This window comes from Arachis hypogaea, chromosome 14, assembly GCF_003086295.3.
Source record: "Arachis hypogaea cultivar Tifrunner chromosome 14, arahy.Tifrunner.gnm2.J5K5, whole genome shotgun sequence".
Classification (NCBI taxonomy): domain Eukaryota; kingdom Viridiplantae; phylum Streptophyta; class Magnoliopsida; order Fabales; family Fabaceae; genus Arachis; species Arachis hypogaea.
In genome coordinates this window covers 10,150,219-10,294,397 of record NC_092049.1, presented here as the reverse complement: position 1 = coordinate 10,294,397, position 144,179 = coordinate 10,150,219, and the positions used below count along the sequence as shown (strand labels likewise).

Genomic DNA, 144,179 nt, shown 5'->3' with positions numbered 1-144,179 from the left:
AATATATGTACGTGTATATATATTATGGTAGTTTTTCTTAATATATATACACATACATAAATAAAAAAATATATGAATTATATTTTGTTAAACTCCATGTTACCAATTATTAAAAACATTTAAATCATATATATTAATTATTTTTTGTTATAATTATTTCATTTTATATATATGAGTATTTTTTATTCTACAATCGTGCAATAATTTTTTATTTTTTATATCCATATATATTCCTCAATCCCGACCCCATTCATACGCATATTAACAGTTTTTTTTCTAATAGTGATGTTTTAATTTTTTATTTTTCTTTTTTCCACGTATCTTTCCTTTTGTTAAATAGTGATGTTTTAATATTTCTTTTTTTAAATACATTTTTCTTAATAATTATATTACTAATCTGAAATATAAAATAAGAAAAAAAGGTGATACATATATCCAAGAAAAAAAATAAACTTAAAAATCAGAAAAAAATGTATATTAAAAAATGTAAAAATAATATATTCAAAAAAAATAGTCCTAATGTATAAATTGAGTCAATAATTTAAATTTCTCTAAAACTAATTTAATCAAATACCAATATTAGAAATAAATTACTTACATAATATTTAATCTATTTTAGTACTTAGACACGTATAGATTAGAGTCATTCTCGTAATGACAACCAACTGAAACAACATCGTAAGTTCGAACATTTAGAATTCGTGCAAATTCAGACAATTTCCTTGTTCTTTGAAAACCTTCTGTATCCATGATAAAGTTGAATCGCAATTCCTTTTATGAAAAAATAGTTACGGATGTGGCTTTGATGTGTTGGAGACCAAAATTTGGAAGTCATCATCATTTATATCTGAGTATGACACACATTAAACCCTAAAGGTAAAATAAAATAGTATCTCTGGTTTTAATCTCAATTTAATTCGAAATCTACAGTAATAATGACTTATTTAATTCAGCATTTATGATAATAAATGAGATGACCATTATATAAATCATTTAATGTAAAATAGCTTAATTTGCTATTATAATTAATATATGTATTGCCCATAAATAGATTAGAAAATAATAATTTCGTAACAAAATAATCATTCAATTTGAATTACAATCAATTGATTGATAGAAATTATAATAAATTGTATGATATTTAAGTAATTAACCAAATCAATTAGTTGATATAATTAATTTATTATAATAAATTGAATTTAATGAGTTAAAAGAAATAAATCGAAAAACACCATCAGAAATATGCCACAATAATTTTATCATTAAGTGCAAAAATTTAATTTTTATATAATAGAATAAATATTTACAGATTATTATATTAAACACAGACTAAAAAAAATACACTAAACAAAATAAAAGCATCAATGGTAAAATATAACCTAAATAATTATTTTAATTCAAAAAGAACCTGTGATGAATTATAATAAATCTATATATGAGAAGCAAAAGCAAAATAAATAATTAAAAATAAAGTAAAAAGAGCAATTAAAAAAAATAAAATAAGATAGAAAAGATAATGTGTGGAGTAGATAAAAAATGTATTGCAATAGAAGATTAATATAATTAATTAATACAAAGGATGAAAGAGAAAAATCAAAATACGATTTTATTAAAAAAATTTCAAAAAAATATTTTGAAGAAAAACCTATTAATCAACTTTTATAAAAATATTACAAAAAATTTAAATTATCTTTAAATAAAATAATAATACCCTTAAGAATTATTAATCAAAATAAAAAAAAAAGAATATAAAACAAAATCATATAAAAATATTAGCAAAATTAAGATAAAAAATAAAAATAAAAAATTACAAATAATTAGTTATAATTAATTTGGTTTAATGAGTTAAAAAAATTTAAAATAATTTGATATTTACTCTAATTAAATTAAATATTTGAAGTTATGATTAATGCAATTTAATGAATCAAATAAAATGTTAAATAATAAAATATTTATGCTAATCAAATCAAATTACATAATTGACTAGTTATAATTAATATAATTGAATGAATCAAACATATTAAATTAAAAAATAATTTAGTTAATTTATGTCTTAAGGACACATTTTAAAAATATTTATTTTTCAACAATTTTTATAAAGTATTTTTTATAATATTTTTATCCTATAGTCTAAAGACACAGTTATAATAACCCATTAAAAAGTATTTAATTATTTAATACAAATAATTAGTATAATTGATTTAGTACAATAAATTAAAAAAAATAAATGTGAAAAAAAGAGATAAAGAAAAAGTAAAATTATAAAAATGTGTAGCCATTAAAAAGCAATACAAAAAGTCATTTTTAATTATTTATTTATTAATTATTAATTTATTATAATTAATTTCACAACATTTATTATACGTTATTAATTTTACAAATTAATACAATCAATTAATTGATATCAATTATTGATAATTAATTTTAGTTAATATAACTCATTTTGCTATATTTTTTAAATAAATAATTAAAAATGCACGTCTCAATTTTTTGTTAAAATAGAATAAAATAAGATACATAAATTGAGTAGGTATAAATCTGAAAATTATAAAATTTTTTCAATAACTCAAATAAATTAGTACCATAAAACTAAATTTAATGTCATTTTTAAAAATAATTACTGACCTTTTTATTCTTTTAATTATTAATAATTTAAATAAAGTAATACCCTATAACTTATTTTGTTATCTATTTTAAGTAATTACTAACATTTTATTTTTCTAATTATTTGTTTATCTTATTTATCATTTATGCTTTCAATCAATTATATTAATAAACAAATAAATTAAATTAACTTCGGTTATACTTTGACTATTCAACAATTTAACATAATCTTTTTAAGTTGGGATTAACTACTAACGATAGAAAATAAAAAATTTAGAGTAATTCAATATTATGAACATTAATGATTATTGTGAAATAACCTAAAATCATAATGTAATTTATTTTTAAAGAAATAATTAATCAAGTATTATTGTTAATTATAAAATAACCTAAAATTATAATGCATTTTATTTTTAAAGAAACAATCATCCATTAATATCTATAAATAGAAACTATCGTGCTTTGATTAAAAATATTAGGGATTAATTACTATTCATTGTTAAAAATATATCGATTATATCAAAAAGTAAAAATATAATTTTTCGCATTTACACCATTAGAAGAATTATCATCATGAGTAAAATTTTGTCAAAAAAAAAACATATATATTAAAAAAACATATATATAAAAAATTATTGTTAGAATTTAATAATTTTTCATGTCTTACAATAATTATCTATAAAAAAAACATATATATCCTAAAAAAATTATTAAATAAATTTATTCTTTTTGCCCTATTTTTACATTAAAAAATTTTTTGTTCTGTCTTTTTTAATTGTTATTACGTTATTAGAACTGTTAAATAATATTAAAAAAATTCTTTAAAAATAGAAATAGCGATGGCACCTTAAATAACTAATTTAATAGAATTAAATTTAAACAAATAAGATGATTCAATTAATTATATAAATAATAGCATATTTATAAATATTAATAATAAAAATAATCTCACTAATGTAAATGATCAATACAATAGATATATAAAAAAATAACTAATTATATAATTGTATAATTAATTGATATAATTAATTATAATTAATCAATTCATATAAATTATAATAAATGGTGAGATTTAAATGTCTAATCAAATTAATTAATTAATATAATTAATCGAATTAATTAATTAATATAATTAATTAATTATAATTGATTTACTTTAACCAATTAAATAAAATAAATCAGAAAATACCTCAAGAGCATGCCACATCAGTTCTATTATTAAGTGTAAAAATTCGATTTATATATAATAGAATAGATAGATAGATAGATAGATAGATAGATAGATAGATAGATAGAATAAATAGATAATAAAAATATTTTCTTAAATTAGTATAATTATGTATTATTTATTAAATATTAATTATAATATTGTAATATAATTATAATAAGATATTTTTCTAAAATAAATTTATTCAGAGAAATATAAATTAGTTATTAATAACCGGTGCCATTATCATATAATTATCATATTATATTATTATTATTATTTTTTTTATTATTATTATTAATATAATTAATTGTAATTTAAAAATATTTTCCATTATAATTGATAAATAGTTTAATAATGCATTAAATATTGATTTTATATAACTATAATAAAGATATTTTTCTAAATTAGTATAATTATGCATTATTACTTAAGTGCTAATTATAGTATAATTACAATAAAGATATTTTTATAAAATAAACTTAAAAGAGAAAATAGTGCATTCATTTTGGCGGGAAAATAGATTCATGAGGAATCGACACCTCACTTCTATTAGTTGAGAAAAAACCCAGTTTTAGTATACGAGTAATTGAAATAGTTTATATACAGATAATTTTAAATTATAATTACCCGTGTATTATTATTTTAATTGAAATGATAATATAAGATTTTATATACGGGTTATTATTATTATTAGATAATGAATAAGAATTAGAATTATATCAATATTTTTAAAATTAATATAATTAAAATAACTAAAAATATTTAAAATTAATGTGCCATATTAATATCATAAGATTTGATCATTTTATGATTAGAATTAAATATTCTTATCATGATTACTACGACCGGTGTCATTATCATATCATTATCATATATTATTATTATTATTATTATTATTATTATTATTATTATTATTATTATTATTATTATTAAAAATATTTTTAATTGATAATTAATAAGTAGTTTAATAATGTATTAAATATTGATTTGATATAATTATAATGAAGATATATTCTTAAATTAGTATAATTATATATTATTTATTAAATATTAATTATAATATAATTATAATAAAGATATTTTTTATAAAATAATTTAGAATAGAGAAAAGTGCATTCATTTTGGAGGGAAAACGGAGTCACGAGGGATCGACACGTCATCTTTATTAGCTGGGGAAAAACTCAGTTTTAGTATATCAAGTAGACAAGTAGATATAATTATAAACCAAGTTTTCATCCAAAATATAATTATAAATATTGTTTTCAAAGCAAAATAAACATAATCCAAAACATAATTATAAATATTGTCTCTGAAACAAAATAAACATAATCCAAAATACTCAATTTTCATCTTCATTCTCTTGTAAGTTGGGTTTTTGCAAAAAAAAATTGTAAAAATACCCCTTGCCAAAAAATACTAAGCCCGGCGGGAAAGCCCGTCCCGCCCCGCCAAAATCTGCCAAAGTCTGCGGTTTAAGCAGTGCGGGTTAGGCAGGCTTTTGCTATTTGGCGGTCCCAATTTTTCAGCCAAACCCGCCTTTTTTTACGGGTTACGCGGGCCGACCCGATGGGTTTAGGCCCGTTTTGTAAGATCCCAAGTTTTCGAAAATTAAATAATTAGTTATTTATGAATTATTATATTTGTTGAACTTTGTTTTTAAGAAAATTATTTCTAACAAAAATAATTAAATAAAATTTTATTATTATTAAAATTTAATTTGATTATAACTTATTTTATTAGTTTGAATTATTTATTAAAAATTATTTTAGTAGACAAAATTAAAATTGATTATTATTATTATTATTATTATTTTTACCAAAGATAGGAGACTCGAACCCGCAACCTCTTAATTGAGTATGGGGAGACTATGCCATTTGAGCTATTACTCATTGGCAAAATTTGGAAAGATAGGAGACTCGAACTCGCAACCTCTTAATTGAGTATGGGGAGTCTATGCCATTTGAGCTTATTATTATTATTATTATTATTCGCCGAAACCATTAAGGAAACAAAAAGTAAGAAAAACCTAGGGTAGCTTGTATTAATACATATATGTATATATATGTTAATATCATGACACATGTTTCATTCCTTATTAACTAATGACACCTATAATGCTTTAATCACCACAAAACTTCACTTATCACAATCATCTTTCCTTCTATTCATTATTCACTGAGTGAACTTGGGAGAAAGAAGAAAGAAAGACCGAATGGAAACCATGAGTTTTCGGCTCCAATTTCTTGAGATCCGTAACTCTAATAAAAAATCTAATCCGGTAAAAGTGTTCGTATCCTCCTCTTCTACATGTTGGCGTTACTTTTATCCGGTAGAAGTTGACGGTGACGTAGCTTCTCTTTTCTTTCAGTTCGGCCAACTAGATTTCTAAGAGGCACATATGATTTCTGACGCTTTCCTCTTCAGCAGCTTGATCAGAAAGTTTTTCCGAAACTTTCGTTGATTTTAATTTCATACGGAGGTAGGGGGTATTTTATTAAATTAAGTATTTTAAATTTTGAATGCCTAAGAAGTTTACTGAATTATTGCAAATATATGAATGTTTGATCTGTGATGGTTTTAAAGATGCTTGGCAATGCTGATTTTGGTTTTTAAGATTGATTTTGAGTTAAGACCGTGATTTGTTGAGAAAGAGGAAACCCAAAAGGGTGGCATATCCCGAGTTTTAGGGGAGATACTGCCGAAATTTTGATGAAATTGAGGTTTTGTTTGGAATACTATTTTAAAAGATTTGGTTTTGGGAAAATTAAACTATTTGATATATATTTAGTTAAGAAAAGATTTATTCTATTTTAAAGTTTGATTTTTTAAGAAAAATATAATGTTTTAAACCCAATCTTTTAAAGAGAGATTTTGTTTTAAGTAATGATTTGAGCTCGGTTTATTAAGAAAAGGAATATCTGCCACAGGAGAGCAGAGAACAAGGATTTAAAGAATATATTAACTAAAAGGATCTCTACCACAGGAGAGCAGAGAACAAGGATTAAAGGAATATATTAATTAATGAAGTGTCTGCCACAGGAGAGCAGATGTGACATTGTTTGGGCCTTAGTGCCAAATGTAAAGTGGGGACGCCCACACACTGAGAACTGTTTTTCAGATGTACGCTAATTGATTTGGAAAGTCACACTGTATGCGGCCTGGCCGTACGACTTAAAGTCACACTGTATGCGGCCTGGCCGTACGACTTATAAGCACACTGTATGCATCTAGAAAGCCATACCTGGGACTTGTGCCTGGGTAATGTCGGGAGCGGGTAGGCAACCGACACATGAGCTCATGGCCTGCGTTAGGGATAGACATGCATCATGTTGTTTGCACATTTGCAGTTGATTGCGCTTGCTTGTCTTATTACTTTGTGTTTGTACTGTTTGTCTTGTTGTGACTTGCTTGTATATTGAATTGAATCTCTTGCTTGCACTACTTGTTTGTGAGTGTATTAAAGTAATTACGAGTTGACGTTTGACTGAGGATTAACTATGTGGCTGAGAGACAGAAAATGTGACTAGTTTTATATTTAAGATTTGTTTTGAGTTAAGAGATTTTAAAAGGAGGTAATTAATTGTCTAAAGTAGAACCAAGAGTATTTTCAAAGGGTTTGATAAAAATATATTTTTATTGAGTAAAGTTAATTATTTGCACTTTATTTCATTACTTTTACGGCATTCCCATTCCCTACTGAGAACGTGTGGTTTGTTCTCACCCCAAATCTTCCACCCTTTCAGTGACACAGGTTCGGAGATTCAGTAAGAAGCTGCAGACGATTAGTAGATTTATTTGTGATTCCTGTTGTTTTTATAGAGTTCCCTCGTCCTTGTTGCTTTAGGGTTTTTTATTTTATCCAGAGGGATAGATATTGTATTTGAGTTTTACATTGAATTTAATCGTATAGCATCTATTATTATTAGTAATTATGTGATTATTATTATTTGAAAATCTTTTGTTATGTGATTTTAATTACTAAAATCTTTTTTCTGAAATTTTCTTAAAAACTAAAATGCGATATCGACGTAAAGGCTCAATAGTAAATTTATAATAAAGGAAATCAGGTCCATAACGCCTTACTTTTGGTACGATCATGACGTGCTAAATGTTAGGGTGTTACACGTTTGCCACCCCTATAATGTCACCAGTCTAATGAGGCTCTCCTTTCTACCTTCATCCAGGTGAACCGTCCGGTTTGGATAAAAACCGGCGAATCGGCATAACTCGGCTAGTTCGAAACTTTTTTCTCTTTTATTCACCAAAACGACGTCGTTTTGGTCTTTAAAAAAAAGGAATACTCGAACCCTAATCTCTCTCAACTTCACCTCACCTCACCTCACCGCCGGCAATCTCTTCTGCTTTGTCTTGCCGACACGGTGCGTCTTCGACGATGTCACCTCTGTGGTTCCCCTGCGCCGTCGCGTCTTTGGCTCGCAAGCAACCTACCTCGTCGTTGTCGTCTCGATCCTCTGCGTCCTCTCTCGGACAGGTTGGTGGTCTCCTCAATCCTCAATTTTCTGCATTCTCCATTTTTTATTTTTTTAAAGTTGTCCAAACTTATCAATATTTTATAATATGATTTCACAAGTTATAATATGTGATATTAGCCATTGTTATATATATATGAAAAATGTGGCTCATTTAGTGTTTAACCACTTATTTTCTATTAATATTGTTATAACAAGAAACATGTGACTTTATGAGAATGATATAGCTTGAACTTTGTTTATCTAGGAATTTACTAAGTGGCTAGAGTAGTTTCACGTCACGAACGAACCAACAAATGCTAGCAGTTGGAATGATAAAAAAAGACTAGCCAAATAGATATTCGCCGGATTACTTGCAATTTGGGACTAAATGAGGATCAGTGAAATTTTTACGGGTGAAGACCTATCCATGTGAAATAGACTAGAATAGGGACATAGGTACCCTCTTCAAGGGACCCGTTATATATATATATATATATATATATATATATATATATATATATATATATATATATATATATATATATATTTCTTAATTTTGGTAATCCTAATTCCTGTCTCTAATTTAAACTCTTTTTTTTAGACTCATCCTTAACCTTGATTTTGTATCTACTCTTCCTCTAACTCACTTTCTCTGCCTCTTAAGTTCGTCATTATGTCGTTCAGTTTCGCCCTAAAATATTATATTATGTTATTATGTTGGAAGATGTTTTTATATATTTTTTTAAAATGTTATTTTTTATAATGAATATATTATGAGTTGTGTTGAATTATATTGAATTGATTATTTTATTATTATTATATTATAGTTTTTTTTGTTATTTTTCAAAAATTTTCAAAGAATATTATAAATAATCGTGAGTATCATTCGTTAAGGGGATAATTAAATAGGGGGACTTGCGACGAAGATGGAGAGCGGATAGGGAATATATATATATTTTTTAAACGAGAGCGGAAGGAGTCCGCAATGCCCACACGAGTATCTATTACTATATCTAACTAACAACAAAAATTCAATTTGAGCTGATTTGAGATAGGACACGTGAACTTTATCTGCATTGGGTTTTAAGACAATGAACCTAATTCGGATTTAGGATCCTAACAATAGACCTAGGTTGATCTTAATCGCTTGAGTTAATATTTTGAATCATTACTGTAATAGATACTATACTATTAAATATGATTATATTTAGGATATATAAAAGTTAGGTATACTTACAATAGATTTTAATCATTTTATAATCAAACTAAAAAAATTCTAATTATTTTTTTTAATTTTAAATATTATTTACTATCTTAATAAAAAAGTGAATAATAACAATCACTCACATAATTAAAATAGATCATCCTAATATATACATAACACTACATATATCAAGGATTATTATATGTGATAAATTATTTCTTTATTTTTCTAAAAATAATTTATATGTAAATTAACTAATCTTTATAACATATGATCTATTGCATAATTTTTCTCCTCTTAATATGGATAAATTGATGAATTTAATATACAAAATATAATTTATATTATTTAACATAAGAAATAAGTAACTTAAGCATTATCTAAGACAATAAATATAATAATACGAATACTTATATATTTATTAGTATTAAAAAATATACAAATAATATAAACATAATTTTTTTGGTAGAAAAAAATAATAAAAGTTATTAATTAAGTTAATTACATAAAAAATTATGAATAATTTTTTAAATAATAATAAAAAATAATATCACTATTTTCACATACTACAAAGGTTATAAAAAAAATTAGACAATAAATCAATCCTTAATAAATTATACATTAGCTCTGTTAAAAAAATTAATATTATTATTTGTGTACTAATATATATATATATATATATATATATATATTATTAAGTTATAATTAATTTTTAACTTAATTTTTGGTAATTAAAATTTAAATGATTAAACTTATTAAATGTTAAATATTTTGTAGTTAACTAATTTTGTTTTTGTTATTAAAATTTTAAAAAAGGTGAGTTGTTAATCAATTCTGAATTCAAATTTAAATTTAAATTTATGTAAAAAAATATTTTGAATTTTTTTCACTAATCAGAATTAATTTTAAAATAAAAAATTATTTTGTACATCATATTATAAGATAGTGTAGTCATTCGGTTTGTAAGAAATATTAATCAATCTAATAGCTTTTGTAATGACATAAGTTTATAAGTTTAGAAGCTTGAAAATTATGTCATAAAATATAAAATTTTAACCGGTGGTAACAACGTTGATCATATTATTTGACTTTCTAAATGAATATGATACCAATAAATAAAACTGTCACCGTTAAATTTTAACAAAGGCAAATCTCCATAAGTATTGCTATCATCAATGAGAATTGTTCTACTTTTAAGACAAATACTATTTTCTTTCACTGTATTTTTCAACTCGGTAGGTCGAGAACTAATCGCTCCATTTATTAAGGGTATGCCACTAACCAGTGAGTTGTTACATAGACAAGGCGGGATTCAAAACTCTAATACTTATTTAGGTAGATGAGTGAGATGACCACTCAACCAATCTAAATACAAATACTAATTATTTTTAATATTTTTAACATTAAAAATAATTAAACTTTAATTTTAATTATAACTTTGTAAAATATTTATAGTAATAATTATTATATATATTTTTTGTTTAATCTCTTTTAATAAAAAAATTTATATATTTTTATTAATTATCCCGTACAGTATACGGGGACATACACTAGTTAACTATAGTAATATAATCTGAGAAATTGCTATAATTTTAAAGTAATTTTATTAATCATAATAATATGATATGAGAAATTAATAATTGTTAAATTAATTTTACTAATTATTGTAAAATGTCAGAAAAATTTATTAATTATTTAGAGTATAGTAATATGTTATAAAAAATTAGTATTTTTTAGATTAATTTTATTAAATTAATAGGTGTTACCGTTGATTTGGAAAATATATATATATATATATATATATATATATATATATATATATATATATATATATAAAGTTCTAAGTTCAAATAATAGAATGAACATATATCAAGAATAAAAAAAAGAAAAGAAACCATAAACTCTAAAATCTAGATTTTAAACCCAAATTCTAAACTTTAAAACCTAAATTAATAATTTTTAAAATAATTTAATTAATTATAGTTAAATGATACAAAAAATAATTATGTAAAATTAGTAATTTTTTTAGAGTAACTTTATAGTTTATAATAATATGATTTAGAAAAGAGTAAATTACCAATTATGCCCCCGAATTTGTAAAACGCTGACATAAATACCCCTAGAATTTGATAACGACAATCATACCCTTGAAAAATTTAAAAACGGATCAGATCTGCCCAACTGTGAGGAGAACCCTTCTCCGTTAAACAGAGTTTGTTGATGTGTCAAACGGAAGTCCAACGTGGCATCCGTATTAGACTCTCAATCCCTTCTCTCCCTTATATAGTTGTAGGTGAGAACGTTTTTTCCAAATTGATCAGCAAGCAAAACCCTAATCAGAGCCATGCATGGTGGAAGCAGAGTCATGTCAAATTGTAATCGAAGGACACCGTCCATGGAAAATTGTAGCTCCAAAGGGGTCGAAGAACACGTGAGGAAGCCATATGATGGGACATGCTTCTGCCGTCTTCAGGTGGTGGCTTTGAAGTCGAAGACAAGAAGAAACCCAGGAAGATGGTTTTTCAGGTGTCCTCTGTGGAAGGTATGTATGAATATGCTGCTACATTTGTCCCCTCCCCCCTCGGTTGAGAATTGAGCTTGATGAACTGTATCTGTGTTGGGCAGACGAAGAACACTGGGTGCTGTTATTTTCAGTGGATGGATGAAACTATTGAGAAATCTGCTGGGGTGGAGGAATCCTCTAATAATGGCACAGTAGTATGCAATATATGTGGAGTCTTGAAAGGGAGGTTTACCAGTATTGAGACTGAGATGACACACATAGATGGAGAGATGTTGATAGAGCAGATGAAGAGAGTTGAATTGCTTGTGTGTTTCATTCTGGGTGGACTTGTACTGAGTTTATGTATGAGTTTGATTTGTTTGGTTAGGTAGGAGAAGGGATGAGTGTAGGACAGGGTTTATTAATGAATGTTAATTATTGTTGTTGCTTAGAAGTTATGTTGACATTGATGTTGCTATTTAGTTACTTGTTGAGGAATTGGAAATGTGTCTTGAATTCGATTGCATCAGTAATAGAAGCATGAATTGAGTGAAGTGAATCTAACTAAAATGGTAACTGAGATATCAAAAGTAATTTCATAACATTAAGCATTAGAACTAATTGGTAAAGGCAAAAGAACTAAAAATTGGTAAAGGCACAAGATTAACTAATTGGTCTGCATAACATTAGGCATTAGAACTAATTGTTCCATCCAAAATACTACAAACTGGGTAATCAGTCTTAATACCAGATATCAAAATACTCAAATTGTCCAACAAAAGGCAATAACCAACTATAGTAAATATCAACATACAACCCAAAAACTAGATAAACTACTGCAACTAAATATTAACTTATAACCCAAAAAGATCAACTAATTATGCACCCAAGTTTCCCTCAAGTTGACTGTTTTGGCATGAACCTTGAGAACCTAGAAGTGGTTGCTTTAGATGCACCATTCATGGTTTCATTTGACACAAGTGGAGACCTTGTGGAGTCTGAAACTCCTGAACCAGCAGCAGGTGTTGTAGGAGGTGCAATGGGCCTTATCTGTGGGGCCTAAATGGTGGGTTGGGCCCTGGAGTGGCAGATGGGCCTAGAGCTATGGGCCTCACATTGGGTTGGGCTGTTGGAGCTGGAGATGTGGGCCTCATAATCGGTTGGGCTAAGGGGTGTCTCCTAATAGGCATCTTGACCCTGGATCTTTCCTTACTAGTAGATGCAGCAGCAGCCGCAGCAGCATTGGAGGGAGTTTTAGATCTTGGTGCTCTCCTTGCAGGGTTGGATATAGCAGATCTCCCTCCTTCACCATGACTTGTTGTACCTGATGTGTTGATGTTGGCCTACAACAAATAAAGTCTATTTAGTACATGTGAGTTAAGTGTAAACAACAGTTATTGAGAAATGAGCTACCTCTTCATCAACTTCAGACTGTGGGTGGCCTTGGGTGAGCTCCTCTTCAACTGCATCCATGGTTTTTTCCCAGAACATCTCCTGCTCTGAGTCTGACATGTCTTCTAAGCCCCTGGGTGGCATAATTCCTCCTCTTGTCGGCTGACCTGCTGCAGCAGGAGTCTTCTTATCAGGACATGTCCTCGAATTATGTCCCACCTACGAAGACAACATCATTCCAAGCATTAACACAGTAGAACAGTCAATATCAACAGGCATTGATTAAGTGAGTTTTTATTTACCTTTTTGCAATATTTACAACTTGTCTTTCCATAGCTCCTCTTGATTTTGTACTGGCTCCCACTCTGTCTCTCTGATTCATGTCTTGCTCTCTTCTTTGTAGGTCTTTCTATTGGCCTCTTATAAGGTGGAGGGAGACACGGCAGACCTTCTGCATCAGCCCAATATTCTTGACTAGGGACAGTGTTGATGTGAAATTGGTATGTTCTATTGTATGCTTCCATAGTCAGCCAATGGTGGACATAATCTTCTGGTCGTTGATTTTTTCTTTGAATTGCAGCAACTCCATGACAGCAAGGCAAACCTGTAAGTTGCCACTTTCTACAAGTGCAAGTCCTTTCATGAGTGTTGACCCGAACTGTTCGACCATGCCTTCTAACTTCAAAGACATTATGCTCATCATCTCCCACCCATTGAGCTTCCCATTAGTTTCCTTCCTTCTTTTCCTTCTCCAGTCTGCTCGTCTGGATAGGCGCCAGTTTACCCGTGTAGGCCATGAGTGCATCTTTGTGTGATCATGAGGTAATATCTAATCTCCTCTAACATGGTTATGATGCTCTTGCCTCTTAGCCCCACCATGGTTGCATTAAGAGACTCCGCATTGTTGTTCATTATGTTATCCACTTTGGGCCAAGTGGAGAATCTTGATCTTGACCAAGTTTCTTGCTCATACTTAGACAGATATTCCCAAGCAGAAGTATTAATTCTCTTTATGGCATCCATACCTTCATTAAACTCCTGATCAGTCAGTGCCCTTGCACATTGAAATAGCAACTGTTTCAGTTCTAGGTCTTTCCAACGCTTGTTAAAATTCCTCCACATATGCATAGTACAGAACCTGTGTTTAACCCCTGGCATAACTTCTTGTAGAGCAGGTATTAGCCCCTGTAAATAACTAAGTTAGACATCATATACTATAACATAATTGCACACACAATTTAATTACTAACCTTCTGTTTGTCAGACATGAAGTGCCAATCGAATTGCCTATGATCCCCGATATCATCCAACAAATACTCTAGAAATTCTTTCCAATTGGTCTTTGTTTCTGCATCAACTACTCCATATGCAACTGGGAATAGATGATTGTTGGCGTCCTGAGCAACGGCTGTCAGCAGCTACTCCCCAAAATAACCCTTTAAAAATGCTCCATCAAGGCATAGGAAAGGCCTACATCCTTGCTTGAATCCCCTTTTACATGCTTCTAGACAGATGTATAGACTTCTAAACTTAGGCAGCGCCTCTTGTTGTGGTGTTGTGCTCATACGGCAAGTGGATCCTGGATTGGCCTTACGCAGCTCAGTCAAGTAAGTCCTTAACTTCAAATATTGTTCCTTTTCTGTGCCCTCGATGACATCCTTAGCCTTCTCCATTGCCCTAAACATCATCCTCTTTCCGACACAAATATCAAACTCAACTTTGAACATTTCTCGAGCCTCTCTATGGGACAAGTTAGGACATACCCTAATCTTGCTAATCAACTCCTCGGCCACCCATTTACAAGTGACTGACCTGCTTTTATTACTCCTAGGACATGTATGCTCATCGACCAGTGTTTTGATTTGGTAACTAGGGGGCTGGTTTCTCCTTGCACAGTAAACTTCCCATGGATATGTTTCATTGTAACAGATGACCCTGCACCTATGTGGTTCAACCTTGAGAAAAAATGCCTCTCTGCCCATCTGAATACTATACTTCCTGACTGTATCCTTAAACTGCTGCATCGTGCCAAACTCCATCCCTAACTCCAGTCTAATTTTGCCAAACTTTGTATCAGGATTATACTGAGGGAATACTGGATTTTCATCCTCAGAATCAGAACCTGGTGGGGTGTGTAGCTCTTCAGAGTGATACTGATATTCAGTAGGCTCTTCATCAATGTCATTCGGGTTAGGCACAACCACCCTTGGGGCCTGATTCTCTTCCCTAGGTGGCAGAATCCTCTGGCCGGATGGACGGGGTCTTCGATGAATTCTCCGACCTTGAACCCCACAAGACGCATCCTCATCTAGTTCAACAACATTACGCATTCATAGTTTAAGGTTATTAATTAACGGACAGTTAATGGCAAATACATTTACAAACCCAAAAAAAAAAAACAACATTACTACTAGGATCTACAATTCATATACTAACCAGCATGTCCTTCACTATTGTTTTGTGGTGCAGGTTGATCTCTACCAGATGGTGGGGGCCTCGCATGTTTCTTCCTGCGTTTTCTTCCCCTGCTATTAACTTCTTCAGGATTCGATGGCCTCTCATGGTCTTCAACATGGGTCTGCTGATTGTCTCCTTCATTGGGGGCCTCATTTTCAGTTGTTCCAGCCTGACTTTGATTAGAAAGGTTTTCAGTACCAGCCTCCTCTGGCAATGCTTCATCATACCCCCTTTCTTCAACGTTGGTTCATCCTCTTCTTGTTGTTGCTCCTCGTGCTGTGGGAGATCCTCTTGTTCATTTGCTTCATTAAATAAAGGAGCTCCCTCTACTTCTGTATGTTCAGATCCTTCCTCCTCTTTATTTTGTTGCGGTTCCTGGTCATGATTTTCCTGGTCTTCTAAGCAAGGCATCTCAACATCTTCGTTAGCAAAAACCTCAGCCTCATCAACATACTCTGGATCCATATCAACTGGATGCTCAAAATACAAGTGAACCTTGTTTTCATTTCTCAGTGCAGCATCACACATCTTAACCACATCGGCATCCCTTCTGAGCACCCGTAACCCGTTAGCTAAATCCATCCCTGGCTCCAACCAATAAACTTCATTATACCTAGTATAACCTAAATCTAGAAACAAGCCTTCAACAAGGAATAGATTACAAGTATCAACATGCAACCTCTCGATGATACTCAGTAAACCACCATTATACTTCACCCCACCATCTGCACCCTTCTCTAACCAACCCCGATGGTGATAAACAAATGTGATATGCGTAGCCATCTGACAAAAATCATCAAAAAAGTCATAAACATCTAACACGACACATGAAAACACCATCATCATACCTCCATTGCAAACCCCAAACGACTGATAATAACACCAACGCAAACATAAAATGCTTACCAAAACCTTGGTTGATCGACGGCGACTTCTTCACTCCGTATCAACGCCAAACGTGATACCGCATGTGACGCTGACAAATCCAACAAACGAATACAAAGCGACAATAGACGAACAGAAACAGAGACGACCACCCACAAACTCTTCAGTTTCCCGCGTCCAACATAGTCTTAGTTAACTATGATGTTTCACTTAGGGTTAATTCTGTCATTTCATCTCAATTGGGCAATTAGGGTTTGTTGAATTGGGGATACATGGACAAAACGTGATTGAGAGTCTAATACGGATGCCACGTTGGACTTCCGTTTGACACATCAACAAACTCCGTTTAACGGAGAAGGGTTCTCCTCACAGTTGGGCAGATCTGATTCGTTTTTAAATTTTTCAAGGGTATGATTGTCGTTATCGAATTCTAGGGGTATTTATGTCAGCGTTTTACAAATTCGGGGGCATAATTGGTAATTTACTCTTTAGAAAATTACTTATATTTTTGGTAATTTTATTAATTATAGTAATATAATCTGATAAATTAGTAAATTTTTAAAGTAATTTTATTAATTATAATAATATGATACAAAAAATTAATAACTGCTAAATTAATTTTATTAATTATAGTTGTCATAAACATTAATTAATTATTCAAAAACGCCAAATATAGTTTTAGGTCTTGACGGAATATTTGAAAACGCAGTTGAGAGAAACAGGAGTAGTGTGGTCATGGTGGATCAACAGAATTTGCCAGAAGGAACGGTGCAGAACATCCTAGAACAAGAAACTCTCAAATGGGTCTTCATTAGTGGCAAAGGTGGCATTGGCAAAACCACATGCAGCTCAATACTCTCGATTCTTCTCGCCACTATTCGCGACTCTATTCTCATAATTTTCACCGGCCCAGCTCACAATCTCAGCGAGTAGGAGAGGCGGTGGGGAGGTTTGAGTCGTTGTTGGTGGTGGAGATAATGGAAGAGACAGTGCGACTTGTGACGGCAAAGGAAGGGGAGGAAGAGAACCTGGAGGAGAAGGTTAGCGGCTTTTAACAACTAAGTGAAATGTATTCATTTAAAAATATTAAAAAAAGTTACCCCTCTATTTTATGTGTAATTGTGAAAAAAATCCTACAAAAAATACATGTTGATTTTGATATTTTTTCGGTGCGCCAAATAGTTTTTTGGCGTTTTGTTGCACAAACTTCTCGTGCATATACCGAATCCGTGCCCATCTTTATAGTAGTTATCTTTAGAATTTTAGACTTGATTGTTCTTAAAATGTTGATAAAGATATGTATTTTAAATTTTTTTTAATTTTTTACTATTTTATATTTTTTATTTATATAGAACTAATTTTATTGGTTCAACTAATAATTTATCGGTTGAATTAATAAACCAATAAATCAATAATCTGACCGATTTTATCACTGATTCAATTTTTACAACTATTCTCATAAAAAAAAGTTTAGAATACAGAAATAAATTAAGTTGACACCTTATTTTGATCAAGAAATAATGGTGTATGTAGTAACATTTGGAAATGAGTTTTTTTAAGAGACATAATGGACTACTCAGCTAAAGCCTCAGCTGTAATTTGGAAATGAGTTAAACAATAATCGGTTGATCTCTGTGTCTATCTGTGTCTAGAGAGAGATGGAGGTTGGACCAATTGGCATGCCATGTGAAAAATAATAGTGCTCCAGTTTGACAAACCAGCCCACAAATCAACCCTATCCATAAACCCTGTTTCACAACATAAATTTCAAAAAAGAAAATTGATAATGATTCAACAGCAATAAAAATCAAATTAATATCAACCTCCTCCAAAGTTTAGATAACAATAAATTCGATAGCTTAAGGCTTAAGGTGTATTTGATTTGTATTTTTTTTTAGTATTTTTTATATTTTAAAATTTTATATAAAAAAATAGAAAATATACAGAAGATAGAAACAGGAAAATAATTTTATTGTTTTTCTTTTTTTTTTTATAAAATTTTAAAATAAAAATATTGAAAATAAAAATACAAACTAAATACACATTTATATTTAAAAAATATAACATTAAATACTTTTATAAACAAAACTTAATTTTTCGTCCTAGATGGACGAAAATTAAATGTCATTTAAACAAATAGGGGAGTGATTTAAATGAATTTTACTAAAATTCAAAAAAAAAATACAGTCTAATTATTAATTTGTCCTTTAAGTAATGAATAATAAACACAAGTAAAAGACTAATATATGCTTATTTTTCAAAAACTTACCTTGACTTGCAAATTAGTCTTAAATCCCAGAAGACATGATATTGGTAAACCAATGAGATAAAGAGTTGCAAGGTTGACATATGCAGCCAACTGCTGCCTGCCACATCCTCTAATCATTCCTGCATATATGTTCAAATTGATCCATTTTCCTAATTAATAATCGGTGAATATTCAAGTTGTTTTCATATAAAGTTGATAGTTGATAACTATTAGATAATTAAATATGTTTGACTAAATTACTATCTAATGATTCTCAACTATCAACTTCATATAAAAATAACTGCATTTAAGTTTCTATCTTAATAATTTTTAAACCTTGGAATGAATTGTTATTGAGGATCAAATTTGAAGACAAAGAAGAAGAAAAGCTCGGAGAAACTAAACCTGATAAGACACCTTGGACAGCATCTAGTAATATGGATATCGCAAGTAAGGGTGTTATTGAAGCGAACTCCTCTCTTATTTTAGAATTGCTACTAAACATTTGAATCCATATATTATGACCAGTCACAAGTGTCAAAACAAAGCACAAACCAAGTAGAACTGAGAGAGTAAGAGTCACACTCATAGCGCGATTCGCTGCTCCTAGTTCATTTGAAACTCGGGCACTGTCATCAAACTAAGGTTTTTCAATAATTGAAAATAATAATAATAAGATCTAAGGCATAAGAAAACGTTCAATTAACTAACCTTGCAGCTGCACTGAGACCATAAGTGATCATGCATGCAATGAATTCTGTGTTGGCACTGCAGATTTTTGTTTTTAAGAAAAATTAAGGAGAATTAAATTTATGGAAATTAAAGTAAAATTAATTAATTTGAAAATAAAAATCTAAACTATTAGAACCATACATACCATATTGCCATTAAGGAAGTGGTTATTTCTGAATCAGGCATTAGTCCAGCTAAGAAAACCAAGACTTCAAAAGCCCAATATTCCAAACTTGCGTAACAAAAAACTACTAATTTAGGTTTTAAGAGATGAAAAAGTTAAAAAGTAGAGTTTGTTAATGTTTCATACCATACCATTGCTGCAGAAGGTAGAGCAAGTTTGAGACTTGGCAATACATAATGAAAAGATTGAGTAGAAAATCCTTTCCATGTCAACTTGAACTTCTTTCCAAACATAACATACAAAGCCAACAAAACAATATCTATCCATAGTGAAATAGAAGCCGAAATAGGTGCACCAACAAAACCCAAACCTGTCTTCTCAACCAATGCATATGCAATGCCAATGTGAATCAACAATGGGATAGCTGAGAGAATAGCCAATGGTGTCACAACAGATTGTGTTTGAAGAAATCTAAGAATGTTTTGCAAGAATCCATATGCAAACAAGCCTGGGAAAAAGAACTTCAAGTAAAGTGCTGCTGTTTTTGCTATGTCTTGGGATTGGTGAAGTAGTACTAAGATGTGTTGTGTGTAGAACCAAATCATGGATATGATGATGGAGAAAACAAGAGATATGATGCATGAGGATTGGAGATAAATTCCCAGCATTTGGTATTTCTTTGCACCAAATCCTTGCCCACATAGTGTTTCTAGTGTCCCACTTAATCCAACCTAAGATAAGAACATGGGAAACAACATTAGAGTTTAATGTCACATTCAACATAAGGTGTGTTAATAATAATTTTAGCTATGTATTTAAAATGAATGTTGATATTTTAGATAAGTTTTCAAACAAATTAACTAAACCAGATAAGAAAGTGAGAAAAAAATAAGAAAGAATTGTATGGTTACCATGAGAGACATACCAGTGGCACTGAACCATGAGTTAGCAAGAGTGGAACCAGCAAGTTGAAGATTACCAAGGTGGCCAGCAAGCATTACAGAAACCAAAGTGATTAAGTTATAGAACAGGTTCTTAAGAATCATGGGCAGTGAAAACAATAGTTGATGCTTTGCTTCCTTCCACCAACTTTCATGTCGTTCTTATTGTTGTTGTTGTGTATCTTCTCCTCCTTCTCTATTACCTAATAAGACAGGAGGTGTTATTGTTGTTGCAGTGTCATGGAAACTGTTGTTACTATTACTTGCTAACATTAGTATTTTCTTCGAATGAGTTCTATTGCTCACATTTTCTTTTTCTCTTTTAATTTATACGTTCACTTCTTTTAATTTTTTATGTTAAGCATCATACTTATAGGATAATAAAAAGTATCATACGCCACATTCCATTCAATCTTAGTGTATAAATTCATATAAGAATGTTTAAACATCCAACTTTAGTATTTTAACATTTTATGGCTGGTACATGCACATAAAAAAATTGTGTATAAATATTTGTATTATTTAATTAAATTTAATATATATTTTAATTATTTATACTAATGACTAATTTAATAATTAATTAATTATATATATATATATATAGTATAATTGGTATTTTAATGATACTTGTTAAAAATATTACAAGTAAAAAGTATTAATGGGAATATCTCCTTCTTTTTTTGGGCTCATTTGGACACTATATTTTTTTTCTAATAAAATGAATAACCAGTTTATTTTTGAAAAAAAAATTATTAATTGAAAAAGTACTCTTTTTTTTTTTTCTTCTTCCAATTTTTTGTACTCTCTTCCCTTGAAACGAGGAGAAGAGAATTGAGAGAGAGATAAGCCACAAGGCTTCTTAAGCAAGGGTAAGAGGTATTTTTTGTCTTTTTGTTTATGGGCTCTATCTAAAGTGTAGAGTCCAATTTTTAAAAATATATGTTTCAATTTGTATCTGAAATAGTTTTTTGGTCACTTTTATCTTCTTACTTTTTTTCATAGGCAGTACCAAACTGATATAAGTGTGTACAGTTAAATAATTACATTTTCGCAGTTTAAATAATTGCATGTTTATTAAAAAATTAATTTATCGTTCAATTTTAAAAACATAAAAAGAGGCTATAAATTTAACTCCTCCCTTCTAAACTATTAAAAACCTTTTTTATAATTCCATTCAAGTGGTGAACTTCTTTATACGAAGGTTATTGTAGGATAATAAAAAATGGTGAATGCTATCTTACCCTCTTTAAAAGAACATGTATGTTACTCTTTCTGATGTGTCACATACTAATTCGATGTTTATCTTAATACATTTGTTATATATTTATTAAAATATTAATTTAAAAATTTTCTTATATTAACTAAATTCTAAACTAAAATATTAATGTGACAAATTAAAAATAGAAACATAAATTAGTGTCACCGTAAAAATTTTTAATTTGAAAAGTTTATCGTATCAAGTAAATCTTTAAATTTGAAAATTTATTCTATACAATTTGGTTTCGAATTATATGAAAAAAAAGAAGAAATTGAAACACTTTATATCTTATGTTTTAAAGATTAATGTAGCTAATTTGTAATTATTTTTTATGAAAGTCTGAATTTTTATTTAATTTTTGTCAAAAATTAGAGATTTTGTGTGAAAATTAAAAGAGTAATATATGACATTATTTTTCAAATATTTTTTAAAATTTTCAACAAATTTTAATGATTCGAAATCAATTTCTTATTTTTTATTTTATTAGATAAATTAGTCATCTAACAAATTTTACTAAAAATTTAAAATAAATAAACATACATTAGAATATGACATATCAGAAATAATAATTTACATGTTATTTTAGAGTGGGTATAATAGTATTTACCATAAAAAATATGCATATATCAAGTCGAAAACTTCTTTATATGTTCCTTTCAATATTATTATCATTTATTTATATATAATATATACTAGCATCCTAAAAAGTTAGTATAGATTAATTATATTTAGTGTTTGCCAATACTTCAATAAATTCAAAACAATGCAATGCAATAGTATAATTCATTAGTTTGGTGAAAATGTATGAAAATGCTTGTTAATACAAAAATATATAAGATGTAGATAAAAGTAAAAACCACAGTTTTATTTGAAAGCATTATTAGTAAAAAATAATTTCCTACCAAACTTTCTAAGATCATATTAGCGTAATAACATACTCAATAGTAGCAAAGGCCAAATAATGAAAATGAGGTGTATTGAGCCATGCACACATTTGGTACCATTTATGGGTGGACAACTTCAACAGTCAATTTATTAATTTTCATTGTAGTTGTAGAACATCAAGGATGATTACGTGTATTGCGGTCAGAAGTTTTTATAGTTTTCTTTGATCTGTTCTACTCCACTTGTTGTTTGTTTTCTCTTTAATTTATATGCTCACTTATTTTAATTGTTTATGTTAGGGTTCTTGACATTGCTCAGTTTTCAAGCATGATAATGATTTGAACTCAGGATCGATGCTATCGAAGGAGGTAAGAGTACCTGAACTTTCTCCCAAGCTGGCTCGATTTAAATTCTCTTGCATTTGATTGTTCTGATCTACTGTGGTTGCTACCATTTGCAGATCGATCTGTGAAATAGGAGTATCCATCACCTTTAGCGTCGATCTCGTGATGGAGGAGGAGAATGGAGAAGAGGAAAATTTCAAAAAGAAAGAAGAGAATGTTACTTATTCTGAGTCAATCAGTTGTAACAAACCTAGTGAATTACAGCCACGTATTTATAAGAAACTGAGTGAAGTACGGTGTAATAAACCGATTGAACTCAAATATCGGTTACACCAAGATTTATTATTTATAGATAAATCAATTACAATTCCAAGTGAAAGTAATTGTAATCACAAATGATAAACATAATTACAATCCATTTACCATGAACAATCCTTTGGATCCTGAAGAATTCAGGAGGCAAGGCCATATGATTGTTGACTTTCTTGCCGACTATTATCACAACATTAGCAATTATCGGGTTTTAAGTCAAGTTGAACCTGGTTATCTTAAAAAAAAACTTCCATCTCAAGCTCCTTTTGACCCTGAACCTATAGAAACCATTCTTCAAGACATAGAAGAACACATAATTCCAGGAATCACACACTGGCAAAGTCCTAACTTCTTTGCATTTTTTCCATCGAGTGGCAGCATTGCTGGTTTTATGGGCGAGATGCTCAGCACCGGATTCAACGTTATTGGATTCAACTGGCTCTCATCTCCGGCAGCAACCGAACTCGAGAGCACTGTCATGGACTGGCTCGGCCAAGAGCTCAACCTACCTAAAGAATTTCTTTTTACAGGTCACGGCGGCGGCGTCATGCTAGGCACAACTTGCGAGGGAGTATTAGCAACACTAGTAGCCGCCAGAGACAGAATGCTTAGACAGATAGGAAAAGACAAAATCAGAAAGCTCGTAGTGTATGGCTCAGATCAAACTCATTGCGCAATTCAAAAAGCCGCTAATATTGCAGGGTTTGATCCAAACAACTTCAGAGCGGTTAAAACTTCAAGATCAAGTTCGTTTGCGTTGTTACCACAATCGCTGTTGAAAGCCGTTGAGAAGGATCTCCGTGACGGATTAGTTCCATGCTACCTGTGTGTAACGGTCGGAACGACTTCCACAATGGCCATCGATCCAGTTGGAGTGCTATGCCGCGTGGCAAAAGATTACGGGATGTGGATCCACGTGGATGCCGCGTATGCAGGTAGCGCGTGCATTTGTACAGAGTTCAGATACATGATCAATGGCGTTGAATATGCAGATTCTTTTAGCTTCAACGCACACAAATGGTTTCTAACAAATTTGGATTGTTGTTGCCTTTGGGTTAAAGATCCAAATTCTTTGATAAAATCGCTCTCAACAAATCCTTCTTATCTACATAACAACACTTCCAATTCTAAGCAAGTGGTAGATTATAAAGACTGGCAAATTACGCTTAGCAGAAGGTTCCGTGCGCTCAAAGTGTGGCTTGTTCTTCGAAGTTACGGCCTTTCGAATCTCAGGAATTTCTTAAGGAGCCATGTTGAGATGGCAAAGATCTTTGAAGAGCTGGTTAAGTTGGATAAGAGATTTGAGATCGTGGTTCCTAGAAACCTCGCTATGGTTTGCTTCAGAGTTATACCTTCAGTTGCGAAGATGGCTAATGATGAAGTAAACCAAATCAACAGAAAATTATTGGATTCCATCAATGATTCTGGAAGAGTATATATGAGTCATGCTGTGGTAGAAGAAATTTTTGTGATTCGGTGTGCTGTTGGCGCAACTCTGACGGATGAAAAACACGTGATGATGGCTTGGAAGGTGGTGCAAGAACATGCAGATGCAATTTTAAACTGGTATCTTTTAAATTATTCCTTCAATCAGCCTTTTATTTCATAAATTTAAAAAAAATGAAACAAACACATTTAATAGATATGATGTTTCTTTTTCAAAAATTTAAAAAAGCTAAAATTTAAAAATCTAAATTTAATTTACAAATCACGTACAACATACTAAGACATTTTAAAAATTTTAAAACATCCCAAAACACTTTTAAACGTCACTCATATGATGAATTTTTTATGTTTATCAAATATGTTTACTTTTTAATTTTGGACGTGTTCAAAAAATATTTATATAAAATTTTCGAATGAATTTTGGATGTGTTAAAAATCAGTGTGCAATTATGGTATTTTGAATGTGACTTGAGAAAGAAAAAATTAATATTTTTTTATTCTGGGTAATATTCATTATTGGGTGTGTTTGTTTAATTCATTTAATATAACTAGTAGAAAGTAAATTTTTTATTTTTTTAATATATTTCACTTTCAATCATATTTTCATGAGTAGGTATTTGATAATATGTTTAATTTTTAATTTTGGATATGTTCAAAAAATATTTATATAAAATTTTCGAATGAATTTTGGATGTGTTAGAAATCATTTAGTGTGCAATTATGGTATTTTGGACGTGACTTGAAAAAGAAAAATAATAATTTTTCTTGATTGTGGGTAATATTTATAATTTATTATAGGGTGTGTTTGTTTAATTCATTTAATCTAACTAATAGAAAATAAATTCTTAATTTTTTCTTAATATATTTCACTTTCAATCATATTTTCATGAGTAAGTATTTGATAATATGTTTAATTTTTTATTTTGGATGTGTTTAAAAAATATTTTATGTGCTATTATTTTATTTTGGATGTGCCGGTAAAAATTTAAAAACATTATGTAATTGGTTCAACATAGATTTTTTTATTTATGCAACTAATTTCATGCTCTAAATTTAATTGTAATGCTAGTTCTTGTTCTTCTATATCTCAACAATTGCATGTTTTTCCTATTTTTTTTTTCATCAACGTTGAATACAAAAATTATTCTTTTTGCCAAATAAAAAAGACAAAAAATATAAAGAATTATAATTTACCTGAAATGGATGAACACTAGAAAGAATAGGTGAAAGCTAATTGAACTTCCAATGAGTAAAAGTACAAAATAACAATGCAACAACGTCAAAGGTAAAAACAATGCAAGAGAGTAGAGAGAAGAATGACTAGAAAACAAGGAGAGTGGAAAGAGAAAAAAATAACAACTTTATTTTGAAGAAAAGTTACAGAGATTTTAGGGATATAAATTATATTATATTTGATTAGAAACGTTGTATCCTTTAAAAATAAGAAAATAGTTTTATAAAAAATTAATTAAATAATAATTAATCTTTGAAAAGGAACAAGTAACATTTTTGTTAAATAAAACTACTAGTGGCTAGATGGAATAATACTAGATTATTAAGTTTAAATTATTCAGATATATAAAATTTAAAATAAAAATTAAGCGAACTTATAAGCAGGGACGGATCCAGAAATCTAAGAGTGGAGGGTCGAAAATTAAAATATTGTATAATCAAATATAATGTTATATATTTAATAATAGATATAATTATAATTAGTTTTTTAATTTAAAAAATTAATAAATATTTGTAAATAAAAGAATTATCTCAGTTTTTATAATTTTTTCATAATTTTTTTATGGTTTTATATCTAATAAAATATAAAATTATATATTTTTAAATATTTTGTTAATTAATTTACTTTATTAAGTATTTATGTGACACTAAGTTATATTTTTATGTTTTATATCATTAAAAAATATGATATAACATAATATAAATTAATTGCACTAACAATTTTGTTATGTGAATTTAAAATATATTAAAGTATTTTTATATAATAATAGGAGTAAAAATTAATTAAAAAAGAATAAAAAAGAAACAACTAAATAAAATTAGAAAAAAATAATATTATCATAAATAATATTAAAATATTTTTATATGATTATAAATGTTAAAATTAATCCTAAAAAAATAAAAAAAAAACTCTGAATTAAATAAAAAATATAAATAATATAAATATATGTAGAAAAATTTAAATCCTATTACATAAAGAATAATAACTCTTTTTTTTTTACCAAAATAGGGAGACTCAGACCCGCGACCTCTTAATTGAGTATGAGAAGACTATGTCATTTAAACTATAACTCATTGGCAAGAATAATGACTCTTTTAACTATGACTACATTATTAAATTTTATTCTATATAAAATATTTATTATAATAGTATATGAGCTTATGTTCAACTTAATATTGGCAATATATTATTATTATTATTATTATTATTATTATTATTATTATTTACAACAACTAATAATAATATCATTAAGTTTGATTGGTGACTCGAGGTGAACTATTAATTCAAATTTGATAAGCATTAATTTTATAAGTAGAAGTACCTAAAAACTAAATTCATTTTTTTTAGCAGTGCCACCAACAATGATGAAAAAGTTGAAACCAATAGCAGTTTGGAAGAGGCACCAATGATTACGGAGCCTTCAGAGTCCTCCTCAATGGGTCAACCAGATTATTATTCTCCAAAAGTTTTCAAAGTCTAAAGTTTCAATCAATCATGTTATGTTAGCCTTGTTTCTATCTTATTTACTGCATGCACTTGATGCTATTTGTGTTATGATCATTTGTCTTATGAACTCTTAAGCCAGAAAAATCTGAAATATTAGCTATAAATAAGGGCTGTACTATTGACATTGGATTACCTGTAACTGCTCGAGTTACATACTCTATGGAATCATGGTGATCATTTCTAAATTTCATGCCATGGTTCCATGTGCAATATATTTACTTGGTATTGTTATGAATGTGTTTGGTGGTGTGATCATTTTTCAGCTTCAGAAATTAACTACAAATAACAGATGAAACATTTTTGGTAAAAATAGCTTTCCTTTATTAACAATGGATTCTCATGACTAATTTTAGTCCCCTTTGATGAATGAAATTTACTGTTACATAATGAACATTTCACCACTGCTCCTTGAAGAGTTCACGTCCAATAATCATTCTTCTGATCTCACTAGTTCCTGCACCAATCTCATATAGTTTGGCATCTCTCAGAAGACGACCAGTTGGATACTCATTCACATATCTATTTCCTCCCAAACATTGTTTTGCCTGCAAATTTTGAAGGCTAATATAAGCACAGTAACACAAGAAGAAAACAACGAAAAAATGGTTAGCGTAAATTATGCCAACCTTCCCTGACTTTAGGCTACTATTCAAAATTTCTTAATTTGTCATATTGATACTAGCGACGAATAGTATTATCTGACTTCAAGAGAGGTCAAATGTAATTTACCCAAAATGTTAGGAGTAAGAACCTATGCAGAGTTAATAATTTTCTAAAATCACTTGAGCTCTTCCCAACTTACAATATTTTATTTAATAATCATCAGGATTTCTATACATTTTGGCTGAAAAGTATTACCCCAAAATCTCAAAGAATAGTAGCTGCAACAAATAACCTGTGCAAACTATTTACCTGCAAAGCAACTTGGGTTGCACTCTCAGCAGCAGTAAGTATAATTCCAGCACAATCCTGAAAGCAGTAGCCATTACTCATGTTTTGTAACAGAAGATCGATCAATAATGTAATGTCTAAAAATTACATGTAATAAAATGCCAGGATGATTGTAGAAAAACCATTTCTCAACAATATGGACCTGTATAAACTGAAATTCCCGATGGGACGACCGAACTGCTCTCTTTGTCGAACATAAGGAAGGATCACATCAAGATATGCCTGCATGATACCAAGGGGACCAGCTGCCAAAACAAGTCTCTCCAGATCCAACCCAGCCATCATGACATAGACTCCTAAAACAAGAAAGGACTGATATTATAAACTATGGTTGAATAACACGAGCAGTTTTTTATTAGGATATTACAGAAGACCAATGATGGTCATACAACAAACTTTTGCAGGGTTGAATATACAAAATAACATAAAGATGATTTTATTCTAAAGTTGATAAATATGATCATAGAAGCTATTGCAAGACCTTTTCCTACTTCCCCAAGAACATTTTCTTCAGGAACCAAGCAATTCTCAAACAAGAGTTCACATCTGCCAACAAGTCATATTTATTATCAGTAAAAGGAAAGCACATCGACTAAAAATGGATTAAGTATAGAAAAGTTGTCACAAGCATGCATACTTACGTATCACTTCCTCGCATTCCAAGTTTATCCAATTTCTGGGCTGTGCTGAATCTGAAATCAAACAGAAGCAAAATTCATAATTTTAATCTTCCACTCCTAATTTCCCCCATATCCACGTGACTTATCATTTATGCACTGCCTCAACGTTTTAGCCATTTATTTTTCAGTTACATGACTCTACTTTTGCCCCCTCAATTTTAGAGAAGGAATTTTGCAAGCTAAGGACTTGGTAATCAAATTTGAACTATAAGACGCGACAAGGAGCCAGTGACCCGCCTTTTATATTTGGTAAAAATTACTGCTTTAATATTTATTTTGAAGAAATAACTGAACTGTAAGCTTGAAATGCAGAGACTTTAGTACACTTTAAATTTGACTAGGTTCAGTACAAGTACCCCGGCATTCCCTTCTCAATGATGAATGCAGTGATTCCTATTGACACAGCTGTTATGTCTGTCTTTGCATAGACAACCCGATTCAGTTCAATATATCAAATGTGCTATCCATTCTCAGCATCTGTCTAGACTATTAGTCAAATGTGCTATAATTCTTGTTTCCATTAAGTACGTAGCATCCATCAACACGATCAGCCTGCATTTCATGCTGACAACATCAGAACCAGCTGCACGAAAAGACCAATTCGCTCTATGAAATCCTTGGAATATCTTAAAAGATGCAATACACTCCCTATAAATTAATTAAGCATTCAAAGTTACAAGTATGATCCAACAGAGTTCTTAGTTTCCAGATCTTAAAATTCAGACAATCATATGATTAAAATCATGTCCCGTTCGAAGAAATTCCAATTAGTAATGGTATGAGCAAGGCTAAAGCATGCTAACATTGACCAAAATCACAGCCTCAATTTGCGTCCCTGCCACCAACAACCCAAATTTGGAATCACAGAGTCAAAGGAGATGGCGAGGTCGAGGAGAGAGCGGGAACTTCTTGGTGCGGCGATGGACTTGCTGCGCTTGAGAAGGTGCAGCGGAGCAGAGCAGAGCAGAGGAAAGCTTCAGGCAAGCAGCGAGCAGTGGTACACGACGGGCTTCGTCTCTTGCAGCTGCAACAGATTCCAACCATGCACAACTAGGAGGAGATGGTGAGCAGCTCTGGCAAAAGAGAGGAAGCAGAAGAGTCCGGCCTCGCCGTCTTCGTCGGATCCAACAGAATCAGTGCTGATTGGAGCTCGGGGAAAAAGGGTTAGGGTTAGCATGTTTGGGGCCGTCACGCATGGGAGGGTTCACCGTGGAAACCTGGCTGAGCAGGGCTTCGGTGTCATCTTCGTTGAAGCAGAAGAGGCCGAGATTCTTGCCGGTGGAGGCTCCGGCAACCAGCAAGAGCTTCTTCTTTTCCAGAGATAAAGAAGAGGTTTGAGGAGACGAACAACACTGGAATCTTAGAGAAAAAATAACAACTTTTTTTATTTTTTACATCACAAATTGAAAGGGGTATGGAGGATCACCGGTGGATATGAAATTTTGGATGTGGATTTTGGGTACTTCCTCGTTAAATTTGATCGCATGGACGATCGAGAGAATGTTTTACTAGGGGGGCCATGGATGATCTTCGGTCACTATATTGCGGTCAAGTCATAGACCAGATTTTAAACCTTGTGAGGACACTTTCGGGGAGACTATGGTTTGGATTCGAATCTCTGGTTTGAGCAGATGGTACTATCAGGATAAAGCCATGATGAGAATCGCTTCTGCTGTGGGAAGACCAGTCAAGGTGGATCTGGCTACTAAGTTGGCGGAAAGGGGAAAATTTGCTCGGACTTGCGTGCAAATTAATCTTGGTTTGCCGGTGGTCCGGAGTGTAATTGTCGATGAGTTTGAATATAAGGTGGAGTATGAATGCTTACACCTTATTTGTGACAAGTGCAATTGTTTCGGGCATCCAGCAACTGACTGCAGAATGACCCCAATAGATTCGGAAAGGGTGGATCGAAAGGAAACATCAGTGATCGAGACGGCGGCCCGGGTGGTGCAGCCACAGGAAGCTTCAAAAGAGAAAATTTTTGAATTTGGATGCAATCCCAAAGAGTCAGTGATAGTTGCAGAAATTGGGGAGGAATTAGATGATACGTTGCATGGGAAGGAAGTGGGATCCCAACATTTGGAAAATGAGGCTGGCTGGACCAAAGTCAGCGGTAAAAGGAGAGGAAAATTGAGTCAATCAAACAAAGCCCAACAAACATCTAAAGATAAAATGCCGGTGCGCTCAAATCAGAAATTGGACCAGAACAGTGACTTTGGGCTACGTATGAGAGGAGCCGAATCAGGGGTGAAGACCGGGTCGGTTAGCGGATCTAAGGCACGCATGACATCTTCCAAACAGCAAGGGGTGAAGGGCAAATCTGTCTCCGTTGCGGTGCCGACTTTCACTGCCATTATCAAAAACGGACACAAGAGGTTGCGCCCTTCTTCTTTGCAGAATTCGCCGTCGACTCCGGACTGCCTTGGCGACACCAGCAAGCAGCAAATCGGCAAATTGGAAGGGTTGTCAGTGGAGGGACACAGACAAACCGGGCAACAACTGAACAAGGACAAGCAAGGCTCAGGGGGATATGATGGTGGATCTTCATCATCTCGTTAGGGACTTCAGCTGAGGTTGATCCTTTTTACAATACAAATTGTTTTATGGATTATTTAGATTTAAGCTTTCTATTTTGGAATATTAGAGGTGCCTCTAATAAATTGGCCCGGGTTCATAGTAAGGAGTTAGCGAATAAATTTCATCCTATTTTTTTCATTCTGTTTGAAACCCATATTGCTTTCGAGAGGATGAAATCTTTTTGGAATAATCTAGGTTACCAGGGTGTTGGTATTGTTGAGGCTAATAGTCATAGTGGGGGTATTTGGGTTCTATGTTCTAATTCAAATATTTCTGTGAGAGTATTGGATGTAGTTGATCAATGTATCAGTTTTGAAATCACTATGGGCAATACATCTAGTTACCGCAGTGCGGTGTATGCTAATCCGCATATACATCGGCGTAAAGAACTGTGGGGTGACTTGACAAGGATTGCTAATATGATCCACGGACCTTGGATTGTGTTAGGGGACTTTAATGATGTTTTGTTGCAGAGTGAAGTTAGAGGGGGGCAATTTAGACTTGCTAGAGCAGAACAATTTGCGGAAACATTGGAGGATTGTGGGCTGTTTGATATGGGGGCTATTAGGAGAAGATTCACTTGGTACAGGAAGGTGAAAGGTGGGGTGCAGGTGGCCAAGAAGCTTGATAGAGCAGTCATCAACCAGGACTGGCGACTAATGTTTCCGGAGGCTTATACTGAGGTGCTGGCGCGCCTTCACTCTGATCATTGCCCATTATTCACTAGGTGCAAGATGGCAAAGAGGGCTACCAAGGGCCATCGTCCATTCAGATTCCAGGCTGTGTGGATGACTCATCCTCTTTTTAGGAATGTTGTTGATACAGCTTGGAATAGAGGAGCTCCGGATGTAGTTAAATGTTTGTTGGAGGTTCAAAAAGATGCAACTAGCTTCAATAAAAAGGTTTTTGGCAATATTTTTGTTAAGAAAAGGGAGTTGGAGAGGCTTTTGAATGACGTTCAGATTACTCTGGAAAGTCGGGAGGATCAACAGCTTAGGATCAAAGAGCAAGTTCTGCATCAGGAACTGAATGCTGTCCTTCTTCAAGAAGAGTTGTTGTGGTATCAAAAATCTAGAGAACAATGGGTGAGATGTGGAGACAGAAATACAAATTTTTTCATCTGCAGACAGTTATCAGGAGAAAGAGGAACAAAATTCATGGGTTATTTTTGGAGGATGGGTCTTGGACCACGGAGACTACGACTCTATAAATGGCGGCAAATTCTTTCTTTCAAAAGCTCTTTTCTACAAGAGAGGATATTGACCTGGACGCCATGGGGCATTTTCCTTGCCCGTCTCTTAGTACTGAGGCTTGTCAAAAGTTAGTGGAACCGGTGACGTCTGAAGAGGTTAAAAGAGCTGTGATGACCATGAGGTCATTTAAAGCCCCAGGGCCAGATGGATTTCAAGCAATTTTCTACAAAGAGTTCTGGGACTCTCTTAGCAACGATGTGTGTAGACTGGTCAAGCGAGCCTTTGAGGGTGAGCCATTGAATGCGGCTATTTTTGATACTCTCATTGTTCTAATTCCTAAAGTGGAAGTTCCCTCTTCCTTACGGGAGTTTCGGCCTATTAGCTTATGTAATGTAATTTATAAAATTGTCACAAAGGTTCTAGTTAACAGGTTCAGACCTTTCCTGTCGGAGATCATTGGTCCTTTGCAAGGAGGGTTCATTCCAGGAAGAGGAACCACAGAGAATATTATCATTGCTCAAGAGATTATGCACTTCATGAGGAACACCAAGTCTCGAAAAGGGACCATGGCATTCAAGATTGATTTGGAAAAAGCTTATGACAGGGTAGACTGGCGTTTTCTGGAAGCTACTTTGGTCCGGTTTGGGTTTCCAAAGGCTACCATTAATCTTATATTGAATTGTGTGACTTCCTCTTCGTTGGCAGTTTTGTGGAATGGGAACAGGCTCCAAAATTTCAATCCGAAGAGAGGGTTGAGGCAAGGAGATCCTATGTCTCCTTATCTATTTGTACTCTGTATGGAAATGCTTGCCTGCTTTATCTCTCATAGAGTTTCCCAAGGTTTGTGGAACCCAGTTGCAGTTTCTAGGAATGGACCACGACTCTCTCATTTGATGTTTGCAGATGATCTTTTGCTTTTCTGTAAGGCATCAAAAGCTCAAGTAATAGAGGTCATGCATTGTTTGGACTTGTTTTCTAGAGCGTCAGATTTAAAGGTAAATCTTCATAAGTCAAAGGCCAGTGTTCCAAGAGGGTGTCGGAGAGGAGAAAAGAGGTTCTCTCAGGGGTCTCTAACATCCAGTTCTGCAATGATTTGGGTAAATACCTGGGAATTAACATCGGTCATGCCAGAGCTTCCAGAAAGACGGCTCAGGAGATTATTGAAAAAATTTCGAGAAAGCTCTCCAGTTGGAAAGGACGCCTACTGAATAAGGCAGGGAGGCTTTGTCTTGTTAAATCGGTTATGGCCTCTATCCCAGTTTATGAAATGCAAATTTCTCTTCTCCCGAAGTATGCATGTAATAAAATTGATTCCTTGATGAGACAATTCCTGTGGAAAGGCCAAGCGACTGGAAAAGGGCTGCCTCTGGTCAGGTGGGAGGTCGCCATAACTCCTAAAAAGGCAGGAGGATTGGGTATTAGGGATACTTCCTGTGCTAACATGGCGCTTCTGGGAAAGTTGGTATGGGATTGTCTAAATAACAGTGAGAAGTTATGGGTGCAGGTTCTGAAGCATAAATATCTCAGGAATCAATCTGGTATGAACGGAAACAGTAGAAATTCTTCATCGGCTACCTGGAAGAACATTGTTAGTGCCTATGAGCATCTCAAGGAAGGGCTTCATTGGCATATTGGAGATGTCCACAAATCAGTTTGGTATGATGAGTGGACTCCTTTTGGTAAGCTTTGCAACCTTGTTCCTTATGTACATATTTCTGAATCAGATTTCATGGTGGCTGACTTGTGGAAAAGGGTGTCTTGGGAGGTTGATAGTCTTACCACGCCTATTCCGCATGAGATTAAGCAGTTTATTTGTGGTCTGAGATATCCTAGTTTGACTGAGTTGGAGCCACAGTGGGAGTGGTGGCCTGCAGCAACAAAAAAGTATAGTGCAAGGGAGGGTTACAGATGGTTATTAAAGAAAACATTAAATTGGAATGCCAACAGTAATTGGAACTGGTTGTGGAACACAAACATTCCAGAGAAGTTCAAATTTACTATGTGGCTTAGCTTACATGATGCTCTACCAACTGAGACCTTTCGATTCAAGCGGCATTTAGCTTCTTCAGATAAGTGTAAGAGATGTAACAAGGCGCAGGAGACAATGGAGCATTGCCTTAGAGACTGTGAACGATCAAAGGCAATCTGATATATGTTGGATCCTAGTATCCTGGACTCGACGGCTGGTACTGCTCTTGAAGAGTGGTTTCGGAAGGCCTTGGCTAACAATGAGGCGTCCTTTGGTGCAGGGCTTTGGTGGGTATGGAGACATAGGTGCAATGACATATTCAACACTGACAACCCTTGGACAGACCATAAGGTTGTTGCCTTGGCCAGAATTACCGCCAAGGACTTACAGGTTTACAGGAATCGAAGCAATGCCTTTAGGTCTCTCCGAAATTGCCTGTGTTGGGAACCACCGGTAGGCAATAGTTTTAAAGTTAATTGTGATGCAAGCTTGTATATGGATTCAAATTTAGCAGGATTTGGGTGTATTATTAGAGATTCTAAAGGAGATTGGATCTCGGGCTGCTCTGGAAGCATTCCCCCTTGGTCTATAATCAGATGTGAATTATTTGCTGCTTGGAGGGGGTTGGTTTTAGCTTGGGATTGCGGTTTGAGGGATATTATATGTGAAACAGATTGCCTTGACATTCTGCCCATCATGCATGAGCTTACAAGTGGGTATCCATCTGAAGTAACAGATTTGGTCCACAAGATTCAGGAGCTTTTATCTCGTCCTTGGCTTGTTCACGTTGAATGGGTGTCCCGAGAAGTAAATAGAGCTGCGGATTGGATGGCTAAATATGGTGCCAAGAGTAACTCTAATCATGTTATTTGGTCTGAGCCTAGTGTTGATCTCCAACGAATCATCCGCTCGGATTTAGAATAGTTTTTGCTTTGTTTCTTTCCTTGTTTAGTCACCAAAAAAAATTATTTAAAATTTAAGCATATAAAATTAAAGTTAGTTAAATTTCAAATTTTGATTAGTTAAAAAAAATTTGTCTCATATAAAAAAAATATTTAAATATTTTTTATAAAATTTAATAAAATATTTTTATTGTTATTAAATTATAAAGATATTTTAGTAAAAATAATGATATAATATATATTTAAAAAATTAATTATTGACGTAAAAAATATAACCTACATGTCATTTTATTATTTGTTTATATTTTTAACGTACTAATACCTAAGAATTTATCATTATACTAAAATAAACTCTTTAAATAAAACTTAGTTATTTAAAAAAAATAGTTAAAATGGACTTTAAACACTCTTTATTAAGTATAGAGTGCAGCACTACTCATTGTGAATTCATCAAATTTCAATTCTTCATTTATTATATTTTATATAAATAATCTAAATTTAAAAAGATAAACGGTTGGTTAATCAAATTAATCATTTTTTTATAAGTTTTGAAATTTTTTTTGATGTTTTAAATATTTGGTTGAAATTCAAAACAAAAAATATATGAATATTAAAAATAAAGTCTCTGTAAAAAAAATAACCAAACTTTGAAATTGAAATAAATAATGCAAAAAAAAAAAAGTTAAAAATTCATGCACCAAACGCAGAAGAATTACAGTTATACAATCGTTAGAATCTCATCTCTTAGCACATCTACAACTAGCAACTTGAGATGAAAAGAAATTTTATCAAACTTATTTGAAGAATGTTAGCCATCATAGTCGTCTGGTCTTAAAGATGGGATGTCATCTTTGACGAAGGTGACTGAGATAGAGATGAACCAAAGAAGCAAAAGAGCAGCATCGTTGTTTCAGACTGGAAGCGAGAACACACGACGACGGCAAGGCTTAATGAAGGAAGATGTCAAAGACTTTAGGTTGGCATCTGTTGGGAATAATTCACCATTTCCCCTTGAGAAAATACCTTTCACAGAGAAATAAAATAGACACAATTACAACACAAGAATTTAACGTGGAAACTCCAATTACTGAAGAAAAAACCACGGCCATTGTCAAATGACAACCAGAGAATATCACTATGTGAAAATTGTTACAACACATAGACTTCTTTCTCTCTAACACCGGCACCCCAGTACACCCACACTCTCAAAGCAAATATTTAACTACACCTCACAACACTCACTAATCAAAGAGTATAGAGGAAAAGAAAAGTCAGATACAAGCTTTAAGTGTTTCCGACTGGTACAAAAAATATGGAGAACTTAGCCTCATATTTATAGACTAGGCCACCCACTCCATTTGCTATCCTAAGCAATGTGGGACTAATTCAACCAAATCCTAACAATCTCCACCTTGATTGAAATAGTCACACATCTTCAGCTTCCATAGTTAACACCGACAATTCTTTGCTGCCATTGTCTATACCGACAATCATAGTTCAGAGAACTATCATACTCCACCATGAAAGTATACTCACTTGGAATTAGACCACTCCAAGCATTTCGCCTTGGTACAGATCGAAACCTTGCTGAAAATTCATGGTGCAACTTCCAAATTGGCTTTTCCTGGAAGTTCTTCAGCCATTGACATAACTCCGCCACACACCTTGCATCTCAACGCCAACCAATGCCCGTGTGCAATTGTGGACCCGATTGCCACAACTTATCCTTATCCATGGCAGTGCGGCAATACCATGAGGATACTTCTTGTCTTCTAGAGAATATCATCTTCTCTCATAGAGAGAGCAATATTGCAAGTATCAGATTGAGAGCCTTTTTCTGAAACCGCATTACCTGGACAATTTCTCTTTACATGCCCAGGCTTTCCACATTTCCAGCATGTTACACTCCTTCCACGATTTCCTTTTCCATAATTGTCACTTCTAGCTACAAGCGCCAAATCTGATGAAGTGCTACCCTCATTTTTCATTCTTCTTTCTTCAGCAATGAGCTTACTGGAAACTTCTTCAAAATTCAGAGTTTCCTTCCCATACATTAAAACAGGTTTGATGTACTCATAGGAAGAGGGAAGAGACAATATGAGCCTCAGTGCCTTATCTTCATCATCAATTTTCACTCCAATTGCCTCTAATTCAGAGATAATACCATTGATAGCACTAAGATGGTCGGAGATTTTCCCATTGTGATCCATGCGTAGATTATGGAACTGCTCCTTCAATAACAACCGATTTGAGATGCCCTTTGCCTGATACAACCCGTCGAGTTTATCCCAAAGTTCTTTGGCTGTTTTCATTCCTTGCACATTTGCAAGAACATTTTTAGCCAAACACAGGCAAATAGCACTTGCAGCTCTCAAATCTAGTTCCTCCCATTCTTCATCCTTCATACCAGAGATCTTCTCCTTCAACGCCTTGTGCAAACCTGATTGTATCAACACATCCTTGACTTGTATTTGCCACAAGCCAAAATTGATTCTTTCATCAAATTTCTCTATTTCAAGCTTCACAGCACTTGAATATCCTGACATTGTTGCAACCGTATACTGGAATAGTATAACTCAACTGTAGACCGTGCACTAGGAAGGGTCCCCAAGAAAGAGAGGTGGGTCACAATGGACACACTTAAATACCAAGTCTTTCCTTAGCCAGAACCTTTCCAAACTGCACTCTCACAGTGTCACACTGCCTTCCAGCAACAACAACAGCAACCAAAGATCAACCTCAAGCCACAGGACAAAATTCTTTTCTGATGTGGAAGGTCAGACTAGGCTGCAACCACAGAGCATACTAAGAATAAATCCCACCGAATCGAAGCTCTGATACCACATGTTGGGAATAATTCACCATTCCCCCTTGAGAAAATACCTTTCACAGAGAAATAAAATAGACACAATCACAATACAAAAATTTAACGTGGAAACTCCAATTACTGGAGAAAAAAACTACGGCCGTTGTCAAATGACAACCAGAGAATATCATTATGTGAAAATTGTTACAACACATGGACTTCTTTCTCTCTAACACCGGCACCCCAGTACACCCACACTCTCAAAGCAAATATTTGACTACACCTCACAACACTCACTAATCAAAGAGTATAGAGGAAAAGAAAAGTCAGATACAAGCTTTAAGTGTTTCCGACTGGTGCAAAAAATATGGAGAACTTAACCTCATATTTATAGTCTAGGCCACTCACTCCATTTGCTATCATAAGCAATGTGGGACTAATTCAACCAAATCCTAACAGCATCAATAGAGGAGCACCATCACGTTGAAGATAAACTGCTAATTAGAAAAAGATGAAGATGTTTAAAGACATCAGATCGGCAACAATAGAATAACGAAGAAGTTCCATCAAATTTTGTTGAATGCTTTGCTAGTATAATTATTAATGCAATTTATTACTTTAAATTTAAAGGAAAAAAAGCTGTAATTTATTGATAAAAAATATATTTTTTTAGTTTAATATTATCTTTTTTTTACTTATTAAATTAATTATATATTTAAACACTTATATTATTTTCCTTTTGTCTCCAAAAAATTACAAGAAATGAAACAATCTATAATTGAACATGCCACAAGAATTATAAATTATCATAAAAAATTTTATTTTTACAAAAAATTGTTAGAATATTGGTTATAACTTTTTAACTTTTTATTTATGCTAGATTAGGTCCCAGTGAAAGAAAATTGAGAGAAGAAAATTGAGTATATATTTTTTGCAATTATATAATTTATATGAATAATAAAAAATAAAGTAATTTTTTTTAAAATGTATATTTTAATAAATTTTTTACTAAAAATAAATTATTTTATTATTTATGAAATTTAAAAAGAATGAAAATAAAAAAATAATTAATCCTTATTCACATTATTTAATATTCATTAAGTAGTACTGCACTTTAATTTATAATTTTATCTTAATTGTAATAACAAATATAAATAGATAATTCATTATATATATATATATATATATATATATATATATATATATATATATCTTCATTTTAAAAAAATTATTTAATTTATAATATTATTTAATTAGTATATACCATTAATCAATGAATGCATGAAAAAAAATTGGATAAAATTTGTTATCATTTCATGAGCAACCTTTCACGTTAAGTTATAACTTTTAATAGAAAAATTTAAATATGTTAATACTGTTGTTAAAAATTTTTTTAAACAAAAATAATCCAAAAGATAGTTAAAATTTAAAATCATTAATAGCCGAAATTCAGAATTTTATAAAGAGAAAATTTTAGAAATATATACAAAAAAGAATTAAAGTCATATATACTAATGGTATTGAACTATTTAAAAAAAAATTTAGTCTCAGTTTTCTCCTTATATTATTATAACATCTTTTAAATATAATTAATAACACATGACTGCTAATTCTTTTTATTTGTGTTTTAGTATACATGCATGTTAGAATCAGCATGCTGCAGTTAACTTTAACATTTTGAATTTTATATATTAAAATAATAGAATTTTATTTTTAAAAATTAAATTTGATAAAATATTATATCATATTTATATTAAAATAATTTATTTTAAAACAAAAATAATATTATATAATATAAAAAATATTAATTAAAATATAAAAATATAATATAATATTATCAATTTTATTTTAAAATATATATTTTTAAATATACACAAAATTCAACTTAAAAATAACACTAAATAAAAATAACAAATTAAAACCGAATAAAATATACTTTTAAGTTCGGAGACCATGTGTTGAACACCCTTACGGGCTGCCACAAAAGATAAAACTCATTACCAAGTAGCATTTGAAACCACAAGTTACCATGAATGTACGTACATATTCACAATGAATAAGTTAAGATCTCTCTTGGAGACTTCGATGAGTCAATTTTTAACATTGACTTATTACTTTTGGTTCGTGTGGTAGGTTGGTTAAGTAATTAAAAAGAGAGTAGAATAAGACCTAAATAATGGTCTTCTTTCTTTACCCCATCTAACGTTTCCTTTAACCATTATAAAACAAATAAAGTCACGCATCATTATATGCTTTTTGTTAGAAAGCAAATTCCCTCCTAATCATGCATGTTTTGCATTATCTTTTGTGTGAATATCTGTTTATCTTTATCTTTTTTGTCGCGTTTCTCATTAAGAGTATGCATTTGATGTGTAACCCAAGGCTTTTTTTATATAAAAATAAAATAATAATATTTCAGAATATTTTAAATATATATGTAGCTGTGGTAACAGGGTGATGAGGAAGTGTATTATTACATATTTATAAAGTGAGAGGACCGTAGCGTTGAACATTCAAAAGAGAAATAACAAACAATAAACAACAATAAAGTATTTAAAGTAAAAGACTCGCACGAAAACGAGAATCAACTAATTTGGAATTAAAACCCACACAAATAAGGAAAATTCTATTTATGTATAAAAAAAGAAGTAAAATGGGAAATAAGCACGAACCCCACTCGTTGGTCGTGTTTGTCTGACGACTTCTTGGCAAGAATAAATAAAGACTTATTTAGTACGGTGATGACATCTTCACATGAAGATAGTATTGTGAATCATTAGATAAATTAATATATTTGATTAAGGGCTTGTTTGAGTGAGCTTTTAAGAAAAGATCTTTTTTTGAGTTATCTTTTTTTAAAAGATCTTATAGAGAAGTAAAAATAATTTTATGTTTGAATATCTCATGTAAAAAGGTCTTTTTATCAATCAATTATATTTGGGTATAACAATATAAAAGTACTTTTTTGTTTATTTATTACATGAAAAATATCTTTTTTTTAAGAATTTTTTTTTAAAAAGATGTAAATTACAGCTTCTCAAAAAAGATATTTTTTTTATTTTACTAGTGCTTTTACTTTTACTACTAAAAATTTGCTAAACACGTTAAAAAATAAAAAAAAGATCTTTTTTCATTGAAAAAAGATTTTTTTTTAACAAAATAATGGCGCCCAAACATACACTAAACATGTTTGACTAATTATCTAAAGGTTCATAATATCATCTTCATATAAAAATATCATCGTGCGAGTATTTTTTATTTCGTATAACTGTGTTTGAAAATAGAGTAATTTCTACATCTGAAATCATCAACATAAATATAGAGGTGGTTGCGTGGCTGGGTGCCATTAAGAAATATTAATATTACATTTGAAATCTATTTTCTTGCATTTTTTCTGGTTTTTTTTATTATTATTATTTTTCCTTTACTCTACCTTAAGTGATGAGGTATAATGTTTAGTTCATACATCTAACAAACTTTAATTTAATTTGACAGCTAAATTACTTTTGTTTGTATGAAGAATATCTAGAAACACATGCATAACCAAATGAGGGTCACATAATATTTTAATTTATTACAGATTTTCTCAAAGTTTTAGTTAGGATATCCCAACCTAATTTTTAGACTTTTGCTGTTGCACATATTCTTTTAGACTTTGCTATCTATGATGTTACAAAATCCCTAATCCTCTCACTCTGTTGCACGTATTCTCTACTCCATTGATATGATGATCTCATATTCTCATCAGATCAAACCAAATAATGCCCAATTTTAAGCTCCTATATTTTGACTCACAGCAATGTACTAGAAAAATTAGTAAACCCACAAAAAAGGAAAAAAAAAGAAAATAATCAAGTGCAGATATAAAATCTCACAACCTGATTATATTCAATATAAAGTTGATATCATATGTTGCTGTGTATATGTTTTTTTTTTTTTTTAAATCATGGATATCCTATTGTTTTTAATTGATTGAATAATAATAATAATAATAATAATAATAATAATAATAATAATAATAATAATGATAATAATAATAATATAACAGTTTAAAAAATAAAAAAATATTATTTTAGATAAATAGATTAATTATACTAAATTCCTCGTATTAAGTTAACTCTATTAGTTTAATCACTACAAGATACACGGCAAATGGTGGCCGCGAATTACCAGCTGTTTCTGGAACTGCCGCCAATTAACGGAATAGCAGCGGTGATGGGAGTGTGCACCTGAAGCGTTGCTGACTGATGAAATCAGTGGCGTTTTTATCTCCCAACTGCCTCAAAGAACATATTTTTGAACTGTTTAATAAAATTTTTGGCAAAAAACAGAAGACGTCATTCTTTCACTTTTCGTTCGAACCCTAGGGAAAGAAAGACGCCAATCACCTTCTCTAAGATACACTGCAACCGTAACTCATTCCCTCCGTCAGTTCCAACAACTTTGTCCGTGTTGTCGTTCTTCTTCGTCATTCGTGTGCTCCCTACGCTGTCTAGCTCAGTCGCGCGAAAGGAAAGTTAAAGCGGTCGTCCAAGTCTCCTCAATCCGAGGTGTACGTCCGTGTAGTCGCCGGCGTCCGTCCGTCCTGGTGTCATCGTCGGCACCCTTCCCACCCTGCTGTTGTGTGCTGCTCAATCGCTCCCTCTCCCCTCTCTATGGTTCGTTCTTCCCCTTTCTTCTTTTTCCCCAATTCAATTCTGCCCTAATTTTGTTGCTCCCAATTTTGCCCCAATTGTATAACTATACAGAATCAAGAAAAAAAAAACAAAGTTTCTATCTACATCATCTAACATGGTGTTGTTGTTAGATTATGTGTATACATAGTGGTGGTGTTAGATTCTGTGTATGGAAAGCTTTTTGAAGTGTGTCAAATTTGAGATTCCTAATTTAAACTTTGAATTAGAGTTATATTTTTTGTTTCTACGTATTTTTTTTTGTATTAAAATTGTTAGCTGAAAAGAGAATTTTGTTACATTAAGCAAGAGCTAGATGCCAGTTTCAATAATAGTAGTTATCATTGCAACACATTCTAGCTCAATGTTTTGAGTTTACTAGCAAAGATATAATTGACTTAGGTCCATCCATGTCAGTTTTCAAGAATATAGAAATCTGCATTGCGGGGTCTAAAGTGTAAGTAAGGAAGCACAGAGTATAAGGAAATAGTGACTACTCTTCACCGTTTAGCATTCTTAAAGGAAATCAATGGAACCAATTAATAGGCTTAGCACTATGCATTCATCTTTGGAAATCCTGTTCAGTGAATGTTAGCATGTTCAAAAGAATGTACTGAGTCTTGTAGTTCAGACGATGATATTAAAATTATTTTATAAGAGGTTATAAAGAAGGGAGAGTTGATGTATGGTTATATTTCATGAATTTTTCTGTGCTCAATGAAAATTTTATAGGAGTTATGAATAAATACGCGTACACCCAAGTGGTGGATCCCAATGCAAACTTTGCTGTAGGTATCTATTTATTTATTTATAAATTACTGAAGCTTAGTTTTTGTGTTTAATAATCCTGGATTTGTGTGTTTGAGTTGTTAGATATGTTAAAATACGGAAGTCTAGCTAAGTTATACTTTGAAAAATAACTATAATCTGAGGTACAATTAATAATCATATATGCATTGAGTATTGTTTAATTTGATGAATTACAAAATTGAATAATGTGTAAATAAAATTAGGAAAAGATTATAAGAATGGAATATCATGCATTTGAAAACAGCAATGTGTTCTGCACTGGACTCGCCTTTGTCCCTAAAGAAGAAGAGGGTATTGAAAAGGAAGAAGAAGAAGATGATGGTTGGATCATTGCTTTTGTTCACCATGAAGACACTAACTTATCACAAGTAGGAACTACTTCTTAATTATGTTCCATGCCATGTATATGTAGAATAATAATAATTATTATAATTGCATGCATGAATACAGGTTCATATAATTGAAAGAAAGAAGTTAAGTGGTGAGGCAATTGCCAAGATTACATTGCCCTGCAAAATTCCTTACGGCTTTCATGAAACTTTAATGCCAATCTCTTTTTAACCCCCAACTCCCTCATCATAGCTCTATTTATGTTATGTATATATGTCATTGCTATTTAGCCATCATATTATACATTTAATATAATAAGGCCAACACAATGCAATGCTTGAATATCATTATATTTCAATCATTATAATGTCAAGATTAGAATAGTTGAGGTTCCATTTCGAGCTGTTAAAGAGAGATGAAAGAGTCAAAGTTAGTTAGAGTTATAGCAAGTTAGTTAAGAATTCTGTTTTTAGTTAGTGCTAGAGTAGTCAACTTTTCTTTTTGGTCCTTTGAGTATATATACTCCGACAGAGTATATCACCTTGCTTTTGACTTGAATTTTATCTTTTCTCCTTCCCTTTCTATTCATTTATTTGTTTTTTATTCTGATATTCTGATTGATTTGCTCTTTGATATAACAATATTTAATGAGTTTTAGTTTCTCTTAATTGAATTGTTTCAAATTCTTAAGCACTCCAAGTGTTTGATGAAATACTTATTAATTTTTTTCTCACTAAATGCAGTAATTGATGTTGATTTAGTAAAAGATTATTAATTTGTGAGAAAGGACCAAAATATGAGTGAGGATGATAATAATGATTCCTCAAATATGGTGGTTCTATCTTTTTAGTTTTTGGAATTCCCTTGTTTTTATGGATTTTATGAGCTTTAGATTTTATCTTATTTTTTTTAGTAACTGAGAGCTTAATAACCATGTTGTCATTGTATTTTTCTTGAAATCTCTGTAGGCAATTATATGTTTGAAATTGGTTTCTGTTAAAATTATTAAATATAGTTGCTAGCTACCAGTCGTTCTATTTGGGTTCGGGGAAGATAGGGCTTTGATAGTTAATCCCTTAATCAGTTATGGCAAGGTACTATATTCTTGGCTTGATAGCAGTAATGAAGAGATTGACAGAATTTGGTTATGTCTAGGTGATCATGGGGTGAATGTAATCAAGTGATTGACAAATTTGGTTATGTCTAGAAAATCATGGGTAAATGCAATCAAGAGATTGACTCCTTGATCTAGCTCTGATGTTTAAGTGAGTACCTAGAATAAGAAGTCTCAGAAAATGATTGTGCATGTTCATGTATGTTTGTGTGAGATAGTGACAAAACGAGCTTATATTCATATACTTAGAGGCATCTACAGGTTGAGTAATCTTGACTTGTCACTGACTAGGAAGTCAGAACAGTTGGTATGAGATCTTCTATGATTATTTTTTTCTCTGCTGAAGTTTCTTCTCCCATTGTAAAATCAGACAACCCCATGCACAGTATGATAGCTAGTATGAACCCATTTGAAAATTAAAATTGTGAGCATCTGGCTTAATGGACAATGAACGTGTTTTGTCAGTGTTGTGTTACCCATTTCTGCAGTCCAATTCCAAGTTTTTATGTGTTAATTGTGTCTTTTATATATCTTAATTGGTTTTGTCTGATGTCTAAATATGTTCTATGTAATTTCTTTTCCTCAAAATACTATGTAGAGGGTGCCGCCTTTAGCTTGGTGTTTTTGAATTTATTAGATACTATTTTAGTATATTTGGATTACTTATTTTTTTTTATTTTCTTTTTTCCTTATGGAAAGGAACGAGAGCTGCAATGGAATCGTGACCTCAGCTCTATAATACCAAGAAAACTTAACAAGAAGGTAAGAAGATAGCAAATTAATAAATTCTGCAGAATATTTGATTCAGTGATTGAGAAATGTGATTGTTTGTATTGTTGTGTGTACAAATTTATTCACCACTTCACATATGAATTAACAATTTATTTTTTGCATGCACCTAAGAGCCAATATATGTTGACTTTTGAGTCATCTTCTACATAAAATAGATCAAATTGTGATTTCTAATTATAAGAATCATCCAACACTATTTATTATATTCGTCATTGAAAATTGAATATAATATTGTTTCAGAATTTAACAAAATTATCAAGTACTAGTAATTTAAGCATTTTATAGTAACTTATTTCATTTGGAAGATTTTTGTTTTAGACTTGAAGACTAGCCTAACTGCATAACTTGATATTGTCATGTTTATTTTTTTGAGCTTTGGAATTGGCTACTGTGATGTGGACTTCTGTAGACTATGCTTTTGTTAACAACTTTAAGATATAATATGCCAAACATTTAGGGTCCAATGAATAGTTCATGTAACCATGATTAAAAAAATGTGGTTGCTTTTTTTAATTTTGGCATATTGGTTTTTCTGTTTTTAAACCTTATTTAGGAATTAGGAGGATATTTAAGAAGGCGATTGGAAGGGTGTATCATTACTCTTTTTTCCTTTCAATTTTGATTTTTGGAGAGGCAATGTGATGTATCGCCTTGCTAATAATTTCCGGTATAAAATGCCGAATTCCCAAGAGATTCTAACTTCTGAAAGTTCTGAAGGCATCATTCTGATCATGTTTGGTTTAATCTATATGTCAACTTGTATAGATAGACTTTTTTTGTATTCCATGACATTGTTAGATTGATTGAAGGAGTGTGTTATTTTGTAGGGAGCTATTATGGGGCCATTGATAACTATAGTCATGATTGCTCTGAATTTGTTCTTGAAGAACCTAAAGGAAAGGTTATGCTAGCAAGCCATTTACATTTTCTTTGTATGTGTTGATAGCTACAATTCTACATTTAATTGATTAAGTGTTTTTTTTTATTTACAAACAAAAAAAATGGCTCTTAAAAAATTTTTACAATTTGAATCTACACCCTTTTTAAATAATATCACTTATAATTGGTGTCTCTTTTTTTTAGCTCATGTATGATAATTGCGGCGGTTCAAAACCGTCGCAATTTTTAAAAAACCACCCAAATCTGCGGCGGTTTTAAAACTGCTGCAGATTTTTTTTAAATCCACTTATCAAAATAGAGGCGGTTGTGCCAGCGGTTTTTTCAAAGCCGCCGCAAAATCAAATCTCCACCCCTTAATAGGCAACGCTTGTGGAACCGCTGGAATTTCATTTCGCGGCGGTTAAAAACCGCCACAAATTCCTAAAAAACCGCCGCTAATCGGCGTGTCTCTTGTAGTAAAATTTTTTATTTAATATAATTACTAATGAAAATTTTTATAATATTCTCTTTCGATTATTAAAATTCTAAAAAATTATTTTTTTAAAAAATTTAAATTGTTAAGTAAAAGTATATTTTAACATTTGTCGCAAAGAAAATGAGATAGAAAGGGAGAAGTTTATTATAACTAAATATTACATGATTATTAACATTTTACAAGACAAGGAAACTAAAGGCGACATTCTAAAACAAGCAAAGCATACATACAAGAAATTAAAATGAATCCATATAGCAGCACTTTATTAGCGACACTTCCACACATCATATCATTTAATTTCCATATATATATATATATATATATATATATATATATATTAAATTTAAATGGAGCTAACCATACTGATTTCTTGAGAGGATTCTTGTTGTTCTTCTTCTTGGGAGATAACAGTGACCATACCAACAGAAGATGGGTTCACAACGTCACATTGCTTTCTAATTTCACCTTGACACCCAGTTAACACACTAATGTTACCCATTTTGATCATAGACGAAGGCTTCAAAGAAAGCGTTCTCGTCATTAATGAAACCATTTACAATGCTAACGGTATGTTGTTGAGAACAATACTTGGTCACTTTGGAACCTCATGGTTTTGAAGATTCTGGTAGTAGTTGTTGTCAAAGTTGTTGTGTCCAAATTCGTGATGTTACCGGATTATTGGTATCGTTGCTGCAATTTAGTTTCAATGTTTCTAAATAAGTTTTGTTGAGAGTTGGATCGGCTTGGCCGGTGTTGTTGAAATTATCTAATCGGTCACCAAAGTGAGAGCAATAATGACCTCTTCCAATTGTATGAGCACCTGAAAAAAACAAAATTTGTCTTAGATTAGTTGATTTTATGTCTAAGATGTTATTTCACTCGGAAATTATATATATATATATATATATATATATATATATATATATATATATATATATATATATATTCTTGAAGCGACTATTCTATTTAGAAAAATAAAAACAAGACGAATTCTAAATACCTAGCAGAATTTATTTTTTGGGGCAAATGGCAGTATTAAGCCAGCTTGCATGAGAATTTACGTGATTAAGCCAAACAGAAAAATGAGACATGGATCAACCAAAAACATGTCTCTATATAATTTGAATCAAACCCTTTCGAACTAAAAAACTTAGTAATTCGAATCAACCATGTTCGAATTAGTGAGGGAGTTTGCAGTGTGAATAGTTCGAATCCAACTTATTCGAACCATGTAAGGAGAAGTTCGAATTACCTCGATTCAAATTAGTCATGGGGAGTTCAAATCTATCTGATTCAAATTACATGGTGAGAAATTCTGATTATAGTTCGAATGTATCTGATTCAAATTATGTGTATATAATTCGAATTGGACTGTTTCGAATTAAGAAGCCCAAAACGTGTATAAATATGGTGCGAACGTGAATTGAGTTCATTTGAGTGAGACTAAATGGATAGTGAGGAGAGCTTTGTAGTGTTGGTGCATTATAGAGGGTCAATTAAGAGAAAGACACGCTCCGGTGTGAAGTTTACTGATAAAGATCCTCTGAGTATTTTTATGAGACCAACGACAAAATTCGATGGCTTCTTGAATTTTATAATACAGAAACTTGGGCTACAAGGCGTGAAACGTGTTCAGAAGCTATTCTACCGCATTCCGATCTTAGTGCTTAGAGATGACATGAAGTACGATTCTTTCGTTATAGGGAGTGACGAGGATTTGCAGGTCCTGTTCTATTGTCGTCGCCAGTTTTTCGAGGTCAGGACACCTGAGGTGTTGGTAAAGTTGGTTGATGTTGTATCTAGCTTGGGAGGTTCGAACTGGAATACCCAAACTCTAGGCACCGTAGCTGGTTCAAGCTTGAGACCCGTTGGTACATGTTCGTCCGTTCTCGTGAATGCACCTAGGGAGGAGCATATGGCGTCCCCGTCGTTCGTCGTTGATCTCAACTGCAGTGGTGGCGGAGAGGTTGGTATCGTAGAGAGGGTGCCGATTTCTTTGCAGTATGGGACACCGGCTGGGATCGGTGATGCATTGCTGGATGATGATGTGGAGCCTGACCGCATTGCTGATGACAGTGGCGATGACATTGCAGCGAGTAACCCAGCTGGGGCTGGTGGTGGTTCTAGCTCTGGGACTCAGCAGTACCCTCCGCACTTTTTTCATTGGACTTGGATGCCATGAGACAGAAGGGGGTTCCTGCGGAACCCACTGGATTTGGTGCTAGAGATACCCAGGGAACTGGGGGTCTTACAGAGTTTCAGGTTGGTTAGCAGTTTCAGGATAAAGAGGAGGTTGTGTTAAGCGTGAAGACGTATAGCATCCGACGCGGGGTACAGTATAAAGTGGTGGAGTCCGATTATCGCCGGTACGTAGGGAAGTGTTCTGAGTTTGGAAACGGGTGCACATGGTTTATTAGGCTAAGTCTCCGGCAACGCAAGGGTATTTGGGAGGTAAAATGGTACAATGGACCTCATACTTGTCTCGCGACGTCGATCTCGAGCGATCACAGGAGTCTTGATTATCATGTGATCTCGGCCTTCATCTTGCAGATGGTTAGAGCTGATGCATCCGTGTGCATCAAGGTACTGCTGAATGCGACGGAGGCACACTTTGGGTTCAGGCCGACTTATAAGAGGGTCTGGTTGGCCAAGCAGAAGGCTATCGCCCATATTTACGGAGATTGAGATGAGTCATACAACGAGCTGCCACAGTGGGTCTTGGGAGTGCAGCTGACGATGCCTGGTAGTGTTGCAGTGCTGAGGACGAGTATTGTTCTAATGGAGGGACATGTGGACAGTTTGCAAGCCTATTTTCACCGGCTTTTTTGGATGTTCCCACCATGTGACGGACCTAGGTCTGGCACAACATCAAACCGGAGCACATGATCTGCCCGGCTCTCCCAATGAAGATGCCAGAACTGCAAGCTGTACGGGAACCAACGATCACCACCTCTGCCATCCTTGGACATCAAGAAGTCGATGTCGAGGGCGGGCTGGGGTTGAGGCTGTACTCCACCAAACTACGGTAGCACCCGATCTATCTAGTGCCACTCTATGACGGCAAAATATATCAGGGCCGTCACACATCTCCATAACGTCATATGCCGAGGCTCCAATATCTCCAGATGCACAACCTGAAGAACGTCCGGAGAGCTGTACCGCATCCAAATAAACTGTGAAAACATAGCATCAGTGTTTAGCCAAGATCACTTGCTAATCCGAAAGAGAAATTAAATCAGAAGGAATGGTTCAAATACTTACATCCCCAGCCTGTAAGAGGTCTATCATGAGCCTCCACATCTGCACTCGAGGTCCCTTCTCGCTCGCTGTAGGATTGTGACCAGACCACTTGCAACCCACTCCCATGTTATCACGAAATGAAAATATCACCAACTAATATAATAGTATAAACGTAGATATCATAAAATAATAGTAGACGATAGAATAAATTAACAGTACCTCGAGGCCAACGGCTAGCTGAACATATCATATCCAGCGGGTCTAAATCTAGGAAAGCGCCAGAAGATTCATGACTGAAGTAGCTGTAACGGTCCGGCTAACTCCACCACATGTCTGTTCGCCACTCGGCACATACACCGGTATAACCATGAGAGAATAGCTGATCCCCAGCTGTACCCACCCATGTCCTCAAGCCTAGCTACGTATGGGAGCCACCTAATGTGAATGCGGTTGCCGGACTTATCGACAAATAGCTGAGTCCCTAACAGCATCATGATATAGGCCCGGGCATACCTCATAACTGTGGGCTCATCGGCTCCCTCAGGGAGCTCTCCGAAGGTCTCCTAGAACCAGCTGCAGTTCACTGCAAACTTCTGGATTTGGTTCGCAGGAGGTAACATACCCAGCAACTCCTGGAACCACACCCAAGCTGGCCAACCACCCTGGATGTACGTCTGGAAATCTGCCAGGCAACCACTAACATAACGTCCATCGATTGGCAGTCTTAACTGGTATGCCACGTTCTGCAGTGTAATAGTGCACTCTCCGAACGGTATATGGAACATGTGCGTCTCCGGACGCCAGCGCTCAACGAACGCACTGATCAGGGGCTCATCCAGTCTGAACCATCTCTCGTTCAGCCTCGCAAGATGGTATAAGCCGACCATCTGCAAGTACGGAACGTACCTCTCGTCCATACGCATACCTTGCTGCCGTCGGATGCTCGAGATGCATCACTGGGGCTGCAAAGATAATGTTCCAGAAAATAAAAAACAACTTTAATAATTCACTAACAAAAGATCATTCACTAACAAAACCACTAATAAAACCACTAACAAAATCACCAACAAAACCACTAAGAAAATCACTAACAAAACCACCAATAAAACCAGTAACAAAACTACTAACAAAATCACCAACAAAACTACCAACAAAACCAGTAACAAAACTACTAACAAAATCACTAACATAACCACTAGCATCATTCGCTAACGAAACCACTAACGAAACCACCCCCAAAACCACTAACATCATTCACCCCCTAAACCACTAACAAAACCCCTAACAAAATCACTAACATCATTTACTATCAAAACTACTAATAAAATCCCTAAAATCATTCACTAACAATGCCATTAACATCATTCACTATCAAAACCACTAACAATAAATATATAAAAAAATTAAGTTACTCGCTCCTATTTTAAAAGAACAAGTTCGCACTAACCTCTTCGTTGATGACACCAGCTATATGGGCTACTCCATCCAATCGATAAAGTATGTCCAGATTATCCCCCATCGGCTAAATATTCTGCTCAAACCTTTGTTGGAGTCATTTTAGAGGGTTTTCTCTGGAATTTGGTGGGGTATGGATTTGGAATAGTGGTTCGAATGAGGTTGGTTCGAACTTCTTATATAGGCAAAACATGGAGTAATTCGAAACAGCCTGTTTCGAATTACTATGAGCACGAAAACTTGAGTAGTTCGAACCTAGCCCATTCGAATTAGTGTCTCTTTCTGTGTCTGTGTGTAATTCGAATCAGCTTGATTTGAATTAGTGCTTGAGTGTATGTAGTTCGAATCAGTGTGATTCGAATTACTATGAATGTGTAATTTAAATTAGTGTAATTCGAACTATATAGAAATGTGCTCTTGGTAGAACCTTGCAATATTTTTTACTTTGGTGGAATTGTGTAAATTTAACCAATGCTTGGTTTATATGGGTCATTTGTCCTATTTTTTTACCAGTATTTAATTATTAATATTTTTAAGATGTAAGTTAAAAGGATGTACTAAAAAAATTAAATTAATAATTGAATAATAACAAAAAATAATAAATTCTGCTGATTTTTTTAATATTTCTATAAAAACAATAAGGATTAAATTATAATTTCTTAGTTATAAATACTTTGGTAGTATGTTAAAAACTATTTCTTCTAAAAGGTTTTATAAATTTTTAGGTAGAAGTATATAAAATTGTTACCTACCTAATATGTTTTCTTATGTATGAATAAATTATTTTGACTACTAATAAATATTTATGACCTTTTTTTATCAAATTAAATTTTTGAGAGAAATAATTTTATAATAAAAATCAAAATTTAAAGATATTTCTATTTTGCCTAAAACTTAATTTCTGAATTCTAAATTTATTGAGTAGCTAGGGTCAATATATATAATTAAAAAAAAATTTATGTTATTAGTTAAGATATTGAAATTTTTTTAAGTATATCAGAAATATTAATGTTACAGAAATTTTAACCATTTATTTCAATTATGTATATAATTTATAATCAAGATTAACGGTAAAATCTTCTTCCTAAGATATATACCTGAGAGTACAACTAAATCAGTAGTGTTGACGGCTTGAGCAGCAAAAGTTGATTAAAGTTGAGTCACATTGAATGAAAATTTTGGCAGGCTTGTATTAGCGAGGCTTTGGCTTGCATTTAATTCATCCATTCTACTCAGTGAAACGTTTCAAGAAGGACCATCAGACTATTCATATTAATTAATTAAATTAAAATTCAGCTACTTGCTTAATTGGTTTTAATTTATGAGAACTATTTTTCTTTTTTTTTTAGCTGTATTACCTGAGTACTAGATATTATTTGAGCCGCAAGGGGAAGAATACCAGCACAAGAAACAACACCAGGACCAGCATTTTCAACCACTTTTTGATCTGATTCATTCACAACATCGAAATCTCTTATTGAGTTGATATTTGGACTACCGTCTTGCTTGCTCGCCATGTTAGCAGTGGCGTTTTACAACACTGATGCCTCACACCCCTGCCAAAATCATATAAGTTGTAACATAATAATTAACTTAATTCTTATTGTCATGGGACTACTTATTCTAAAAATTTAAACTGATAAAAGGAGACAGATGAATGATTATTTATATCTCTAATATGTTCGTTCATATAATAATTTCTGAGTTCGGGTTTGCATAAATTTTATATAGGTTTCTTTTTTTTTTATTATTTGTCTTATAATGATTTTCTTTATCTTTTGAAGTTCAATAAAAATAGAAGTGTAACTCTAAACTTTTTAGTTATGAAACTCTAATATAATGTCTAATACTATTTTTCTCAAACACTTAGACTGATAAAAAGATGCATAAAAATAATTATATCTTTAAAATTTATTTACTCTCTCATAATAACGGCGTAAAAAGACCTTAGCCACTTAAGTTCTGTATTATGTATATATATTTGATTTAATTATTCAGCAGGTTTCTATGATTTTATGAAATTTTTAGTTAAATTTTATTAATTTAAAAGAATTTTTTTAATAGTTAGATATTTGATTCGAATATTTTTTTTTTAAACGGCAACAATTAATCGAGATGATTTAACAATAATTCTTTATCTATATATTATAAGAAGTTAATTATAAACTTATGTTCGGTAAGTCGGGTACCGGACGGTTCGGGTTGGGACCCTGGAGTCAACACTTGGAATGGTGAAGAGGCTCGTCTGGTCGTGGTTTCCTGGTCCCGGGTATGCGAGGTCCCGAGCACTTCGCGTGTAGAGGGGGGGTGCCACCTGCAAAGACACTCCGACGCTCTTGTCAGAATATGTGCAGGCGGAAAGAAGGTGGTGTAAAAAATGCAACGTACCTTGGGGGGAGAGCCAGTCTCCCCCTTATATACATGTCAGTAGTGGGCCCTTCCAGTGGTCAGGCCCATACCCCCAAGGGCGCTGTCCCGCGGCTATGTGCGAGCCGTACGGGACGCGTGTCCGAATCGGGTGGAGGACGCGTTATTGGGCCGGAGGGAACTCGGGTCGGGTTAACCCGTGTGAGTTTGGGCCAGGCCGTAACAGTGCCCCCGACGCATCAGCGATGGCCGTGAGGGCCATTGGTGGCGCGTGATGTCTACGTTCGTACGTTGTCGTTGGGTCGGCTGGTCGTGGGAGAGACGCGTCTCTTGTGCGCGTGTCTCTTGATCTGCTGTGGCATCTGTTTGCCGTTTCGTTCTCCGCGCTGGGCATTTAATGCTCATAATGATTTGAAAAAACCTGTGCGCAAAGACTATCTTGCCCCTGCTTCCTTTCGCGCTTTTGGAGGTGGTTTTTAAACAGTTTTCTCCCTGTCCACCTCCCACTCTTACTATTTCCAACTCCTTCTCTCCCTAACATCCAAAGCTTCCAGTGCGAACTCCCTCCTGCTTCAACTTTCAGTCCAAGTTTCCTTCATCGTTCCAGGTAATTTTCTGGCTTCTTTCCTTTGGTATCTGTGTTATGTCCTGTTGTTGTGCGATTGTTGCTTGCGTTTGTTGCATGGCTAGTTTATTTTTGTTGAAGGGTTTTTCAATGTTGGGGTAGGTGAGTTAGGGAAGGGGTACCATTCCAGGATAGGTTTTTTGGGTGGTTTGTGTGGTAGGCGTAGTTTTTAGCCGTGTCTGGTCATGATTGAGTTGAACAGGCGTAGTTTCTGAGTTTTTTCGGGCTCCCGACCTCATAGACTAACGGAGTGGTACCCCCGCTGTAGGTATGCCTCGCGTTGTCTCCCGGTCTTCCGGATCTGGTGCGGCTTACGACTCGTATGCTTGGGTGACTGATGATATAAGGAGCTCACCCAACCAGATGGGTTTGGAGGAATTGACGGAGTTCCGGCAAGCCGGCTACTTGTGTGGGGGGACTGACGAAGAGGCCAACTACGAGGCCATTGTCCCTGCTCCCCATGAGCGTATTTATGAGCTCAATTTTCACTCTCCTCGCGTCCCCGATTGGATCTGGTTTTATAAGTCCATGTTCACGCAAGTTGGCGTTCGGATACCGTTCTCCGAGTTTCAAATGGCACTGCTGAACCGGATATCCGTCCCCCCGTCTCAGCTTCATCCGAACAGCTGGGCTTCGATCCGCTGCTTCGAAATGGTCTGCGAGTACTTGGAGCTGCCGGCGTCGGTGGACGTTTTTCTTTTTTATTTCAACCTTACCAACCCCTCCAAACAGGGGAAGGCGAGGAAAGGGTTTCTTTCTTTCCGTGCTGCCCAGGGTAGGAAGATTTTTAGCCTTTTTGAGGACTCCTACCATGGTTTTAAGGATAAGTATTTCAAGGTTCGTCCCATCAAGGGTCGTCACCCCTTCTGGTTGTCGTTAGAGGGGGAGCGCCTTATCCAGACTTACTGGAGTTTTGGCGCGGGGTCGAATCCTTTCGTCAAAGTGTCGTACAAAAGGTTGTCGGCTGTAGATAGGCAGATAGCTGACGTCCTTCTTGCTATCTTTGAAAAGAACCCCGTGAACCCACATCTTCTTATGGGTGAGCGGGAGGCCGCCAGGAGCTATATTCGTGAGTTGTCTTCTTTGTTTGCCTATGTTTCTTAGTCGTTGTTTTTCTCTTTCCGATCTAACGACTAATCGTGCTTGTTGTTTGCTACAGTGGAAATGTCTGCCACCGTGACCGGTCTTGAGAATCTGATGAAGACCTTTTTTGGGGCAAGTGATGACGAGAATGCCCAAGAGAAGGACGTCGGTAAGTCGGAGGGTCCTTCAGGGGAGAAAGAGAGTCAGGCTTCCCCTACCCGGGATACCGAAACGTCGGGAAAACAGACCGTAGGGGGTCAGGCTTCCCCTACCCGCGATGAAGGGCCCGCTGATGGGCACGTGACTCTCACCCCTCATCCGGACAGTGACGTGGAGCTTATCCATACTCCTAAGAAGCGAAAGATGTCTTCCAGCCCGGAAAGGGCCCTTACCATAATGGAGAGGAACTTTGATGCTACCAAATTCATTGACTCCCAACTGATACCCGGGACAGAAGAGCATTTTCATGAAACCGAGCTGTCCGGGCAGGCGAGGTGGATGTATCGCACCTTGCTTCGTGGGGCCGTGATAGCTCGGAAGGCCGAATTTGAGTTATCCGGTACGGAGGCGCTTCGGAGGAAGCTTGAGTCCTCTGCTAAGGCGAACAATGACTTTAAGGCTCAAGTTGAGCTCCTCCAAGGTCAGCTGTCCGAGATGGGGGGGGGGAAGCTCAGTGCTGCTGAGGAGAAGTCGTCGTTTGTTGCGGAGAGGTTGAAGGCGTCCGATGAGACCGTGGCCCGGCTTCTTGAGCGTGAGATGACATTGGACGGTCAACTGAACGCCGCTCAGGGTCGGGTTGTCGCCTTGGAAAAGGAGCGGGATCAGGCCGTCTCGGAGGCGAAGGCCGCTAAAGCAGAGGCCGCTGAGCTTAAGAAGAAGCTTAAGGTGGCCAAGGAGCAAGGGAAGAATGCTATCTTGATGACCGAAGATGCCCTGAAGGCTCAGCTGAGGATTGCTGCTCCTGATTTCGAGACGTCGTCAATTGGTGTTTTCAAGACTATCCAGGACGGAAAATTTGTTGATATGCCGAGGAAGTGAAGTCTTGTAACTTAGGATATTTTGTCGTTTTGTTTGTTTTGAACAATTTACTTGTCCGTTCCATATTTTGACGCTTTATAAGTTATCGTCGTTTGATTGCTGTGATTTGTACTTATTTCGCTGTTTTGTCGTGTTGCCGTTAGCGTGTTACCGTTTATTCTGGGCGGGCTTATTTCTTGTGCCCGTCTCGCCGTTTTCACATTTGGTAACAGTTTGGACCGATTTGGTCGCGTCGTCGTCGAATTGGTTGAGGCCTATGAGCCGTCTGGCTTCCGGGGTGATCAATCCCGGGGTGCCGTTTTAGGTTTTAGTCATGTGAAACAGATGTGAAGTAAGAAAGTTTTATCAAGTAAAAAATTTGAACAAGTGAAAATTACTCATCAGTTGGGCAAGTATTTGACCAAGTAATTAAACAAGATGAATTAACGTGTAGATAGGGCAAATGTCAACTATCTGGTTAGGCTCCCTGGTCGGTGAGCCGGTGGGTCAGGAGTAGAACCTCTTTAGGTTACCTGCGTTCCATGTTCTGGGTATTTCCTTGCCGTCGAGTTTTTCGAGTTTGTAAGCGCCTTTGCCGAGTACCTCCCTTACCCTGTAGGGACCTTCCCAATTTGCCGCCAGCTTACCTTCTCCTGGGGTCGGGACGCCGATGTCGTTGCGCCGCAAGACGAGGTCCTTTTCCTCGAAGTCTCGTTTGAGGATTTTTGCGTTGTAACGCAGGGCTATTCTTTGTTTCAGCGCCGCTTCTGTTAGGTGGGCCATCTCCCTTGTTTCTTCAATCAGGTCTTTCTCGACCGCTTCGCTCATGCCCGCGAGTAGTAGTCGGGGACTTGGTTCGCCGATTTCGACTGGTATTACCGCGTCGACCCCGTATGTTAGGCGAAAGGGAGTTTCCCCCGTGGCACTTTGCTCGGTTGTCCGGTAGGACCATAAGACAGAGGGGAGTTCGTCAGCCCAGTTTCCTTTCTTACTGTCTAGGCGTTTCTTTAGGCCAAGAAGGATGACTTTGTTTGCGGCCTCTACCTGCCCGTTTGTTTGGGGGTGTTCTATTGAGGAAAACTTTTGCTTTATCCCCAAGCCAGAGAGGAATTCCATGAACTTCTTGTCGGTGAACTGGGTCCCGTTGTCTGAGATAACGACCTCCGGGATACCGAAACGGGTTATCACCTGCCTCCACATGAACTTCCGGCAGTTGGAGGACGATATCGTGGCTAGCGGTTCAGCCTCTATCCATTTGGTATAGTAGTCAATGGCCACAATGAGGTATTTGACTTGTCCTGGGCCGACCGGGAAAGGTCCCAGGAGGTCGACTCCCCATTGTGCAAAAGGTCGTGTAGTCGTTAGCGAGCTTAGCTCGGAGGCCGGTGCTTTGTGGAAGTTGGCGTTTTGTTGACACTTCGTGCATTTTCTGACGAATTCCTTTGAGTCCTTCATCATTGTCGGCCAGTAGTATCCTGCTCGGATGAGCTTCCTTGCTAGGGCTTTGCCCCCGATGTGGTGTCCGCAACACCCCTCATGGACTTTCCTGAGCACGTAGTCCGTTTGGTCGGGGTGTAGACACTTCAATAGGGGCTGGCTAAGTCCCTTTTTGAATAGTTGTCCCTGTATGATTGCATATCTGGCCGCCTCCCTTCTCAAAGCTTTGGCTGCTTTCTCGTCTTCGGGTAACTTGCCGAGTTCCAGGAAGTTGGTGATGGGGTCTAGCCATGAGGGGCTCGACTCCGTCAAGTGGAGGGCGACCGTTGGTTCCTTTATCATGCCCTGGATTAGCGACCGGTTGCCCGATCCTGGCTTTGTGCTCGCCAGCTTCGACAGGAGGTCTGCTCGTGTGTTCCTTTCTCTTGGAACGTGCTGGACGATGACCTCCTGGAACTGTCTTGTCATTTCCTTAACCTTTTCCAAGTATTTTTGGAGGAGGGGGTCCCGGGCTTGGTAGCTTCCGTTTACCTGTGAGGTGACGACTTGGGAGTCGCTGCATACTTCGACCCTCGTCGCCCCGACTTCCCGAGCCAGCATTAGTCCGCCTAGGAGAGCCTCATATTCTGCTTGGTTGTTCGACACTGGGAACTTGAATTTGGTCGATTGCTCGTAGATGACCCCTGCTGGGCTTTCCAAGATGACCCCTGCTCCTCCGGACGTTTGGTTGGAGGCTCCGTCGACATGAAGCCTCCACCGTGTGCCTGTTTCTTCGGGAGGATCCCCTGTTACCTCCACCAAAAAGTCTGCCATTGCCTGGGCTTTGATTGCAAGTCGGGGCTCATACTGTAGGTCATATTGCGAGAGCTCGATGGCCCAGGTCATCATCCTACCAGCCAAGTCAGGTTTTTGCAGTATTTGTCGAATCGCCTGATCTGTCCTCACGACTATACGGTGATTCTGGAAGTATTGTCTTAACCTTCGGGAGGACACTAGGAGCGCCAGCGCTAGTTTTTCCAGTTTGCTGTACCTCAGCTCTGGTCCCTGGAGTGCCTTGCTCACGAAGTAAACGGGCTGTTGTGTCTTTGCCACTTCTGTGACGAGGACCGCGGCAAGCGCTTCCTCGGTTACTGACAGGTAGAGGTAGAGCGGTTCTCCGGCTCTGGGTTTCCCGAGAACTGGTGGTGCCGCCGAGATTTCCTTGAAGTGGTTGAATGCCTCTTCGCAAGCTGGGGTCCATTCGAACGTTATTCCCTTTCTCATTAAATTGAAGAAGGGTAGGGCTCTTGCTGTCGATGCGCCGAGGAAACGGGATAAAGCTGTCAGTCTTCCGGCAAGCCTCTGGACGTCTTTGATGCAACCCGGACTCTTCATCTGAAGGACCGCTTGGCACTTTTCGGGATTGGCTTCCACTCCTCTTTGAGTGATCATGAAGCCCAGGAACTTTCCGGCCTCCATGGCAAACGCGCATTTGAGCGGATTAAGCCTCATGTCGTGTTGTCGTAGGGACGAGAAAACACCGTTAAGGTCACTCAGGAGATCGTCAGGTCGTGCGGTCTTTGCGAGTATGTCATCCACATAGACTTCTACTGTTTTGCCCATGAGTTCGCTGAATATCTTATTCATCAACCTTTGGTACGTGGCTCCGGCATTTTTTAGACCAAACGGCATTACCTTGTAACAGTAGATGCCCCCTGGCGTTATGAACGCCGTTTTTTCCTCGTCAGGTCGGTGCATCGGTATCTGATTGTACCCTGAGTAGGCGTCCATGAAGCTCAGATATCTGTACCCTGCCGCCGCGTCGACGAGTGCATCAATATTAGGTAGGGGGTAGCAGTCCTTGGGACAAGCCTTGTTGAGGTCAGAGTAGTCTACGCACATTCTCCACCTCCCGTTGTGTTTTTTAACCAGAACCACATTCGACAACCAAGTCGAGTAGTCCAGTTCCCGGATGAATCCCGCTTCTAAGAGGCTGGCCGTTTGCTTGGCCACCTCTTCCGCCCTCTCCTGCGACATTTTTCTCCTTCTCTGGGCCACTGGTTTGGCTCCTGCCTTTACGGCCAGGTGATGCGACATGAGCTGGGGATCTATCCCGGGCATGTCGGCAGGTGTCCAGGCAAAGAGGTCGGCATTGGCCCTGATCATTTCCATCAAAGGCTCCTTTATCTCGTGGGGGAGGTTTCTGTTTATGAATGTGAATTTATCGTCCTCCTCGCCGACTCTGAACTTTTCCAAGTCTCCTTCTGGCTCTGGTCTGGGTTTGTCGTCTACCCTGGCATCCAGGTCGGCCAGGAAGACCCCTGACGCTTCTTTGGATTCTTTCTGAGAGAAAGGCTGGCGTGGTCGCAAGCGACCGCCGTTTCCAAGTCGCCTCTGAGGGATCCCACGGATCCGTCATCGGTGATGAACTTCATCACCAGTAGTTTTGTACTGATAGCTGCCCCCAAGTCGTTAATGGTCTTTCTCCCCAGGATGATGTTATAAGCCGTCAAATCTCGTAATATCACAAAGTATGCCATGACTGTTCTCCTTCTTTGCCCTAGTCCCACAGAGGTCGGGAGTGTGATGATTCTGTCCGGCTTGATGAAGTGGTCACCTAACCCTACCACACCGTGCTGGTGGGTCGTCAGGTCGGAATCTCTCAATCCCAAGGCATCGAAAACGTTCCGGAACATGATATTTGAGTCTGCCCCCGTGTCTACCAGGATTCGTTTGACGAGGCCAGTTCCGACCCTAGCCGTGATGACCATGGGCGGACTTTCCGGCGCCTCGTCGAACCATTGATCCTCCGGGCCGAAAGAGATAGTTGGGAGACCCTTAAGACTTCTAACGGGTGAGGTGGAGATAGCTAGGACCTTGGCATCTTTTTTCTGTGCCGATTTCGACTTCGGGGCGGTATTTCTGGCCGTTACCACGTTTACCACCGTGAGGCCGTGGTCGTCACCTTCTGGTTCTTATCGTCGCCTCGTTGATCGGGATCTATCTTCGGTGTCGTGGTCTCGGTTGCGTCTCCTTGGTTCCCTTATAAGGTGGGCGAAATCGGCGAGTTTGCCGTCCCTGATAGCTTGCTCGAGGGCGTCTTTTAGGTCAAAACAGTCTTGGGTCTTGTGCCCATAACCCTTGTGATACTCGCAGTAGAGGTTCTTGTTTCCTCCCGTCCTGCCCTTCAGTGGTCGGGGCTTCGCCAGTATCCCCTTTTCTGCTATCTGTTGGTAAACTTCTGTGATCGATGCCGTGAGGGGGGTGTAGTTGGTGAACTTCCCAACTCGGGGGAACGGTTTGGGTGGTTTACTCGGGCCGCCGTCCCTGGCGTGTTCCTTTGGTCTTTCTCTGGCTTCGAAGTGCCGGGCTTGGTTATAGGCCGGCTGCCGTTTATTGGCAGCCACAACCCGGCTGACTTCCTCGTCGTTAATGTATTCTTTGGCCACGCACTGGATCTCTTGCATTGTCCAGACGGGCTTTGTGGTGAGGTGTTTCCTGAAGTCCTCATTCGAGAGTCCGTTCGTTAAACACAAACTTGCCACTGAGTCCGTCAGACCGTCAATTTCCAAGCACTCGTCATTAAAACGGTCCAGGTACTTCCTGGTCGGCTCTCTGGGTCTTTGTGTCACCCCCAGCAAATTAATTGGGTGTTTGGCTTTGACAATCCTAGTGGTGAACTGAGCCAAGAAGGTGTGGCTGATGTCGGAAAATTGGGTCACCGAGCCTTGCGGGAGGTTGTTAAACCACCGTATTGCCGGGCCCGCTAAGGTGACCGGGAAAGCGCGGCATCTGACCTCGTCTCCCACCCCTTCTAGGTTCATCCTGGCCTCAAAGGCCGTCAAGTGTTCCAGGGGGTCTTGCGTTCCGTCATACTTCATGTCTGTCGGCTTGTCGAAGTGTTTCGGTAGTCGGACCTCGAGTACGGAGTGGTGGAAAGGAGTCGCTCCTATTATGACGGGTCCTCGGGCAGTTCTTCTCGACTCGTTGTTCTCGCGGTGAGCTTCCTCGTCGCCCCTGTTCGACGCGCGCCGTCTTTCGTGTCGGGCGTAGATAATGGGGTCGCGACTTCTTCTTCTGGGGCGTACCCGCCCCCCCAGTGCTCTCCGATTCGTATTGGGGGCTCGGCGTGCGCCTCGAGCGGCTCCTTGAAAGGGAACGGGTGGGGCTCCGCTCCGGGGAGCGTTGGTCGCGCTCTGTTTCTGCTAGCCTGCGCTCTAAGTCCTGCATTCTGTGGCGTAGTTCTTGCATTATCCTGGCGTGGTTATCACCCGTCCCCCCGAAGGGGCGTCTCTCGTGAGTCTGTGTCGCATCCCTCGGGGGTGACCGTTGCTGTTGTCGGGATTCCGTCGCGGCGGCGCCTCCCCCGAGCACGGGAGGCGCTACCTCAGAACCTGTCCCAGTCTGGACCAGCACGAAATCCATGGACGAGTCCCCACAGACGGCGCCAATGTTCGATAAGTCGGGTACCGGACGGTTCGGGTTGGGACCCTGGGGTCAACGCTTGGAATGGTGAAGAGGCTCGTCTGGTCGTGGTTTCCTGGTCCCGGGTATGCGAGGTCCCGAGCACTTCGCGTGTAGAGGGGGGGTGCCACCTGCAAAGACACTCCGACGCTCTTGTCAGAATATGTGCAGGCGGAAAGAAGGTGGTGTAAAAAATGCAACGTACCTTGGGGGGAGAGGCAGTCTCCCCCTTATATACATGTCAGTAGTGGGCCCCTCCAGTAGTCAGGCCCATACCCCCAAGGGCGCTGTCCCGCGGCTATGTGCGAGCCGTACGGGACGCGTATCCGAATCGGGTGAAGGACGCGTTATTGGGCCGGCGGGAACTCGGGTCGGGTTAACCCGTGTGAGTTTGGACCAGGCCGTAACAACTTTAAACTATAGAAAAAATGAATTAAAATTTTAGTGATGAAGTTATAAAGAACCAAGTAATAACGAACTAAATGTATGTATTCCGTTATTAGAATGAATTTGTTGCATTATTATGTGTTCCCTATGCGCAAGTTAATAAGTATATATACTTACAAGTTACAAAGAACAAAACATTGATGAAAGTGAAGGCTGAGGAGGTTGGCAAAAAAGCGAGGATCAGTTTGTGAAGCGTTGACTATGACTTGACTCACAACTGAATGGAGATTGGGACATGTTTCATTGTAAAACGAGGGATCAAGCTGTGCCTCTGATGACGACGTTATTGCTAACATAAACACAAGGCAACTACTCATCATCTTCATGTTTAATTTTATTTCCTCTAAAATTAAAGACACTTTTGATTTCTCTTTTAATTTATGTGAGAGACATGCAAAATAATGAACCTTTATATAGAGAGCAAAATGGTGAAAGATGACGATATGCCGCTTAGGATGTAGGTACATAGTTATATTCTATGATTATTTTATACATATACTAAAATCAATCATTAAAGTTAGTCACTAATATAAAATATATGTTTAAATATAAATATATATTAAAAATAAATTAAATTATATATTTATTTATACATAAATATCTTGATGACTGATTTAATTTTAATATATAAATAATATTTTTTTTGTATATTCTAATATCTAAAATAATTGTCCATGGTCATATATAATTCAATTCATCAAATTCTATATGATTCGGTCTTTATTTTTTTAATAATTAATGAGAGCGATATATATTTTCGGATAGTCCTTTGTAAGAGTGTTCAAGATCCAATTCACTCCTATTCAACCTGGATCCAAATTATATATTTTCGGATTTAAATTCGTCATTTTTATCTAGTATATTTATTAAATTAAATTTTTAAATATAATATTTGATTAACTTATTATATAAAATTTATTAAATTATATACATTGATTATATATCAGGACACATGGTCAAAGATATATAGTGTTAGAGAACGGAGTGATGAGTAGGAACGTGGATTGTGATTGAGGACAACGACCCCTACATTGTTGAAATTACAATTGACTTTATTTTTTATGTATTTTATTTTTATTTTAGTTTATATTTTTTACATTATTTATAATTTGTACTCAGTGTATTTTTATTATTTGAGTATGATGTTTGAAAAAAATTATTGGAATTTAATTGGAGTAACCGATGTTTCAAAAATTACCAACAAAGATCAGTGCGATGAATATTTACTTTTGTCTTGACTATCAATCGATAATATGTTAGGAAATTATTTAATTTTGTAAATCATGTTGCTTGTATGCGAAGTTTGTATTCGTAGGTTTTGATGAATGACAAACCAACAAACGATATGAAAGACAAATTAACAAACAACTTGAATGAACAAGCATGTTGAAAGATCAACCAACATTCAACGTTGAGGAATGAAGAGTTGAAAGCAACACAACAACAACAAGAAACTCAAGTCCACAACATTTGAAGACAAGTATAGTGTCTTAGGACTTAGGTAACTTCTTGTTAAGAACCAATTGCTAAATCTCTCAACACACACTCACAAAATGTTTTGATGCACATCTTGCAATTCGATGCTAGCCAAATGGTTTAAAAACTTGTTTTCAAAGGTACAAAAGCATAGGAATTGACTCCAACAAGTTTGAGATCAATCCTAAGTATTTTGAAGTGATTTTAAGCCATTCTTTAAGGTTTGCATCGATGCACACTCATCTTGCATCGATGCAACCTAGCTGAAAATTCAAATTTCAGCTTCAAAGACACATTTGCATCGATGCAAAGTGTTATGCATCGATGCAAATGATTCAAAAACATAAAAAACGGCTAGTTTTGACAAAAAGGCTCCATCCCATTAACTCCCCAACGTTTCTAAGGTTTGGGGAGTCTATAAATAGATGGATTGAAGCCTTATTTCATATACTTGAGTATTTTGCAAACTATCTTGTTCATATTCTTTCATTCTACACATTTTTTTAAGGTGTTATAATACACAATTTGAGAGAGCAATATCAATTGGTTCAATAGTGCTAAACTTGTAATCATACACTCTTCTAGAGAGTACTCATTTCGTCTCAACAATTCTTTGAGAATTGTTTTCTTGTACACTTTGTAAATTGGAGTGTGATCTCCAAGGTTGAGTCAAGAGTTATAAACACTATAGTCGGTGAGGATACCAAAGAAGTATACTAAGTACTCAAGGCAAATCTTAGAGAAGGTATCTTTAAGTGGAGTGGGTTAGTATACGAGTGGTGATCATATACCGTGAGGTGTTAGAAACTAAGGACTCGGATTGTAAAAGGTTTTGCGCGAGCACCTTGAAGCTTGGCAATAGTGGAACTTCTCAATAGCGATTGAGAAAGAAAGTGGACGTAGGACAAGGATTGTGCCGAACCACTCTAAACAGCGTTTGCATCTCTCCAAACTCATCTCTTCAATATTATTGTCTTTTACCTTTGAGCAAATAAATTGTGATCGAAAAGTAGCTTCGTAAGTACTTAAGGAATAGCTTAAGTCCGACTGGTGAAAAGCTTGATCAATTTATTTGAGTTGGTGTCTATTGGAAAGTAAAAGCTCCTTATAAATGCTTAGCAATTGAGTTAAGCTCTTGGAAAAATACTAGTACAATAACACTTTTGTATATTGTCTTTAACTTTCGCAAAAAGATTCATTGTTGTTGCAATACTCAATTCACCCCCCCTCTTGAGTAATTGTGCATAGGTTCTACAAATTTCGTAATTTATTTGTGGGCAATACATATATTAATTATAATCATAAATTATGCTATTTTAAATTAAATGACTTATATAATGGTGATCTCATTTATTGTTATAAATGCTAAATTGAATAAGTCATTATTACTTTTGATTTGGAATTAAATGAGAATAAAACCGGATATTATCTTTTGTTCCTTAGATAATTATCTTTTTGGATTTTAGATATATTATCTTTTGGGCTTTAGATACTATTTGATTTGGGCTTAATGGTTTAATGGGTGTCATGCTCAAATATAAATAGACCTTGAGAGTTTCGGTCCCCAATATACCAAAGCCGCCTTTGTTACTCTTTCCCCATCAAAAGAGTTGCAGTTCACCCACCTAGGAATACAGAAGGCTTTAGTTGAAGAAGATCGAAATAACCACAAGATCCAAACTCTTTCGATCGTATGATTCATGTTTATGAATTCAAGTACGCTTCCGCATTATCATATGATATATTTTTTGATGATTCAATATGGATGATCTAGGATATTAAAATTTATTCCAACAAGTAATATCAACACTTTTTAATTTGAATATGGAAGAAGAAATGGTGTTGGACTCAGATGTGGGAAATACAGATGCTTCACAGTCATGTGGTGTCAGTGAATAGAACTTGGACCATGCGAGTTCTTCTTTTCATAAAAAAATTGATAACAACAAACAACTCGGATGGTCCGTTTTCTAGCTTCCAAAATTCATATTTGCCTAACCACAAGTCGGACCATGCGATTTATTAAGCAAAATTTTAAAATCAAACAACTCACATGGTCCGATTTGTGTACTCTGAATTTTTTCAAATTTTTTAACACAAATCGGACCCTCCGATTTGTGCACTCTGAATTTTTTTAACTTTTAAACACAAATCGGAGGGTCTGATTTGTGTACTCCCACAATTTTAAAAAACACCAAAAATTACCATGTTAAAGTATATTACTCATTTTATTTCCATATCAAAATTTTTTACTCTAATATCAAAACCATCCATAATTTAATCATCGAAAATATTCAATTTTATTTTATTAGATTTATACATATATATGCGTTGTGGAGAGGCAACGCAAACAGCAATGTATATATAACCTTTCACAGTATAAGGATATATAATCACTTTAAAGGTTAACAATTTTTTTATTCTAATGCTGTGATTGCAATCTTTATTTATATATATATATATATATATATATATATATATAACAATTAATTTACGTAATAAATAGATGTTTTATTCTAAAGAATATTATTATGATTATTTTGGATTTAATTATGTGTGCCATTAATTTAGTGTAAAGTTAATTGATTATCCTTTTAGGATATAAGAATTATCATGTATATGTAATTTATGCGAATATTAATCGATCTAAAAGGAGATTTATATTTGGCCAAGTTATGTATACATATTAATAATATTTGAATAATAGAAAATATTATTTAATTGTTACATAAAGAAACTAGTAACAATTTGGATTAGTATACCCATTTATTTTATAAAGATTTGGTTTTGGAATAAATTGATTGAACATTATGCTGCCAAAGTAGCCTCTTTTGTGAAAATTGATTTATTTAAAACATTAGGAATATGGTGTTATGTAATTCATGCGAATATTGGTCGGCCCAAAGGAAGGCCTATATTTGGCCGAATTACATACACATATTGATGGTAAATAAATGTTTGGGTAACTAACTAAAAATAAAGTAATACTTATTATTTATGCGAACAATAATCGGCCCAAAGGAAGTTTATTGTTTGGCCAAATAATAAGCATTGCACACTTTTTTTTATTTTCTATTAATTATGCAATTAATAATCGGCTCAAAGGAAGGTTATTGTTTGGCCAATTAATAGAAAATATATGCGGTAATAAGTAGGTTGCAAAGTTTAAGTGTCCATGTGCACATTAAGTCGGTCCAAAGAAAGGCTTAATGTGTGACAGGAATTTTGACAATATTTGATTACTGCAATGAGAGTATCACTTACAGTTAATTTTTCTATCCAAAGATTGAAAATTAATGTTGTACTATATATCTCAATATGGATTTTTTCCCATTAATTAACTAATGTTTACTACATGTTCCTTTTGTTCTAATCTAGAAACTATGGCTTCAGCTACCAATGTTTCTACACAAATTAGCAGTATCCCTATGCTGAATGGTTCAAACTTTAAAGTTTGGAAGGATACCGTGGAGATTGTCCTCGGTTGTATGGATCTAGATATAGCTCTTCGAGAGGAGAAACCCACTTCCACTCCGGAAAATCTCAATGAGGTTAAAATAGAGAAGTGGGAGAGATCCAATCGAATGAGCATTATGATCATGAAACGCTCAATTCCTGAGGCATTTCGGGGCTCAATTACTGAGGATAAAGATGCCAAACAGTTCCTAAAGGATGTTGAAAAATTCTTTACTAAGAATGAAAAGGCGGAGGCAAGTAGTCTTTTGAGCAAACTTGTCTCCATGAGGTATAAAGGTAAAGGGAATATAAGGGAGTACATTATGGAAATGTCTAATCTTGCTTCAAAATTGAAAGCACTAAAGTTAGAGTTGTCTGAAGATTTACTCGTGCATTTCATTTTGATTTCCCTTCCTGCACACTTTGGGCATTTTAAAGTGAGTTATAACACTTTGAAGGACACTTGGTCCTTAAATGAGCTTATATCTCACTGTGTGCAAGAAGAAGAGAGGCTACAGCAAGATAAGACTGAAAGTGTTCACATGACTTCATCTTCTCAGTATAGAAGAAAGCGTAATACCACTGCGGATGTGCCTTCTCAGCAGAAAAAAGGCTAAGAAACAGGATCAAGTTTCAACTTGTTTCTTCTGTAAGAAGGTGGGACACATGAAGAAGGATTGTACCAAATATGTCACCTGCCGTGTAAAGAAGGGTATAATTCTTACTTTCGTTTGTTCTGAGGCTAGTTTAAGTTATGCACCTGTTGATACTTGGTGGGTAGATTCTGCTGCTACTACTCATGTAAGTGTTACTATGCAGGGTTGCATGTGGAGCCGACCGCCAAGTGATGCTGAAAGATACATCTATGTGGCAGACGGTAATATAGTTGCAGTCGAAGCTATAGGAACCTTTAGATTATGTTTCACGAGTGGATTTTACTTGGATTTATTAGAGACATTTTATGTACCGTCATTTAGACAAAATTTGGTTTCTGTTTTTCGTTTGGACAAATCAGGTTATTTTTATTCGTTCGGAGACAATAAAGTCAGTCTCTTTTATAATTCAAATAATATTTGCTCTGGTCATTTGGTGGATAATCTATATAGGCTTGACTTAAATTCCTATAATAATGAAATACTGCAAACGGGTACAAAACGAAAACTAAATGAGAATTCGGCATCATTATGGCACAAACGCCTAGGTCACATCTCTAAACAGAGAATTCAGAGGCTCGTGTCAGATGGAATTCTTGGACCCCTAAATTTGACGGACTTTGAAGTCTGTATTGAGTGCATAAAGGGAAAAAGGACAAACGAAAGGAAATTAGGTGCCGAGAGAGCTAAAGATGTCTTAGAACTGATACATATCGATATATGTGGCCCATTCCCTACTGTCTCTTGGAATGGACAACAGTACTTTATTACATTCATAGATGATTACTCTCGTTATGGGTATCTATATTTAATTCATGAAAAATTCCAAGCCTTGGATCTTTTCAAGTCTTTTAAAGCTGAAGTTGAACTTCAACTTGGAAAGAAAATTAAAGCTGTCAAATCTGATCGTGGTGGTGAATACTTCGGAAGATATGACGGTTCAGGTGAGCAACGTCCTGGGCCTTTTGCTCTTTTCCTAGATGAGTGTGGTATTGTTCCGCAATACACCATGCCAGGCAAACCTAGCATGAATGGTGTTGCAGAGCGAAGAAACCGAACTCTTAAGGACATGGTGAGAAGTATGATTAGTCATTCTTCCTTGCCTGAATCACTCTGGGGAGAAGCCTTAAAGACCGCTGTGTACATCTTTAACAGGGTGCCAAGCAAAGCAGTTAACAAAACCCCATATGAAATTTGGACTGGGAAAAGGCCCAGTATAAAGCATCTGCATATTTGGGGATGTCCAGCTGAGGCGCGAACTTATAGGCCGCATGAAAGAAAATTAGATTCAAGGACAATTAGTTGCTACTTTGTTGGTTACGCTGAGCCCACGGGGGTACAAGTTTTTCAATCCTGCATCAAGGTCTATTTTGAAACGGAAAATGCGAGATTTCTTGAGGATGTTGAGTTTGGGGGGAAGAAAATATTAGAAATGTTGCTTTTGATGAGGATTCTGTAACTGACAATGATCAGGTCCTTGTGCCTATTGTTGTTCAAGATATAGTTATAGTACAAGAGAAAAATGAGAATCCTACTGTAGATCCAGTTACAGTACAAGAGAACAATGAGAATATTGTTGTTGCTCGAGATACTGCTACAGTACAAGAAAATGATGAGAATTCTCATCAACCCCAACCCATACAGCAAGCTCAACAACCTCAAGAAGTGTCATTAAGGAGATCCAATAGAAAAATAAAAAAAAAAAATCTATCTATGGTCTCAAACAAGCTTTCCATTAATGGTATCACAAGTTTAATTAAGTCATTACCTCATGGTTTTGAGGTAAATATTATAGATGAATGTGTATACCACAAGTTCAGTGGGAGTAAATACTTTTTTTTTGGTCTTATATGTTGATGACATTCTACTTGCTAGCAACGATATAGGCTTGTTGCATGAAACTAAGAAATTTCTATCAACAAATTCGAAATGAAAGATCTTGGTGATGCCTCTTTTATATTAGGAATCGAGATACTAAGAGATCGCTCTCAAGGTATTCTTGGATGATCACAAAAAAACTATATCGAAAAGATTTTAAGTAGACATGGCATGGAAAGATGTAGACCAGTGGACACACCCGTAACTAAAGGAGACAAGTTCAGTCTCAAGCAATTTTCTAAAAATGATCTTGAGAGAACAGCAATGCATGATAAACCTTATGCATCAGCACTAGGGAACTTAATGTATGCTCAAGTCTACACACGTCCCGATATATCATTTATAGTGGGAGTATTGAGTAGATACTTGAGCAATCCAGGCATGGATCATTGGATAGTTGTTAAACGCGTAATGCGTTATCTAAAGAGAACAAAGGATTACATGCTTACTTATCGGAGATCAGAAAATTTGGAGATCATTGGGTATTCTGATTCTGATTTTGCGGGATGCCAAGATAGTAGACGCTCTACTTCAGGTTGTATCTTCACTTTGGCTGGAGGAGCTATTGCATGGAAGTCTAACAAACAGACTCTTGTAGCTTCCTCAACAATGGAGGCAGAATATGTTGTTTGCTTTGAGGCATCCAAACATGGCATATGGTTGCGAAACTTTGTCACTGAGCTTCGTATAGTAGATGACATTGAAAAGCCATTAAAGATATTCTGTGACAACAATTCAGCAGTATTATACTCCAACAACAATAAGAGCTTGACAAAATCGAAGCATATAGACATCAAGTTCTTAGTTGTCAAGGAGAAAATTCAAGAAAAACAGATTTCCATAGAACATATAGGAACAGAGTATATGCTAGCAGACCCATTAACCAAGGGATTGATCCCTAAAGTCTTTCATGAGCACACTGCTCGGATGGGTGTCAATAGTTGTGATGTCTTGGTTTAGTGGGAGTTTATGCTGTATGTCCTATGACAGATATTGAGTTATTTTTTCTGCAGAATTAAGTTGATGGTTTATTTCATGTTATGTGAAATGTTCATTTTGCAATATTTATATTGTGTTTGATCTCAATAAAGTTGGACCAGCTGGAAATAGACATGCATGAGATCACTTGGCATGTAATTTCCATATTACTCATCCAAATTTGATCTATGTCGTTAAGTATATTAGGATGGTGATTGACGTGGTTTAGTCACGGCATTTAATGTGATAAAAGCTGCGGTAGTTCCATATCTAATGTATGAGACGGACCAGATTGTTAAAGTAATGAGAGAAATAGCATTCAGATGCGCGCATAAAGTTTATAAAGATGTGATTATGTCAAGAAATACTATATGTATAGCCCAAGTGGGAGATTGTTAGGAAATTATTTGATTTTCTAACTTATTTGTGGGCAATACATATATTAATTATAATCACAAATTATGCTATTTCAAATTAAATGACTTATATAATGGTGATCTCATTTATTGTTATAAATGCTAAATTGAATAAGTCATTATTACTTTTGATTTGGAATTAAATGAGAATAAAACCGGATATTATCTTTTGTTCCTTAGATAATTATCTTTTGGGCTTTAGATACTATTTTATTTGGGCTTAAGGGTTTAATGGGTGCCATGCTCAAAAGAGTTGCAGTTCAACCACCTAGGAATACAGAAGGCTTTGGTTGAGGAAGATCGAAAGAATCACAAGATCCAAACTCTTCCGATCGTATGATTCATGTTTATGAATTTAGGTATGCTTCCGCATTATGATATGATATATTTTTTTATGATTCAATATGGATGATCTGGGATATTGAAATTTATTCCAACATAATATACTATTGGTAATACCAAATTTTTTGGTAGTATATCTCGTCAACTTAATTTATTCCACCTTATTTTATGTTAGTTTAAAAAATTTAAGGGATAAGTATTGTTTTGGTCCTAACGTTGAGGGTCAAAATAAAAATCGTCCCCATTGTAATTTTGGATTTAGAATAATCCTTAACGTTTTTTTCGTATTAAAATCGTCCTTTTAATTTTTTCTGGACAAAAATACCCTCCACCACTATCGGCACCTTTACCTCCACCACCACCACCACCACCACCACCACCAGCACCAGCACCAGCACCAACAAGAATAACAACATCAAGCACAAAGCAGAAACAGATGCAGAAGCAAAAATTCAACAAATCAAGAAATCAGAAATTCAACAAATCAACACAAATTCCACAAATTCAATAACTAAATCAACACAAGTAGAAGCAGAAAGTAGAAAAAATCAACACAACAGAAGCAGATGCAGAAGAAGCAAATGCAGAAGAGGAAGAAGAAGATGCAGAAGAAGAAGCAGATGCAGAAGCCGAAGCAGGACCACCGGCAGCTCGTGGGCGACAGAGTGACGGCGGCTGGGTAGTACGGCGGTGGTAGAAGCATGCATGAACGGCGGCGACGCACTCCACGGCTGGGTAGATCGGCAGCTTGGGCTCCCCCTTGCCGGCAACGCACTCCACGGCGGCGGCAGAAGCATGCATCAACGGCGGCGACGTCTTCCTCTGCTCGCAGTTCTGGCGGCGACGATGCAAGTGTCGGATGGTGGCGGCAGCTATGGCAGCGGCCTCCTCCCCTCCACCAGTGCTCCCTCTCTCTTTCTCAGATCTCCTTTCTCGCTGCTCGTGCTCGATGGCGAAGGACCCAAAGGTGGCCACGATGGCAAGAAGCGACGGCGGAGACCGGCGATGAAGGCGGAGACCGACGGTGAAGGCGATGGCCTCCTCCCCTCCCTCCTTGGCGTTTCCTTCCCCCCCTCCCCTTCCCCCCTCCCCCTCCCAACAAAAACGCGTTTCCTTTCATCACCTTCCCCCAAAACGCGTTCTGTTTTTTATTTTTTTTTATTTTATATTTATTTTATTAAAATAAGGGTAGTTTAGGAATAAAATTAAAAATTTTATTAAAAATGACGATTTTAATACGAAAAAAAACGTTAAGGATGATTCTAAATCCAAAATTACGATGGAAACGGTTTTGATTCTGACCATCAACGTTAAGGACCAAAACAATACTTATCCCTAAATTTAAATTTTAAAAATAGATCCAATAAAATATTTGAGTTGAATTTAAATTTAGTTAAATTCTATTTAGCTCGACCCATGTGCACTTCTAGAACAGTTAGTTAAGTTGAGATGAGTTGTATCTTGGGTGAATTTTACTTGCAAGATTAGGGGTTTGAACTTTGAATATTAAGAAGCTCTCGTTTTGAGAGGAATATTTTATTTCAATATCTCAATTCTCACAGTACAAATAAAGCAACCAATACCATATATAGAATAGTGCACAAAAAGTTATAATAACAACAATATAATGAACCATAATATAAGCACATGACATTTATCTATTCATTTATTGGTATAATCCCTATTCTCTGAATATCTTAATAGCATAGATAATTCCCTCTAATTAGATTGAACTAACCCTTCCATCATTATCTTGTGATTGTTTGGTGACTAGAGTAGCCAATCCAGAAGAATTCCCATTGACAAAATTACACTGTGTTCTGATTTCACCTTGAGAGCCAGTTAAAACTCCAATGTTACCCATCTTAATCATTGAAGCCTTAAATGCCTCAAAGAAAAGAGTTTGGTTGCTACTAAAACTGTTGACAATGCTAATTGTAGATGCACCTGTAGTGTTCCACAACTCTTGATCACTCTGAAGCAATCCATTTTGTTGTTGAAGATTGGAGTAATAGTTGTTATCAAATGTGTCAGGGGTTGTTAGGTCCAAATTGGTGAGATTAGTCCCTGACCCGCCATCATTAGGGCATATTGATTTAAGTGTTTGTAGGTAACTTGTGTTTAAAGTTGGATCAGGGTTTCCACTGCTGCTAAAATTGTATAATCGATTGCTGAAAAATCTACATTGAGCTCTGCCAATTGTGTGAGCCCCTGCAAATTTTTTAACACAACTTCATCTATATTTTCAGTCACAAAAATATTATTTGTATACTAAAATTAACTATCAAAATCAGTCATCATAGAATTGTGTATGAATATATATATTGTTTAGCTTATTTTTAATATATATTTTATATTTCAACATGTATTTTATACTAGTAGTTAATTTTAGTGACTGATTTTAATATACACGTAGCATAGTTCTATTTATATTATCATATACTTTAAATGAAAAAGATATATAATTTACCACAAAAGTTTATCATTTGTGCTTTATATACATATACACACACATTAAATTTTCAAAATGGAATCTAATATAATTTTTATTTTATTTTTTCAATTACTCTTATGACAATTAAATTGGGAAAAAGCGATAGATTGTATTTTCGGTTTTTAATAATTATAGAGGGTAAATTTAATTTCTAGAAAATTTAAAATATTCAATTTATATGGTAATTAAACTTCGACCTTGAACCTCTAAAAACTTTAACTTTAACTTTTGACAAAATGGCTCCTAAAAAAGGAAATGATATTTTAATTTTTTAAAATAATTTTTATTTTACAAAATGCAATATATATTTTTTTAAGTTGTGAATGAACATGCATTCAACTCAATCTTTTGTTGAAGCATTTGGAAAATTATTTAAAAAATATATACAAAGTCCCCAAAAAAAAATTCTCTAGATCCTTTTTTAATTTTTTTTGGAATATTTTTTTATGTAAAAGAAATTACTTATTGTAAAATTACGAAATTTAAAAAATACAGAGTTTAAAATCACATCGAAATCTAATCTTTAAAATTCTTCTTGGAATATGTTTCACAATATCTAATGCATTTTATCAAATTAAGATCATCTTAAAAAGACAAAATATATTTCTTTCTTTTAAAAATCATTTTATCAAAAAATTGAAACCTCTTGAGAACTGAAGGTTACTATGATATATACCTGAGAGTGCAACAAGGTCGGTAATGTTGAGATTTTGATTAGCAAATCTAGATATAAGTAGAGTGAGATTGAAGTTGGCAGCTGGAAGATTTTGATTAGCAAGTGTTTGGTTTGCTGTTAAACTGTCCCTTCTTCCTAATGGAACCTGCCAGCTAGGACCATTCGCCTGCCATGCATCACAAAATAAATTATTTGATAAACTCTACAAATTAAAGCAAATAATTAGTCAACATTTAATTAAAAATTAAGAATTTAATTTGTCAACACGTTATAAGTCTAAAGAATTTTTTTAGACACGTTATTATATTAATAAAAATAATCATTTTTAAATTTATTATACGTGAATATATATTAATTTTTAAAAGATATATAATTAAATAATTGTATAAATATTTTACACAAATATATAAGAGTTTAATTTTGATATATTGATAGAACAAAATGTTTTACATAATCGTACAATTATATCTGTTATTTAGATAACTATTTATATATAGTAAATATAAAAAGAGACCATTTTAATAAACATACTTAAAATATTTTTTTTAAAGACGTTTATATGTGTTATTTTATTATTGAACATCTTTATTAAACCTGTTAATAATTTATTTTTTAATAAACTAGAACAAAATTGATTTATTATAGTAACAATAATAAATCTAATGGTCTGTATTACAATTATTAGACCTGATTTGATCCGATCGAATTACACGATCTAAATCGAATATCTTTAAATTTTTTGATAAAAAGACAAATATATTCCTAACTTTTTGTTTTTCAGACATTTAAATTCCTAAAAATTTAAAATTATAATTAAATTCCTAAAAAAATTGAATTTATTGTTATTGTAATAAAAAAATCAATGTTATTCAAATTTATTAAGAAATTTAAAAATAAATGATTCATTAATAAGTCCAATAATAATGTGACATATAAACGTCTTTACAAAAAGACGTTTTACGTGTCTTTATGAGATCCCTCGATATAAAAAATAATTATTTTTATTGATGTAATATTATATAATTAAATACACGTATAAAATTACTTTATATTGATAATACATTAAAATTAAATTCAATATATAATTGAACACTAAAGTAATTCTATAATTCAAGGTAGACATGAGTAGCATAATAAGATAAAATTCATTTGAATAAGAATATTATAGGTGAATGGAACTAGTTTTTACATACCAACTCAGAAGATACTTCAGCTGCAAGAGCGACGATATCAGCACAAGAAACAACAGCAGGACATGCATTTTCCACGGCTGTTTTGATTTGATTGATAACATCTAAACCTCTTATTGAGTTGTTATTTGGTACTGCACTTTGCTCACTCACTATGCTACTTGTGTCATTCAACAAAATTGATCCATCACAACCCTGCCAATATATATAGGAAAATCTCTTGCCATTTCAAATTTTCTGAATTTTTTAAAGTGAATAGTGTATTTTATTTCCTGTATATGGTAGAACACAAGGACAAATTAAATAGTTGATTATTATCATTTTGGGGAAAGGAAATTGCACTCTGAAATAAATTTCTCTGCGTTTTTTCTGTCTCTCATAATTAAAGGAATGAAGTAATCTTTGGAGAGTTGTCGCCACCATACCAATTTACAAAGCAGCCATGGTCCACCTTCATCTCCTCCAATCCCTTTCCATCATTCTTTCTACTTTTCCTTCCCCCTTTTCTTTCTGCTTCCTTGTTTTATTATTGATTTCTTTTATTTTTTGTTGTTAGTTTTCAATAACCTCTTGTAATTTTTTTGTTTGATCTTGTATTAATTTTCTTTTCTAAATTAAAAAAAAAAGAGATTAACATTTATCTTTATTTTTATATATTAAGATTAAATGTAATCAAATATTAGACTTATTTTTTAATTTTAATTTAACATAAAAAATATTTAATTTTTCTTTTGAAATTTAAATTTAATATTTTACTACAAAAAATATTTAAAAATTATTTAAATTTATTATTTTTATTATTAATTAGTCATTAATATTTCAAATTATAAAATAAAATATATTATTAAATTATTAAATTAAAAAATTAAATTAATAATTAAATAATATTTAAAAACAATAAATTTTGATAGTCTTAACTCTTAACATTTCTCTTTTACTGTTATATGTAAGTGCTATATAATTGTTTAATGAGAAATGCTAGGAGTAACTATTGTGATTTGTAACCATCAAATAGCCATCAATGATGATTTTAATGATATGAGATTGATGTGAGATTTCATCCAATAGCTCATTTTTTTTGCTGATTATATGCTGGCCAGAATTTAATAAAGTTGCTGACGCCTAAACTTTTCCTTATTTAATAAATAAAATGTTTTTTCTTAAGTAAATAGAAAAAAGGCAGAGCACAATATGTTAGTGCCAACCACTACACTGAAGTTTCATTGAGAAAACCAAATCAAAGGTACCCACCCTACAGAGTACTACGTACACCCCTCTGCAGATCATGTCCTTTTTCCTTATTATTATTATTATTATTATTATTATTATTATTGAAGAAGCAACGTTTTGTAGAGAAAAACATTGTTCCTTAAATTTATTTTATATGATAGTATGATATGTATGGAATGATGTCTTCGCGCGTGTGTCAACTATATTATGTGTTATATTATTAAAAAATTGTTTGATTTAGTAGTATGTAGTTTGTCCACAAAATTTCCGCTAATCCATCGTATTCTGCTACACATTTATAAACGCTGATTGAATCGTTCTTATTTTTTTAATTTGTGGCGGTTTTGGAATTAGCTGCCAATTTTTTTATCACTATTTTCCGCATGTGTTATAGTGAATAAAAATATCGAGTGGATCTTGTAATTTTATTTTTAATATATATATTATTTTTACTTATACTTCCTTTTATTTATTATATTTTTATATAATAAATTATTAAAATAAAATTAACCCATTTCTTAATAAATAATAATTGAATCAAATGGATATATGTTGTTCGACATAAATATATTTTCAATCTAATTACTTATTTTAAAAGTTAAGTTATATCTCAAATAATAATATAATATTTTAATAGTATATAGTATAAAATAAGATCAGTATACATACTTGAACAAAGCAATCATGAAAGTGGAGCCTGATGAGACTAGCAAGCATTCTTGGATCAGATTTTGAGACATTTGTGAGGACGTTACTCACAATTGAATGAAGATTGGGACATGTGGTGTTGTAGAAGGAGGGATCTAGTTGTGCATTTGAAAAGGGTAATATTAGTGTTCCAACCACAAAGCATAAAACACTAGTGAGACCAAAAAGGGAATTCATCATGATAGATGTGTTCTTGCTGTTTCTTTAATTAACTTCCCTTCTTGTTGGGAGAATTTAAGACATAGATATGGTGAAGGGCCTCTCTATTTATAGAGATTAGAGAAAGACTCAAATGCACAACAATGACCCATGATGAATAATACAAGGTGAAAATTCAGGTGCAGTCGACTTTATGTGAAGTTGATACCTGAGAGCCGTTAAATAATTTGATTGATTTGACTAAATTTTCATCTAACGATTTTCAGATATCAACTTGACGTGAAGTCGACTTCACCTGAATTTTTACTAAATACTACAATGCCCTCTGTGTACCTAATTTCGTTTCATGTCTCACGCACTTGCTGTTTCAAATTAATTTTTCATGTACTACGGCGCCGTGACAAGGGAATAATCCAAAAAATAAATGGTTAGAAATATATTTATTTATGTATTTTATTTTATTAATTTAAGTGTTTAAAAGAAAGTGATACTATAATATAATAATATTAAAGTTTTTGTGACTTAAAAAAGTTAGAGTTTAATTCTTGTTGATTATAAAAAAAATTGTTTGATTTTTAAATTTTTAAGAAGAATGATTTTATTATCTAAATAAATAAGCAAGTTGATGTGGTCATCAACTATAGTTAATTTATGAACATTTATAAATAATATATTTGAGAATGATTAGGAATCTAAATGTTAGCGCATTAACTATCAAATCACATGTTCTTACTTTTATTTAATTTGTAAAACTTTAAAATAACGAGTGATTAGTCAAGTGTTAGTACTAATAACAATACATTGAAATTAAATTTAGGTTTAATTACGGTCCTTATAGTTTTATTAAATTTTTAATTAGGTCTTTATATTTTTTTTCTTTTCAATTAGATTCCTATATTATATAAGATTTTATAACTAAGTTCCTACCGTAACAAAAACGTTAAAATTAACGGAATATTCTGTTAAATTATATAGAATATTCAGTCAAATATTAGACATATTCGTTTTGTTTAACGAAATATTCTATTAATTCCAGCGTTTTTATTACGGTAGAGAATTAATTACAAAATCAGATATGGTATAGGCACTCAATTGAAAAGAAAAAAAGTATAGGAATTTAATTAAAAACTTAGTGAAATTATAAGGACTGACAGAATAATTAAACCTTAAATTTAAGATATAACCCAATTCTTTCAATATTAATAATTTACCTTAATAATTATTCAACAAAATAAGATAAATTTGTTATATAATAATGGAGAGAATAAAAAATTATTATAAAATTATTTATTCAAAAAATTTAAACTAATAAAAGAATATATACAAAAAAAAATTTGAAGTTGTATAATTTTTACATAGATTTTTTTTTCTTTTTTATTAAATTTATGTGAAAATTCTATACATATATTATATATGTATATATATTTATAAAAATTTTAATATTATGTCATAAAATTATTTATTTAATTTTAAAAATTTAAATTATAACAAAAAATACATAAATAATTATATCTCTAACTAAAAGAAAATAATCAAGAAGAGAGTACAAGAAAATTCTTATTAATGATATTATTATCAAATGTGTAATATTCAACATCTAGAAAGACTATTTATAAAGTTATAGTCAAGGGGTAATAATTGGTTCAACTAATTTACGTTTGAATTTATAATTGATATATATTTTCAAATTAAATCTTAACTAAATTGATCCATTACAATCAAACACATCCAATATTCAAACATTTCATAACATAATTTTCTTTTATGGATTTAACTTATGAGTAACGATAGATAACTAAGTTTTTTTCGGTCAATGTCAGCTAATTTTTTTAAATTATTTTATTTATTTTGACTCTAAATCATAAAACTTTAATTTTAAATGTCAAATTATAAATCCAAACGTTAAAATTGGCTAATTAATAGTTAATTTTTTATAATTTTGTTTAATATATTTAGGCGAGAGGGACGGACTTAGAGGGAAGCGAGTAGTGACTTCGCTCCCTCAAAATTTTAAAAATTTATATTTATATATAAGATACGTGTTTAAAAAATTAAAAAAATATTATATAATTTAAAAATTTTATATGTATTATTTTTTATTAGAAAAAATATAGGGTACCAATATATTATCTGCCAACTTATTACCAATAATGTTTAATTATTATATTTTAAACACATGTATAAAGAGACACATTCAGAAAATATATCTATAAAGATATTCTATTAGACACAGCCATAAAATAAACTATTTTTATTAGATACATCCATAAAGACACTTCCATTAAATACCGTTATAAATTAGAGTTAGCATAAGTTGGCAGAAATACTGTTGGTAACATAGCAAAATTGTTTTTATTATGTGATGAATTTATGTTTTAATTGTTTAATTCACTAATATTTTTTACTTAACTAATTTAATATTATACTCTCAAGTCTTTGTACCTTTTAAATTAATTTTTATATAATAATTTCTATATTTATTTTAAAAAAATAATTTATTTTTTATATTAAAATATTTAACATATATATTATTATATTAATAATAATTTATGTAGTTATATTTTAATAATTATATTATGTACTTTAGATATTCTTTTTTTGTAAAAAATATTTATTTTTCTTTTAAATTGAAATTGTTAAAAATTTTTTTATAAAAATATCTTATATCTTGTATTTTATAATAGTACCATGTCTTTCAAATAATTAATTATTTATAATTTATTTTCAAATTTTTTAAAATTTTTAGAAGAATTAATTTTAATTAATAAGATTTGTGATAATTTTTAACTAAATACGCTATAACTTATTGATGTTTTATAATTTTATAATGTACTATTGATATTGTTATTTTTTTTATGTAATATTTAAAATAAAATTATGAAAAAAATTATAATTATATATATATATATATATATTAATAAATTTTTTAAAAAATTAACTCTAATAATTATATGTTAATTATTTTTATAGAATAAAAAAAATTATCTAACATTTGGTCCATCTATATTAAAATTTCTGATGGAGGAGTGTGAATTTTGTGTCGTATATACTATTGCATGGATGAAAAATATAATTTTTCCCACAATTAAGTTCAACAAAGTCTTTTCATGCATTGTTTAATAATTTCTCATTTCTATATATATATAACATACATATAGAAATTATTGTATGAGAAGCTGTGATTGACGAAAGGCGTGTACCAATGACTTTTCTCTCACATGAAATTTGTGGAAATTGGGTGTTGTAAAAGCATCATGTTGAATAAATATCATATCTAATTCAACAAAAACGATAAGGTTGCTTTAAACGTTATTTTTTTTTTGTTGACGGTGCTTTATTATAACAAGTCGTATATAACAGTCACAGAGAGAAAAAAAAAAGTTAAAGTTGTAATGACTAATGACAGTAACATGGGACATTATTATTAGGTAACAGGCTTCTTTTCTAAATTTTCCACAGTATAATTGACTTCATTATATTATGGTCTAGAGGGAGATATTAAAAAGTAAATAAATAAATAAAGAACTTTATTAGGTCCATTTCATTTATACCTATAATTTGTTATAATGTTACTTCCTTTAACCATTTTAAAGTCACAAATTCACAGGAGGGCTGCACCTTTAGTGGGTTCTCAAATCTCACATGCATATATGTTTATTAATATATGAATGAATATTTTATGATATATAGAAGAGTGAATGTCAAGAAAAGCATAAATATGTTACTGAAATAGAATTGGCAGGGGATGGATTTAAAAAATGTATGTTGATAGTGAAAATAAAAAATATATAATATGATAATAAAATAAATTTTATAATAATTTAATATAATAAATCAAATTTAATAATACAATAAAATAATAAATATTTTAATGATATATTATTAAAAAAAAATTTAAATTGTGCTAGAGGTGTTTGTCCTCACAGTATAACACATACATTCGTTCCTTATCTTTGTTATATTGAATGAAGATTTTCTTTTTGCTTCTTACATCATTATAGATTTTTTTTTCTCTTAATACTCATCATGTTTCTCCATATGAACTCATGCATCATCATAAACTAAATTCAAAAATGTTAGGTGTCCAAATTTTTTTATGACTAATATAAATTTAATTAAGTTGTTTAAAAATAAAAAATTTGCGTCATTTTTTTTTAACGATTGTCGACTGTTATTTCTTTTTCTTCTTACATTTCTTTAACAGCACAATAATCTTTGTTGCATAACGTATAATTTTTTATGTACCGTAGGATAAAATTTTTTGGAAAATTACGTACTTAGAATATTGATTTACCCAATTAACAAAATATATTCGCAGTAGAAATTTGTATTATGTACAAAAATTTATGTAGTATGTGCAAAAATATGTGTGCTATACGCAAAAGTATTTGTGCTACATTAAAAAATTTGTGTTACTTACAAAATTTGTGTGTTATGTTTTGAAAATTTGTGTGCTATATCAATAAATTTTTGTGCTCTTCAATAAAAATTTGTATGCTACACAAAACGCAAAAAAAAAAAAAAAAGAATAGTGATATATGCACGTATGTTTTTTCACTCGATTTTACACCAACTTTGTTAAATTTAATTACAAAATAACTTGTACACATAGTATCACTCAAACTATATTAATATTTTTCTTCTCTTCATATTATCCTTAACTATGTTATTCTTAACTAAGGCCACACAATCTTACTAAATTTGCATACACAAATCACAAGAGATATATCTCATACCACAAGTAAGGGAAAGAAAGTCTTGATTACAACACATGCCTTATTTGATGAATCCAAATTTCCCTACACTGAATTACTCTAATACCTACTTCACTGATAGGAATTCTAGTTCATGTAGAACTAATAAGCCAGGAGTGTTCCAATCTTACTACTTTTAACGTTGACTCCTCTAATCTCCTTAATAACATTCCCTCTTCGGTTTCAATCACCACATTAATTGATACCAAACAATGAGGGAAGAATTACATAGGCTCTATCCAACTCTTAGGATGCAGATGAATATTTGCAATTAAGAGACATCCAAATGATAATATATTGAAGTATAAGGCAAAACTTGTATCTAAGGGCAATTATATTTAGCATTTATTACTCAAAACTGAAAACAATGTTTACCTCATTTACGAAACGTAAACAAATGCTTTAGTCTTTATTACTTTTAGACATAGACATGAACTTTTAGCAGATATAAGAGATTTGAGTAGGTGATATATAAGAGATTTAAGTCCTGAAAATGATATCTGAGATTGGCCGCTTTTCCTTTTCTATTTTAGTCTTTATTATTTTGAGGCATGAATTTTTAGTAGATATAAAAAATTTGAGTAAGTAATATATACAAGTTAACTCTTAAAATAATATTTGAGATTAGTCATTTGCACCAAAAAAATTTTTGAAATTTTAGTTGTACCATAAACATCTTTTTGAGATTGAAAAATAGTCCCTTTATCTTAGAGTATATTAGATGTCTTATAAACATACAGCTATACAAGGATTCGAATCTTGGATAAGTTCAGAATATTATAGAATTTGTAATAATAGTGTGTGTATGAGTATGTATATATGTGTTGTGTAAAATAAAAAAAAAAATTTTAATTTTGGGAACGAAGTTAAAATTATGTTATTCTGTATATTATTATATATTTTAGACATTACTATAATGCATTGTTTTGAGAAAAAAAGTGAGAGGGGGAGCGGGGAGGAATGAATGGATCATCATTTATTGATAGGACCTCATTGCTGGCAAAGAAAAAGGTCATCATCATCTTGTGGTGAGTAAAATATACTTGCTTCAATAATTCATAATCTAAATTTGAAAAAGCTAACACTACAACAATGTCTCGAACATTAGGTAATTAATTTTTTCAGTTAATATCAATTATTTTTTAAATTAAGTTGTTTATCTTAAATTATATATACTTAATTTCAAATCATAAATTATAAACTTAAATATTAAAGTTAATTAATATTAATTAATTAAAAATTAAATGTCTGTATTTTCTGTATATAAGATTATTAAGTGTATTATTTCTCAAACTTTTAGTTAGGAGCCAACCTAATCCATTAGACTTTTGTTGCCAAGCCGGTTGCACATGTTTTACTCTAATCTCGTGCTCTAATCAAATTAAACTAAGTGCGTGTCACAGATTTTAAGTCTAGAGAAATTTGATAAACACGTCAAAGACTTGAGCCAATTTAGGTAAATAATTTAATTAAATTCTTTTTTATTTTTTTAAATTCTTAAATAGTTTTTTAAAAAGTATATTTAAAAAATTATATCAAATAATATTAATATAATTTTTTATAAATTAAAAAAAATAACTTTTAAAATTTTTCAAAAGAACTCTTGGTCTAAGCGAAATTAACTTATTTAACAAAACACGTAATGAAGACTATCTATATCCTGATTTTCAGTATATAGCTGTATAGCTGTATAGGTAGGTAGAAATTTGTTCCTTTTTTTTTTTTGGCTTGAAGAGTGATTTATTCTATTTCTGCGTACTAACTAGCTTAGCTAAACTAAAAATAGTTAGCTACACGTGTATAATGCAAGGGTAACAACATAGCAAAATATTTTTTTATTAATAATAAGAGACTCAGGTTCGATTTTCTTTCTTCTCTTTCATTCGTTCTTTCATTTGTCCTTTTAAGATTTCTTAATCACGGATAAATAAAATGTACATTTGGTCTAGTATAGACCCCATTGCAATTTCCGGATTATAATTTAATTAGTAATACTGAAGGGAAAATCAATTAGGGTGTCCGCGGATCAGATCGGATCAGATATGGTCGAAAATTCGATCCGATCCGCACAGTTTCTATCGGATCTCGGATATGATATCCACACTTTTTAGTGCCGGATCCGATCCGATCCGATCCGCACATTTTCGGATCGGATCGGATATCGGATATATCCGCATAATTAAACCTTCTCTTTTTAATCATATTTTTATGTAAAATAATTCGATAAAAATATTTCTTTCATACTTTTAAACTTATTTATTCCTAAAATATTTAATCAAACTCTCTCTAAATAACAAAAATAAAATAATACAATATATGAATAATAATTACTAACTAAAACATACAAACAAGTAAATATAATACCAAACATATATATATTTATTTATTTTTTAATTATTATAGTGCAGATCTGCGGATCGAATACGCGGATGTAGAGCAGATATCCGCGATCCGATCCGATCAATTTGCGGATCGGATCGTATCCGCAATTTTCGGATCGGATACGGATATTTACCGCGGATTTGCGGATACGATCCGATCCATGGACACCCCTAAATTCAATTATTATGGAGTCGACCGACCGTTGATCTTTAATTCATCCTATAATGACACTCGTAGGGTTCATATTAAATCTATCAATCAATTAATTAATAAGTCACAAAAAAATCAATTAATTCATATATTAAATCAAGTAAATATAATAAAGAAGTCAGAACAAATATGATTGATATACTAAACCATAAAATACACATGCATGTTGTCATAAGAAGAGAAGTGATTCCAAGAGTTGGTTCAGTATTACCTGCTTGTAGGATGCAAATTAAAATTTATTATATTTTCCATTATTTCTCTTTTAATTTAGTTATGTGTATTAGGTGTAAGCTTTGTGGATTTACATTGCTAATTTATTTTTTTATGTATTATGAATTCATCAATTCAATCATTAAATTATGTTATATATTATTTGAATAATAAAATTTATACCATATTTCAGAAAATTTAAATATTAAAAGATATTAATATAATAATTGATATTTATTTGTATTTTGAAAATTATTATATATATGTAAAAATAAAATAATATCGTGACAGGTAATGTTAGATAACCAATTTTTTTAACCAATATTAGTTAACTTTTTAAAAATTATATTTTGTTTATCTTAAATTTTAAACTTTAAATCATAAACTTTAATTCTAAATCTTAAATTATAAACCTAACTACAGTGTGTTAACTAAAAATTGATCCCTATATTTTTTGTATCGTAACATATTAAATTAGTTTAAAATTTTATAAAAAATTAAAAGCCTTGAGGACCAACATTATAGCAAATATTCAACACACAAAAAAAAAATCTAAAATTTTTAAAATAAAAACATTCAAAATTCAATTAAAAATTTATTTCTAGTGGATTTCACAATGAATTTTTTTAACAACATGCTAGAATACTGATTGTTATAATGTTATTTCTTAGCATTACTCAATTTATAAATAGATAGATTGATATGGATGTTAAAATGTTAAAATTAAACTACTACCCTTAAAAATCAAAAGTAACAAACTAGATCACGAAGAAATACATTTATTGTTAAAGATATTAAATTCGTTCATACATCGATTCTCAACATGACACGACTCAATAGATATCATAAAAATGATAAAAACTCAGGTGAAGTCGACTTCATGTGAAGTTGATACTTGAGAGCTGTTAGATAAAAATTTAGTCAAATCAGTCAAATCATTTAACGGCTGTCAAGTATTCTGCACCTGAATTTTCACCCATAAAAATACACAGAAAAAGCACATTGACTATAGAGTACAAAGTTACATATCCATGGGAAATTAAAGCACACACATTGTATCCATGTGCCGATATATAGAAACCCTTTATTAAAAAGCACTAATCAACTTATTTAGTAGGAGCTAACCATGCCATCTTCTGAGAAAGATTCCTTATTAGATGCAGCATTAGCCAACCCCATAGAGTTGCTATTAACAAAATTACATTGTTTTCTAATTTCACCATTTGTTCCGGTAAGCACACCAATATTACCCATTTTGATCATGGAAGCCTTAAAGGCCTCAAAGAATAGGGTTTGGTTAGCGCTAAAATTGTTGACAATGGCGGTAGTGCTTGCATTTGGTGTAGAGAAGAGTTCTTGATCACTTTGAAGCAGACCCTTTTGAGCCTGAAGGTTGGAATAGTATTTGTTGTCGACCGTGTCGGGTGTGGTTAGATCCAAGTTCACCACAGAAGTATTCTTTGATCCGTCTATAGGGCAAAGTGATTGTAGTGTTTGCCGGTAACTGCTGTCTAGGGTTGGATCAGGATTGCCAGTGCCATTGAAATTATATAATCGAGCGAAGAAGAATTGGCATTGAGCTCTCCCAAATGTATGAGCACCTATACAATTACACACTAACGATAAGAAAATAATGCTAACACAATCTTTTATACAGTCGTCTCATTACATTTAATTTGTTGGTTTGGATAACTTTTTATATAGCCAATATTAAAAATAATTATTTTTAATGATGTCAATAATACTACTTTACACTCAGTATTTTAAAAATAAATTATACTATCAATGTGAAATTACTTTTTTATTTAATTTAAGCATAAAAATTGTTAGAATTGTGTTGGAACCAACGGATATCGCTATATGTTTAATTTCATATATCTAGTGTTAGAAAAATACAATGATAATATTTAACAATTTATTGAAAAAAAGAAAAAAATGTATTTTTTTTTTATTTTAACAGTGTGATTAATTAACATTATTGTTGAATGTAATTAATTAATAAATCTTCACCAAAAAAAAAACAATTAATAAATGTTCATCCTTTATTTTTTTTATTTTTTGAGCTGTTATATGCAACAGGCAAAATTTAAACTCCTAACATTTACTTAAATGTGTCAATAAGTTAATTACTAGAACAATTCAAATTAATTAATACTCACATTTTATTATGATATTTATGTTTATATATACCTGAGAGTGTAACTAGATCTGTAATGTTGAGTCCTTGATTAGCAAAGGCTGTTGTAAGTTGTGGAAGAGTGAAGAAAGCAGCTGGAAGGTTTTGATTGGCAAGTGTGAGGTTTGCTGTTAAACTATCCCTTCTTCCCAATGGAACTTTCCAATCAGGACCACCTCCCTGTAATTAATCAACATATATAGAGGTACTATTTTAAAATAAGAAAAATATGGGGAGCCAATTGAATATATGTACAATACATATAATGAAAGTTTAGGGAGTATTAGAAATATAATTATTAGTGTTACTTTTTTTCATCAGCGTAAGCTTCTAGATGAGTGGTATCATGACATGGTATTAGAGTTCTAGATTTGAAAGGTCAAGAGTTCGATTTTTGGTGAACCCCAAAATCAGCTTTAGCTTTTAGAATGAGTGGTTTTACAAATAAACCATTAAATTCCTAGCGAGACTCTTTAAAATAATAATAAAATTAAATGCAAAACTTAAACATGGTTGACTTAAAATTTATATACAATTTGAAACTTAAATAACATTATAATCGTTTGTTGGTTTTCAAAGATGTGGGTGAGACACTGAATATATCCTTGACTATCATTTGTTTTCTCTTTTGACTAATTTATATTGTGATTATTCATTTTATTAATTAATATTAATGAAGAAACTAATAATTTTATAAATTTAGTACTAAATGAAAATTTTCAAACAATTATATATTACGTATGAATCAAATTAATAACTCATATAGAATATAAATATATATTACAATATATAACGATTGACTTATCAATTAATTTTGTATGGACATGTAATATTTTTATTTTTAAAATTAATAAAAAATATGGTTAGAGACGTACCAAAACAGAAGAAATCTCAGCTCCAAGTGCAAGAATATCAGCACAAGAAACAGTGTTTGGACAAACAGCTTCAACGGCTGTCTTGATCTGATTCACAACATTCAAACCTCTAATGGAGTTGTTATTTGGAGCTGCACCTTGTTCACTCACTATAGTAGCGGTGTTGTTCAACAGAAGCGATGCGTCACAACCCTACATACATATACATGCATTATATATAATTCCAACATATATAACACGGATGTACGTATAGGTATAGGTATAGATATACGGATTAGTATATGTACTTGTACGAAACAATCATGGAAGTGGAGCCTCATGATGCTAGCAAGAATACGGGGATCAGTTTTAGAGACATTTCTAAGGACTTCACGAACAATGGAATGAACAGTGGGACACGTGGCGCTATAAAAGGAAGGGTCTAGTTGTGATGCTTGTGCATCTGATGATAAAGGAAATGTTCCAAGAACCACCACACCACACAACACAATAGCCAAAAGGAACTTCATCATCTATGATATATGTGTTATGTTGTTTGTGCTTTGCATTAATAGCCATTAGGAACCACTATTTATAGACACTGTATAGTGCTATTCACTCAAACTGCAATTTTTAAAACATATATAAAATTAGTAAATATATATAAAACTTGTTGTGTTGAGTTGAGTGTAACTAACACACTACCTTGATGAATTAGTGGGCTCGCTAATAATATGATAGGGTAGGTATATGAAATAAAGGAGGGCATTGGAGTAATTGCAATAATATATATATTTGTTTGTTTATTATGTACATGACATTTTTTTAACTAGTAGTTATTGAAGACCTTAAATTACCACATATGGTATGTAGTAGTTTAACGGCAAATGAAAATTTTAGAAAAACAAAATAATATTGATTTTATTATTATTATTATTATTATTATTATTATTATTATTATTATTATTATTATTATTATTATTATTATTATTTTAAAATGGTATATGTAATTTAGGGGTATTTGCGGTGCGGTTTGGTTCAATTTTTGAGGAAAAAGTCATCCAATCCGATCATTTAATTAAACTGCGGTTCGGTTTGGTTCGGTTTTTTTATCGAAGCTATCCGAACCAAACCAAACCAATTAAAATCGGTTTGGTTTGGTTCGGTTTGATCGGTTTTTTCAATCAATTAAAAAAAAATACTACTATACTATTTCACAAAGTCATAACATTGAAATCGACCAACACAAATATACAATAGCTAACAAAGTCTTGGTATAATAAAATTTAACCACAAAAGGAATTCAAATACAACAATTAAAGAAGTTTTAAAGTTTAACAGTCATCACAACTGAAAATAAAAATTCTTAACGCAAACCAACCTAAAATAAAAAAGCAGTTACATAATAAGAACAACAATAATAATAATATAACACTAGTAGAAAAACATACTAATCTAGTTATACATTCTAATAATAAAGAGAACAATTCCTACCATAACAAGATATACTCAATCAGACTCAACACCAGAATCTTCTTCGTTAGGATCAGGATTGGGTGCAACTTCTACAAAATATATAAAACAAGAAACAATCATAACAAATAATATATATTAATAAAAACAAGATTAAAATAAAGAAAATTATAAGTAGAAACTTAACCATACCTAATTCCAACTTCTCCAATTCCTCGATGAGTTCCTCAAGGACAAGTTTTGGAGAATTTCGGAGCCAATTTTGTGTACAAATTAACGCTTCAGCTGTCATCGGAGTTAGAGAACTCCTATAATTATTTAACACCCTTCCTCCAATACTAAATGCCGATTCTGAAGCAACTGTGGAAACTGGCATGGCTAAGACGTCTCTTGCAATCTGCCCAAAAATTGGATATTTAGTGGAATTCACTTTCCACCAATTTAGAATGTCAAATTGCACGCCACTCTTCTCTAATGCCTCCATAAGATATAACTCCACCTCATTATTCTTGTTAACACTCTCGTTGAATTGCATTTCCTTCTCAAATTCTATAGCAAAAGAAGTTTCATGTGCCTCAAGCTCTTGTGTGCCAATTTCAGGAGGATCTTGCCAAGTAGATCTTTGATAGTTACCACCAAATAGCCTATAGCTATCAAACACCTTGAAAAGCATCTCCTTCACCTTTGAAGTTAAGAATTCAGCATCTTCTTTTTCATACAACTTTTCAAAACTCTACTTAATCAATTGAAGTTTATACCTAGGATCAAGAACCACTGTAAACAAAATCATCATGTTTGTGTTTTTTATATTTTCCCAATACTTATCATACTTGGACTTCATTTTCTCAGCCATGCTTGAAAGCACCGTATCTAAACTTTCCATTCAATGCTTAAGTGTAGACAATATTATATAAAAGTCATTAAAGTGTTGAGAAGATGTCACAAACATTGAACCAGAAACTTTGTTAGTTACCTCATAAAATATTTTTAAAAACTTGACAAAATGCCTTGCATTCTCCAAATTCTCAGGCTTAGAAATTCCACCAGCCATCATAGCATATTCAGAATCTCTCTCCCCCAATCGTTTAAATGCCTTTTGAAACTTCAAAGCACTTTCAAGCATTAAAAAAGGTAGAGTTCCACCTAGTAGGAACATCTAAATGGACAGTGCCTTTTTCCAGAATTCTAGCTTCCTTAATCATAGTTTAACTTCTCAGTACGACCCGGTGATGCACGCACATGCCAAACTGCATTTCTAATCCTTAAAATTGACTCATGCATTTCTCTCAACCCATCATTCACAACAAGATTTAAAATATGAGCACAACATTAACATGTAAAAACTCTCCCCTTAATGGATGTGAGTTCCAATCCTCCATTCTATTTTTCAAGTAAGAAAGTGCAACATCATTTGAACTAGCATTATCAACAGTGATAGAAAAATCCGGGATATCCCCCAGCTCAACAAACATCTCTCAATCTTCCTATCAATTATTTTTCCCTTGTGATTCTTGATGGCACAAAAATTCAAGATTCTTTTTTTTTTTTTTCAGTTTTCAATTAGCATCAATGTAATGAGCAGTAAGGCAAAGATAGTTCAAGTTTTACACAGATGACCAACAATCAGTTGTCAAACAAATATTTTGATTTGGTTGAGAGAAAACAGACTTCAACTTAATTTTTTCAATCAAATAAAGCTTCCAACAATCCCTAGCAACTGTGAGCCTTCCAGGAATTGGAAACTTGGGTTGCAAACAACTCGTATAATAACGAAAATCCTCCCCCTCAACATGCAAAAAAGGCAATTCATCCACAATAATCATTCTAGCAAGCGCTTGTCTACAACGATCAACATCAAATGACACGGTAGAAAGTGAACTACCTATCCCTTTCCTATCATCTTTTATCACATCTTGAAAACAAAGAATCTTTTGGGTAGGATCTAATGCTTCCTTCGGAAATTTTTTGCATTGCGACAACAAGTGATTTTTCATGTTACTTGTGCCATTTTTATGTGTATCACAAGCATAACTAGCCCCACACCAATTACATTTAGCTCTAGGATACCGTGGATTACTAGTTTCATCTTTAGTAAAGTGATCCCATGGCCAAGACCTATGTCTACAAGGTTTTCTCTTACCTTCGTCGGTCTCAGTTTCAACGAAGTCATCAACGGGAGCTTCTTCAACATCCCGCATTTTCTCTCGGTCTCTACTAGCAAGCTTCCTTGTGTTTTGATAAGGAGCTGGGACAGGAGGCAATGCAGTCAGAGATCTGATGCTTGTTGATTCATTCGGAAGAGGAACTGACGGCAATCCGGTGTCGCCCATATTCTCACTTGAACTAACGTCAAACTACATAAACAAATACAATAAATCAAGGAAAGAAACACAACAACAAATAAATTAAAAACCAGCAATAAACTGAACAATAAATCAATAACTAGTAATAAAATGAACAATAAATTAATAACCAGTAATACCAAGTTATCAACATTCAACAATAAACTGAGTAATAAACTGAACAATAAATCAATAACCAGCAATACCAAATTATCAAGAATAAACTGAACAACAAACTAATCTCAATAAACTGAACAATAATTCAATAACTAGCAATACCAAATTACAACAATAAACTGAACAATAATATGAACAATAAACTTATTTCAATCAATTGAACAATAAACAGCAACAAGCAACAATATCAACAATAAAATAATTAATCAATAATTCAATACCAAGTTACCAACCTTACCTAACAAACACTCAAACAGCAAGTAGCAACAATGCATTAGCAAACAGCAAATGGTAAACATTACCTGAATCGGTGGCTCGGGTTCCATATTGACTTGGGAGGAGATGTGTTGAACTGATGATCGTGGCCAGAACCCAGAAACGCTGTTGGGTGGTGGCATCTCACTGGCGTGGTGCTGTGCTGCCCTGTCAGTGGGTGGTGTCGTGGTGCTGGCCTGCTGGGTCAGTGGGTGCTGGCCTGTTGTGCGACAGCTTCATGTTCGTGGTGCACTGACGGTGGGGGATCTCTGCTCTGTCCGCGAAGAAGAAGGCTTCGGCGTTGGGATTCGGAGGAAAGCTTCGCGGTGGTGGGACTTGGGAGGAACGTGGGTGCCGCAGGTGTGGAGACTTAAGGACGTGGGTGGCTGGCTGGGTGCGCAGAGGGAGATATTTTGAAAAGAGAGAGCTACTGAGTTAGGTTAGGACGTTAGGTTTCGATTGGGGATTTGGGGGTTAGGGACGCGCACTCGCGCAGCAGCACTCGTTTCATTCGTTGGGGGGGGGGTGTGGGGGTGTGGGGGAGTGGGCTTAGTAATTTTTAGGGTTTTTGCCAAACCGGTTCGGTTCGGTTAGAGTTTTATAGACAAAACTGAAAACCGAACCGAACCACAAAAAACAAAACAAATTTTTCGATTTTTTCAATTTTCGATTTCTCCTGTTTTCGATTATTTCGGTTCGATTCGTCGGTTTAGTTCAATCCAGATCGATTTTGAACACCCATTATGTATCACATATGATTTTTAACTTAGTGCTAAGAGAATCACTTGGATTATTTGGGATTCGAGTATTATTTTGTGTACCTAGTAATTTATTACCCAATAATAAATAATTATATATTATGAGTAAACACATATTATATATTATGAGTAAACACATAAGAGTTATTGTCGCATTTGTAGGCTCCACATTTAGTGGACCAAGATTTCTGGTTGTTTAGTATTAGGGGGTCCAACTTTCAGCTTGTCTCGTTTGAGAAGTTTCCTCTTAAATATCAACAATGTCCCGCATTTTTTTCTTATTTACTTTGCATTTAAACTATTTAAAATAAATTTAACCCAAACTCCGGAAGTAATTACCAAATAAAACTAAAACCAAACTAATTAACGTTTCAATTTTAAATATATAGTTTTTAAAATTTTTAGATGTGTCAATTTTAACTATATTATATTATGTGTATACAAAAAATAACCAATAAATTAACCAATTCTATAAAATATAAAATATTAAATATATATTAAAAATAAATTAAATAATATATGTATTTATACACAAATACATAATGACTGATTTTTATCTATAATTTTTTGTATGTACGTAATATTTTTTATTAATTTTTTTGGTTTTTCAATTTTTAATCTAATGGGTCAAGGAGTAAATTATATTTTAAAAATTAAATATAAATATAAATATAAATTCTTAGTTATTTAAATATTAAAAAGATGGATTAAAATTCGTAATTATTCTTCAAATGATTAATAAATAAATACACGACGTCTTGTGACGAACACGTACTAGTTTTATATTTTATGTATTAATATTTTTCAAATTCAAACTTGAAAGTTCGAAGCTGCTAGTGGATGCGAAGCTAGACTTAGATTTGGTTTTTGCATATAAATGTTCTTGTAGTTTACGTTATTAATAGCAATATTTAACATGTGGTAGTGTGCCTTATCTGAGACACACATTGGAGCATTGTTTATAGACAACCTTTATTTATTCAACTTGCCACTTGTTCATTTCAAGATGGTAGTATAATACTATCATCCTGATATAGACTAATTTAATTTAATGCCTATAATTTTTTAAATATTTATGTTAAAAGTAAAACAATAAAAATGCATGAATGATCATATAATTTCATATTAAATATATATTTTAAAATCATAAATATTTCTCAACTCAACCCTACATATATATTAATAAAATAAAATAAAATAATTTCTCACAATCTTATTAATTATATCCAGTCATTATCTACTTTTCTTGCCTTTAGTTTTTTCAAAGATGTAGTCATCTCGTAAAAAAGTACTAGCACTAATAAAAAGATTATGGGGTGTAAGCTCACATCAATAAATGCTTTACGAAAACAAAAAAAATAAAAAGAATCGCATGAGTCTCCGACTCTGCGCACTCCACTTTTTTTTTTTTCTTCTTTACTTTAAATAAATTACCACGAAATATAAATAGATGCCATTTAGTTTCAGATATGCAGGTGTATAGGGGAGCACATGACCATTAATTTGAAAATTTTATTTATTACATCTGACGTGTATCACGCGATCTCGGCAATCAAACTCAGTCGCAAACCGACCTCAAAGAGCGGAAACAAACAAAATAGAAAAATAATCTTATCTCCCAAACCATTACCGCTAAACAGACTACACTACACGATCACGCCTCTATACGTATGAAAGATACTGATAACTGCACTCACCAGGAATATCGAAACCTACAAAATCCACTATCAATCCAAAAACGTCTATAAAATTAAGTCCTCTAACTCATAAAGACTCAGGTTCTACGTTTACTTCTGATTATTACTCCTTACTTGATTATAACTCATACTTACTTGAGTGTCGGAGTGCTCTTTGCAGGTGCTCCCGCCGCCGTGTTTCAGAAGGCCAAGGTTAAGATTGTACCTTCATACCTGGACGACGTTCAGCTCAGCCACGAATCCAGGTGCTCAACTGGAGGCCACTAATCTCGGCACTTACAGGACGAAACATTTGGCGCCCACCATGGGGCACGATATCTAACCCCACTCTATTTGTGGGGCACGATATCTAACCCCACTCTATTTTCACAGTGTGCTTTTGTTTTCCTCTCTTACGCAGGGTTTATCAACCTTCCAGCATGGCTGACAATGGAGTTCACCAACTCAGCCAGGCCGAACTTATGGCCCAAATGGCCGAGCTGCAAGCGGAAGTCAAAAGGCTAGCAGAGCTATCAACTCAAAACAGCAAACAGGAGGAGGGCAAATCCCAGGGCCCAACCCCAGCAGGCACTGACCTAATAGGCGTCAACCCCCCCCCCAGGAGAAACTGACCTTGGACAATCCATTCTCTGAAGAAATCACGAACTATCAAATGCCAAAGCATTTTACGCTCCCCTCCTCTTTTGAGCCATACAAGGGGATTGGTGACCCCCGGGCTCACATTAAAAAATTCCAATCTATGATGTTTTTTAACGGGCCTAATAACGACCCTGTACTTTGCAGAGCTTTTCTTACTTACCTTGACGGAGCTGCTTTGCTTTGGTTTTCGAAGTTACCTGCAGGATCAATCGCTTCCTTTGAAGAGCTAGCAAGGTCATTCATTGACTACTTTGCAGCTGCACGCATCTACGTACATGGATCGGACTACCTCAGCACCATCCGCCAAGGCCCACAAGAAAGTTTGAAGGAATATATGACCAGGTTCATGGATGCCACCATGGAAATACCTGATCTCAACCCAACCGTGCACTTACACGCCCTCAAGGCTGGTCTCTGACCTGGAAAATTCAAAGAAATAATCACAGTCACAAAACCAAAGACACTAGAAGAATTCCGAGAAAGAGCAGCAGGACAAATGGAGATCAAAGAACTCCGCGAGGCCGAAAAAACTAAAAGAAGACCAAGAAGGGAAGACAGCAGAACACCCAAATCGACGAGCACTAAAGACCCCGGCAAACCATTTAAGCTCACTCCAAAATTTGACAACTACACCAGATTCAATACAAAGAGTGAAAGGATAATCAAAGAAATACTCAACGCTAAGATTATAAAACCACCAGCTAGGGCCGGGAGCTACCAAGATCAATGATTCGTCGACAAAGGCAAGCACTGCGCCTTCCACCAAAAATATGTCCACACAACCGACGAGTGCGTGATAGCCAAAGATCTCCTAGAAAGATTAGCAAGGCAGGGTCTCCTAGACAAATACATCGAAGGTCGGAGACATAAAGACAACGACAAAGAAGAACGTCAGCAAACCTCGGCAAGTAAAGACGCCAACAAATGGTCAAACAACAACCCACCTAAAGGGGTTATAAACTGTATATCCGGGGGATTCGCAGGAGGCGGCGAAACAACCTTGGCACGAAAACGAAGCTACCGAGCAATGCTAGCAATAGAAGGGACAACGCCACCAAGCAACAACAGTACACCTGACCTAGAAATCACCTTCAACCAGTCTAACATATGCTCGGCTGCTCCTCACTTAGACGACCCGATGGTAATTTCAATCCAAACAGGCGACCTTTTGGTAAGAAAAGTCCTTCTGGACCCAGGTAGTAGCGCTGATGTCCTCTTTTATTCTACTTTTTCAAAAATGAACCTATCTGAAAAACTAATACAGCCCTCATCCGGAGAATTAGTAGGATTCTTTGGTGAAAGAATACCAATCAAGGGTTATATATGGCTAAGGACAACGATGGGAGATTTGCCGTTATCAAGGACCTTAGATATACAATACCTAATAGTTGACTGCCCTAGTCCTTACAATATTATACTTGGAAGACCTGCTCTGAACATGTTCAGAGCAGTCATATCTACTTATCATTTATGTGTTAAATTTCAGGCACAGGACGACAAGATAGCAACAATACACTCTGACCGCCAACAAGCTCGGAAATGCTATAATGCAAGCCTAAAGAGATCGGACACAAGCCAGAAACAAAGTGAAGTCCAGTCAATACATAGCACAGAAGTCTTGTCCCTGGCCGAGCTTGATCCTCGAGGAGACGCCCAAGAAAGATCTCAACCAGCAGATGAGTTACAGAAGATCCAACTGACCCAAACCCCGGGACAGGTGACATACATCGGCCAAGCACTACAGGGACTACAGAGAACGGAGCTGATAAAACTATTACAAGACAATGCTGAGCTATTCGCCTGGACTCCGGCAGATATGCCCGGCATTAGCCCAGACATCATCTGCCACAAACTGGCCACCAACAAGACAAGCCGACCTATAGCTCAGAAGAAGAGAAACCTCGGCGCGGAAAAATCAAAAGCGGCCTTAGAAGAAACAGAGAAGCTCCTCAAGGCTAACTTCATCAAAGAAATCCGCTTCACCATGTGGCTCTCAAACGTGGTAATGGTAAGAAAAAACTCAGGTAAATGGCGCATGTGCGTCGACTTTACAGATTTAAATAAAGCATGCCCTAAAGATGCTTACCCTTTGCCGTGCATCGATAAACTCATAGACAACGCCTCAGGCTTCAAAAGCTTGAGCTTCATGGATGCATACTCTGGCTACAACCAAATTCTAATGCATCCAGAAGACCAAAGCAAGACAGCATTTATAACTGAGCATGGTAATTTTTGCTATCGAGTTATGCCATTTGGCCTAAAGAATGCAGGTGCGACCTACCAACGACTGATGGACAAAGTATTCCGGCACCAAATAGGTCGGAACATAGAAATTTATGTAGACGATATGGTAGCCAAGATCACCAAAGATCGATCACACTGCGACGACCTCAAGAAAATTTTCGAACAGATCCGATCATACAATATGAGACTCAACCCGGAAAAATGCGCCTTTGGAGTTCAAGGAGGCAAATTCCTTGGATTTATGTTAACCTCACGAGGTATTGAAGCAAACCCTGAAAAATGTGAAGCAATACTCAACATGGCAAGCCCTAAAACGATAAAAGAGGTACAACAATTAGCAGGAAGGGTAGCTGCACTCTCTCGATTCTTGCCAGTAGTATCAAGTCGGTCACACCTATTTTTCCAGACGATCTTAAAGAATAAAAAATTTCAATGGACCCCAGAGTGCGAGAACGCGTTTGCCGAGCTTAAAACCATCTTATCATCACCACCCGTGCTGCAAAGACCTGAAGTTGGTAAACCTCTATATTTATATTTGTCTATTTCCAATCACTCTATAAGCTCGGCTCTTGTCATTGAGGCAGGAAAGACACAACAGCCAGTATACTTCGTCAGCAGAGTCATGCAACCAACAGAACAAAGGTACCCGAGGATAGAGCAGCTAGCCCTGGCACTTATGGTCACGGCAAGAAGACTAAGACACTATTTCCAAAGCCACACAATAGTAGTAAGGACAAACCACCCATTAAGGCAAATATTGACAAAACCAGAACTGGCCGGACGCCTGACCAAGTGGTCAATTGAGCTCTCAGAGTTCGACATTCAGTTTCAGCCCAGATCGGCCCTCAAAGCACAAGTTCTTGCCGACTTCATCACAGAACTGACTCCTGACGAGCACAATAAAACTTGGGAATTACATGTGGACGGAGCATCAAGCCGAGAAGGAAGCGGTGCCGGTATAATCCTGAAAGAAGGAAACGAGGTGGTAGCAGAACAAGCTCTCCATTTTCACTTCTCGGCGAACAACAACCAGGCCGAGTATGAAGCCCTCATAGCAGGACTCAAGCTCGCCCTAAGCCACCAAGTACAAAGCCTAACAGCACACTGCGACTCCCTCTTGGTGGTCCAACAAATCCGAGGAGAATTTCAGGTAAAAGATCCTTTGCTAGAACAATACTGGCTCATAGCAAAGGATCTAATTTCAAATTTTAGTTCTTTTACTATATTACATGTGCATAGAGAACAAAATGTCAGAGCAGACATACTATCCAAGCTCGCTGCCACCAGGGCAGATACACAAACATCAACATTATCACAACATACACTCACAAAACCCAGCATTGAACTGTTATATATAGAAAACATTAACCACCTCCATGACTGGAGAAAACATTTTCTTGAGTACATACGCACATGTATCATACCCAGGGACGAGCCCAACCCCCAACAGTTCAGACGTAAAGCAAGCTTCTACACAAAGATAGCAGGAGAGCTATACAGACGCGGTTTCTCACAGCCACTGCTAAAATGTTTAAACAAAGATGAAGCCAGAGAGGTGATGGATGAAGTTCACGAAGGTGTATGTGGAAACCACATAAGAAGACGAGCTCTCGCTGCAAAAATAGTCCGAACAGGCTACTACTGGCCGACCATGAAGAGAGATTGCATAGCAAAAGTCAAAGCATGTGACAAATGCCAAAAGCATGAAGCCATCTCCACGACGACGGCCGAGGTATTGCACAGCATGGAGGTAAGCTGGCCTTTCCACAGATGGGGACTTGATATCCTCGGGCCATTTCCAATAGCGCCAGGACAGGTAAAATTCCTTTTGGTGTCAATAGACTACTTTTCAAAATGGATAGAAGCACAACCCTTAGCAAAGATAATAGCCGAAAAGGTACGATCTTTTATATAGAAAAATATAATATGCCGTTTTGGAATACCAAAGGAAATAATATCGGACAATGGTAGACAATTCACAGACAATAAGCTCGGTTTGTTCCTAAGAAATTTTAATATACAACACCGTTTTAGCTCGGTCGAACACCCACAAACTAATGGGCAGGCCAAAGCTGCTAACCGAGTTGTGTTGCAGGCAATAAAGAGAAAGCTCGACAATGCGAAGGGAGAATGGGCCGAGCTAATACCAGAAGTATTGTGGAGTTTCAATACCACGATACATAACACTACGGGCGAAACACCCTTCAAGTTAGTTTATGGCTCAGAAGCGCTAATCCCTGTGGAGGTCGGGATACCGACGTTAAGAGTCGAGCTATACAACGAGCAACAAAACATAAATGTTAGAAATGCCGAACTTGACCTAGCCGAAGAAGACAGGGAAATTGCCGCCATCAAACAAAGAGCCCAGAAAAAACTGGCAGAAAGAAAGCACAATAAAAGAGTAGTACCGAGGACATTCGTGGAAAGCGACTTAGTGCTCAAACGAACAGAAGAGGCCAGACGACCTCCAGCACATGGCAAGCTCGCCGCAAACTGGGAATGCCCCTTCCGAGTAGTAAAAGTGCTCGGCATGGGGGCATATCAACTTCAAACATTACAAGGCAACACCATACCAGAAAACTGGAACATCTCTTCACTCAAAATGTATAGATCATAATTTGTACAATTTAGCAGATGAAGGTACTCTTTTTCCCCCATAGAGCTTTTTTCCCAAAAAGAAGGGTTTTGCCTAAGGAGGGTTTTAATGAGGCCGGACGCCCAATTCATTTATACACACGAATATGACTCTCCTTTCCAAACAAATTCAAATTTCAAGAACGAAACCAACATAGCATGTGTTTATAAATTATACAGCCGAACCTCGGCCAAAACAAAGCATCTTTCCAAGCATACAACGAGCCAAAAACAGCATAAGAATCCAAAAGACCAAAAACGTCGGTCTACTAAACCAAACTTAGTCAAAACAAAGTACTTAGTCAAAATAAAGTCTAATAAACATCAAAACTAAGGGGGAGGAACATTTTCACCATGCTCCTCCACAGCCCCATCTACAATTAGTTTACCACCGACCACTATCTTGGTCATATCAAGCTGATCCTTATCAAACTCCGGAGCTAGCAAAGCGATTTGACTCACAGAACGCTCAAAACCATAAGAAAACATCTCCATCCCATTTTCCTCCAACTCATGGACTCGAGCTGTGAGTTCACCTTTAGCAACGTCACTTTCTTTCACCTTGGCTTGCAACAGACAAATCTGATCCCTCAAGCGGACAACATCTTCTTCAGATTCCTTTGCCTTAGCAACAGCACTAACAAAAACATCCTCCTTCTCCTTAACCGATTTTTCCAATTCGGCGATCCTCGCTTTATATGACTTCTCCAAATCAGCAACTTTGTCCACCACCTCCTGCTGCTCGGCACCAATAAATTCGACTGTACGACCAATGCAGAGCAATCGAGAAGCAACCACCTACATACAGTTTTCCGAGGTGAACAACAAGATTAAGACAATCAAAGAAAACTAAAAACAAGAACAAAGCAAACTACCTGAACAAACTTGCCAAGCGCCTCCATACCAATTCGACGAGTCACAAGCATATCGCCCGGATACTGTGAAGCCCTATCAGAGAGCTCGGCAAAATTGAACTGCTCGCTCCAAAGGGAATGAGGACTAGATCCAGCAATAAAGCCATGAAGCTTCTTCTGCCGTTCAAAAACAAGCTCCCCACCACCCACAGCCGCCGGACCACCTTCGGAAATAACCTCTAAGGATACATCATCCCTCTTCCTCTTGAACGAAGAGGTGGGATGGGCAACAGAAGAATAGGCTTGCTTTCCAGCATCCTTTCGGTTACCAGAGCCACCAACGCCCTTTTCTTTCTTCTTATTTAAGAAAGACTGCAACTTGTTGGGATCCAACAGAGGAACTCGGCCACCTGCAAGAAAACATCAACATTACAGAAACTCAACAAAAATCAACACAAACGATATAAAAACCCAAAACATTACCTATATACGCTCTCAAACCCTCATTATCACCCAAATCATGTAAACGCAAAATATCAGGAATAGACATACACTCCCCAGCAGCAACACTCTCAACAAGAAAATCCATCATAAACTCCTCCTCCTCACTTCGCTCGGAAGCCTCAAGGATTTGGCTAGGCTCAGAACACCAGTAGAGGAGAAATCTCTCACTAAGCTCATCATCCAAATAAAAGGGATATTCAGACTCGGCTGAACGAACTTTAATAAAGAGAGACTTGAAATTCTTGAAAGAAGATTTGTAAAGATGAAACAGGGACCGACCCGGGAAGCTACTGAGACAGACCCACAAACCCTTACGAACCCCCTTAGCTTGAAAAAGTGAGAAGAACAAAGACAATGAACAAGGAAAAGAAAGATAATCCATCAAACATTGGAAGGCACGAAGGAACGCCCAGGAATTTGGGTGCAATTGCGAAGGCGCACAGTTAAGTTGAGTGAGGACGTCACACTCAAAAGAGGAAAAAGGAAACTTCACACCAAGATCAACCATGCATGGAGTATACATGTAAAAGTACTCCCAGTCACCCCTTCTCTCACAAACCCTATCACTACTGGAACAGGGCTGAAACTTAACGACAACACCAGAACCACCCTTAACAAAGTCCATACCCCTCAACTCGGAAAGGGATTCGACACTAACAAAAGAAGAAGAACGGGTCTTCACGTCATCTTGAACCCAGTGATATGGGTCATCTTCCCTAACCTCAACAGCTTTCAATTTCTCTTTTAATTTCTCTCCCGCCATGGAAAACACACGAAAACCAACAGTCAAAGAAAAGTCAAGAAACACTAACCTTTCGAAGACATAGCGAAAATAAAACGGAAAGAAGAGGGAGCAACGCAGCGTAAGTTCCAAAACAGAAGGGGTAACTATTATTGCAAGCCCACTATTGAAGTGGGTAAGTTGGTTCACACCCACTAAAGAACGTGGGAAACCCAAAAGACAATAACAACGCAATAAAGGGGACACGACTTGCGAAGATACACAAATAAAACTTTTTCAAATTTTTTCAAAACAACATTTAGCCACGCATGAAGGACAAACACGTCACCAAAGCTCGTCTACCGTTCTATACAGAACACTAGACGACCTCGGGGGCTATGACGTGTACCATGCGAACCTCGGCAACCAAACTCAGTCGCAAACCGACCTCAGAGCGGAAACAAACAAAACAGAAAAACAATCTTATCTCCCAAACCATTACCGCTAAACAGACTACACTACACGATCACGCCTCTATACGTATCAAAGATACTGATAACTGCACTCACCAGGAATATCGGAACCTACGAAGTCCACTATCAACCCAAAAACGTCTATAAAACTAAGCCCTCTAACTCATAAAGACTCAGGTTCTACGTTTACTTCTGATTATTACTCCTTACTTGATTATAACTCATACTTACTTGAGCGTCGGAGTGCTCTTTGCAGGTGCTCCCGCCGCCGTGTTTCAGAAGGCCGAGGTTAAGATTGTACCTTCATATCTGGACGACGTTCAACTCAGCCATGAATCCAAGCGCTCAACTGGAGGCCACTAATCTCGGCACTTACAGGACGAAATAACATCTATTTACATTTACATCCATTATATTATCTAATAATTATTTTTTCAAAAATATTTAATAACAAAAAAAATAAAAAAATAATCAAAATTTATCTTATTTAATATTTATTAATTATTATTGCTATGATTAATAAATTACAAATAAAGTAAATTTGGGTTGTTCTTTTTATCCCTTTAGTATTACAGTTATTTTTTATTAACGTAATTGACTATTTAATTTGAATTTGATTCCACACCTAGGAAAAAAAATTATAGCCACCCTACACTATTTAATTAATTTTTCTTGTATGTTTCAATTCTTTCAAATTTAATCTTACAGAATAATAACAATTGATGCAAGTATTAAAAAATTTTTGAAATTATCATAAAATGAAAATAGTTAAGTGACAATTATTTAAAAAGAAAAAATAAAATTGATACGCTTTTCTTTAAAAAAAAAGTAAGCTAGCCTAGTCTGGCTCTATTATATATAATCAATAACATGTTTTTAAAAAATGAAGTAATCCAATTGACTAACGATCAGTTTAGATTGATTTTTGAAAAAATATTTATTTATTTATTTAAAAAAAAAACATCTTTTTTTAATAGAAAAAAATTATTTTATATTTAAACAAATTTAAAAAAAAAATTAAATATTAAAAATGTCTTTTGTTTTTGGCCTTTTTAATAAAAGTACTTTTTTTTTAAAAAATGTATCTAAATAAATTTTAAGTTGAATAAAATAATTTTATTTTAAAAAAAAAAACTTTTTTCATTAAAAAACCAATCCAAACTAAGACCTAAGTCATGTTAAATTATAATCAAAGATAATAATATAACAAGGAGGCAAGAAGTTTTCAACACTACTAAAAAAAGAGTAAAAAAATCTAGGTTGGCCGCGAACTCGGGATCTTGTGTCAGTTTCATGCCTGTTGTGTATAAATTATAAGTCAAGAGATATCTAACAAAAGCATTCATGGTAGAAGCAATATCAGAGATGACATAGAAGATTAGTTTTTCCTTTTTCCTTCTATTTTATAAAATATAAAAAAGTTAAAAACTTAATCATTATATTTTTCATATTGCTAATTTATTAGAGAGGATTTGGGAAATTTTTAACGGGTTTAATTTATTTGCAGTTATACTTGTATGAACGGGGAAGATAGGTGTATAGATTGGGTATTTAATTTGTATCAAAAGTCAAATTAAGAAGCTTCATCGTTATGATATATATATAAAAGTTTAATTTTATGATATTTGGATTACTGTATATGTAGAAGAAAACAAAAATACAAGCATTGCAATATTCAATTGGTAACAAGTGTTATTAAATTTTAAATTTTATTCAATTATTTTATTATAATTATAGCCACCTTCAGTTAAATTTATAACTGATTTATTAAAGAAATATAATAAAATAATTTAAAGAAATATAATAAATATACATTTCTATAAGTCACGATTATTGATGATTAATTTTTGTTGTAATATAACACGACAATGTATATATATTATATGAATGTAAAATATAATTATTTATATATCTCTTTCTATCTATTTAAGTTTTTTTTAAAAAAAATAATTTTATGATATAATCTTATAGTTTTTACAATTTAAAAATTTAGAGTTCAATTTTAGTTAGACCAATAAAACTTTACAAATATCTCTTTAAACAAACTAAAAAAACCTGCCTTCTTTTTTCCTTTTGATTATTATTTACTTTTTTGGGTCCGATCGTCATTTGTGGCTGCCTTCCTCTCAACTTTGAGATGGATGAATAAAGGACAATAATCATACGCGGTGAAAATTATTGCTTGGCTTCATACATGCATCTAATATCTTGGACAAGTCAACTTCAATTATTGGTATGTATTCTATGGAATCAAAGTAACTAGAAGTCTAGAACCACATGTCACATACCCCACATGCACCACGTATCATAAATTCATAATTCATTACGTGTGTGTGTCTCTCTCATATTTTACCTGTTATAGACTTCAGGGAGTTAGGTCATTTTAATTGAAAATTTCATCTAATTGTATTAAATGTTTGTGAATTTTCGTTGAATATATTTATGAAACTTGCACTACTATAGCTCAATATAATCTATCAATTAATGATAATCGTTCACAATTACACTTAATAAAAAAAAATAGTATTATACATCCATATTTTTTTGTTAGTTAAGTTTAATTAAATTGGTCTCACATAATAAAAATTAATTATGATTAGTATTATTTTAAGTTTTATCGTTTAATTTGATTAGACTTAAATGTGTAATATTGCTTTAAAAAAAATTATCAAAATTTTCGATTTTCTTTAATTTTTGGCGCAAAAAATCTTCGAGTTAAAATATGATTTATTCTTCTTATTTAATGGCAGTTGCTTATTTCTTACTTTATTGGTCCTAAAATTCAAACCAAGCCCCTCTGACTGGCTAAAGTCTAAATCAAAGCTATTCTTCTTTTTCTTTTTCTTTTTCTTTTTCTTTTACTCTTTTCTCCCTCAAAAGGAGGCTTTTAGTTAAGTTTTTAAACAAAATAAAATTTTAAGACAAAAAGTTTTCAAATTCAGTAATAGAATAATTTTTTTGTGCACAAAGAGTCATGAACTTTATATCAACAACTAATTTTTTTTATCTTGCTACAAAATCATTAATTATGATTTATAACAAATTTATCTTCAATACATAAAAATTGTTGAAAAGATTATGTTTTTTTTTTTTTTTTATATATTTTGTATGTATATCTACTCTCTGATAATACACCCTATATCCATCAATAATAACTTCATTAATCGCCGATTGAAATGAGATTCTATCATATTTTCCCTTCTAAAATATAAAGGACATAAAACAGAGCAAGCAAGAGAAATAAAAAGGTGATGAAACTAATTATGAACAGTAACACATTATTGAAAATTTCTCAGTGACACGCTTAAACAGCATATTAGTAACTACCCGAGGGCACATATAGCTTCCTTATTGTTAGTACTTAGGAGTGGTGGCTTACTTTCATCATTAATGAAGTCTTGCTTATTTAATTTATTTAGATTGAGCTAACCATTCCATCTTCTGATGATGATTCTTTGGAAGCCACATTGTAGAGACCCAATTGAGCAGATTGTGAGTTAATAAAGTTGCATTGTTTTCGAATTTCGCCTTGAGAACCGGTCAACACACCAATGTTACCCATTTTGATCATTGAAGCCTTGAAGGCCTCAAAGAAAGCATTTTGGTCACTACTGAACTTGTTAACAATGTCGATGGTATCTGCACCGGAAGTTGAGAACAACTCTTGGTCACTTTGGAGCAAACCCTTGTGAACCTGAAGATTCGAGTAATAGTTTTTGTCGAACGTGTCGGGTGTTGTAAGGTCCAAATTGGCTACTGTGGTTCCGGGACCACCATTAGGGCATAGTGATCTCAACGTTTGTAGGTAACTTGAATTCAGACTTGGGTCAGGACTACCAGTGTTGCTAAAATTGTATAACCGTCCAACAAATAAACTGCAACGAGCCCTACCAAATGTATGTGCCCCTAAATAAATCAAAATAAAACATCTTCTGTCATTCAATTACGTAATCACACATCAGTAAAAATAACTATTTTTTACACTGTGAGTACATCAAAATTAAACTCTTAATTAACAGTACTATAACCCATAAAATAATATTGTAGTAACTGCGGAAGAAAATCGCTTTTAATATATTTTTGCATAATTTTTAAACTATAATTAGAATCAACAGAAATATATTTTCAAAGAGTGCTTAATTATCTTAGCTTAATTAATTTTATTATCATTATTATTAGATTACTGTACCTGAGAGTGCAACTAGATCAGTAGTGTTGAGGCCTTGAGCAGTAAAGCGTGCTTTAAGTTGATCCAAGGTCAAGGAAGGACCTGGAAGATTTTGTGCTAAGGTTATATTTGCCGTTAAACTATCTCTTCTCCCTAATTGAACTTTCCAATCAGGACCTTGATCCTGTAATAAACACATACATACATATTTGTATTATGTTATTGGATTCAAAATATTTATCTATGTATAAGTGTCCAGTATTATACGGAGACAATACTCAAGCGATTATCATATTTATGTAGTAATATAGAAACTAGACATATAAATTAGTTTGATTTAGATACAAACTATCCTTAAATAGAAATATAGACAATATAGAAATAATAAACACAGCAGAGAGTTTGATTACTAAAAAGAGAGACACAATTTTTTTCTCAAAAAAAAATTATTCTTCTCTACGTTTATATTTAAATGAAAATTCAAGTGCAGTCGATTTCACGTGAAGTTGATAATTGAGAGTCATTAGATAATTTAACTGATTTGACTAAATTTTCATCTAACGGCTCTCAACTATTAATTTTCACCTTATATTTATTAAAGTTATGAAAATTGAATCGATCATTGAATTGATAAAGTTAGAGATTCAAAAATTTAAGTTTTCAATTTAAAAATTTAAAAATTTAATTAAAATTTAACTAATGGTTATATAAAACTGATTTTTTGTACTTTATTTTTTAAATTGATTAACCATTAAAAATTATACCAATTTGACTGATTAACTGATTCTTTGAATAATTTTTTTATTCTTTTGGATTGGTTATTAATTGCCATCCAATTTTCTACTTCAAGCGGATATATCTGAAAACTTGTTTTTGATTAATCCAGTTGAACTGAATAATTCGATCCCGTTGTCGGCACTATGATATTTATAACTGAGACAAACAATTCTAATGCAATTTTATCTCGATGTTTTGATTTTAAAATACTTACAAAATATAGCTAATTTAATTTGAAGACATACCAGAACAGAAGATATTTCAGCTGCAAGAGCAAGAATATCTGCACAGGAAACTATGCCAGGACAAGCATTTTCTACTGCCGTCTTGATCTGATTCACAACATCTAAACCTCTTATTGAGTTGTTATTTGGGCGAGCTTGTTGTTCACTCACTATTGTTGCAGTGTTGTTCAACAAAAGTGATCCATCACAACCCTGTAACATGCACGGATAACACACACATTAATTAATTAATTAATTATCTCTTCTTTAACTTAATTATTAGTTCTCCGTAACTTTTCCCTCATTCCAAGTGCGCCTTTAATTTACATGAGTAGTTTTTATTTTTGACTTGAATAATAATAAAGATGATAGGGAGACATGAAGTAATGGTGGCAAATACTAAAGGACTAAGGGCCCATTACGGACTTATCCTACACTTTAAAGTACTATTGAAGTTGTTCCTCAATTAAAGAGGTAGTTGGATATTATTAATGAAAAAAAGCTTTCAATAATACCAAATACTTAAATTTTACTAAATGTATTATAAAAAAAAAACTTTTTTCTTTTAATTAAATTCTTAACTAATATTTTTAAGATTTTAATTAACCATACCAAACTCTTCTTTTTTTTTTTCACGGACTGACACGATGGAGCTTTATTTAAGAATTTGTCACTAACCAATGACCGCTGCATGCACAAGGTACATTTTGAACCCCAATACTTACTTAAATGGACTAATGACTAGGCCAATCAAACTTAATTTAATTAACCAAACTCCTTAACAAATAAAGTTTGAACTTTTTTTTTTTATCATTTTCCTACTAGCAAGGTCCGATAGTGGATGAGCAAAGTGAAGTAGGAGAAAAAGAAAATTCCAAAAAGAAGAGAGAAAAACTAAAAGATATTAATTAACAAACTATATTAGATATATACTAGAATCAACTGTTAAAATAAAATATATATTAAAATATAAAATATATATTAAAAATAAATTAAACTAAACATACATATTTAAAAACAAATACATGGTTTTCAATTTAAGTGAACAAATAGTATTTTTGAATAATTAATAACCTCAAATGAGAAAAGTGGTGAAGAGCAAGTTGTTAAGTAAGAGTATGGTAGTGTTTACATACTTGAACAAAACAGTCATGAAAGTGAAGCCTAAGGAGGCTAGCAGGCATGCGTGGATCAGTTTTGGAGACATTGTTTATGACTTCACGTACAATTGAATGGACATTGGGACATGTTTTATTGTAAAAAGAGGGATCAAGTTGTGCTTCTGAGGATAAGAACACTCCAAACATAAACACACCATAGCATAGAGCTACCACTTTGAAACTACTTAGGAAACTCATCATTTTTATTTATATCAAGTAGTTTGTGTGTGTGTGTGAATGTGTTAGTGGCAAGGATACCTTTATTTATAGAATCACTACTAATCATGCATGCACTGTGCCCATATAGAAATTAAATGAGAGGTTTATATTCTGTATCCAATATTTATTAGTTGTTAGCAGCCATCATTCTTTTTATTCACTTATCTATTTTACTATTTACTTTTTAGATGCATCTCACTTTGTTAGGTATCATTCCACCCCCATAAGTAGTATCGTATTGTTTTTGGACTTCTTTTTGGAAAGCTTCAAATAAATAATCATTTGTGTAATTAATTAATTAAAGAGAAAAACCCAAATCAGCCATGACAATTACCTCAAAAGACAACGAGATCCTCGACAAAAAAATACCCACCCCGGTCCCTGAGCTTTACTTTTATGGGACTGATTAGTCCCTGTGCCAAAAAAGGTGAATGTTGTTTTTTTTTTTTGCACAGGGGCTAATCAGTCCCAAAAAAAAAAAATCAGAGACCAGATTGAGTGTTTTTTTTGCTTGAGAGCCTCGTTGTCCTTTCCAAATAATTGACTAATTGTGAGGGGCTGGATGGGATATTCACTCTTAATTAAAAGTTTTTATCTTGTAATTTATTAGTTTAACAATAAGGAAAAGTTAATAGAGTTAAGTTTACTTTTTTTTCTTCTTCTACTATTAATTGTCTATCAATAATAAAAGAGATATTACATAAACTTTTGAACAATTTTGATTTCAATTGATCATGTAGTGATGTTACATCAATTTTTGAACAATATTAGCTTTAATTGATGTACATCTATCATCAATATTGTATTATAATACAGAAAAAAATATTAAAAAAAATGTATCATAATATTTTCTTTTGCGATGAATATTCTCTTTTTCGTTTGTAGAAGGTGTAACTGTGTAAGATTTTTTACATCTTACTTTCCCATTTGATATTTCTGTCTCGGAGAATTTAACATTTTAAGTTGTTAATTTTGTCTTTTCATCTTCTGTCTTTACTTAGTAATTTTTTATATTTATGTCTTTTTAATTAAAAAATAGATGTTACAAGAAAAAAAAATAAATTATAACTAGCTACTTCTTTAGCACGAGCTATGTTATTATTTAATTAATATTTTTTTATAAATAAAAGATGTAATATTCTTTGCATTTTTGATATACAAAATAGTATGCTTGTTGTTATAGAATACGATATTCTTACTGTAGCATTTAGCAAAGCCTTCAAAATGATGTGTTTTATTTAACAAAATTTTTAAAACATCGTATTTTTATAACTTAATTTAAAATATTATATTATTAAAACACAGGCTTATTTTTATTATATTGGAGAAAATTTTTGTAAAATTTAAAGGGCTTAAAACAGAGCAAGAGAGAAAAAGGGTGAAAATAATTATAAGCACTAACACGTTATTGAAAATACAATAAGTTCAAGGACAATATTTCTCACAATCACACACTAAATAGCATACAATTAAGTACCCAAGGGCACATACCCTAAATGTGCCTATAGCTTCCTTATTATTAGTAGTGTGACTTAATTTCTTTCATGATTGAAGCTTTATTTTCTTATTATTTAATTTATTTAGATTGAGCTAATCATTCCATCTTGTGATGATGATTCTTGGGAAGCCACGTTGTAGAGAGCCAGTTCAGTAGATTGTGAATTAATAATTAATAAAGTTACATTGTTTTCGAATTTCGCCTTGAGTACCGGTCAAGACACCAATGTTACCCATTTTGATCATTGAAGCCTTGAATGCATCAAAGAAAGCATTTTGGTCACTACTGAAATTGTTAACAAGGCTAATGGTATCTGCACCCGAAGTTGAGAACAACTCTTGGTCACTTTGGAGCAAACCATTTTCAACTTGAAGATTGGAATAATAGTTCTTGTCAAACGTGTTGGGTGTTGTAGGGTCCAAATCGGCTAGGGTGGTTCCAGGGCCACCATTGGGGCATAGTGATCTCAATGTTTGTAGGTAACTTGAATTCAGATTCGGGGTCAGGGTTCCCGGTGTTACTGAAATTGTATAATCGTCCAACAGAGAAACTGCATTGAGCTCTACCAAATGTATGTGCACCTATAAAATGAAATATATATTATTTCATTTTAAAAAACTCAAGAGTAAATTATAGATAGATCTCTGACTTTTTGTCTCAAAGATAAAAAAATTATCGATTAGTTAAAAATACAAAAATATCTCTTACTTTCTAAAATACAAGACATTGAAATCTCTTCGAGAGGTCAATTTGTCCTTATATATCTTAGACAGAAAGACTTAAATATTTTATATTTTAAAAAATCAAGAATGTTTTATATTTTCAATTATTCATAGACTTATAAAGTTTTGAATAAAAAAGTTAGCAACTCATTTTTTTTTAAATTTAAAAATAATTTAAAAATTTAAATTAAATTATGTTTGGATGTTAAATTTTGTGCCATTCCACCGCTATCCTTTTTTGGGCTGCAAAAGAAAATCACTTTTAATATAGTTGCATAACTTTAAGCTATAATTAGAACATAAAAAAATCAATTTCAATTTGTAATAATGAAATTTTTAATATATATATAATCTTATCTTAATTTTATTATCTTTTTAATTGTTAGATTTAAAAGGTACCAAGTTCAAGTAAAAGAGGGAGTAGAAAGGGAAAGAGTTCAAGAAAAAAGAGAGAGTACGAGTAGAAAAGAGAAAAAAAGTTATGGTTGAATTTAAAATATATTGGTAATGTGAGTTTAAAAAATCAACAATAATAGCTTAGTTCTAGCTACTTATAGCAAAAGAGTTACAACTGTCACAAGTTAAACTAACCACTAACTAACTAATTGACATGTGTTTAATTACAACCAACTAACTAACAATTTGATCACAAGCAAACTCATTCTGTTTGCATTAATTCAGCATCATTTAGTATATCTACCATGACCCCTGCTGTTTGGCTATTCTTCAACATCAAAGCTATTGTATCTATCATAGCCCCTGCTATTTGATTGTTCTATTTTCACTTTCGCATTCTGAATCTTAAGAGAGTGCATTGGTTCTTCACTATAACTGCTATTTTGACCCTCTTTATGACCCTCTCTGCCGAGCCCGCTTTCATCAGTGGATGTCTCCAAACTTTTAACCATTAGTTCTGTCCTGAACTCAAGAAAGGCACCAATAGGCAGTGGTTTTGTCAACACATCAGCTAGTTGCACAGTCTCTTACAAAATGGAGATCCGTTTCAAAATATTTTGACTTAGAATGCAGGATTGAATTAGTAGCAAGCAACACAGCACTTAAGTTGTCACGGTAGACTGATGGAGCTATTGAAAGTTCTGCTCTTAGTTCAACCATAAGGTTCTTAATCCAAATTATTTCGGCAACTAAGTCAACCATCACCCTGTACTCTGCTTCAGTACTAGACCTAGCAACAACCCCCTGCTTCTTTGAGCTCCAGGAAACTAGATTGCTCCCAAGAAAGACACAAAATCTCCAGTGGACTTCTTATCATCTGGGTCCCCTGTCCAGTCAGAATCACTATAAGCTTTGATGGTTTGTACTTTTGTTTTGTGTAAGTGTAAATCAAAACTGAGTGTTCCCTGTACATACTTCAGAATTATTTTTACTAACCTCCAGTGCTCTTCCAAGGAATTTTGCATAAACTGTGAAATTTTGTTCACTGAATATGCTAGTTCTAGACGAGTGACTGTGAGGCATTGTAGACTTTCCACAATTGATCTGTAGAGCTTAGGATTCTTGAATGGGGAGCTTCCAAAAGCAGAAAATCGAACTGAGGAAGGTAAGGGTGTATGACAGGACTTACAATGTTCCATTTTAGCTTTCTTGAGCAGATATCTGGCATATTTCTCTTGTCAGAGTAATAGACCTCCATTAACAGTCTTGGTGGCTTGAATTCCAAGAAAATAGTAAAGCTCACCCATGTCTTTCAACGCAAATTTTTCATTCAGCTGCTTAATGACCTGAGAAATTGCTTCATCTGAGTCTGCAGGGATAATTGTATCATCTACATATACCAGGACAAATAGTGATGAGCCATTTTTGAACTTGGTGAAGACAGACGATGTCAAACTTTGTTGAGTGAAAACCAAAGTACTGGAGAGCTGTTGACCGCTTATAGTACCAGATCCTTAGTGCCTGTTTCAGATCATAAAGAGCCTTGGTGAGTTTGCACACTAGAGTGCCATCTCCAATTTCATAGTCCTTTGGTTGTTTTATATATACATCTTCAACCAAATCACCATGTAAAAATGTATTAATCATTTGTTTCATATATACATTTTCGACCAAATCACCATAAGTAGTATCGTATTGTTTTTGGACTTCTTTTTGGAAAGCTTCAAATAAATAATCATTTGTGTCGTAATTAATTAATTAAAAGCTTCTATCTTGTAATTTATTAGTTCAATTATAAAAATTGCAAAGAATACTACACCTTTTCCAAAGTGTAGTGCTTTATTAAAAAAAATATTAATCACATATACTAATTAATTTGTATTAAAAGTTAATAGAGTTAAGTGTACTTTTTTTTTTCTTCTTCTATGAATTGTGTCTATCAATAATAAAAGAGATGCCACATAAACTTTTGAACAATTTTAATTTTAATTGATGTAGTGATGTTACATCAATTTTGAACAATATTAGCTTTAATTGATGTACATCAATATTGTATTATAATACAGAAAAAATTATTAAAAAAAATATGTATCATAATATATATTTTCTTTTGCTATAAATACTCCCTTTTTCGTTTGTAGAAGGTGTAACTGCGAAAGATTTTTCGCATCTTACTCTCTCATTTGATATTTCTGTTTGGGGGAATTTAACGTTTTAAGTTGTTAAAATTTCTGTCCTTTCATCTTCTGTCTTTATTAAAGATTTGTTTAGACAACATTTTTGAAAAATATATTTTTTTAAATGATATTTTTTTAAAAGATTTTATACAAAAATAAAAATAATTTTATGTTTGAATATCTCATGTAAAAATTTTTTTTTATTTATCAATTATGTTTAGGTAAAATAAGATAAAAGTACTTTTTTGTTCATTTATTATGTGAAAAACATCTTTTTTTAAGAAAAAAAAATATAAATTGTTGTTTCTCAAAAAAAATATTTTTTTTTATTTTTATTTTTTTAGTGTTTCTACTTTTATTATTAGAAATTTGCCAAACACACTAAAAATTAAAAAAAAGAAGATTTTTTCATTTAAAAAATCTTTTTATCGATTCAATAGAGTCCAAACAAGCACTTACTGATTTTTTTATATTTATGTCTTTTTAATTAAAAAATAGATGTTACAAGAAAAAAATAAATTAGACCTAATGGATCAATAAATCATATTTATGTCTTCTGTTTTTTTTAGTGACTTATTACTATTATTTATGATTAATTTTTTTGTTTAATTTATTTCACCTAATGGGATTAATAAATCATATTATAAAAAGATAATAATAAATATAATACACAAAAATCACAATTATAAAAGTGTATAATATCAAATAAAAAAGTTAATAAAAAATAAAAATAATAAATAATAAAAAAACTCATACGAAGAAAAATAATAAAAATTCTATAAATAATACAATAACATGGATAAAGGATAAAATTGGTAAAAAAAATATTGAGTATCAATGACTAACAGCTCGTTAGTGAAATGCAGAAGCTAAAAATGGCTGCTTATTGTAAACGTGGTTTTGACTATATAATCACTTCTGTGTTCATTACAAAAAAAATTAGTCAATAAACCAAAAATTGAAACTTTCAAGAAGTTGGAACGTGTTTTTCTCCCTTTCAATGGGTTTGCCAAACACACCCGAAGTCTTGTCCACTAGGTGGGGTCGGCTACGTGAATCAAACGATATCATTGAGTTCTATCATGTATTATGTCTACAAATAGACCGTTTACATGTAGATCTCGTTTGACCACCTTATAGATGGTCTTCCTAAGTCTTTCTCTGCCTTTCACCATTTGTCCATCTTCCATCTCAAGCACCCTCCTGACTGAGTGCTTTGTCGGTCTTCTTCTCACATGTCCAAACCACCTGAGACGTGATTCTACTATCTTTTCCACAATAAGTGCTATTCCAACTCTCTCTCTCTTATATCTCCGTTCTTTATTCTATCCAATCGCGTATGACCACTAATCCATCTCAACATATTCATCTCTGCTGCACTTAACTTACGTTTGTGCTCCCCTTTGGCTGCCTAACACTCTGTACCATAAAGTATAACCGGTCTGATAGCAGTGCAATAGAATTTACCTTTAAGTTTTAAAGACACTTTTTTGTCACATATAAAACCAGACGCACTCTGCTATTTTGACCAACCTGCTTGGATCCTATGATTTACATCCTGTTCAATCTCTCTATTATCCTGTATGATGCACCCAAGATACTTAAAACTTTTAACTTTTCATAGGATGTTTTCTCCAATCTTCACCTTTGTATTAGGGTTTTTCCTTCGGCGGCTGAACTTACATTCCATATATTCTGTCTTGCTACAACTTATGCGTAGACCATACACTTCTAGAGTTTTTCTCCATAAATCTAACTTCTTATTTAGGTCTTCCCTTGACTCCCCCATAAAGACGATATCATCGGCAAAAAGTATGCATCATGACACAGGCTCTTGGATATGCTCTGTGAGTACTTCCAAGACTAATGTGAAAAGGTATGGACTTAATAAGAATGATCCTTGGTGTAATCCTATACCAATAAAAAATTCTTCTATCGCACTACCTTGAGTATTCACACTAGTTGTAACCCCATCATATATATCTTTAATTGCACGAATATATGCGACCCTTACTCTCTTCATTTCCAAAACCTTCCGTAAGACCTCCTTTGACATCCTATCGTATGCTTTTTCCAAATCAATGAACACCATATGTAGATCTCTTTTATTACTACGATACCTCTCCATCATTCTTCTTAACAGGTATGTAGCTTTAGTGATGGATATGTCTGGTGTAAAACCAAATTGGTTCTCTGTTACTTGTGTCTCTTGTCTCAGCCTACGTTCTATAACCATTTTCTATAACTTCATGGTATGGCTCATGAGTTTGATCCCTCTATAATTTTCGCAACTCTATATATCCCCTTATTCTTGTAGATAAATAAGGTGCTCTTTTTCCACTCATTTGGCATCTTCTTTGACCTTAAAATCTCATTAAAAAGCTTGATTAACCAACTGATGCGCTTCTTTCCAAGGCTCTTCCAAACTTCAATCAGAACATTATCGGATCCTACTATCCTACCATTTTTCATCCGCTTTAGAGCCTCTTTTATCTCGAAGTCTCAAATCCTTCGATAGTAGTCGAAGTTTTGATCTTCTTCTCTCGTGCATAACCGACCAAGGATCGAAAGATTCTTTTGTCTTTAATTAAATAACTCGTAGAAGTAGCTCTTTCACCTTTCATTAATCTTCTCATTTTGAGCCCAAACCTCTCTATCTTTATCTTTTATGCACTTAACCTTATCTAAGTCTTTCATTTTTCTTTCATGACTTTTTGTAATTTTATATATACCTTTTTTCCTTTCTTCTTGTCTAAAGACTGGTATAGATCCTCATATACTCTTGTTTTTACTTCACTTATAGCCACTTTTGTCTCTTTCTTAGCCGTCTTATATTTTTTTCAATTATCTATATTACGACACAAAGATCACTCTACTCCTTACTAATAAAATAAAAAAATCATCTAGAAGAGGCAACAGCTCCAAATTTTAGAGAAAAAAAAAAACTAAAAATAAAATTAGAAACTAAATAGATGTACAATAATCACGATGCAAAAATTAGCGGTATGGGTGAGAATTTCGGAGCTACCGGTTGAAATCTACACCTACCACTTCTTATGGAGGGCAGGTGAAAAGATCGGAACAATGTTGAAAATTGATGAAACTACCTCTTACACTATAGGGGAAAGTTTGTCCGCTTATGTGTGGAGGTGGATTTGCGAAACCAGCATGTCCCAGCTATTAAAGTTCTTGGAAAGGAGTTTAAAGTAGAGTACGAAGGTCTTCATCTTATCTGCTTTGGTTGCGGTAAGTATGGGCATAGAATTGATAGTTGCCCTGAGAGTCAGAGACCAGAGAAGGAGAGCAAAGAAGCTACAATGGAGGGTGGTAAGGTGGGATCCTCGAGATGCAACAATGGCAGTTATTGCGGACAAGTCGAATGTAACTGTTCCTTATTTATCTCAACCTTCGCCTAATGTGTTGGAACAAAATCCCGTGGCTCAGGGGGTTTCAAACTTGACGACAAGAGCTGAATCTTCAGGAGTGCTTGTCCCGTGGAAGTTGGTTAAGAAACCCCAGCGCAGGTTTAATCGAAGCAACGGTAATATTGGGACCTCAATCCAGACAGGCAACCCAATTGGGTCAGGTTCACGTTTTCAATCTTTGGAATATGCAGAACAAGAGGAGTCCGATATGGGAGCACATATTCATAAAGAAGGTTTCGTATCAAATAAGCACTTAGCACAAGTGGAAAAGACTAAGAAGTTAGAGCTGTCCAAACACACCTCCTCCTCTAAGAGTCGGCTAGCTGGGCCAAAAGGTACTCCTAAAACCCAAGAAGGGAGGGGTTCTCGTGAGAAGGAGGATGGATCAAAGAAGATCATTGAGGAATCATTGGTGAAAGGAAAAGAAGTAGTGGAGGGGGTCTTTAAAGTTAACTTGGAGCAAAAAGATACAGAGTACTGGAGGACTTTAAATTTGATGAAGCAGATGAAGTATGTGGCAGGGGATGAAGCGTTGTTCTTAGATGGCGTGCCTTTCACTCAGATTCATCAACCCTCGAAGGAGGCTCTCGCAGCACTAAAGTTTCTAAGGGGAAGTGCGAAAGAAGAAGTACTGGCGGCTGCAAACCCGCCAGATCTTGGATCAACTCAGATTCTTAGCTTATGCCCAAATCATACAAATTCTCGGGCAGTGGAGGATGAGTCCGTAATGATGGTGGTGGATACCACACCAGCTTCCTGCTCTACTTGATTAAGGCCGCTTCGATTGGTTGTCTCTTCTATTCCTTATTTTTTTCTATGAATATTATTACTTGGAATTGTAGAGGTGTTAGTAGCAAAGGTTTTTCTACTTTGGTTAAATATTTATGTAGGAATTTTAATTGTAATATGTTGTGTCTTTTGGAAACTCATCTATCGGGTCCAAAGGCGAATAAGATCACAAAGAGATTTGGTTTCTTGAAGAAGGTGTCGATTTTTCAAGGGGCATCTGGATTTTATGGAATTCGAATTTTTGGAATGTTGAGGTCCTTATGTCTCATAGACAATATGTCCACATGAAACTTATATATGGTTTGGAAAGTCCTTAGCTCTTTACGGTTGTTTATGGCTCCCCACAAATTGGGCTGAGAACTAGTCTATGGAAAGGTCTAAAAAGTATGGCTGATAATTTGACTAGCGAGTGGTATGTAGGAGGGGACTTTAACTATGTCTTATCTGCTACCGATACAGGGGGTAACTCTGGTCTCTCTAGAGACTATGATCGTTTTACGGATTGCTTATTAGAGTGTGGGTTGCAGGACCTGGGCTTTAAAGGTCAGCCGTTTACCTGGCAAAAAGGAATTATTAAAAGACGGTTGGATAGATATGTAACTAATGCGGCTTGGTCCCAACGCTTTAGTAGCACCGTGGTGAAGCATCTTCCCAAACTCAAATCAGACCATGTCCTAATTTTTCTGGAGCTTTGGGTGGATAGTACTGTTGCATCCTCTTATCGTCTCTTTCGGTTTTTGGCTTCATGATTGACTCATGAGAACTTTAATTCTATGTTGAAGACGAACTGGAAGGATGAAACTTCTTTGGACCAAAATGTGGCTAATTTTATGGAAGCCGCAAAGGTTTAGAACAAGGAAGTTTTTGGTGATATTCATCGGAAAAAGAATAGAATTTTAGCCAGACTGAATGGTATCTCCTTGAAACTTGGTTTCGAAGTGAATCCTTTTTTGGAGGAACTCCAAACTGAGTTATGGAAAGAACTAGAAGCAATTTTGATTCAAGAGGAGATACTTTGGAAATAATGTTCAAGATGTAAGTGGATAAGCTATGGGGATCACAATATCTCCTACTTCCATAATTTGGCAACTGCTAGAAGATGTAGAAACAGAGTGACAATGCTTAAAAACCAACACGGTGATTGGGTAGATGACACTGTTCAGCTTCAGCATTTGGGCATTAATCACTTTCTTTCACTTTATACTGATGATCAGCCATATGAGAAGTTAGTAGCTTCCGGTATGTTTTCTGTTTTGACGTCCGAAGAGGTTGGGCACCTGGATCGTATGGTTGTAGTGGAAGAAGTCTCTGCAGCTCTCTTTTTTATGGGAGCTTGGAAAGCCCCGGGACCAGACGATCTTTTCCCTATGTTTTATCAGAGCAACTGGAGCCTTGTGAAGACTTTAGTTGAAGATTGGATGAAAAAGGTGTTTGTGGATCATGTAGAAATAAAGAAGGTTAAAAATACTTATATTTCTCTGATTCCGAAGAGGGAGGTTCTTGAGAATTTTAGCCAATTTCGACCTATTGGATTGTGTAACGTTTCTTATAAGATAATTACTAAAATTGTATCCAACAGGCTGAAAGACGTCATGTCAAAACTCATAAGCCCTGCTCAGTGCAGTTTTATCTCCGGGAGGCAAAGTGCTGATAATATTTTGGTAGCACAGGAGGCTATACATTCTATGAGATCTAAGAAAGGGACTTCTGGTTTTATGGCAATTAAGATAGATCTTGAAAAAGCTTATGACAGGTTGAATTGCAGATTTATCCAGGATATTCTTCAGGATGCAGGTTTACTGCGGAATCTGTTTGATAGTGAGTTGCTACTCGTCTGCAAACATGAATCTATTGTGGCATGGGACTCCTTCGGACCCTTTCGTTCCTTCTAGGGGTATCCGACAAGGTGACCCTATGTCACCTTACTTATTCGTGTTGTGTATCTAACGACTATCACAAATCATCACAATGGCAGTTAAGCATAATATCTGGGAGCCAATCACTCTGAATAGGGGAGGTCCGAAGCTGTCACATTTGTGTTTTGCTGATGATATCGTTCTATTTGGTAAAGCATCAATGGAGTAGGTGGAGTTAACTCGAGATATTCTTGAGATGTTTTGTCGGTGTTCTGGTAAAAAAGTTAGCTATGATAAGTCTTGCGTCTACTTCTCTGAGAATATGAATTTCAATCGTAAGAGGGCGCTAAGTGAAGCCTTAGGTATACGAGTAACTTCAAATATGGACAAATACTTGGGTGTTCCTCTCCTCCATGGCCGTACTAAAACTGAGGACTTTCAGTTTATTATTGATAGGATGATGAGTCGGTTGAGTACGTGGAAGGCTCGTAATCTCTCTCTGGCAGGCAGAGTTACTTTGACCCAATCGGCTCTAGCTTCAATTCCAACCTATATTATGCAGACCATGAGGATTCCCTTGAGGGTTTGTGATAAGATTGACAGTATATGCAGGAACTTCGTATGGGGAGGTAATAACTCTGGTAAGAAAATCCACTTACTCAACTGGAAGAAGCTGTGCTCGCCGAAGAAATCTGGAGGACTGGGCTTTAGAGCCGCCAGAGTGATGAATGATGCAAATCTGATGAAACTGGCCTGGAAGTTAATTTATAATAGGGATTCTTTCTGGGTATAGTTCCTCCGCAGTAAATATAGGTGTGGTGATGATACTATCCCTTTGATGAAGCCTCTTCAACGTATGTCTAACGCTTGGAAAGGTATCTCTAACATTTGGAAACATTTTGAGAGGAATCTTATCTGGAAGGTTGGTTCAGATCGGACCGTGGATTTTTGGAGCATCATTGGATCCCAAGTGTTCATTGCTTGATGGACTTTGCCCAAACAGAGGTAACAACAAACATGAGAGATGAAAAAGTTTGTGACTATATTGTGAATAATAATTGGAATTATGACCGTATTGGTTACAATTTGGGGGATGATTGGCTCTCAATCTTTGCTTCTATGAAGCCACCAGAAGTGGAGTTGAGCGAGGATTCGATTGCTTGGATACTAACACTGAATGTGGTGTTTTCCATAAAGTCAGCTTGTTCTGCCCTTTTCTCCCCTGCCAGTACTGAGAATGCGAGCATTTTTACTCGGATATGGAAGTTGGAAGGCCTTCAAAGGCTTCGCAGTTTCTGCTGGTTAGTAGCCAATAATGCACTTCTTACGAATGAGGAGCGTGTTCGGCGAAACATACCTCAATCTGCTTTGTGCGGTGTTTGTGGTAACAACTCTGAATCTTTGCTCCAAGTCTTGCGTGATTGTCCAGTCGCATATAGAACATGGAAGAGCATTGATGACAGGTTGGATCCGGAGAATTTCTTCACCAAACCTCTTATTCCTTGGTTGATGGAGAACTTATCTTTCCAACTTCCTTTCAAAGGGGTTCTTTGGCCCCTCCTCTTTGCTAGTACCTTAAACTTCCTGTTGTTTCGAAGGAACACCTTTGTATTTAACAAGGATAGAGTTCCAGATGAAGGCAAGATTCATGAAATAGCCTGGTATATGGCACAGGACTATCACAGGGCTCAGTCTGAATCTATGCGATCTAGGAGAAGAGTGGGGACTTTTGCAGAGATGCTTATTACGTGGCAGTCACCTCCTCCTCCTTTTATCAAGCTGAATTCGGATGGCTCAGTTAGTAAGGATGACAGAGCGGCTTGTGGTGGTATCCTTAGAGATAGCAATGGTCAATTTTTGGCTTGTTATAGTGCGAATTTGGGTGCTTGCACTGTGACTACGGCAGAGCTTTAGGGCATACTCTTCGATCTTGAGCTAATCATTAACTTGGGACACTCCCATGCTAAAATTGAGGTTGATTCAGCGATAGCAGTGCATCTTTGTTCTCAGAATTTGAACAACCTACATTCGGTAGGAGCTCTTGTGTCAGCAATAAGGATCAGGTGCAACAGACTCAGTAACTGGACTCTTCATGAATTCAGGGAAGCAAATTCTTGTGCCGATAAATTGGCATCTTTTGGTTATAGTTTAAGTTATGGTTGTCATTTCTTTTTTTCATTGTCACCTTGTATTACCTTGCTTTTTTTTACTGATGCTGTAGGAACGGTTCACTCAAGAATAGTTTCTAGTTAGTTCTCCTTTTTGGGCTTTAGTCCCGTTGTTAATAATAATAAAAAAAATAATCACGAAAAAAAAACTATCATAGAAACAGTCACCCAAAAAAAAAATTCAAATACACGATGATCACGTTTTCTTAACTTTATTTTAAGATGTTGGAATAAATTTTCTCTAAATAGAAATGCTTTTATTTGGCATCGTGCATTTGTGCTACTGCTACCGAATCTCTCCACTGTTCAAATCAAAGGTTATAGTCATCCATCCACCACTTGCCAGATGTAATCACAGTACGAACACCACAACACGACACGAGCAGCGGGAGCCACCTTAGACCATCTCCAGCAGGGAACTCATCTCAGTTCCTATTTGTGGCCCACGTGTCATAAAAAGTAACTCCACATCAGCTTTTGCGTCATAAACAATAAATAGGAACTCAAAACATCTATCTCTTCTCCATTAGGAGGAACTAACTTTAGTCCCTGTTGTGGTCCCACTTAATTAATTAATTAAAATACTTAAAATTAATGTAATTTAATTTTTTTTCAATATTATTATTTAAATTTATAAATTTAAAAATAATTCACTATTAAAAGATATTAATATTAAATAAATTCATATATAATAATAATACACAATATAAAATTCGGGATAGAAGTAAACTTGGAAGATGATGAAGAAAAGAGTAGAGGAAAGTGTGAGAATAAAAGTGTATGTAAGTGATATATATAAAGTATTAAAATATTAATTTATTAATAATAACGGTAACATAATAATGGTTAGTTTCCAACTACTAATTTTGCAATGGCTAGTTTTACAACTACTAATTTTAATAATGTCATTAACATTTTAAATTTTAAAAATAAAAATAACCAACCCAACCAAAAATTATTTTTTAATGTAAATAAATTTAATTAATTATAATTTAATATAATAATATAAATAATATTTAATATTAATTATAATATAAATAATTAATATAAATTATTAATTAAATAAAAATTTAATTATTTAATCTAATTAATTATTAAAATTATTAATAAATTAATTATAATTTAATTATTTAATATAATTATTTAATTATTTTAAATTTTATATAATTATTTATTTTTATAATAACTTGCCACTTGACAAGTTATTATTGGTTTAGTTGAGGCCCTGTTCAGAGGGACTCTTCACATTGAATCCCGTGAAGGAACTTAGTTCTTCTCCCCCTTCAACGGTTCCTACTTGCTTTTGTCAGTAACAGGGCCTCAAAACTATGCCCATTGGAGTTGCTCTTAGATTCATGATGAATTGATGATAATCAACCATGCAAATTTGTCCGAGAAACATCAGAGGGTCGATAATTTTTTAATAGGAGAAAATATATGTTTTGTTCTTAAAGTTTGTAATTTTTTTTAAATTATTTCTAACGTTTATTTGTATTTAATTTTATTTTTAATATTTTTATTTGTGTCAAAAATAGTTATAAATGTTAATTTTATATAGAATATTAGAGATAAAATTAAAAATTTTTAAAATAATTTTGACACAAATAAAAAATATTAAAGACAACATTAAATGAATTGAAAATATTGAAAGAAAAAAAAATTAAATAAAATTAAATGCTAAAAATATTTTAAAAAATTCTAACCATTAAAGACAAAATGTATAATCTATTCTTTTTAATATTAGTTAATACTTTGAATTACTATTTTATTTTATACTATTGAAAAATAAAATTTAATATTTAATATTTAATATTTAGACTATTAAATAAAAATAATAACTTTTATTAGTCATCTATTAAATTTACATGTTTCACAAAAAAAAATATTATAAGGATGACAATATTAAAAAGAAAAGTTAAAATGTGTTCAAAAACAATGATAATGACATATTCCGTGCTCCAAATACTAGAAAATAATATATGACGGGGTAAAACCATCTCTATCAAGATGACATATCCTTTATTTTTGTTCTGTATTTGCAATAAGATCAATTAGAACAAATCACACACTCATATTCCGGAAATAAAGAAAGAACGAAATTCCACGGTCAAACTACCAAATTCAAAATGAACTGGGCTAGAAATAAAAAACCAAAATGGGTAAATTTACCCCTTTTATTTTAAAAAAGATATAAATAAAAAAGATAGTTAGTCGGTTCGTATGAATCTAATTCATATATATATATATATATATATATATATATATATATATATATATCATTTTTCTTTTTCTTTTGTTTTTATCATTATTAATCATTGATAATTACCAGATTATCTAACAATAATATTAGAGAAATAATAACTTAAAATAATTTATTTATTGTAAACCACTAAAAATATATTTGAATAATGTTATTACTGACAAAAATATACTCGAATTTTGTTATCGACAAAAATACCTTTAAATAATTTTAAAACGCAACAAAAAATGTCTAACATTAAATATGTATTCTCAAAAAATACTTTAGATATTGAATTTTGATGTGATTTTTTACAAGCATGATTAGAAAATGAGATATTTTTATCTTTAAAATTTGGTGATTTTTCGCTAAGTATTTTTTTATGATCTTTTGTCAACAACCAATAATACTTTTAAAAAATTACAAAAAATATATATACTTGGTGAAAAATTACCAAATTTTAAGAATAATGATATCTCATTTTCTAATCATGCTTGCAAAAAATCGCATCAAAATTCAATCTTTAAAGCATTTTTAAAAAAATACATATTTAATGTTAAAAATTTTTGTTACATTTTAAAATTATTTGAGGGTATTTTTATCAATAATAAAATTCGAATGTATTTTTATCAATAATAAATTATTCAAGTACATTTTTAGTAGTTTATTTTTTATTTAATTTAATATTTATAATTATATATAACATTTATTATTATATATTTATTACATTTAAAATACTTATTTATTTATTTTAATAATAATTAAAAATACAAAATAAAAAAATTAAATTTATTTAAACTAATTTTTATTGTCATCCAAATATTTTTTAACACCCAATCGGTTAACTTCAATCACAGGCTAAATTTAAAAATCACTATATGCAGGGCGGTGGTTATTAGGATCTACAATTCTATAAGCAATCTTAATAATAAAATCCAACTAGATATATAAAATCTATTATATATTATTAATTTTATAATTAAAATGTGTTATATGTCATTTTTTAATTATAACTAAAATTACATTTTTTCTTTAAAATTAATAAAGTCTTTTCTCCTCTCTCTCCTTTTTTCTATTTCTTATTTTTTCACCTACTCTAGCACTCTTATATATATCATTATTATAATTAATAATTATAAATTTAAAAATTAAAAGATATAACAATACAACATAACATTCTCTAATTATAATTAAAATTTAAATTAAAATATTAAAATTAAAATTAAAATATAATTATATTATATTATTAATTTAATAATCAAAATATGTTACATGACACTCTCTCATTAAAATTAAGAAGAAATATTTCTTTTTAAAACTAATAAAAAAATTTTATTCATTTTCTTATCTATCTCTCTTTCATTCTCTATTTCTCTCTACTCTTCTCACTCTATATATAACTTATAACTTATATTTATATTAATAATTTAACAAACTAAAATATGTCACAAAATATTTTTTATTACAATTAAAATAAAATCTCTCTTTTTAAAATTAACAAACTCTCTCTTTCTTTCTCTTTCTCTTCTTCTTTATCTTTCTCTCTCATTTTCTATCTCTCTCTACATTTCTATTCTATCAAAAATAAAATTAATAAAATAAAATAATTAAAATAAATTCATAAAATTATAAAAAATATATTAAATTTATATTTAAATATAATTAAAAATATCTCATAATATTATTTTACATAAAAAATATATTATTATTATTATTATTATTATTATATACATACTTTTTTAGTTTTTATATTTAGTTTCAAATTTTCACTACTTATATCTTTCTAATTTATATTTTCACTTCTCTTCCTTCAAATATTTATTACATATAATTTAAAGAGAATACTAATGTTGTGATTAATAATTAGAATCAAGATTTAATTGTTTCAAAAAAATTAATTTTGAATTAATTTTATAACTATCAATATAAATTTTTTTAATACTAAAATCTAACTATATTTTAATATATATAAAGAGAAAAAATATATTTTAAATAATAGGAATAAAAATTAATTATTTTTATTTGTACAATAGAATTAACACCTAATCAAATATAAAAGTGTAAACATTAAATTCTTTCAGGATTTAGATAATGAATGTTAAAATTAAATTTTAGTGAAAAATTAATCTCTTTCACATGAAAATAATAACTAAAAAATTATTATTTGATATTTTTTTATCTACAAAGATCCTATTTTTTTAACTGACTGAAACTTTTGTCTCCTACAATCTTTTTACAAAGTTAGTTTGATTTTATAAATTTTTTCTGTCAAAACCTATAATATCAAGATAAAGCAACATAATTTTAAAGAATTTATGTTCTCGTAATATTATTACGGCCAAAAATACTAGTCATAATAAAAAAAAACTCCTCTTTTAAGAGAAGCTCCTCTATTCCGCTCTTTGCTAGGGATGACAACAGGTTTCCATAGGGACGTGGCTTCGCCCCCACCGCTCATAATCTGTCCCCGCCCTCGCGATGGATAATGGAGACCCCATATCCGTCAGGAATCGAGGTCTCCATGGATATCCGTGAATTTAAAAAAAAAAGAAAAAAAATTTCACCAAAAACAAATTTAGAATTCAACTTAACTATAATACAAATTCAACTCTAAATCCTATTATATTCTCGTCACACAGAGTTTTTGAAATTTCTTTCCATATGCAATGAATTCAAACTACTCATTGTCATCTATTTTTAATTTTTAGATCCAAATTTTTTACACTGAACTCTAGCCTCTCCAACACTGTATTCAATGACCACTGTAACATTCAAATCTATCACAGATCTAATCATTTCAATAACAGACATCAAAACATGGACAAATTTGGAGACATTTTTTCAAACAGAAGCAAATTAAATTAACAAGCAAATTTGGGGACATTTTTTCATCACAAGAAAGAATTTTCAGTATTACAACATTAACAACAACTAATATAAAATTTACAGAAATCACAGCAAATTACATTAATCATAGAAATAACAATAATGCTATAATAATTAAAATAACAGAAATCACAGAGATGGAGTTACCAAAAGGAAGAGGCCGATAGCGGCGATGAAAAACGACGAAGATGCACGACGCACTCTGGAACGACGAAGACGGCAATGCTCTCTGACGCGACGAAGATAACGACGCTCTTTGACACAGCGAAGACGACGACACTCTCTGACGCGATGACGTTCTCCTCGACTAAATAAGGCGCGCGATATGACATTCTCCTTGGGCAAGTTTACTCCGATACGCGACAACTACTGCGGTGACCTTGAGAGTGAGAAGGAAAGCAGTAGTAAGGGGAAGTATGGCGGTGAGGAGGGAGGAGGGTGGCGGACAACGCTGAGAGGAGAGGTGGATTGGAGAGAAGAGAGGGAGTCTGCTGATTGCTGAACTAGGAAGAAGAGAGGAAATTATGGCTAGAGTTATATATAGAGGGTGATTGAATCACACACACAGACACACACATATATATATCAAGAATATTTAAGGCATTTATTATAATAGGTATTATACGGTCTCTATAGGGCAGGGACCTCTATCTTCATCTCCGCCCCCTTTATTATATGGGTCTCCATCCCCGTTCTCCATGAAAAAAATTGATCCCTAAATCTATTTTCCAATAAATAAATTTTTGCGGATATCCGTCCTGTCGAAAAAAATTGCCATTCCTATACCTTGTCAAAGGGAGTAATAGCTAGTCAAATTCAAGTTTGACTAAACACGAAATTAAAAAGAGTAGTGTTGGAATTTTTTATTCAAATGAATATAAAATAATTTAATTCAAAAAATATGCATATATAAAAAGTTAGACGAAAATCCACATGATCCAAATTGCTCCATTTGAAATAGATTTTATCACCATTTTACATGAATTATTCGTAAAATGACACATTAATTATAATATTGTAAATTAGTCAGATACCCACAAATTATTTTAGTATGCGAGTTATTTTCATAGTGTAAGATCAAATTGAATTCAATAACTTTAGTTCAATATATAATATGAGGTAGTCATTAAATTATCATCACATCTTGAGCAGAAAAAAATTTTTTGACGAAACAAAAGTTATTAAATTCAATTTAATCTCACACTATAAAAATGATCTACATACTAAAATTATTTTGTGGGCATTAGATCTAACCAATTCTTATGTGCTATAACCTATAATTGATATGCCATTTTGTGAATGGCCAGATAAAATGATGATAAAATTCATTTTATATGCACTTGCAATTTGGACCATGCGAATTTTCGTTCAGTTTTCTATATATGATGTTCTTAGAATTAAACTAATTTTTATATTTATTTCAATAAAAAAGCCGTAGTGTTGTTTTGGAAATAATACTTGGAGCAGAGCAATTATTTCTCTGTTTTGCATTATCACATCGAGAAAAAAAAATTTAAACAAAACATATATAATTAATTAGTCTTTTGAAACTAACTGGTGAAATTGACTCCGAACATCATTACATTAACGCGACTCAAAATATTATTACAAGGAGCAAACAAACTCACATAACAAAAAAAAGTCACAGACACTCATCACAAAGCTATAGTAGTTAATTAGCCTCGGGCACATAGCATAAAATGTGCACACAAAGATTCTTTATTCTTGGATCCTAATAACTCACTAAATCTAAGATGAACTAACCATACCATCTTCTGAATTGTAGAGACCCAGACCCAACTCAATAGATTGTGTGTTAACAAAGTTACATTGCTTTCGAATTTCGCCTTTGTTACCGGTTATGACACCAATGTTACCCATCTTGATCATAGAAGCCTTGAAGGCCTCAAAGAAAGCATTCTCGTCACTACTGAACTTGTTCACAATGCTAACGGTTTCGGCACCGGGCGTGGAGAACAATTCTTGATCACTCTGGAGCAATCCCTTGCGGATCTGCAGATTGGAGTAGTAGTTCTTGTCGAATTTGTCAGGTGTGCTTGAATCCAAATTTGTGAGGGCATTTCCGGGTCCATTTTTAGGGCATATTGATCTCAATTGTTGTAAGTAAGTTGTGTTTAGATTCGGATCAGGTTGTGCACTGTTGCTAAAGTTGTACAATCGATCAGTTATAAATTGACACCGAGCTCTTCCAATTGTATGAGCACCTAAATAACAAAGAAACACGACAGGTTAAGGACTAATTCGTCGCGGATCTGAACTCCATTTAAGGGTTTGTCGCTGGCCAATGGGTTGCTGCATGCACAAGGCGAGATTCGAACCCCCAACACTTGTTTAAGCGGACGAGTGAGCTGACCACTCGACCAACCCAAGTTGGTTAGACATATGTATAGTTATATCTCTAATAAATTTTAGTAATAATAATATCTAATTATATTATAGGCAAAAATAACCTTTAAAGATATGAATAATAAATAAACCCTTAAATAATTTGAAAACACTACAAAAATAATCAATAAGTATGATTTTTGTTTTGTTATAAGTGAATGATTGTAATGTTTGATACCTGAGAGTGCAACTAGGTCAGTAACATCGAGGCCTTGTCTGTTGAAGAATGTTTTAAGTGTTGTGAGGTCGAATGAAGGACCTGGAAGGTTCAAACCAGCAAGGGTTTTATTTGCTGTTGTACTATCCCTTCTCCCTAATGGAACTTTCCAATCAGGACCTTGACCCTGTAAACGTTAACACAATTCAAATAAATGCTTTGTGGAAAATATGTAATTATATTGTACCATTTATTTTAGTTAGGGGCATACCAATACAGATGAGATTTCAGCTGCAAGAGCAAGAATATCAGCACATGAAACTACTCCAGGACAAGCTTTTTCCACCTCTGTTTTGATCTTGTTCACAACATCCAAGCCCCTAATTGAATTGCTATTGGGAGGTGCACTTTGCTCGCTTGCTATGGTTTTTGTGTCGTTCAACAAAATTGATGCGTCACATCCCTGCACATACATATACATACATGGTCACTACTCACTAGCTAGTAATAAACTTTCTTTGTACGATTTTAACTTGTTTTCTTGTATAAAGATAAGAAGATGATTGGTATTTTTATGTTTTTAAAAATATTTTGTTGATTTACATCTTATTTATTATCCCAAATTGAGTATAAACTCTGTTTAATTAGATCTCATTTTTATAGTAAATATATGTAATAATATTAATGTTATGAAAAAAATAAATTAAGGTGATCTATTAGATATAAGGTCGGTTAGAATTAGGGGTGGTAATATGTATCCTACCCGCGGGTACCCAACCCGACCCCACCCGGTCGGGTAGGGTTGCCAACCCGATCCGCAGCGGGTAGGGTAGGGTGCGGGTAGGGTTTTCGTGCGGGTCGGGTAGGGTGCGGGTTGAGCCTCAACCCTACCCGACCAACCCGCACCCTATATATGTATATGTTATATACTTATATAAAAATATATTTTAAGTAGATGTTGAACTAAAGACTTCTCACTAAATACAAAATATCCTTAGTCATTAAAAGAAGATCATTAATTAATAATTTAATAAACTTTTTTTACATAAAAGTCAGTTCTATTTTAAATTGTCATCAAGCTATATAATAACGTTGCATTTTTTTGTAACCTGCGGTAGGGTCGGGTACCCGCGGATTAAGAGCGGGTAGGGTTAGGGTTGAGATATTCTCAACCCGCGGGTAGGGTAGGGTTGAGTTTATATAAAAATCTCAACCCGCGGGTAGGGTTAGGGTTGACTCTAAACCCTACCCTACCCATTGCTACCCCTAGTTAGAATTTCAAATAATATATTTTTATGTTGTTGGATTCTAATACGACAATATTATGGTAGTTACGATAATTATGCAAGTGTTATTAAAATTAAAGTTATATTTTTTTTATATTTTGGTAACAATTTTTTTAAACAAAACTTTTTAAAAAGCGTTGTTTAATAATAAAAAATGTTATTTTAATTTTAGTAACACTTTTTGAAACACTTATGATCGTTGTAATTATCATAACATAATTATATTAAAATAATTTTTTATATTATTTAAATTGGTCATAAATTCTTATGAGTTTAATAGAATCTGTTAAATTTATTACGAGAACAATTAAAGTCCAATTTTGGTAAACAACTTAATTAAGTTCTTTTTGACAAAATAACTTAAATAATAAATGACTATATTAAAAGTAGCTTATAAATAAGTTATTTTGTGTTTGGGTATTTAGTTTTAAAAGTGTTTATTTTATAAAAATGTGATAAAAAGTAGTAGTATTATAAAAGAAGTCATTTTTTTAATTTCTCTATAAGTTTCTAAATAACTTCTTAGAAAAGCTACAATTTGGTTTTAAAAATTGTACCAGACATTAATATTACTACTTTTAATAAGTCAAAAATTAGAAAAAAATTACTTTTAAAACTTCTCAAACAAAAAGTCTCTTATCAAATTTAGTTATAAATGGTACTATTAAAAAAAATTTTATTATTCAAATATATAAGTTCTTATACTAGGGTTGATGTGTTTTATTTTTCTAATAGTCAGAAGTTTAGACGTATTTAATTTTTAGCTGAAAACTGATATTTTTAAGAAAAATGAGTAGTAACTTTTTTGTAATTTTTGAATTTTAATACAAAATACAAAAGTAGATAATAATTTTTGTGAATATTCCTTTTCAGTTCTTCTAATTGTTAACTGAACCCAATTTTTTCCCCTCCCTGATTGGGTGAAATGAAAGGAAACCATATTATCTGTGACTCTGTAGTCTGTTCAACTGGGATCCAGTGGTCCCACCATGCACAGTAATAGTATGGTTAGTGGGGACAAAGATCTTAGCAGTTTCCAAAAGAGTAAGAACTAAGAACTAAGAACTAAGAAAGATCGATTTGATGATCTATATGCACTATATTATATGTACCATAAAGCAGAGAGAGCCACCTTAATTATATTTTTGACTATCAACATGAATTAAACTTGTATTATGTGTATATATATGAATAAAACTTTGATTCAAGTTAATAATAAAGACTTAGGATATAGTAAATGAAAGAAGTAGCATAGTGATGAGTATGATACTTGAACAAAGCAGTCATGGAAGTGAAGCCTAATGAGGCTACCAAGCATGCGAGGATCTGTTTTGGAAACATTCCTTATGACTTCACGAACAATGGAATGAACATTCGGACAGGTGTTCTTGTAAAATGACGGATCTAGCCCTGATGCTTGTGCATCTGTCGACATTGGTAACTCTCCAACAATCACTACTAACACCACTGCACACCACACCTTCACACCAAATGAACTCATCTTTTTTTATTTTGTTTCTAAGTGTGTATGAATGGAAGTATGTGTTTGTGTTGTGCTGGCGATAGATTGTGATTTTTGAGCCTCTATTTATAGTGCAGCCAGTAGGTATAAGAAAAATACAACTTCAACGTTCTTAATTCAAGTTATACTAGAGGTCTCCCTTCTTTGAAATATTGTTTTAAGAGTAAAGTTTTAAGTGATAATTATGTCTCTAATAATTTTGACTTTAGATTAATTAACTTTTAAAAAAAAGTTATCAAATAGATTTTTAATAATGATAGTAAATAATAGACATGTTATCTCTTTGTAAAAGTAAGGACTAATATATTACTAAAGACAAAATAATGGGAAGTGGGAAGCATATTTGGATATGGGCAGTGCATGTTGTAAATAAGTGGAACCCCATAGAAAGCAAGCCCGCCATTGTTGAATGCTCATGCTCATTTTCATTCATCAATTTCTCTCTTTAGTGAAATCAAATTTTTTATTTTATTTTATTGTTACTTACTACCAAATAAAGTGGCCCTACCAGATCCGACACGTGGGCGGCACGACCGCGCATTCGTATTAACAACTACTCCTATGTAAATTTCCGTATCTTAATTATTACCACAAGGACAATTATGGAGCCCAATATATTTTAAAGGATATGATTAAATTTTATAATTACGTTATATGTATATTAAAATTAATTATAAAAAGTTAGATATTAATATAAAATATATAATATATATTAAAAATAAATTAAATAATATATATTTATAAATAAATATAAGATGCTAAATTTAATAGTTACTTATAATATATAAATAATATATTATTGTAAATTTGACGATATTGCAATTGATTTTTAAATTTGAAAAAAAGAGTTTATATGTTGAACTTTTCATAAATAAGTCACTATAAATATTAAAAAATATTATTTATATATTAAAATTAATTATTAAAATTAATTATTATGTATTTATATATAATTTAACTTATTTTTAGTGTGTATTTTATATTTTTATATATAATTTATATTAATAATTAATTTTAATATACAATTAGTATATGGATAGTAAATATTCAAAAGTAACTCTGCTAAAGAGATTCTAGCACGAAGTTGTGACTTCGGGAACAATAATGACATGCATTGTCCATAGACGTCTTTTCAATTTTCTAACAGAGATTTTTATTTATTTTTTTTAGCATGGAAAGCTTTTTTAAAAGGTTTTTTGTTTTTTTAAAATTATTTTTCTTAAAGTGATAACAATTATTAATGAACCCATGAAATATTTATAATCTTAAAGCGCTATAGACTTCTCTGGTATACACATACATGCATAGTCATTACTGGCTCCTTTAAATATTTCTTGGAGAAAAAATGAGGAAGGTGGCTTTATTTTCGTCAGAACCGATAATATAATAATACTTCCAACTCATCCAGACTCAGGAAAAGGATTTTTCAATTACTTCTTTTGTTTACTTTTATCCACTTTTCAAAAGGATGTTTAAAATTCAGCTCAAGTCCGAATATATATATATATATATATATATATATATATATATATATTGTGAATTTTAATATGTGTATCAGTGTATGTTTACGGTGGCTATAATAATTATAAAATAATATTAAAATTAAATTTATATTTTTTATACTTTGGTAATTAAAAAAAATTTAGTGATACTTTTTAATAAAAAAATGTTACTAAATGAAAATTTTTAATAATTTAGAGAATGAAAGTTAAATCTATAATTTTTTTTATATTTGTATATTTTTATTTTAAATTGAACTTAAGTTAATATTGTTGTCGAATCTGCAATGTTAAGAGATAATTTTATTTTGTCTCTTTATGATTGATCAACAACAAATTAAACTAGTTACTTTTGAATACATTGAGTTGTTATGAAATTTACAATATTGATTGTGCAGGAGATAATTTTTTTTTGTCTCTTATCAAATAAAAACAGAAACTGAACAGAGAAGAATAAACAACACAGTTATATATTCTGATTCAACCATCATATGCAATGCGACTTATATCCAATCTACATCATATTTGTGGTGAAATTTTCACTATCTTTTTAAAAATTTACAAACACCAATTCCCATTTACTAAGAAATCAACCTATTCCTATCACGATCAAACCAAGCTTCTACCCAAACTTGATTTGTCTAAATTCACTCCTAGACTTTCAACCACAACCGTGTTCCAAACTATCTATTTAGGTTGTAATACTGTGGGAGAAAATCTCCAATTACCTGTCATAACTTTCTTAGATAGGAACTTTCCAACGCCTAAAAAACGGTCGCCAGAAGTAGTCTACCTCAATTCGGATTTCGAGGTAGAGGAGAACAAGCCCAACAGCCTTAGCCAAGAATTAGGAGAGGAGGAGGACCCAATGAAAGAAGAATTAATCTTTTTGTGGAAGCCCAAAAATGAAGTACATACCCTATTCTTCAGTTTCGGCGCCACGTCAGACTCTATTTCATCTCACACAGCAAAAAAGAGTCTTTATTCTACGAAAAAGTGTCGAAGAAGGATTACTGATACCCATATTCATGAAGTACTAAAGGATTCCAATAGAGAATGAGGTATGATACAAGGAAGGGAGTTTTTTCGACAATGTTATGTTTTTTTCATAATTATTTCTTTTTGGCATTTTCTTTGTTGATTGAGTGCTAGAAATAATATAATACTTCTGAAATCTTTCGCTTTTTGTTTTATTTCATTTGATGGAATATGCTTATATGTTTTTTTTTTCTTTTGAAAATGTCAAATATTTTTATTCAAGTATGCTTGCGTATTCATCTCTTTTTTGGTCTAACGCTTGAGGGATTTTTCCTTCTCAAATAAGTGATATCCTATCCAACAGTCTCTCGATGATATGTTTGATTTTTAAGGTGTTATATACTATAATTGTGGTAAAATCTTTACTATTATTTTAAAGATTTATATACATCAATTTTCAAGGATTCAACCTAATCCTATCATGGACAAACCAAGTTTCTACCCAAATTTGATTTGACTAAATTCACTTCTAAGCTTTCGACTACTAAGTGCTCATCCAACTTAGTAAGGAATCCTCTAAAGATCATGAATACAAAATAAAAATACATACAAAAGAGATCGAAATAATTTTTGATTTCTTTATAAGATTACTCTCTTTGTCTTTTTTCTCAATGGCTTTTACTTAGGGGTGGCAAAGCCCCCTGCCCCATCTAGACCCGTACCATAAATGGAGCGGATCAGCCCCCGCTTTATGGCGGATTGTCGGGCCGGCGGGCTAGCTCGCTTGATTATTTTTTTTTGAAAAATAAAATTCATTAAAATTAATCAAAAAATAATAATTAAAAAATTAAATACAAATAAAAAATAGTTAAATTATAATATAAAATTTTTTATTATCTTTTTTTTACTTTTAAATTTAATAAAATTGTTCAAAATAATATTTATCGATAGAACCATCTTTATTTTAAAAAATAAGTCACATAATTTAAGCATATATACGAAATTATAAAATAAAATAAATAAAGTTAATAACTAAAAGAAGAATAAAAAAAATAAAAAAAGTGTTTGAAAATTATATAACAATTAATTTTATAGTAGTAATCACTCTTTTATTATAAAAATTATTAACCCGGCGGGCCGGCCCGCCAAAACCCGCAAATTTGGTAGTGCGGGTTTGGCAAATTTTTTTAATTTGGTGGATTCAAAAATCTAGTCCGACCCGCCATTTTAGCGGGTTCAGTGGGTCGTCCCGACAGATTCCACTCGTTTTGTCACCCCTACTTTTACTAATATTTTACATATTTGTCTTTTTTCATTGATTGAAAAACAAAGAAGGATAAAACTGAAAAATAAAAAATTCAATGTAAAATCATAAAATAGAAGAAGATTTAGTTAGAAAGTTATGAAGATCCAAATAGTGTGCTAACTCTCATTTTTTTATTTTTGATTGTTTACACTTTTATGCAAGAGTAGAATTTCTAAAATTTGAGTTTTGTTGAACACCTTTGATTTTGTTTTTCTTCTCTATAAATCAAATCAGAGATGTAAAAAAAAATGGAATATCAGTAGTGATTTTATGGATAATAAAGTTAGCTTAAATCCTTACTTATCTGTTTTTCTTTCTTCTTCTTTTTTTTTTTTGTTACTTCAAAAATCTGAACTATTGCTCTATTTTTTTATTCCAAGTTTTAATCGTGACTTTCGATTTACAATAGAAATAAACAACTATTTTTTTCATCTTACTCGAAATTGTAAGGAAGATGATAACTTCAACAAGATATAGTGGTTGCACAAATATGATAACTTTTTTGTTTCTCTGAACTAAATTTGATCTGGATTTTTTTTCGGCTCTAATTTTTTATTTTTTTATTTTTTTTTCTTTTAACGCATGAATTTGGTGATCTACTTTTTTTATTTTGCTTAAATTCAATTTAAACATAATTTTTTGTTTGTAAATATCTTTTTTATTTTTAATTTAAGATTAGTCATGGGGTTATACCGTTATAGTCAGATAAAAAATATGATTGTTTGGTTAGAGAGTTAAACACCTTGGTTTTAAATAAGAGAAGCGAATAAGTGTTGTCAAAGGAGTTTTGAACCTGTTTTAAATATTTTATTTTTTTGTACAATAAATATATATATCATACATATTTTGGACTTTGAACACAAATTACTAATATTTATTATCATCAAATTAGTGTTTTTATTTTAAAATTCAACACTAAATAATAAAAAATATTATTTTAATTTTAATAATATCTTTTAAAATATTATAATCATTGTAGTTATAGTAACATAAACATGCTAGAATATATATATATATATAATCACTAAGGGTTTTTTAGAGGCCTCACTTTAATAAAAGAAAAGTTAAATGTATTTTATAAACTTAATCCATTGATCACTTATTTCATTCTCTATTGTTTTTTTAGTAATTCTTACATACACTCGTTTATATATATATATATATATCATTTATTACAAAAATTTTAGTCAATAGAAAGAGTTATATGATTGTTTATATATGTAATACAAGAATTTTTTTTGTTTTTGAGAGTCAGTGTAAAATTTGTATAATTTTTTATTTGTTTTACAATGAGTATTTTTCTTTATAGATACAAGAATTAAATTTTAAATTTATAGTTATACAAATTTTGATATCATGTCTATAAATTATTTATCTCAAAAAGGTTAAACAAATAAAAATAAATAAATAAAAACTTATTTTTTATCTACAGTTAATTACCTTTGTGTGAATTTATTAATAGTTAAAAATTATTAGATAATTTAATATATTTAATTAAATTATTTTTTTAATAATTTTTAATTATCAATTTTATATGAAGGCATGCGAATTTTTATATAAACAAATTATGTAGTTATTTATTTAAAAAGAATATATCATTTTATTTTTCTTATGAAAGAAAAATGTTATCATGGAAAAGATCAACGACATTTTTTAAATACAGATAAAAAAACATTATATCTAAATCTAAACGAAGACATAAATAATCTCTATGTTAAATGATATGTTAAAAATGAGTTTATATTTTAATTACAATGAATCTTAATAAATAGAAACAGATATGAGTCTAAATCTTTTTAATTCTTTAATCTACACAAAAAATACGACAATAATGTAAAATATCTTTTCCTCTTTTCGATTAAATCTGTCCATTTTTCGTTTAGACCTAAAAAATTTTCATGAAAGAAACACTTCCCTTGCTTGATGCACCTTTTTCTTCTCAAATCTTAAGGATTTATACCATCATATTCAAATCAATTATAACAAAAACATAAAATATCACAACAGAAATACAAACACCATAAAAAGAGAGAAATACACTATAAAAAAAGTTTTTAAATCTGAAACAACTAAATAGAAAAAAAAAGCAAATATATATATATATATATATATATATATATATATATAATATTTTAATGCACTATCAATATAAAATCGTTTTATAAGTGTATCTAATTACATAACGTTACATTAACAAAAATAATTATCTTTTATATTGATTACGTAAATGAACATCTAAAAAAATAATTATGATTATATGACTATATAAAACATTTTATTATGTCAATAGTATATATACTTTATTAAGAGATAAGCTTAATTATTCACCACTAATATATATACTGGACTTCCGGCGAGGCAGTAATAATAACTTTAATATCTACATACGTACTACTGACTTTAGTATTTGTTTGGACACCACTAAATTAATAATTTTTTTAATAAAAAATATATTTTTTATTTTTTAGTGTGTTTGATAAATTTTTAATAATCAAAATAAAAATATTAAAAAAATATTTTTTTTGAGAAATTATAATTTATATTTTTTTAAAAAACATAATAAATTAACAAAATAGTATTTTTATTTTATTTTATCTAAATATAATTAAAAAATAAAAAAAATTTATATAAAATATTTAAACATAAAATTATTTTTATTTTTAAACAAATTTTTAAAAAAAATATTATTAATAAATTTTTTTTTTTGAGAATGAACCCAAACACATCCTTAATATATATAAGACAACCAAGGGTGGTTAGGACCTCTAAAATTTCAGGCAATCTACCTAATTAAATAAATTGAGTGAATCCTTTATCTATATACACAAAACAGAAACTTGTTACGTGCATGTGCATTTTTATGTTTATGTAAACCGTGGGAGCCAACCACAGTTTCAATTTAATACATAAACCGTGGCTAGTAGGCACGGTTTACTTGTGAATGGAATTCTTCATAAACCGTGGCAAGCTACCATGGTTTACTAAGGGAGGCAAATGCACATAAAACGTTGTAAGCAGCAACGATTTATGAAGGAGTTTGAGTAGGTATAAACCTTTATTAGCTGCAACGGTTTATGAGGGAAGAAATTCTATATATATGTGAGTGAGATTCAAGATGGTGAAGAGATTATTGTCACAATGGCTAGTGAGGAAGAGAGTTTTCTTGTCTTAGTGCATTGCTCTGGGAAAATCCAAAAAAGCAAAAAATATGGTGTGAAGTTCACTGACAGAGAACCACTGAGTGTTTTCATCAATTCATCAAGCACTTTGTCAGATTTGAAGAACAGCATCTTGCAGAAGCTTGGGGTATTTGGTAGCAAGTGAGTAAAGAAGCTATTCTACAAGATTCCCATCGCAGTTGTCTCGACCGATGTTAAGTATGATACCTTTGTGCTAGCGGCTGATGAAGATATTAGGGTTCTGTTTCATTGTGTTAGGAATTTTTCGGAGGTCAGAATACACGAGTTGTTCGCAAAGTTGGAGGTTGGTGTCGATAGTTCTAGGGCATCAGCTCTAGTTCATAGCTCGACTGCCGCGGGAGGTGCGTCTAGTTCGATGCCTGTGGTCAGACCATCTATTCCGCTGGTCGCATCCCCTTCATTCGCGGCTGAGTTAGATCGAATGGAGGTTGTCGGTTCTGTACCTTTGGAGAATCCAGGGGTCTATGAGCAGGCATATGAGGTGGGCACCGGTGGTGGCTTGATTCATGATGTGGAAGGCTTTGGAGAACCGGATCGAGTAGAGAATGCAATGTGTGACGACGACTCTGACCAGGAGCCTGTAGATATCGTTGGGGACAGCGATGATGACACAGGTGCCAATCCACATACACAGCATGGGCATTCAAGTTCTGGCACTCAACAGTACCCTCCACACTTCTCCACTCTTAACTTGGAGGCTCTGGGTCAACAGGCGGACGGTGGTCCTACAGTTGGCGGCTCTTCTACAGAATTTCAGATTGGGTAATCATTCCAGAATAAAGATGAGGCTGTCTTGAGTGTGAAGGACTATAGCATCCGTCGAGGTGTTCAGTACAGAGTCATCGAATCAGATCATCCGAAGTATCATGAAAAATGCAAGGAGTTCGGAAAGGGTTGTAGTTGGTTGATTCGCGTAGCGCTGCGTGCACAAAAGGGCACTTGGGAGGTTAGGAGGTACAACGGGTCACACACTTGCTTGGCAACCTCCATTTCCAGTGATCACCGTCAGCTGGATTACCACGTTATCTGTGCGAGGATTCTTCCCTTGGTTAGGGCAGATGCTGCGGTTACGGTAAAGGTCTTGCAACAAGCTACAGAAGCCGATTATGGTTTCAGGCCTAGTTACAGGAAGGTTTGGATGGCCAAACAGAAGGCAGTGGCACAAATCTATGGAGACTGGGAAGATTCGTACGTGGAGTTGCCACGTTGGATGCTAGGGGTACAGTCGACCATGCCCGGGACAGTTACTGTGTTGAAGACTTCTCCTGTTCGACTTGGGGGTGCGGTTGATGAGTCAACCGTGTACTTTCATCGACTTTTTTGGACATTTCCAAGCGGAAACCCGAATCCATCAAGCCCACTAGGCCTCAAAGTGGGAAACCTCCAGAAAATTCAAGACTGTAGAAGTTGTAGTGGCCCAGCCAAGTTAACAACGTTTTTGTTTGTCCCACGACAAAGACATCTATACAACCAGGCCAGTGCCGCCGAGCCCCAGCTATATCTGCCCAACTTGTCCAACGATGCCAAATAAGGCAACCAGCGAAGGTGGACCCAGTTTGCGTTCTTGTCCTCAAACAGCTGAGAGGACAACAACATCAGAATATAAGCACGCACGTATATACACACGGTCTCCTCACTAGCATCTGCTGGGAGAACCCGGAACCTCTCATGAAACCATGTGTAGCACACTGTCATCTGCTTGACTTTACTCTGCGGAGGTAACTTCCCAAACAACTCACGAAACCACACCCATGCCGGTCTTCCGTTTTCCATCAGATTCTCAAACTCAGTCAGGCACCCACTGACGGGCTCCCCATCGATCGGCAAACCCAGCTGATATGCCACATCTTGCAAAGTGATAGTGCACTCCCCAAATGGCATATGAAAGGTGTGGGTCTCAGGACGCCACCGCTCAATAAATGCGCTAAATAGAGGCTCATCAACCCAGAACCAGTGACTGTTCAGCCTAGCCTAATGATACAAGCCGGCGGTCTCCAGATACGGTATAATCCGGTCGTGTAAAGGCATATTCTGCTGTCTCCTAATGCCGCTAATAACCCTAGTA

The 144,179-nt window shown here is 33.2% G+C and overlaps 9 protein-coding genes and 3 pseudogenes across 9 annotated transcripts; 3 read left to right on the top strand and 9 right to left on the bottom strand.

The window, feature by feature from the left end:
- Positions 1–14,234: 14,234 nt before the first annotated feature.
- LOC140178805 (uncharacterized) lies at positions 14,235–15,727 on the bottom strand. The gene is made up of 2 exons (XM_072216073.1): positions 14,636–15,727; positions 14,235–14,570 (listed from the first exon to the last, which is right to left on the bottom strand). Exon 1 carries the CDS (start codon positions 15,713–15,715, stop codon positions 14,804–14,806), a length of 912 nt encoding a protein of 303 aa, XP_072072174.1. The 5' UTR covers positions 15,716–15,727; the 3' UTR covers positions 14,235–14,570; positions 14,636–14,803.
- Positions 15,728–18,337: 2,610 nt separating this feature from the next.
- LOC112742214 (protein DETOXIFICATION 19-like) lies at positions 18,338–21,045 on the bottom strand. Its single transcript, XM_025791453.1, has 8 exons — positions 20,986–21,045; positions 20,743–20,910; positions 20,018–20,562; positions 19,853–19,939; positions 19,687–19,743; positions 19,381–19,604; positions 18,997–19,115; positions 18,338–18,475 (listed from the first exon to the last, which is right to left on the bottom strand). The coding sequence occupies exons 1-8, from the start codon at positions 21,043–21,045 to the stop codon at positions 18,338–18,340; spliced, it is 1,398 nt and encodes a 465-aa protein (XP_025647238.1).
- Positions 21,046–23,624: 2,579 nt separating this feature from the next.
- Positions 23,625–25,180, top strand: LOC112742213 (tyrosine decarboxylase 1-like). The gene has a single exon (XM_025791452.3). The coding sequence runs from the start codon at positions 23,684–23,686 to the stop codon at positions 25,178–25,180; it is 1,497 nt and encodes a 498-aa protein (XP_025647237.1). The 5' UTR covers positions 23,625–23,683.
- Positions 25,181–28,102: 2,922 nt separating this feature from the next.
- Positions 28,103–30,565, bottom strand: LOC112741454 (isovaleryl-CoA dehydrogenase, mitochondrial-like; annotated as a pseudogene).
- A 1,570-nt stretch (positions 30,566–32,135) lies between these two features.
- LOC140178468 (uncharacterized) lies at positions 32,136–33,175 on the top strand. The gene is made up of 2 exons (XM_072215558.1): positions 32,136–33,050; positions 33,092–33,175. Exons 1-2 carry the CDS (start codon positions 32,136–32,138, stop codon positions 33,173–33,175), a joined length of 999 nt encoding a protein of 332 aa, XP_072071659.1.
- A 15,097-nt stretch (positions 33,176–48,272) lies between these two features.
- On the bottom strand, positions 48,273–64,369 carry LOC112742212 (peroxidase E5-like; annotated as a pseudogene).
- A 10,379-nt stretch (positions 64,370–74,748) lies between these two features.
- LOC112741452 (peroxidase 15) lies at positions 74,749–79,790 on the bottom strand. The gene is made up of 4 exons (XM_025790450.2): positions 79,502–79,790; positions 77,606–77,797; positions 76,413–76,578; positions 74,749–75,453 (listed from the first exon to the last, which is right to left on the bottom strand). Exons 1-4 carry the CDS (start codon positions 79,718–79,720, stop codon positions 74,966–74,968), a joined length of 1,065 nt encoding a protein of 354 aa, XP_025646235.1. The 5' UTR covers positions 79,721–79,790; the 3' UTR covers positions 74,749–74,965.
- An 8,228-nt stretch (positions 79,791–88,018) lies between these two features.
- LOC112741447 (peroxidase A2) lies at positions 88,019–90,868 on the bottom strand. The gene is made up of 4 exons (XM_025790446.3): positions 90,594–90,868; positions 90,307–90,498; positions 89,446–89,611; positions 88,019–88,856 (listed from the first exon to the last, which is right to left on the bottom strand). The coding sequence occupies exons 1-4, from the start codon at positions 90,816–90,818 to the stop codon at positions 88,366–88,368; spliced, it is 1,074 nt and encodes a 357-aa protein (XP_025646231.1). The 5' UTR covers positions 90,819–90,868; the 3' UTR covers positions 88,019–88,365.
- An 8,097-nt stretch (positions 90,869–98,965) lies between these two features.
- On the top strand, positions 98,966–102,487 carry LOC112742211 (uncharacterized). Its single transcript, XM_025791450.1, has 3 exons — positions 98,966–99,634; positions 99,890–101,686; positions 101,966–102,487. The coding sequence occupies exons 1-3, from the start codon at positions 98,966–98,968 to the stop codon at positions 102,485–102,487; spliced, it is 2,988 nt and encodes a 995-aa protein (XP_025647235.1).
- A 5,806-nt stretch (positions 102,488–108,293) lies between these two features.
- On the bottom strand, positions 108,294–111,801 carry LOC112741448 (peroxidase A2). The gene is made up of 4 exons (XM_025790447.3): positions 111,362–111,801; positions 110,247–110,438; positions 109,246–109,408; positions 108,294–108,962 (listed from the first exon to the last, which is right to left on the bottom strand). The coding sequence occupies exons 1-4, from the start codon at positions 111,584–111,586 to the stop codon at positions 108,472–108,474; spliced, it is 1,071 nt and encodes a 356-aa protein (XP_025646232.1). The 5' UTR covers positions 111,587–111,801; the 3' UTR covers positions 108,294–108,471.
- A 1,383-nt stretch (positions 111,802–113,184) lies between these two features.
- On the bottom strand, positions 113,185–113,829 carry LOC140178467 (peroxidase 15-like; annotated as a pseudogene).
- Positions 113,830–131,272: 17,443 nt separating this feature from the next.
- On the bottom strand, positions 131,273–135,272 carry LOC112741450 (peroxidase A2). Its single transcript, XM_025790448.3, has 4 exons — positions 134,880–135,272; positions 132,595–132,786; positions 132,345–132,510; positions 131,273–131,985 (listed from the first exon to the last, which is right to left on the bottom strand). The coding sequence occupies exons 1-4, from the start codon at positions 135,108–135,110 to the stop codon at positions 131,510–131,512; spliced, it is 1,065 nt and encodes a 354-aa protein (XP_025646233.1). The 5' UTR covers positions 135,111–135,272; the 3' UTR covers positions 131,273–131,509.
- Between the last annotated feature and the right edge of the window lie 8,907 nt (positions 135,273–144,179).

What these genes read in the sequence shown, in the direction of transcription:
- LOC140178805 (XM_072216073.1), bottom strand. Translation starts at nt 15,715, where the DNA reads ATGCGTAATGTTGTTGAACTAGATGAGGATGCGTCTTGTGGGGTTCAA.
- LOC112742214 (XM_025791453.1), bottom strand. Translation starts at nt 21,045, where the DNA reads ATGTTAGCAAGTAATAGTAACAACAGTTTCCATGACACTGCAACAACA. An exon ending in CAACAACAATAACACCTCCT is followed by an intron (nt 20,911 to 20,985) that starts GTCTTATTAGGT and finishes AGTTGGTGGAAG; the next exon opens with GAAGCAAAGCATCAACTATT. An exon ending in CCTTCTGCAGCAATGGTATG is followed by an intron (nt 19,940 to 20,017) that starts GTATGAAACATT and finishes TTGTTACGCAAG; the next exon opens with TTTGGAATATTGGGCTTTTG.
- LOC112742213 (XM_025791452.3), top strand. Translation starts at nt 23,684, where the DNA reads ATGAACAATCCTTTGGATCCTGAAGAATTCAGGAGGCAAGGCCATATG.
- LOC140178468 (XM_072215558.1), top strand. Translation starts at nt 32,136, where the DNA reads ATGAAATCTTTTTGGAATAATCTAGGTTACCAGGGTGTTGGTATTGTT. An exon ending in AAAAATCTAGAGAACAATGG is followed by an intron (nt 33,051 to 33,091) that starts GTGAGATGTGGA and finishes TTTCATCTGCAG; the next exon opens with ACAGTTATCAGGAGAAAGAG.
- LOC112741452 (XM_025790450.2), bottom strand. Translation starts at nt 79,720, where the DNA reads ATGATGAATTCCCTTTTTGGTCTCACTAGTGTTTTATGCTTTGTGGTT. An exon ending in TTCATGATTGCTTTGTTCAA is followed by an intron (nt 77,798 to 79,501) that starts GTATGTATACTG and finishes ATATATTGGCAG; the next exon opens with GGTTGTGATGGATCAATTTT. An exon ending in CGACCTTGTTGCACTCTCAG is followed by an intron (nt 75,454 to 76,412) that starts GTATATATCATA and finishes AAAAATTTGCAG; the next exon opens with GGGCTCACACAATTGGCAGA.
- LOC112741447 (XM_025790446.3), bottom strand. Translation starts at nt 90,818, where the DNA reads ATGATGAAGTTCCTTTTGGCTATTGTGTTGTGTGGTGTGGTGGTTCTT. An exon ending in CTGAGATTTCTTCTGTTTTG is followed by an intron (nt 89,612 to 90,306) that starts GTACGTCTCTAA and finishes GATTAATTACAG; the next exon opens with GGAGGTGGTCCTGATTGGAA. An exon ending in AGATCTAGTTACACTCTCAG is followed by an intron (nt 88,857 to 89,445) that starts GTATATATAAAC and finishes GTAATTGTATAG; the next exon opens with GTGCTCATACATTTGGGAGA.
- LOC112742211 (XM_025791450.1), top strand. Translation starts at nt 98,966, where the DNA reads ATGGGAGATTTGCCGTTATCAAGGACCTTAGATATACAATACCTAATA. An exon ending in GGCTCTCAAACGTGGTAATG is followed by an intron (nt 99,635 to 99,889) that starts GTAAGAAAAAAC and finishes TTTGGCCTAAAG; the next exon opens with AATGCAGGTGCGACCTACCA. An exon ending in TTCCAATAGCGCCAGGACAG is followed by an intron (nt 101,687 to 101,965) that starts GTAAAATTCCTT and finishes GTTGTGTTGCAG; the next exon opens with GCAATAAAGAGAAAGCTCGA.
- LOC112741448 (XM_025790447.3), bottom strand. Translation starts at nt 111,586, where the DNA reads ATGATGAGTTTCCTAAGTAGTTTCAAAGTGGTAGCTCTATGCTATGGT. An exon ending in TTCATGACTGTTTTGTTCAA is followed by an intron (nt 110,439 to 111,361) that starts GTATGTAAACAC and finishes TGCATGTTACAG; the next exon opens with GGTTGTGATGGATCACTTTT. An exon ending in TGATCTAGTTGCACTCTCAG is followed by an intron (nt 108,963 to 109,245) that starts GTACAGTAATCT and finishes TGATTTATTTAG; the next exon opens with GGGCACATACATTTGGTAGG.
- LOC112741450 (XM_025790448.3), bottom strand. Translation starts at nt 135,110, where the DNA reads ATGAGTTCATTTGGTGTGAAGGTGTGGTGTGCAGTGGTGTTAGTAGTG. An exon ending in TCCATGACTGCTTTGTTCAA is followed by an intron (nt 132,787 to 134,879) that starts GTATCATACTCA and finishes ATGTATGTGCAG; the next exon opens with GGATGTGACGCATCAATTTT. An exon ending in TGACCTAGTTGCACTCTCAG is followed by an intron (nt 131,986 to 132,344) that starts GTATCAAACATT and finishes TTTGTTATTTAG; the next exon opens with GTGCTCATACAATTGGAAGA.